This window comes from Pongo abelii, chromosome X, assembly GCF_028885655.2.
Source record: "Pongo abelii isolate AG06213 chromosome X, NHGRI_mPonAbe1-v2.0_pri, whole genome shotgun sequence".
NCBI lineage: Eukaryota > Metazoa > Chordata > Mammalia > Primates > Hominidae > Pongo > Pongo abelii.
This window is the reverse complement of record NC_072008.2, coordinates 113,488,867-113,610,762: the sequence shown is the minus strand read 5'-3', so window position 1 is coordinate 113,610,762 and position 121,896 is coordinate 113,488,867. Positions and strand designations below refer to the sequence as shown.

The 121,896-nt window shown below is 46.6% G+C and overlaps 2 protein-coding genes across 8 annotated transcripts; one reads left to right on the top strand and one right to left on the bottom strand.

Annotated features, from left to right (window-relative positions):
- Positions 1-1,280: 1,280 nt before the first annotated feature.
- NCBP2L (nuclear cap binding protein subunit 2 like) lies at positions 1,281-19,828 on the bottom strand. The gene is made up of 2 exons (XM_024241058.2): positions 19,703-19,828; positions 1,281-2,977 (listed from the first exon to the last, which is right to left on the bottom strand). The coding sequence occupies exon 2, from the start codon at positions 2,903-2,905 to the stop codon at positions 2,444-2,446; it is 462 nt and encodes a 153-aa protein (XP_024096826.1). The 5' UTR covers positions 2,906-2,977; positions 19,703-19,828; the 3' UTR covers positions 1,281-2,443.
- A 403-nt stretch (positions 19,829-20,231) lies between these two features.
- On the top strand, positions 20,232-84,407 carry TSC22D3 (TSC22 domain family member 3). Of its 7 annotated transcripts, XM_054543969.1 has the most exons (6): positions 20,258-20,285; positions 20,493-20,631; positions 21,137-21,263; positions 22,082-22,507; positions 81,668-81,719; positions 82,869-84,407. In XM_054543969.1, the coding sequence occupies exons 4-6, from the start codon at positions 22,188-22,190 to the stop codon at positions 83,097-83,099; spliced, it is 603 nt and encodes a 200-aa protein (XP_054399944.1). In that variant the 5' UTR covers positions 20,258-20,285; positions 20,493-20,631; positions 21,137-21,263; positions 22,082-22,187; the 3' UTR covers positions 83,100-84,407.
- Positions 84,408-121,896: the final 37,489 nt, after the last annotated feature.

Sequence of the window (121,896 nt, the reverse complement as noted above, 5' to 3'; positions counted from 1 at the left end):
CCTGGCCAATATGGTGAAACCCTGTCTCTACTGAAAAAAATACAAAAATGAGCTGCGTGTGGTGACACACACCTGTAGTCCCAGCTACTCGGGAGGCTGAGGCAGGAGAATCGCTTGAACCCAGGAGGTGGAGGTTGCAGTGAGCCAAGATTGTTCCACTGAACTCCAGCCTGGGCGACAGAGTGAGACTTCAAAAAAGAAAAAAGTAGGAGAATATCCTTGGAAAGCTTAATTTTTTACAGAGTTTGAAGGAAATTAAGCGGTGCAATAAAGGCAAATATAAGAAAGACAGAATGGTAAATAAAAATTCCAGAAGAAAAGATATAGTTGTTGGACTCTCCCTGGCTTTGCAGGGAACTTTATTTATTTATTTACTTACTTACTTACTTATTTTTGAGATAGGGTCTCACTCTGCCACCCAGGCTGGAGTGCAGTGGAACAATCTCAGTTCACTGCGACCTCCACCTCCTGGGCTCAGGAGGGATCACTATCCTACCACCTCAGCCTCCTGAGTAGCTGGGACCACGGGCACATGCCATCATGCCCAGCAATTTTTGTATTTTTGGTAAAGACAGGGTTTCACCATGTTGTCCTGGCTGGTCTTGAACTCCTGACCTCAAGTGATCTGCCTACCTCAGTCTCCCAAAATTCTGGGATTACAAGCATGAGCCACTGCACCTGGCCAGGGAACAATATTTATATAGTCACAGTAATAAAATACTCTTTACTAATTGTAAACTTTTGGAATTAACTGAAAGACGGAGCATGGACAACTTTATCAATTTTGACAATGTAAAAACAGAAATATAGATGAAAAAAGCTAGAAAGTAGAAGCGGGAGGAAGAAAGGTGAAGAAAAGGCAAAAGGACATTAACATCTTCATCTTACAAAGTGGGGAGTACTATATGGTGGAGCAAAACAAAAATGGGGTTATATTTGTATATATTAAAGTTATAGGAGAACCTGTAGTAAACTGTATAACTCATCACTAATATTCAGGATCTCTTCCTGCAGATCCTTCTCCACTCCCTCAGAATCAGTTTTGACAACATGTTTTGAGAATGGAAATGTGAGCAAAAGTGACGGATATCATTTCTGGGTGGAAGCTTGAGGAGCCAGGACATGATTTGTCACTCTGTTTTTCCCTCTGTCACCATCATTCCAGATAGTGGGTATACTATTAGCCTAGGCCCCAGAAGGAGGACATTCATGGCATGGAGCAGACCCCCGCACCATGTAATCAGCAATGGGAATGTAGTGGGAGGAACAGAACTTAGTAATTTTAAGCACTAAAATTTTTTGATTGTTTATTACCACAGTATAACCTAAGTTATGCTATGTAACAATAAAGAAAGTAAGTACAGATGCTCATTGACTTATGATGCGGTTACATCCTGATAAGCTCATTGTAAATTGAATATATTAAGTTGAAAATGCATTTAATACGTCTAACCTCTCAAATATAGCATAGCACAACCTATCTTAAACGTGCTCAGAACATTTTACATTAGCCTACACTTGGGCAAAATCATCTAACCCAAAGCCTATTTTATAATAAAGTGTTAAGTATCTCATGCAATTTGTTGAATACTATACTGAAAGTCAAAAACAAAATAGTTGTATGGGTACCTGAAGTATGGTTTCTACTGAATGCATATCACTTTTATACCATTGTAAAGTCCAAACATTGTAAGCCAAGCCATTGTAACTCAGGAACCCTCTGTAAAGTGTTGTGAACTATATTGAGAGGATGGACAGTAGAGAAGTGCAAATGGGGGTGTAAGTGAGCTAAATCCTCATCTCTGAAAGTAGGAAGTCAGTAGGTAGCGTTTAAAAAGAAAGTAAGTAGTCATGTTATTTGTAGATATGGAGGAAACTACCAAGAAACAAACAAACCAAAAACTAATAAAAATAATTAAGCGTTATCGTCCAGGGAATAGGCGTAGGATAGGAAGAGGTGGGGCAGGAGGATTTTTGTTTTTATTACAAATTCTTCCAGACTTTTCTATGGTTTCAAATAATTGTGCTTGTGTTTCTCTTGATAATTTTTTTAAATTTCCACTTATTTGACTGTATTTTATGCAAGCCCTAAAAAAAATTATAATTTCGGGCTGCAGGAACATGGCCATAGAATCCAACAGAAATCTTAAAAGGGAAGTTGTGCTTTGGTTGACTCTGATCTTACATACCTAATTTGTTCCCGAAGAACACTTCACTTTGAACCACCTAACAGTCAAACTCGTAATCTGAAAAGCATCTTCAAAATTCAGACAAAAACAAATGGATTTTTTTTTGTTTCTACTATTTAATAAATTTTCAGAGAAAAAAATACATCAACAAGTAAGGTAATTTAAACTTGGAATTGGCTATTTGCAGACTTGAGGTTGGTCTATAACACACTTTTCAAGGGGTTAGAGTTAAAACTTTTTCTCTATGGATTGTTCTAGATCTGAGTCTGTCTTCCAAAGCCTCCTCTACCAGAATGAAAATCTTCACGAAACTCATCCCTTACCTGACCCTCAGATTTACCGTGACCATACTGTTGACCCTCTCTAAAACCTATATCCCAATCAGTGCGGATAATCCACTCATCTAGGCAGGTCCCAGTTAGAAACCACATGGCATTTTCAGCATCAGCTCTGTTATGGCATTCTACAAAGCAAAAACCACATGCTGTTTTCTTTATTTTATCCAGGCCCATAAAGATATTCCTGATATCAGATCTACTAAAGAGCTCATGTATTTTCTCTTCGGTTGTATAAAAGGAAAGATTCCCCATATTCAGTGTGGAGCTTTCCTTCAGTAATTTTTCCTGCTGAAATTTACTGCCACTGAACTGATGGTCCCGGTAGCAGCTCAGCTCCAAAGCAGGATCTTTACACAGAATTTTCAGGTCTTTGGACATGGTGCTGGTTGGGCAGCGTGCAGATGGCCGTTTTCGGTCCAGCTTGGCAGCAGTGACACCACCACTGAAAACCTAAGTTGAGTTGAAAAAAAGAGGGAAGTCAAAAGGAGGGAAACAGAAGTATAAACCTGTGAATATTTAACATATTTGTGTTCAGATACAAGAACACTTCAGCTCCTGACCATAAGGATCATGTCAAGGCACACTAAAAATAGACAGCTCCAGTCCCCAAAACATGGTCATAAAATCCAACTTGTCAAGTCTTCCTGAAAGGGAAGTTGTGCTGTCTTTGGTTGAGACTTAGATCTTATATACCTAATCTATTACCAAAGAGCACTTTTAATAACAGCATGTTCTTGGAAAATATGGCATAAAACAGTTAAATGGATCAAATTTGCACAGAGAATGACCACTAACAATTCTGATTAAGGACTAAGCATCAGATAAATCACATATATAATCAATGTTAAAGCACAAGTACAGTTTGGACATACTCTTTCTTAATTTGCAATTCAAGTCTATAACATGGAATCAATATATTGTATTGTTGGGTTACACAATGGGTCCCTATATACCATCAAATATACAAGTAGCACTTTAAAAATGAAAACTCTCTGGTATCATAAATTTGACCTAAATTAAGATTAGATTTTATTGGCAATAATTCCACTAGTTCAAAAGGTAAATAGTAATTAACCTTTCTAGACAATTTTAATTAATTCCTTTTTCTCTTTTACTAAAATTTACTAAAGCATTCGGAGGCATTAAACACGATTTAGTTGGTTTTAGCTACACTTTTCAATAATAGGCATTAGGTCTCCCTATTTCTATTCTGTTTCGGAGTGGTTCCCAAATTTTAGCATGAAAGAAATACCACAAAACGAGATTAAAATACAGATTCTTGCAGCCCACTCTTAAGATATTCTGATTCAGTAGGTTTGGAGAGGGACCCAAAAATTAACATTTTAACCTATATCCCTCAATGATCCAGATGCAAATGGTCCAAGGATCACACTTGGAGAGACTCTGCTAAGGAAGTGCATTCCCTTAACAAACATTTAATAAGCACTCTACTTGCCAGACATTATGACAGGTGCTATAAGCACAACAATGAAAAGACACAGTGAAAATACAATTTTCAGAAATCACTGTGTCCCCAGTACCTACATGAACAATGCCTCGTACACCTTAGACACACAATAAATATTTGTTAATGACTGGATGAATGAATGAGCTCATAATTGAGTGATGAAGGCAGACAAGTAAACAAGAAAATACAATATGGTGTAATCAATACTATTTTAGAGATATTCATGGAGGAAGGGGAGAAGGGAGTTAACATTTATTGGGGATCTACTTTGTAACAGGCACTGTGCTGACTTGCCACTACAACACCCAAGAGGAGAAGCAGTTACCTCAGCCTGGGGACAACAGAGAAGTCTTCTGGAGAATGGACTGCATGCACTGATTCTCAAAGGACAAGGAAGGTATGTGTATGTGTGTGTTGCAGGGCTAGGGGGTGTAGGAGTTTAGGGAATGAACCAGGCAGAGGGAACATGTGCAAGGGCAGAACAAAAAGAAAAAATAAAAGCCCAGAAAACTGAAATGGAAGATTAAATAAAACCAGATGTAAACAACAGTGCTGTGCAATTCAAAGCAATGAAAATGGGAGTCCCTATTTAGATGTCATTTGAAGAGAAGTAGGAAGCCCACTGGCCAAAAATCATCTTCCTGACAGCCTGTCAAGGATGTCTGAAGGTATACCATGGAAACTCACTACTTTAAGTCATTGACAAATTGCCCCGTTAAAAAACAAATATCCCTCCTAGACTTCATTTCCTTTTTTTTTTTTTTTGATCTGGTTACTAGATAAGCTATCAGAGAATGTGATAGCTATAGTGGATTTCATTTCATCCAGGCATTGGACAAAGTTTGCCATAATTTCCTTGTAGATGAGATGGCAAAATATAAGCTGGATGCTTCAGGCATTTGTTGAGATGAGCCTATAACTAGTTGAACAACTATAGCCAAAGAAGCGAACAAATGGTTTGGTGTCAGACTGGAAGGAAGGTTCTAGCAGAGAGCCAAAAGGCCCTGTTATTGGCCATGTCTTGTTTGGCTCATTTATAACTTGGCTCACTACAAACAAGAGCTTTTAAAATGGTCAGAGCAGTCCGAAGACAATGGGCTGCCTTGAGCTAGGCACCCAGTAGTCAAGCAGTGGAGATGCTCCTTTGCATCAATGTAGTGTTATGACTCAAGCATGAATTTTGAAGTCAAAAGACCTTGTTTCAAATCTCAACTTCGCCATTTACTAGCAATATGACCCTGGGCAGGGCACTTAACAATACTGATTTCAATCTTCTCATCTGTAAACTGGAGAGCAAAATACCTATCTTGCAACAAATACTGCGACAATGTCATATGTAAAAACACCCAGCACTGTGTTTGACACACTGTAGGTGTTCAATAAGCAATAGGTATTGTATCAATATTCTGATCAAGTGATTCAGAATAGGATATACAAATACATATCAAATCTACCCATAACACAAAAATAAGAGGGACTTTGAAATGATCTGGGCAGTCTTACATGATGCTGAGCCCAAATTGACAAGGTAACTGATGGACAGTACTTAAGAATAAATGTAAGGCCGGGTGCAGTGGCTCACGCCTGCAATCCCAGCACTTTGGGAGGCCAAGGCAGGTGGATTGCTTAATCCCAGGAGTTCAAGACCAGCCTGGGCAACATGGTGAAACCTCACCTTTACAAAAAAATTACAACTATTAGCAGGGCGTGGTGGCATGTGCCTATAGTCCCAGCTACTTGGAAGGCTGAGGTAGGAGGATCTAGAGCCCAGGAGATCAAGGCTGAAGTGAGCCATAATTGTGCCAGTGCACTCCAGCCTGGGTGACAGAGTGAGACCCTGTCTCAGAAAAAAAAGTGTAAATGTAAAGTATTACTTTCAAGCTCAACACATGGCAAAAGGACAGATTGATGGATATTGGGAAAGATAACTGGCTTGGGAGCTTTGTTTTATAATTTGGGGCATCCTCTACTTTATTCTTCTCTTCACCTGTTTCTCCATCCATTCAATCAACATTTATACAGCACTATGTTAAATTCTGGGGAAACAATAAAAAGTAACATGCAACCCTTTCCCTCAGGTAGCTCACAATCTGGGGAGATGGACAACTTAACATATAAATTGCAATGCAATGTAATTATTCTAATCACAGGAGCACACAGTAGGCCCAGAGGTAGCACAAAGAAGAGAGTACAAAATTACAGAGGAGGATGAGGAGGGGAAAACAACTTTCTAAAGGACCTGATTCCTGAGCTTTTTTAACAAAAAATTTACATAGTATTTACTTTTTTGAATAGTGAATTCAGATTTGTGTTACAAAATGCAGAATGTACAAATAGGTGGAAAAAGGAAGTCTTCTTCCCACCCCTGTGCCCCAGCCACCCAATCATTGTCACTAGTTTCTTGTGTATCTACCCAGACATACTCTCTGAGTCCAATTTTGAAAGCTGAATGAAGATTTGACTGGAAGACCAAGAGATCATTCTAGGGAGAGAGAACAGTGTGTATGAAGGCATGAAGGCATGGTGGGGGGTATTCAGTCTGACGTTATTTGGGCAAAGAAAATAAGGAAAAGATGATAGGAGACAAGATTGGAAGGGTAGGCAAGGCCAGATTGTGAGGGGCCTTGTAAGCCTTGTGGAGCAGCTTGGACTGTACCAGTAAGCAGTGGGAACCATGATAGGGCTTCAAGCAGAGGAGTGATGTGATCTGATTTGCATTAGAGAAAATGCATTCTATCACAATGTGAAGGATAGACTAAGGGGGAGCAGGCCAAGAGGCAGAAAGACCAGTTAAGGAGATATTTGAATAGTTAAAAAATGAAAAGATGATGGAAAGCCTGGACTAATAATATGCTGTAGTAACATAAAGGAAACACATCTCAGATAGATACTTAGAAGACAGACTGAACAGGTCTTGGTGACTGGTTGAATGAGAAATTCAGGATGACTACCAAGTTTCAGCACTGTGTAGATAGAGGTCAACTATGTGGATAGAGGTCTGAGTCACCAAAATGGCGTCAGTTGGGCAGATAGAGGAGGAAGGGCAGATTAGAGTAAAAAAGATGAATTTGGAACATACTGAGTTTGGTCTTGAGGTACCTGTAGGATGTGCCATATTATACCTGTCAAGTATTAACTAGTATATGAGTTTGGAGCTCTCAAGAGAGGTCTGTGTCTGGGACTACAGACACAGATTTGGGGCTCAATAGGATGGTAGATAAAACCATGGGTATGGATGAGATGATCTAGGGGAAAGGTGAGGAATGAAAAAACCTGGGAAAGACTGGCATTTAAGGAGTGGCAGACGAAAAGTCCACAAAACAGCATAAGAAGGAGTAATCAGAGAGGAATGAGGACAGTCAGAAGATGTGAAACATCACCAAAGCCAAGAAGTAGGCACTTTCAAGAGAGTCATGAGGACAGAAGTAGGGTGAGAGCAATCAATTATGTTAAATACATCAGAGAGAGGTCCAGTAAAATAAAGACTTAACATTGTTCATTAGATTTGGCAATTAGGATGTCATTGGTTTACTTAAAAAGAGAAATAACAGTGGTGTTCTGGGAACAGAAAAGCCATAGTGGGAGCTGAGTTTTTAACAGGAGGTGAGGAAATGGAGAGTGTCTACACTTTAGAAAAGATTCCATAACAATAAAAGAAGAGAAATAGGGCAAATGCCAGTTGGGGATAGAAGTGAAGGAAAATTTGTTTGTTTCTTTTTTTAGAGTGAAAGTTGATCGTGTCTGAAGGTTGATGGGAAGCAGCCAGTAAGTAGAGAAGGAGTTGTTGAAGACACAGATGAGAGGAGGGATAACTGATGAAGTAAGTCCTCATGGAGGTGAGAAAGAATTGGCTCCAAAGCACACGTAGAGAAATTAGCCTTCAACTGGAGAAGCTATGTCTGTTTCTGCAAGACCAAAAAAAAAAAAAGTTAGGACATGTAGGGACACAACTATGTGGCAGGGTGGGGTGAGGACAGGAAAATGAGTGTTAGCATCCAATGACCTAGATTTTCATAATGGAAGAAGAGGTGAGATCATCTGCTGAGAATAAAGTGGATCATTGAAAATAGTTGGTGAAGCAGAGTGGAGGTAAAATAATTGAAAGGATGAAGCTTATAAATGGGTCATCTATGAGGACATTCAGATCACTCAGGATGGTGGCTAGAGTTGGGGTGGAAAAGAAGACTATCAGTGAGGAGGTGAAGTCCTCAATAAGTGAGAGAACTAAAGTACAGCAGATGACAGTAGGAAGGATTGGAAGAGGGTGGCTGTACCATCTCCAGGCCCCATGGGATAAGAAAGAACAGAGAACCTCTACCACTGAAAATAGAGGTTTCTAGTAGATGTTAGGTACCTGACCCAAAGTAGGTACTCACTAGATGTGAAGAAGTGAGTTACTCTTTTTTAAGCTAACATGATCATAACATTGCATCAGACCATCACAAGGAGTGGCAGTCCCAATGTGCTCCATGCTGGTCAAACTACACAGCGAGCAGTACGTTCCATTTCGAGGTACTGTATTTTAAAGTGAACATTTACAAATCATAGTGCATCTAATGTTTATTGAATGAATGAAGGGTCAAGAAGTAACTGAGGACTGATTAGAAATTGGGGATGTTTAGTCTAGCAAAGAGATGGTTAAAGGAGGATATGACAAATGTCATGAAACATTGAAAGTGCTATTTCTGCTCCATATGATAAAAGTAAGATTAATGGATAGAAGTTAAAAACAGAAGATTACAATTCTTTTTTAGCAGAGTTTTTAATTCATCCAGTGACAGAACGTGAACTTACCTAATCTATTCATGTGGAGGCTGCAATGAACACCTACCTGCTAAAGGTGTTAGAAGGGTCACCCCCAAGGTTAACATCCCCAAAGGTTAAAGAGAAGATAGAAAAGCAATCCAGTTGCCAGGGACCACAGATCATCAAGTTGATCTGTAAACACTGTGAGAGAATATTTCCTACCTAAAAAGTAGAGTTTGGTTGGAGTGGAAAGCTTTCCTTGACTCTTGCTACTAGAGAGAATTAGTCAGAGAGTCTAAAAATAGAAGAAAAATGTGAAGAATGGCTCAAAATGATCAGTCAAAATCCTAAGAGGACGGAGGAGAGGAGGTGGCAAAATAAAGTAAATTATCTTCCAGGAAACAAATTTCACTGGGCTTTTAGAGTTGGCAGGACTCTGCAAAGAATCTTTTCAATAGTTGCCTTAAACTAATGCTGTGATTGTTTCAACTATGTGAAAGGAACAAGGATCTGGACTCTTTAAAAAGCCAGGCTACTTCCTGCTCCAGATGAAGGCAGTAGCTCTAAGAAAGGAAATTAGAAAGCGCTGGGACAGTAGTGTTACTACATGCCTTACCTTTATAAGACTGTTCCTAATGGGTGAGAGAGCTGACAGCCATTGTTGAGGACTGGAACCCTGTGGCCAAATATCTACTTTGTGCCAAGAGAAACTCATGTCTGATTGAGACTTCCCAGTGCTCAGAGTGACAGAAGATGTTCATATGTATTTAACACCTGTATTTATATGAATAGTTAAACATAAACATGTCATGGAGGTGAGAGATGAGAAATTACTTAATGGGTACAGTCTATACTGTTTGGGTGATGGTTACATTAAAAGCCCAGACTTCACCACTCTGCAATATATCCATGTACCAAAACTGCACTCGAACCCCTTAAATTTGTACAAATAAATAAATAAACAAACATAAGCTGAAACAGACTGGCAGAACTAAAGTGGAGACAATGGCCTGAGACAGCCTACAGGAGAAAAGAGGATAATAAGTGACTGTTTAGTGTAGAAGCTGATCTGGATTAAATTAGGAAGCAGGTGTTAATGGACGCTTGAATGTTTTTGTTTATCATTTGCACTATATGGCCTTACTGTTCAAAGTGTTGTCCGTGGGCCAGCAGGAGCAGCACACCTGGGAGCTTTTTAGAAATGCAGGATCTCAGGCCCCTCCCTAGATCTGCTGAATAATAATCTTCATTTTAACAAGTTTTGGGTGATTTGAGTGCACAGTACAGTTTGAGAAGCACTGACGTATGTGGTTTCTTAGTTGAACTTTTGCCTAACAAAATTCTCTGTCCCTCCCTCCTTCCTTCTCTCCCTTGTACCACCTCTCCTAGTTTCCCAATCTTAGTTTCCTTGCAATCTGGCAAATAACTCTAATCATGGCTGACAGCCCCAAAAGTAATGTTCCCAATATACCCACATAAAGAAAAGAAAAGAAAAGAGTGGTCAGATATATATTGTAAAGCACAGGTTCGGGCAGTAGGAAACCATTGACTTGGCCTCTAATTGTGCTGTCTGTATAACTTTTGTCAAGTTCATTGACCTTTCTGAGCCTCAGTCTGTAAAATAAGGGTCATTATAGTATTTACCTCATAGTGTTGTTGTAAGAATGAAATGAAATGAGGGGAAGGTATGTAAACTGCCTAGCACAGCGCCTGACACACAGTAAGTGCTCAGTATATGGTAGTCATTACTATTGAAAGCCATCCGTTTTGAAGTAAACTTAGAACTACGTTATGATTCCACAGACTTTCAAAGTCCCCATGAGTCTTTCTGGAGAGCCTCCGGAAAGCCCTGTGTATCTCATCCAGTTCAGCTTTCTTGACTCCAGTACCAGCAGTCAAGCAAAAATATTTCTTATTCCCTTGTATTGTCTTCTTGTTTTTGCTGAATTACCAAGATTTCCTACTTTTCATTGCAAATGGCTCACATTTTTAGTACATTAAAGCTAAAAACATCTTTTGTGGGCTGGTCTGGAAATGTAGTTCAATTTATAACAATTTTTTTCTCCTATGGAAAAATGCATGTCACCTTCCAAACAATTGACTTGAGAGTGAACTTTGAGAGCTCAGCCTGTCTGCAACTTGGAGGCTCCCTGTATGTCAATATATGGAGTGGTCACAAAGGCTAGGTAAACCAAGTCCAGAAATCCAGAGGTGGCTGAAAGACAATTGAGAATGCTACAAGGAGTGGAAAGTAGGGCAAATGGATCAATCTGCGTGCACAGTATCAAGATTTAGAAAGCTAATACAGGAAGGGAGATATACCTCTGGAAGGATATTAAAAAATAGCCACAATGACAACACAAACCATTTTTTTTTACTATATTAGGTCAGGGGCCCCTAATCGGTAGCTTGGGATCTACAAACAATATCAAGGCCTTGTAAGCTAACTCTCCAACACGATCGCCCTTCTCCTGCCCTGCTCTCTGCAGTTTACCTGGATTCTCAGCTCAGAGAGGAAGACAGTAAGCAGCATATCCCCAATCCTCTTCACTCCCACACCCTGGTAGCCAGCCCCCAGATTCAGTCAACTTCTCTCTACCTTTAATTTCTGTCTTCCCAGGGAGATCAAGGCATCAGGAATATACAACACAGTTTTTCCTTAGAAAAAGGATGAGGACTCCTGTATTGGGTAAAATAAGATGACTGGTGAAAACAGGGCCCCCAGGATGGAGAGGGCTGGAAAGACAGTAAGAAAGGACCACGAAAAAGCAAAGGACTTTTGTGCCTTCTCCCTGAAGTCATTAGCAAGAAAACCAATTGTATCTGGGGGAACTCTGGGTTAACATGGCAGCAAGATAACACAGTCTGATACCCACCATCTAAGAATGTCATTAAAATATCCATGAAGCTCTGCAACAAAAAACTAAAACTTGCACTAGCTACAGAAAATAGGGGAAAAGGGACTGTTAATTGCTAATGGAGAAGAAATTTCTGCTAGCTGTTGTGGGAAGATGGGGTTGGACTGAGGAACATATTTATAACCTACATACACTCTATCCTCCTATCCAGAACAGCAAAAGTGCCCAAGAAAGTTGGGGAAAGCTTTTGATTCACTCCTACCAACTGTCCTTAGATTGGAAATACAGAGGCTGATCAGAAAACCAATGTCATCCCTTTACTATAAAGAAAATATTTTCAGAGGCAACAACAGCTCTGTTCCACTTCTTCTGCCATCAGTTCCCCTATTTTATTTTATTTCTTTTCTCTTTCTTTCTTTCTTTTTCCTTCCTTCCTTCCTTCCTTTCTTTTTCTATCTTTCTGTCTTTCTTTCTTTCTTTCTTTCCTTCTTTCTTTCTTTCCTTCCTTCTTTCTTTTGTTTGTTTTTGAGACAAGGTCTCGCTCTGTGGTCCAGGCTGGAGTGCAGTGGCACAATCACAGTTCACTACAGCCTCAACCTCCCAGGCTCAAGCAATCTTCCCACCTCAGCCTCCTGAGTAGCTGAAACCACAGGTGCATGCCACCACACCTGGCTAATTTTTGTGTTTGTGTGTGTGTGTGTGTGGAGATGGGGTTTTGCCATGTTGCCCAGGCTGGTCTTGAACTCCTGAGCTTAAGTGACCACCCACCTCAGCTTCCCAAAGTGTTGGAATTACAGGCGTGAGCCACCGCATCTGCCCAGCTCCTCTATTTTCTATATGCTTTGTGGAGACCACAACTTGAGAACACCATGTGGCTGGTGATGGTGGTAGCCGTGGTTGGGGCCAGAGATTGTTATGGTTGGGGCCAGAGATTGTTATCGGGAAAAGTTCTGAACATAAGCATGCTTGCATACATTATATCTGAAAAAATGTAACGTGTAACATGTAATTTCATATTACATATATAAATATGTAATATGTAATTTCATGTAATATGAAATAATGTAACATGTAACAAATTGCAGAGTTGAATGACCCAAAAGATCAGAGATGGAAGATTCCATCTATCTCAATCCAGCCAAACCTAAAAATAATGATAGCAGCAACAATAACATTATCAACTGCCACCATTTGCTGGGCAATTATTATATGCCAGACACTATATTAAGTACTTAACATGCCATGCATTATCTTACATATTCTTCATAGTAAACATAACTTGCCATTCAAGTTTGTTTGAAAAGGTCAGGTAACAATAATGACATCTACCACATATTGAGCTGTGACTATGTGGTAGGTACTAAGTGTTATACATCCACCATCTCATTAGATGAATGTCTACTAGGCACTAAAAATGGCCTTGGATAAGTACTTTGTCCTTCTCAATTCATCCTTCAAGACATCATCTCCTCTAGGAAGCCTTCCTTTACCCTTCCAACCTGTGTTTGGTATGCCCACTCTTTGTTCCTTCCATCACCATTCTGTGCTTCATTCCATGACAATCCTTATCATATATACTGTGATTGTCTCTTTACTTGCCTGTGCTCCCACCCTGGACACACACACACACACACACACACACACACACGCACACCAGACTGTGAGCTCCAGAAGAAAACACTGTAGATATTAGGATGTAATAATATATGGCCTCCATGAAACAGTTCTACAAAGACAGGTTGATGTACATATTAATTAGCTTGATTGTGGTAATCATTTCACAATGTATATCAAAACATCATGGTGTACACCTTAAATATATACAATTCTTGGCCGGGTGCAGTGGCTCACGTCTGTAATCCCAGCACTTTGGGAGGCCGAGGCAGATGGATCACTTGAAGTCAGGAGTTCAAGACCAGCCTGGCCAACACGGTGAAACCCTGTCTCTACCAAAAATACAAAAACTAGCTGGGCATGGTGGCAGGTGCCTGTAATTTCAGCTACTCGGGAGGCTGAGGCAGGAGAATCGCCTGAACCCAGGAGGCAGAAGTTGCAGTGAGCCGAGATCGCGCCACTGCATTCCAGCCTGGGCGACAGAGTGAGACTCCCTCTAAAAAAAAAAAAAAAAAAAAAAAGGCAAGTGCCACCATGCCAGGCTAATTTTTATATTTGTAGTAGAGACAGGGTTTCACTCTGTTGGCCAGGCTTGTCTCAAATTCCTGACCTCAAGTGATCCCACCGCCTCGGCCTCCCAAAGTGCTAGAATTACAGGTGTGAGCCACTGTGCCTGGCCCTCAAGGACAGCTTTTCAATTTCCCTCAGTTCCCCATCTCCATATTTTATTTCCCCTTGGTTAATCAGATATTTATTAGGTATCTACCATGCCCAAGCACTGTGCTAAGAAAGCTTGTGGAAACAACCTAAGTGTCCATTGATAGATAAAAATGAGTTTTTATCCATTCATTTCAATTTCTAAATTAATTTATAATTTTTTCTAAAAAATTCAATTTCTAAATATAGAAATTGTGGTGTGTGTGTATATATATACATGTATGTGTGCGCATATTTGTATATGTATGTGTATATGAGTGTATATGTATATGTGTATACACGTATATTATGTGTGTATATGTGTGTATATTATGTGTATATATGTATATGTATGTATATATATAATAAAATATTATTTAGCCTTAGAAGGAAATCCTGCCATTTGTGATAACGTGAATGATCCTGGAGGATATTTTGCTAAGTGAAATAAGCCAAACACAGAAAGAAAAACACTACATGATCTCACTTTTATGTGGAATCTAAAAAAACTGAATTCATCAAAGCAGAGAGTAGATGGTGGTTACCAGGGGTAGAGTGGGGAACACATTGGGAGATGTTGGTCAAAGGGTTCAAAGCTTCAGTTATATGGGATGAATAAGCTCTAGAGATATAATGTACAGCATGGGGACTATAGTTAACAATACTGTATTGTTCACTTGAAATTTGCTAATAGCGTAGATCTCACTGCACACAGACGCACACACACACAAAGATAACTATGTGAAGAGATGGATATGTTAGCTTGACTGTAGTCTATGTGTGTATATATGTGTGGGTATATATATATATATATATATATATATAGCCGTGATGTACACCTTAAATATATACAATTTCGATTAAAATGTAAAATAAAAACAAAAAGTTTGTGCTTGAGAAGATTAAAGCTCCCAAACCTGGCTACCTTTAAGAATCATCTGGGGACCTTTTAAACATATAGATCCCTGCCCAGTGCAGTGGCTCACACCTGTAATCCCAGCACTTTGGGAAGCCAAGGTGGGCAGATCACCTCAGGTCAGGAGTTTGAGACCAGCCTGGCCAAATGGTGAAACCCCGTCTCTACTAAAAATACCAGAATTAGACACAGCGAGACTCTGTCTCAAAGAAAAAAAAAAAAGAAATATATATATATATATATATATATATATATATATATAGAGAGAGAGAGAGAGAGAGAGAGAGATAGATAGATAGATACACAAATGATAGCTGGATCCCAGGATGGGTGTGGTGGCTCACGCCTGTAATCCCAGCACCTTGGGAGGCCAAGGCGGGTGGATTGCTTGAGCTCAGGAGTTCAAAACCTGCCTGAGCAACATGGTAAAGCCCCATCTCTACAAAAATAAAAAAATTTAAAAAAATTAGCCGGGCGTAGTGGTACTCACCTGTAGTCCCAGCTACTCGGGACACTGAGATGAGAGGATCGCTTGAACCCAGGAGGCGGAGGTAGTAGTGAGGAAAGATTGCACGCCTGTAGTCCCAGCTACTCAGAAGGCTGAGTTGGGAGGACCCCTTGAGGCAGGCAGGCCGAGGCTGCAATGAGCCAGGATCGTGCCACTGCACCTCAGCCTGGGTGGCAGAGCCAAACACTGTCCAAAAAAAAAAAAAAAAAAAGCCAGCCTTCATGGCTCATGCTTGTAATCCCAGCACTACGGGAAACCCAAGGCAGGCAGATTGCTTGAGCCAGGAGTTTGAGACCAGCCTGGGCAAAATGGCAAGACCTCGTCTCCACAAAATTTAGCTGGGAGTGGTAGCATACCCTTGCAGTCCCAGCTACTCAGAAGGCTGAGGCGGGAGGACCCCTGGAGCCCAGGAGGTCGAGACTGTAGTGAGCTGAGATTGTACCACTGCACTCCAGCTCTGGGCAACAGAGCAAGACCCTGTCTCAATAATAATAATAATAATAATAATAATAATAATAATAATAAGGCTGAGCTTGGTGGCTCCTGTAATCCCAGAACTTCGGGAGGCCAAGAGGGGTGGATCTTAAGCTCAGGAGTTCAAGACCAGCCTGGGCAACATGGAGCAACCCCGTCTCTACTAAAAATACAAAAATGAGCCCTGCGTGGCGGCGTGTGTCTGTAATCCCAGCTACTCAGGAGGCTGAAGCACAAGAATCGCTCGAACCCGGGAGGCAGAGGTTGCAGTGAGCCGAGATTGTGCCACTGCACTCCAGCCTTGGTGACCAAGCGAGACTCTGTCAAAAAAAAAAAAAAGTGAACTTCCCAGGTGATTCTAATGTAGCCATCCTGGTGCAGATCCAAGGCCTGAAGTTTGGGTGGGGCTTAAGTGACACTGACTCAGGGTCAAGTCCCATTTCTGCCCCTTGCCAACTGTGTAACCTTTGAAAACAATTCCGTGTCTCCGAGAGCTATGAAAACAAGGCTGCCTCACAGACTTGTGATGATGAATCAGTAGAAAATGGCTATAAAGCTTTTAGCACAGTGCTTGGCATATAGTAAAGACTCATTCATCTAATATTGTTATTAATATATATAAGGAGGTTGGTCTAGAACTCTTCTCCCAGGCTGGAGTGCAGTGGAGCAATAATGGCTCACTGCAGCCTCAACCTACCTGGGCTCTGGTGATCCTCGTTGCGTAGCTGGGACTACAGATGCACGCTAGCATGCCCAGGGAATTTTTGTACTTTTGTAGAGATAGTGTTTGCCATGTGGCCCAGGCTGGTCTTGAAATCCTGGCCTCAAGGGATCCGCCCGTCCCGGCCTCTCAAAGTGCTGGGATTATAGGCATGGGCCACAGCACCTGGCCTTAGAACAGGGACCCCCACTGTTGGTGGGACTGTAAACTAGTTCAACCCTTGTGGAAGTCAGTGTGGCGATTCCTCAGGGATCTAGAACTACAAATTCCATTCGACCCAGCCATCCCATTACTGGGTATATACCCAAAGGACTATAAATCATGCTGCTATAAAGACACATGCACACGTATGTTTATTGCGGCATTATTCACAATAGCAAAGACTTGGAACCAACCCAAATGTCCAACAATGATAGACTGGATTAAGAAAATGTGGCACATATACACCATGGAATACTATGCAGCCATAAAAAATGATGAGTTCACGTCCTTTGTAGGGACATGGATGAAATTGGAAATCATCATTCTCAGTAAACTATCGCAAGAACAAAAAACCAAACACCGCATATTCTCACTCATAGGTGGGAATTGAACAATGAGAACACATGGACACAGGAAGGGGAACATCACACTCTGGGGACTGTTGTGGGGTGGGGGGAGGGGGGAGGGATAGCATTGGGAGATATACCTAATGCGAGATGACGAGTTGGTGGGTGCAGCGCACCAGCATGGCACATGTATACATATGTAACTTACCTGCACATTGGGCACATGTACCATAAAACCTAAAGTATAATAATAATAATAATAATAATAAAAGAAAAAAAAAAAAAAGAAACATACGAAACCTGAAGTCAAAGTTCCAATGACTTTAGGGCTAGTGGAGAATACAGAATATAAAATAGCATGCAACATAATAAAATATTCACTTCTTAGATGGAAAAAAAAAAAAAAAAAAAGAACAGGGACCCCTAAAAATTCAGGGGAGGCTGGGCGCGGTGGCTCACGCCTGTAATCCCAACACTTTGGGAGGCCGAGACGGGCGGATCACGATGTCAGGAGATCGAGACCATCCTGGCTAACATGGTGAAACCCTGTCTCTACTAAAAATACAAAAAAATTAGCCAGGCGTGGTGGCGGGCACCTGTAGTCCCAGCTACTCAGGAGACTGAGGCAGGAGAATGGCGTGAACCCGGGAGGTGGAGCTTGCAGTGAGCCGAGATCGCACCACTGCACTCCAGCCTGGGCGACAGAGCGAGACTCCATCTCAAAAAAAAAAAAAAAAAAAAAAAAAAATTTCAGGGGATAGGCTGGGAACGGTGGCTCACGCCTGTAATCCCAACACTTTAGGAGGCCGAGGCGGGTGGATCACCTGAGGTCAGGGGTTCCAAACCAGCCTGGCCAATGTGGCGAAACCCTGTCTCTACTAAAAATACAAAATTATCCCTGTGTGGTGGCACATGCCCGTAATCCAAGCTACTTGGGAGGCTGAGGCAGGAGAATTGCTTGAACCTGGGAGGCGGAGGCTGCAGTGAGTTAAAATCGTGCCATTGCCTGGCCTGGGCAACAAAAGCAAGACTCATTCTAAAAAAATAAATAAATAAATATTCAGGGGATAAATTAACTTAGATGGAAAAATATTACATCTTTGTTTTCACCAACCTCTAACTAAAATTTAGATTTCCTTCAACTACAAATGCAGAGAACAGATCACAATAGTGTTAGCAGTACCTGTGACTTTGTCCCCAATAGAAATCACAATTTTATGTCACATTACTGTTACTACAGGTATCTTTAAATATGTTTACAATTATCATTACTTTCAAGTTGCCATGGTTATGAGAGTTGCTTCTATATATTGTTATTTATTACATTGATAACAAGCACTTCTACAACTATACCAGCTTCCATGTCTCACATTTTATTCTCCAGTAACACTGAACTGCTTTGTAATCCACACCCGGATATCAGCATATACACTGTTCTCAGCCCCAAGCCTCTGTTCACTAGAATCTCTAGTCTCTCTACCTAGATTGTCCTTCTCTTCTGCCAGAGCTAACCCCTCCTCCACACCCAAGACATGCCACCCCCTATTCCCCCCACACACACCAGGCCTCCATTACCACTTAGTATTTGTACTGTTTTTGTCTGTCTGCAACTCTGTTTCTGCAGCTAGACCATGAAGTCTTTGGGAGCTTGGCCTGTTTTGTTTACCTCTGAATCCCCACTTACACTATACCTGACACAGGACAAGCACACAGTGACTGTTGAATGAGTTCATCTGAGAAAGAGATGCCCCTTATACCTCTTTCTGCTCCACCCAGAAAGCTACCAGCTCTGTCTGGAATTGGGGGCCCCCCCTCTGCTTTCTGAGTTTATGCAAAACGTTTTGCTGCTTGGAGTCTCTCTATCCAATGCAATATATGTCAGCAAAGCAAGGCTTCACAGAAGGGAGCCAAGGTGGCCCTGCCCAGTCAGCCTTCTCCCGAGGAGGTGTGCAATATGTCAATACAAGCTGGACTTGCATGCAAATACATACCAGCTCCTGAACTCTATCTCTGAACTATGTAGTTTTTTTATATCTCAATTATATTTACTCTTGATCAGCCTGGATATAGTATGGAAAGCTATACTGAATTATTAACAATACTGCTTGAGACCAAGGACTACAACAAGGGAAATGTCAAGGGGACAGAATCTTGAGTTTAATGGTGCCAAATGCCAAGAAGGAAATACTTCTACCAGGGCCTCATCCCAAGGTTATGCACAAAGATAAGAGGACTCAGGCAAATATAGAAACAAAAGTCCCAGCAGTTCACAAAACACAACTTAAATAAACATTTATGGGTCTGATATATTTTGCTATAATGTTTAACATGAAATAATTATAAACAAGAGGAAAAACATAAACACTGTAATTAAAAAACAATTTAGTAGACTGTAAGTCTACACAATGCAGATGAAATTTCATATTCTACTACCTTCTCTGGCTTTTACCCAAGAACATTCAAAAAAAAATAGCGAAGAAGAAGAAAAAGGGAAATTAATACATCTAAAGGGTTTGCTGTTGAGAGGAGAAATAGAGACTCCTCAGCAGTCTGTCAGAACAAAAGGACCATACTCTCAGTTTTGCAGGTATGGTCAGTGACCCCCAGCACCTCTTTCACCTCTGGCCTTGGGATCCTGTCAAGAGCGAGAGGTACAGCTTGTTTTTGGCTTTCCGGCTGCTACAGCATAGAGACCACAACCCCACCTCCATTTTCCCCAAGTTGCAGGGCACATATAGGACCCGCGGGGCCTTGGGAATAAGAGTTACAATAGTTGGCCGCTCTTTGCTCTTAATCACAGGCCTGATGCTTGTGGTACCTGGAGGAAGTTTCAAATCTATGGAAGTGCAATCCACAGGGACTCAGGCCAAGTGAAGCTCCACTAGAAAAAAGGGCGGCTCTGGCCCTAATTGGTGTTCCTGCCTATTAGCTGGAGCTCTCTTAGTGTAGGAGCGTGTTCCTGCCTATTAGCTGGAGCTCTCTTAGTGTAGGAGCGTGTTCCTGCCTATTAGCTTGGCCACAGAGCTCTCTTAGTGTAGCAGCTCCGCCTCCTACACTTCTTCCCTGCTACTCTTAGAACCAATGCACTGTGGATTCCACCAGGGGGCACCTCTGGTGCCTCTCCGAACTTCTGTGACGCAGGCAGAGAACGTTCAATGTCTTGGACACTAGATGGCAGTATATGCCGCTCTATTTCAAAGGCCGGACTTGTGAGTGAAGGGGCCGATGGGGGGTGGGGAGTACTGACTGAAATGTAAGTCAGTTTTACGTGAAAACTGAACGTCATGAAAAGTTTAGTTTTTTCAGACACTAATAATTATTTAATCCTACACATTTAAAGTATTCTAAGTCTCTGAGTCCTGAAACACCCTGGAAACCCACCACTTGCCCACCCAGAATATCCCTCCATCTTACAGAGCTGGGGCACACCCCTCAGGCCTGTGAACGTGGAATCGCTACATCTATTGAAAGGGTAACGACAGACCGAGATCAACTAAGGTGGCAGGTGAGGTTCAGAAAAGGAGAAGGAGAACAAATTTGGAGAAATAGGAGAAGGTAAGTGAAGTGAGGAAAAAGACGGGGTGCTGAAGTAAGAAATGAGGGGAAAATAAAATAAGGGAAATGGCGGGGGGGTGGGAGAAAAATGAGAGAAAAAGAGGAAAGGGGAGAAAGGGGAAATGAGGAAATAGAGAAAAGGAGAAAAGAAATAAGGAAAGAAAGGTAAAAGAATGGAAATGGGGGAGAAAGTAGAGGAAATGGGTAAAGAAAAGAGAAAAAATAAGGGAAATAGTGGAATGAGTGGAAGCAGAAGAGCAGAGAGAAGGAAGGGGAGGATTGAGGAGAGACGGTGAAGGGGCAGAGGGAAGCCGGGACAGAGACTGCCTCTGAGGGGTTCAGGGAAGAGAGGACACAGCGAGCTGGGGAAAGGAGGTGACGATATCGTTAAGTAAGAAGAAAGAGACAGAAACTGAGGAGAGTTTGAGCGTGCTTCTGTGAGTTTTGCTTACGGCATTTATTGGGTACTCCTAATGTGTGCCTGGCACTCTCTGACTCTCTGCAGGGGCAACCGCTCTCCTTGCACGGCCCGCCCCCCCAGGAAAAGGGGGGTTTTGGAGGGCGGCAGTTTAAGGCTACAACACTTGGGACTCTCGAGGGCGTCGTCTCTTCTGTAGGGGGACCCATTCGAGGTGAGACTAGAGACATTTGCCCTCACGCCGAGCTCGAGCCCCGCGAGACAGGGCCACTAAGGGGGCACGGCAGCCCGGGTGGGCTGCGTGAGTATTTCTGGCGGAGGATGCGCCATGAGCGCTGAAAGAGCCTGAACCGAAGCGTCCGGCTCGCCGAGAGAGTGAGAGCCGGGCCGGCTCCCAGGAGTGCGGGCGAGGGTGCGAGCGGCAGCGTGGATGCCAGGGCACAAGGGTGCGGGAGGGGTGGGGCGAGGGGTGGAGGGGCAGGATCCAGCCCGCTCAGGGCCCCCACCCGCCAGCCGGAGAAGCGGCGGAGGAGCGTCCTCCGCCGTCCCCTCTAGGGTAATTTACATGCTGTCATATCCCAGTGCTGACTCCCGGGCGTGCAGACCGCTCACTAGCTCACTCGCTCTCAGCTCCTGCCACCGCTCAGCCGTCACAGCCCAGGGGAGCCCGAGAGCCTGAGAGCCTGCAAACCGGGGAGGGAGGGAGCCAAGGAGGGAGGGAGCAAGGGCGCGCCCTGGCTCTCCCTCTGCCCTGCTGCCCGCCCTTCCTGCCTCCACAGGTCCGCCCCAATCCCCGCTCACACTTGGGAAACTTGGGACTGCGCTGGGGCCGCGTGTGGCACCTCAGGGGGGCGGCCCCGGCCTCAAGAGGAGGGGGAGGAGAAGGAGGAAGAGGAGGAAGTGAGCCCGAAGGATCCGCTCGGAGCTGTTTGTCCAGCTGTTTCTATTCGCACCCGGAGCAGTACAGCCAGAAGGGGGCCGAGCCGAGGGTGGCTGGCTTTAGGCGCTAATTTCCAACTCTTTTCCTCACAGCTTGTCTTTTCCAGGCACCCTGGAGTCCCCTCAGGCCAGCCCGGTGGGCGCGCACCTGCCAGCCGCCCCTGACCTCGCAGGCCAGGCGACCTCCGAGCCTGAGAAGATGGCCCAGTCCAAGCTCGACTGCCGCTCACCTGTCGGCCTCGACTGCTGCAACTGCTGCCTGGACCTGGCCCATCGGAGCGGGCTCCAGCGAGGCAGCAGCGGGGAGAACAACAACCCGGGCAGCCCTACAGTGAGCAACTTTCGGCAGCTGCAGGAAAAGCTGGTCTTTGAGAACCTCAATACCGACAAGCTCAACAGCATAATGCGGCAGGATTCGCTAGAGCCGGTGCTGCGGGACCCCTGCTACCTGATCAACGAGGGCATCTGCAACCGCAACATCGACCAGACCATGCTCTCCATCCTGCTCTTCTTCCACAGGTGGGTGGCTCGGCACACGGCGGCAACTCGGTCCTTGCTCCCACCAGCCTCTGCTGCACCCTCGCCTCTGGCAAAAGGGGCAACTAGGAAGTTCAGGAGGGGTACTGGGGAGGTCTGACTCAGGCTGCAGTGACTGGACCTTGAGGTTGCCTGGAGTACCGCGGAGCTGAGGAGAGGCCTGGCAGGTGCAAGCCCTATTCTGAAAGGTGCCTGCAAAGGCTTTCTGATGGGGACGTTGGGGCCTAGAAGGTGGGCAGACCCCAGATGGTTTGGAGGTAGCTGAAAGTATCCCCTCCTCAAAAGCATACATTTCCATAGCCCCTTTGGAGATTCTGCCATGGGGTCTTCTTGAGTTCCAAGTTCTACCCTTCTCAAAAGCCCATCTCAAATGTGCAAAATCAGATTGAAACTACAAGGGCTTTAAAATTACTGAGTGCCCCTGACTGACAGTGAGGGCAAGCAAAATGTCAAGACAAATTAAACTGCTGGTGGTGGGAGAGGGAGATGGGGAGGGGGAAATTTTTAAAAATCAGAGACTTGTGAGAATTTCTTGAGCCTCTGGATGGGAGGGATTCGCCTCCTCCATGGATCACAGCCTTAAATTTCAAATGTAAGCTAAGCGCAACCCCAGAGACCACCCTAGGACATCTTGAGTGCCTCAAGAACTATGTGTGGCAGGAGGGCGGATGAATCCATGTCGTTGCAGGCGTGTATTGGAGTACCGGTCAAGCTTTCTAGAAATCCTGCTGGGGAGGCAAGGAGAGAACAAGGGAGGGAAAAAACACAATGGGAAGACCCAAGGCAGCTGCTGTCCTTCAGTTTGAGACACTTTGGCAAGAACCAGTCTCTGGGAACAACTGAGGCAATTTAGAGGCAGGGCAGACAACATCAGGAAACCCAGCCATGGATTTAGTGTCCTTAGCGCCATCAGGATAGGGCACCAGCATGTGTGTGTGAATGTATAAGGGAGGATTTATTCTTGCTCAACAACACAGGTTATGTAAGAGAAAGACATCGCCACTGTGGGAGACCTGGGTTGTGGTACAAGTTATGGCTTCACCTGTTTGTATGAGCCTGAGCAAGTCGCCTGACCTCTCTAGTCTCTCTAAGGTTCCTTTTAGCTCTGAGATTCTAGGTTGTAGGCAGGTGATGTGCCCAAAGTGATAAGAAATTCTGAGCACCTACAAAATATTTGGAATGCAAGCAGGCTCAAATAGGAAATTTAAAAAGTAATCGAGAAAGGCAGGCGCTATTCTCACTTAATGCTGAGAGCAGTTTTGCCTCCCTTGCCCCAAGACAAATCCACCATCGCCTCCCCCTCAGCCCAGCCCCAGTGATTCTGGGCAAGACAAGCAGGGCCGCTAACCTCGTTAGTGTTATTATAACAAGTCGTATTCCTCGGGCATTTTTGACACCATTGAAGCCCTTTCTCATCTATTATTTCACTTTAGGCATCAAATTATCTCATTGTCTAAAATAAACCAGGCTGGATTTTTAAAAATAATAAAATAAAATAAACCAGGCTGCTAGCAGAAAGGTTTCGAGGGAATCTTCATTTCTAGTGAAAGATTACTACAAGTGTATTCAGCCCACAGACGCTGAAATCCTGCCGAGCGAAAGCCCTAACAGGCTCCTAAGGATCCCACCTGTCTCTGTTGGAGAGTGGCAGTGGGGGAGGGGTAGTAGAAAAACCTGGAAAGAGCGCTTGTAGCATTTGCATTTGTTCAACTGGGAGAGAAACTGCCACTCCAGGCTTTAGGAAAGTGTGAGAGGGGGTGCTTCCTCTGGTTCTGGGCCTAGGAGGGTCAAACCTGGGTGAGGGAAGTGTGAGGCTAAAAGCCTGAGATCAAAGTGTTTACTTCTGCCACACCTCGGGAGCATCCTGGTTGTTTGGGTTTGTGGAAAGGGAATACCTCCTTTGTCATCTACTCCACTAATACGAGTTTATTGACTCTTGGTTTTCGGCAAAGCCTGGAAATGCTACAGGGTGGAGATGTAGGGGGGTGGCGTTATAGGTATTGGTTGAGGGAGAAGCGCAAATTGTAGGAAAGGTTTATGTGAGCACCCTGCCTCCTTCGATCAGAGCAACTCTCTCAGCGTTCAAAACCAATGAGGAGCTAACCAGCAAGCTCTCAGCCTTCGCTAAGGCTGGGGAGTAACAGGGTCCTGTGGTAACAGTCTTATAGTTCTAAGAGGACAAAGCATTCTCTTGCTTTTATTTATTTTTATTTTTATTTTTTTTCCTGAGACAGAGTCTCACTCTGTCACCCAGGCTGGAGTGCAGTTGCATGATCACAGCTCACTGCAGCCTCAAACTCCCGGGCTCCATCGATCCTCCCACTTCAGCCTCCCAAGTAGCTGGGACTACAGGCACACACCACCATGCCCAGCTAATTTTTGTATTTTTTTTAATAGAGATGGGATCTTGCCATGTTGCGCAGGCTGGTCTCGAACTCCTGGGCTCAAGCGATCCGCCCACCTCAGCCTCCCAAAGTGCCAGGATCACAGGCATGAGCCACTGATCACCTCTTGTCTTCCTTGACAATTGGGACCTTAGAGACTGGGGATTCTGAATTCGGTTTAGGTTTTGCCCAGTATGACACGCTCATTAGCAAACTAGAAGACCATTATTGCTGGTCATGGGGCTTCTCCAATATCTGGGGTAGACAGCCTTCTCCTAAGTGAACATATCCCTTGTTACTTCATTAAATTCCCTGGGTTTCTATCATCATACTTCAGCCATCGTTTTTACTTCTATTCAATTTAATGATTTGACATTTCAGGTTCCTGTTGGCTGCTTTTTTCCTTTGTCAACTTTCAAGGCCTCTCCTGCTGGAGAAGCTAGTCTCCCACCCCTCCTCCTGCAGTCCATTCCTCTGCCAAGAGGGCTCCTATATTTTTAGGAAGAAGGGCAGGGCACATTCTTGATTTACATCTGGTTTGTCTGCTTTGACCTGTCCCTGGCTCCCAGCTTCGTTCTTGGTTTCCTTGGAACACAAGAGTATAAGCAATTTGAGGGCAGGGCTGTGTTTTACTTGCTTGGTTTTCCCTTGGCTTTTAGTTATACAGCCAATATTCAATAAAGGTTTCTTTAGTTGGATGACTACTTAAATATTGACGTGGTCCCTTGTAAAGATTTTACAACTTTATGCTGTGCTAGAAAATCCTTATTAATGTTTAAAAGTTGTTTTCCTTCCGTTTTAACCACATGCAGTAACTCTCATAGCCTGATGGAAGTCCTGATAGTGCTGTGTATATACATACGAATCAGTGAGAATGGGCATGCAGCCTGTTGGTATGTAAATGGTACCTGTAAACAATTGGGTTGGGGAAGAAGTGTATTTTAAACACCATCCCTTCAATCTTGTATTATGTAACTAATAACCATAATAGATTAATAACTAACACTTCTTGAACATTCACAATGTATCTGCATAATCTCATTTAATATTTACATCAACTCTTTGGAATGGGTTTGTTTATTTATTTATTTATTTATTTATTTTGAGACGGAGTCTTGCTCTGTCGCCCAGGCTCTGGAGTGCAGTGGCACGATCTCAGCTCACTGCAGTCTCCACCTCCTGGGTTCAAGCAATTCCCCTGTCTCAGCCTCCTCAGTAGCTGGGACTACAGGCGCACGCCACCACACTCGGCTAATTTTTGTATTTTTCAGAGACGGGGTTTCACCATATTAGTCAGGCTGGTCTCGAACTCCTGATCTCAAATGATCCACCAGCCTCAGCCTCCCAAAGTGCTGGGATTACAGGCATGAGCCACTGCACCCGACCAAATGGGTACTATTATCACCCATTTTCATTTTATAAAGAAGGAAATTGAGGCTTGGAAAAAATTAAGTATCTTGCCCAATGCCTCACAATGAAGAGCAGAGCCTGAATTGTCTATGAAGAAAGAATTGTTAAGAACACTCAGTAACTAAACTAATGCTAAAGAAATTCTTGGAACACTTAAGAATTGTCTATGAAGCAGAGGTAAATGTGAGCTCAGAACCTTTCCAAATGGTCAAAATGTCCTTATTAGGTAGGGAAACCAACCATCCCTGTCCTGGGACATTGGACTGCCTGTACTCAAACTAGAACAGTCCTAGGGAAACTGGGATGGTTGGTCACCCTGTTGTTAGGGGACTTCCCCCTTGTCATTTGAATATGTTTCTTATACTGGAAAACTTAGGAGGGAGATAGAATATTCTGGGCAAACAGCAGAAGTTTCCAATTCAAACGTAGCATATGAAAAAGCTTCCCAAGTTGACATTTGAAGAGCCTTCCTTAATTTTTCTGACCTGTAAAGTATAACAACCTGTAATGGGAGCTTTGGCAGTATTTGTTGTGATTGTTGTTGCTGTAACCTCAAATTTTTTTCTAAGATTTTACCCAAAACCTCTTAATCAGCTCTGTTCTACCTTTGACCCCAGAGCATACCTGGCTAGTGTGGTCTGAAATACTCTGAATCCGATTTCCCTTCCAGCTCTAAAAACCCTAGGATTCCACCTTTAAGCTTCTGACCTGGCCCCAACTGGTTCCCATACATAAATGCTCAGAAAATGATAAAAATAGCAAACATTTCTAATTGCTTTATGTGTGCTAATTCATTTAATATCCCCTATTAATATAGTAACAAAGGGGAAGGATATAGATTCAGAGATCAGGTTTACAAGAAAAATTTGTGCAAAAAATTATTTGTGCTTCTCTAAGTGAGTCTCAGAACAAGTAATTTCATAATGTATATTCCTGGACCTGGCTTCTGAGGTGGTGGCCACACTCTCGGCATGATTTGAGTGGCTGCCTGCTGCAGTGCCTGTGTTCATACTATTTAAGATTCAGTTCTCTGTCCATGTACCATCTAAAATTCCTCTCCCAGAGCACCGCTGGTATGTAGACCACACTGTGAGAAACCCTGTATTAGAGATTGCAACCCATTGTCAACTAATTTACCATTTGATTTTGAGGATGGAGTTACTTGCTGTAGAGCGGTTTTGGGTTTCTGTGTGGTTAAGCCTGTCATTCTTTGCCTTTGTGATTTTTGCTTTTGGTATCAAGCTTCAAAAGTCCTTTCATAGCCCAAAGTAATTTAAAATAACTATTTCCTGAGTGCCTAGTGGTCTGACAAAGAATAGGCATTCTTGGATTAAGGGACATTCTCCATTAAAAGCACAAATGCATTTGCAAACTTAACATTCATGGTTTGGGTACTTCATGAGAACTCAACTGGTAAGAAACTGTCTTTTTGCTGAGGCACAGATGTGAATCACATGTGCAAGCAGGTTAGTATGTGGGGACCAGTCCTTTCACCAATGAGTGAGCCTGCTGCCCTACCCCACATCTACTAGTGTGTGTGTGTGTGTGTGTGTGTGTTTGTGTGTGTGTGAAAGAGAAAGAGAGAGATGTATTATATGTATATATTGTACATAGTACATATATATATAGTGGTAAAATAGATATAACATAAAATTTGCCATTTTAACCATTTCTAAGTGTATGATTCAGTAGCATTAGGTACATTAACAATGTTGTGCAACCATTATCATTCTGAAAATTTTGTTATCATCCCAAACAAAAACTCTGTACCCATTAAAGAATAACTCACCGTTTCCCTATTTTCCCCTCCCACTACCCCCTGGTAACCCCTATTCTACTTTCTGTCTCTATGGATTTGCCTATTTAGATATTTCATATAAATGGAATCATACAATATTTTGTGTCTGGCTTCTTTCACTCAACATGTTTTAAAGTTCATCCATGTTGTAGCACGTATCAGTACTTCATTCTTTTTATGGCTGAACAGAATTCCATTGTACGGATATACCTCTTTTGCTTATCCATTCATCTTTCAGTGGACACTTAGGTTGTTGCCCTCTTTTGGCTATTATGAAGAATGCTGCTATGAACACTGGTGCACAAGTATCTGTTCAAGTCCCTGCTTTTAATTCTTTGGGGTGTATACCTAGGAGTGGCATTGCCCAGCGCCTACTTTTCAACACAATTTTGTGGTCTACTGCTCATAGTCCACACATATGTAGGAACCTGTCATAAAATGAGCAAATGTCTCAGGGCATTCCTTGAGGAGAATGCTCCCTCTCTAAGCCAGCTGCTGGTGCTAGTGATTACAATGAAGAGAAAGCTACAAAGTTTCGCAAAGTGATGGTGCTGCCTGGGAATAGACTTTTTATGGGGGAAATAGCATGCTTTAGAGATTGCATCCATGAGTTGGAGACTGGCAAAAGTTTTAGTGTGTATCTCTCATGAATGGCCAAGGTCTAGTGTACCTTTTTAAAGAGTAACATGTGACACCATTACTTGCCATTAACTACTTTGTATGAATTTGTTTATCAGACCTCCGGTCATGGTGATAGCCAACTGGGAATAGGGTCTTATGGGACTGAAATGTGGCAAAGCCAACTTTGGAGGAGAGAGGTAGAGAGATGGGGCTGGAGCCCATGGAAGGCCTAGCTTGGGCTGTTATAGCACAGGGCCTGGACAGCATGAGAGTTCAAAAGATCTGTTTGGAAAGTTCATGCTCTTAAAGAAAGGTGGGAAGTACAGAGCTTGAATTTCATCTACTCCTCAGTTTTTGCCAGGAGTGGACTATTATTTACTGAGTCCACACCTCAGTAAATAATGCTTTCCAGGGTGACCTTAGTTTTCTTCCCTGCCTGAAGAGAAGGTTAACACTCCTCTTATATTTGCACTTGCAGATAATCCAACAAGCTCTCCATTCCGGGTAGAGGGTTGGCTCCTTTCCAGATCAGGTCCTGAAGACCAGGGAGTCTGGGTAAAATGGAGATGGATGTATCTAGCCAAGACTGCCAAGACCTCTAGGCATCCTGGGTGATGGAACCCTGCAGAGTTCTTGCCCCCACCTGGTGGGTGGGTTGGTTGGGAGGAATGAGGTTGGCCATGTCTGCACCTGGTGGTGGCTGTTGCGCTGTTTGCTCATCGTGATTCTGCTCCTACCTGAACTTTCTCTTCTTCTTATGTAAGCCATCCCTAGAGATAACTGTAAAGCCATAATCTGCCATGGCTGGCTGGGTTTATATAACAAATTGGTTGGTGTCGTGCAATAGCCTTTTGAGCCCTGGAGAAACCAATGTGCTAAGTTGAGATTAAAACATGGGTTCATTTGATGGGGTATTTTGTGTGCTCAGTGAACTCAAGGGAGAGCAGTCCATGACCACAGGGGTCAGAAAGATGAAATTTCCTTTTAAATAAAGAGAGCAATAATGGCCCAGAACATACTGTGCTGTCCCAAAGTCTGCAATAATGGGACAAGGGTTAGGGCATTGCTGTAGCACCACAGCTTTGGCAGAAAAGGCCCTCCATCGAATCCCATGGGCTAGGAGGAGCCCCATGAAGGCCAGAAGGCTAGATCCCAGTTTCAGGGCAAGCTAGGTTTGATGAAGAGTCAGGTCAGGGAAAATGTCTTTTGGAGGCCACTGTCTACCATGCTGAAATCCAGCTTAACTAGAGTTGGAGTGGGGCTAAGATGCGATCTGTGAGAGCAGAAAGCAAGCTTTTCTCGATTCTATTCCAGGCAGGAGGGAATTTTATCAGTAGGCAAGGCAAGTTCACTTGTACCTTCCAGCTGAAAATTCCTGCCCCAAAGTAGCTGTGGCCCTTCTGGAAACTGCATAAGAGGCATTAAGATCCCAGCCAGCACAGAAGACTGAATGGGAAGCTTCCCATTGTGCAGACACTAGCCCAAGGGAAAACAAGAGCTGGAAGCAGGCTGGATCACTGATGATCCAGGCTCACCATTGGCCCTCCTCTCCTGGGAGCCACTTTCCTCAAATAGGTCCAGCCAGAAATCGGGCCCCTGCCTATGGACAGAGCACACAGGGACCTTCCCCATCCTTCCTCGAAGGAAGACTTTACTCACAGAATAGGCTTGAGTATTCAACCCACTTCTTCTAATCTTCTCTTCAGGGGAGATGGAGAGCAGCTGTTCACAGCTTAGGGGTCTGGCCAGGATTCCCGCTCCATGCTATCTAGGCTGGTGATTGGCTAGAGCTATCCCTAAGGAAGAAGGGGGTGAGAAGTGAGAGGAAAGGAAGCGACTCCAGCAGCTCCTTCCTGGCTTACCCCACTCCCAAGACACCCCTCCTTCGGTGCTGCTGTTTAGCCTCACTTCCAGACTAGGCTGGGCCTAGGCCAGCCTGAGGGCCCTGACTCATAACTAGCATGTCTTATGTAACAGAGCCAGGTTACTGAGGCATCACACTTCTGCTTGCTCAGTGGTAAGCTTCCCTGGGGGCAGGCATTTGGAAGCCTGCTGGGGGTCCAAGTCAAGCTCATCATACTTCCCAAGGAAAAGCCTACTCTCCCCAGTGTCAGGCAAGCAGTCTGCTCAGAAGCAAATGCCAGGCTGCAAAGCCTGACCCGGTCCCACACTCAGCCTCCACACTCAGCAGTAAATGTAAGCAGACAGGCAAGCTGGAGTGGACTTGGTTTGGCTTGAAGCATTTTGGAGGTGGCAGGGAGGAACCTACTATCATCTGATAATGCACTGCTAAAGAAACTGTGTGGTGCATGGATAGGCCCCAGAACAGGTCGCAGAAGTCCCTCTTCCTTTTGTATCTGCTTGTTGGTTCAGAAACTATTGGGTGGGTTGGGGTGGGGGGAGTTGTTGGGGAGGGCGGAAACTCCAGGCTGACTGACACCAGGTGAAAGGGTTTACCGGAAGCTGGAGGGGGTTTACCGGAAGGTGGAGGAGCTGTTTAAAGGAAGGCCTTTCAAGAGCCAATTCCCAGTCCATGCTCCATGAAGTCTCAAAGTCCTCAGGTTGACCTGAATTCACAGTGATTCTTAGCTCTCTGCCTGGCCTATTCAGAAAATTACATTACCGGCTTAGTGGAACTGAGCCCCCAGTGAAGTCAGTATTGCCAGATTCTATGACAGGTTTCTCTAATAACAAATGTGACTATCTACAGCACAGAATACCCCCATCAATCTAATATTCCACTAGCTCAAGGTTTGCGACTGAACCAATTGCTCCTCTTCTTCTCTTCCTTTGTCTTTTCCCCAGCCTGTCTCACATGTGTTGCCATCAGGTAAATGGCTCACAGGCCGTGAGTAGGTGGGGACACTGCTCTCCACTCCAAGAAAGAGAGGAGAAACAGGGATACAAAGTCAAAAAGGTGGTGTGGGAATTACCAGCAGGCATGGTTTGTATCCAAAGCTGACTCATAAGTTCTTGGACAAGCTCAAGACTACCATCTCAGGGCTCAGAAGAGCTTGGCATCCCTAGTCCCCCAGATCACAAAATCCAGTGAAAATTAGGGGACCTGAGATGGAGATGCAGAATTTTCCTTTGTGGGACTCCTCCCAGGCTTCCAGCCCCTTTCTTCTCCCTATCCCCTCTGCCTTTTTGGTTCATAGGCTGTAGCAGTAAAAAAGAAAAAGAAACAAAGAAAACAAAACAAAGAAATAATAAATAATAAGAAAAAGAACTGCTCAGTTTTAAGGCAACATAATCTGCCTGCCCAGGTGCACAGAGAGATGAATGATGGCAGCACCTCATTCGGCCTTGTACCAAAGCGACCAAGCACTTCAATTAATCAATCCATCATTTATTGACCAAGGGCCTGCTATGTATTGAGTACCGACTAAGGATTTATTGAATGCCTATCCTGCTAATCACTGTAGAGGACACAGGAGACGTCAGAGGCTAGGACCAGGGCCCTGAGGAGCTGAGGGTATAGCAGGAAGGAGTGGAGCAGCTGCACCCAAGGCCAGTGGGGAACAAAGCACTGGCATGACCGCAGGCCTTTGCAAACCGAGTCCAGCCTCCTGCTCCTTAAAGGAAAGGCCTCAAGCTTACTGCTCCCGGGGTCCGCAGGTCTAGAGTTTGGATGGTGCCAAAGCAAACTAGGAAGGGAGAGTCTCTTTATGGCGGCAGCTTCCAGCAGAGCCTGAAAGAATGGGTTGGCTTTGGCACGATGGAAAGCAGCAGGGCTTTCAGATTGGGAGAGGGGAGGAGAACCTCGCTAGTCCAGCAGGGCTCTTGAGTAGGAAGGGGATGGCCTGGGGTGGGGACACTTTTGATTCCTTCCGGGCTGGAACCTGGAGTCACCATTGATTCAGGATCAAGAGAGAAAGGCCCACTCTGGCCCTCCCCTCATTGCCCCTCTCTGACATAGGGCAAGCCGGACCCTAGTACCCTCTCCTTGGGAACCTAGTCTAGCCCTGGGGAGGCAGAGGCCTTCAGGGCCTGGGAATAGGGAGGCACCTCCCCCTTATCCTGGAGAAAGCCCAGCAGAACAAGAAGAGTTGAGCAGGGTAGAACCAAGGGGTGCAGTCGAGGGTGGGCACCAGAGGAGCCTGGGGGCTGTGGCTTCCTATCTGTGCATCTCTGGCTTCAGTCTCCACGAGGTCCCTTCTGAGGTGGGTAACAGAAGCAGGGGTGTGTCAAGGTGCTACCACGAGAATATATAGATAATCCACCCAAGTCTCTCTGGAAAAAAAAGTTGCTGATGGCCCTGCAGGGTGGCATTTTAACCTTGTTTGCACCTTGGTCAAACCCATTTCCCAGATACCCTATAAATGAAACCTCAGGGTAGGGTTGAGAAAGGTAAGAAGCTTCAAGCTGACAGGAAGGGAGACAGAACCAGGGTGGCAAAAGAAAGCAGTCTCAGGTAAACCGGGGAAGAAAGGTGTTGTTCATGGTCAACGTTCCATCCTCACTCTCTGGGACCCTCTCCCCAGGTTAGTGTCTTGGACACACCTGTGCCCACATCCTTTCCCACCAGTACTCTGGAGAATTCATGTTTAAGTTCATGAATAGCATCAGTCAATAACAAATATTCATTGCACACTTTCAGGTGCCAGACTCGGTGGCAGGTACTGGGGATATAATGGGAAACACACGAAAGCTGTCATAGAACAGTCAACGGAGTGGGGGAGACAGGCATTAACCAGATAGTCACGCTAATGAAGTATAGTTACAAACTAGATGCCAAGAGACAAAAGGAATAGACTTCTGTCAAAGAGTTTAACAAAAGGTCACAAAAGCCTTCCTGGAGAAGTTATATTTGAGCTAAAGAAATGAGTCTCTAGCACTGAAATTCTAATAATCAGACCCAGGCCGAAGGTGATATTTTCAGATAGAAGACTTTCTGAGGAACCACTGAAGCCATACCATGTAGGTAGTTCTCACACCCCTGGAAATATCTCTAGGCCATGAGTAGCCAGCAGGTCCCAAAGGGGAGGACTGACAATTTTCTGACAAGAGGAAGAGATGAGTTTGAAGCTCATGGGGTAACTAGTATTTAATGTCATCCTTTGCTAAAAATAGTCCATGACAGTATGGAAATGTGTAAAGGCTAGCCCTGGGGACCAGTGATAAAGTGGGTATAGCCTGTGGGAAGGAAAATTTGTTTTTGTAAATTATTTACTGTAAAGGAAAAAGAAATGGGGGGTTGTCTGGGTTTTCTTTTCCCTTTGCGGGCTTCCTTCTGAGTTAGGAATGCTTCTCATTGTACAGAGGCAGTGGGGCACAGAGCTTCAGGCTGCACTCCTTTCTGGGGCCCAAGGTGTAAATTTTCTGGGCTGCAAATATCAGATATTTGTCCAGGCTGAAAAACAGCCTGAATGCAGAAGGGGAGGGAGGCTAGACTTTCTTCTGGGAATGACAAATAAATTGATCAAGGGGCCCCAGAAAGTGTTGAGGTAGCCCGTGTCTCAAATGGTGAGTATCACCTGCCCTCCACAATGGCAAGGCAGGTGATAGCTAACAGCCCAGTGTGATCCAAGGGAATCTGATTGTGAAGTGTCAGGAAAAGGCCAACAGGACTTGTTTAGCCAACAGGAGGCAAACACGAGACTCTAGGGACCTGTGGTGCAAAGCTAAAGGAACTAAGATTATTGATCTACAAGAAGTTTAAGGGTGGGGTGGAAGGTGGTAGAGAGCAAGAAGAGAGGTCAGTCTTCAAATATAAGAAAAGTACGGGTCGGGCACAGTCGCTCACGCCTGTAATCCCAGCACTTTGGGAGGCCAAGGCGGGTGGATCACGAGGTCAGGAGTTCGAGACCAGCCTGACCAACATGGAGAAACCCCGTCTCTACTAAAAATACAAAAATTAGCTGGGTGTGGTGGTGGGCACTTGTAATCCCAGATACTCAGGAGGCTGAGGCAGGAGAATCGCTTGAACCGGGGAGGCGGAGGTTGCAGTGATCCGAGATCGTGCCATTGCACTCCAGCCTGGGCAACAAGAGCAAGACTCCATCTCAGAAAAAAAAAAAAAAAGTACATGTGCAGGTTTTTTTTTTTTTTTTTTTTTTTAAAGCAAATATAAGAAAAGTCACAACTCAGAGATGGTGACTAGCTGTTTCCCAACCACGCTGGGAAGAGAACAAGAGGAAACAGGCCTACATTGTAGCATGAAGAATTGAGATTAGATAGCAGAAAGAACTTCCTGACTACAAGCATTCAGAGGATCTGGACAAAATTACCAAGGGATGTTGTATGTAATTTATACATATGGGGAAGCTGATGACAGTAGCGATAAAGAATTGGATAAAAGTGTGAGAGTCTTGGTTTTATAAGGACCATGGTCAGAAGTGGACAGACAGGTGGGGAAAGCAAAGGGGTCAAGACCAGGTGCTTATAAGAAAAAAGAAAGTGTATGTGTGAAAGGTGAAGGTGTTTTCATGAAAATACTTTTATAATAAAAATGTCAATGAAATTTCCGTTGGAGATAAGTCAGTAAAACTAGCATACATTCTCCTGTAACTGGAATAGTGTGGGAGAATGGACTGAGGAGCTGGTAGGGCCCCTTCTATCATCCTTCAGCTCTCTTGTCTCCTGGATAAATTAGTCTCAAGGGGGCCCCCCATCTTCTACATTTTAACAATTTTAGAGCACACTCCTCTGCTGGGGGCATTGGAGTAAGGCCGCCCACCCCAAGTACTTGTTGCAGAGGAGAATGTTTTCCTCTTCATGCACACAAACAAGATTAGACATAGGGGATACAAATTGAATACAAAGGGTACAGTGGCAAACAACAAACCATGTAGGATCCCTGCCACAGGAAACTTACAATTTGGTGGTGGAGACAGACATCAAATAGTAATTACACAAATAGCAACATCATTACAATTGATGGTAATGAAGGAAAAGTGCAGGAAGTCAGGAGAACACAGGCTAAGGGGACTTCACCCAGAATTAGAAAATCCACAAAAGAAAATTCATTATGTAAAGACATGGGGCACTGCAAGTGCCCCGCTGTGAGTGGTTCTTGCCCAAAAATCAGTAGCAGAAAGGCAAAATGAACCCAGTCACTGCTAATGCCCTAAGATGTGGATTTTGAAGCTCCTCCGGCTCATTGAAGCCCTGTCAGATTAGGAGCAGGGAAATTTTCTCACTGCCAAAATCAGGCAGCCTTGATTTAGGCGAGTGACTCTCCAAAGGTCATAATGGCTCATCAGCTGAAAATCAGGATCAGGAAGACTGTGAAGAGCTCATCACTTGCCAGGTGTATAGGATGGAGGTCAGTGAAGAGAAGAAAGAACTAATGCGTGAAAATTGCACTTGAAATTGACCCCCAGCAGTGGCCATGTCTCCAGAATTCTACGTCCTCCGTCTCCTCTTTAAATGTGGGAGGCTTTCCTGGTATATTCTAGTATTAGCTGCAAGGTGTGCCACAGGGCCTTTGAGCAGGAGCCCAGTCCTGGGGAGCCAGGATCCTAGAGAGATAGGGTCCCACTATGTTTTTCCCTGTCCCTCTTTCAGAGGGGCAGGAAGTTCTAGCCCTTGTGGGGAGCTAGGATGGGCTTCTCTGCCCTCACAAGGCCCTGGAGAGGCCACCAAGGAGCAGAGGACATTAGCCAGTATGTGATCATGAAGCACAGATGCTTTGCGTCTAATAGATACCACTGACAGACCGTGACCTTGGCAAGTGACAATCTCTCTAGACCTCAGTTTCCACTACTAGAAATTGGTGGTGATGTGGTTGGGAAAGTGAAGTGAGAGGACGCTCCTAGAAAGCACTGAGTGTCTCTTTATTAGCATTAGCCAAGTCAAATGTGGTACCAGAACAAAACCTTATCTGGCTGGCCTTGCCTCCCTCTCTCACGAAATCCTTCTCTCACCAGTCCTCTTCTTGCTCTGTCACTCACATACCCTCTTCTGCTCAGAGCCAGATGACACCTGAAACCCAGCCTGGCAAGCTTTCTCCCTGTCAAGGCTTGCTGTCTCAACTTTCTTCATTCACACGCAGGTATAAATGACTGAGAACACTTCTGGTTTCCCTTCTTCAGGAAGGGGAGAGCAGGGAGCTGTGGAAAACTTTGAAATTTTTACCAGAGATCAAAACCCACAGAAAGCACAAAGTTGCCCTACTGGCATTGCTAGCAACTGGGGAAGATCTCAGAGGACAGTGGGCCTGGGGACGTTCTCTTCAAGCTCCTGAGCCTCTCCCTTTTCAGGGTTGGTGACCACACCTTGTACCTCCACATGCACCTTAGCTGGAGACGCAGAGGCTCAGAACTGGTAGGAGTTTTCTCAGCCATTTGCCTGACCCTTTCCCATTACAGATGAGGAAACTGAGGCCCAATGTGGGGTGTGTACCTGCCCCAAACCAAACAGCCAATTAGTGACCAGCTGCAAAGGGAAACCATGTCTCCTGATTTTCTGATCCAATGATCTTCCGACTTCTCATCTCTAGACGGCTGTGCAGCATCCCATCCCAGTAGGTACACAACATCTCCATGCCAAGAGACCAGCTTTGGGTACACCTGATGCCAAAAATGGTGATTTTTTAAAATTTGATTTTATTTAATAGAATTGACCAATGGTTTGGGTGTTATGAAGCCCCAGCCCTGGAATCCTGCTTCTGCTTAGGCTGGGGCTGCATGCCACAGCCACAGTCATGCAAGGGGGACAGAAAGGCCTGCTGTTCGGGTTGGAAAAGAAATCAGTTGCTGAAACATTGGTCTTTTTGAAAGTTCCAACCACAGGGGCTGGCTGGCAGAGCCGCCGTCTGGGCTCTCCCGGAGGATCCGGCCCTCCCCTTCAGTCTGGGAGTTAGTTTAGGAAGCTGGCCCGGTCTCGGCAGAAGATCCCGAGGGCAGCGCTTGCCCCAGGAGCTCCAGCCTTCCCTCAGGACCTGGGAGCTCCTGAAGACACTCAGGACAGTGAATTTCCTCCCGCCCCCACAGCCGAGCCAGCCCAGGCTGGCCCTGAGGCTCCTTGAGCACTTTTTCTTCTAAGCCTAGAGTTTCCAGTTGTCCCACCCTAGCCCGGCAGCTACAGAGAAAGGGAGAGAACGCAAGCAAGAGAGGAGAGAGCCAGAGCGTGAGAGCGCACTGTACTAAAAGAAAGGAGAGAAGCATCCCCAGCCAGGTAATCAAGGCTTGGGCAGCTGTGAGATGAAGGTGGAAAGGCTGGAGGAGCCCCAGCTCGTGGAGGAACCCCAACTCGGGGAGGACCCAGAGCTTGGGGAGGAGGCACAGTTCCTGGAGGAGCTACAGCTCGAGGTGGTAGAAAGTGGGTCAGATTTGGATCCAGAAGATTTGGGTTCGAGTCCAGACTTTGCCACCAATCTGATGCTTGAGCTTGAGTAAGTAACTCCTGCCCTTCTGTGGGCTTCTTTGCCTACTTACAAAATGGGAGAGGGGAGAGACAAGATGGTCTCTAGGGTCTCTTTCAACGCAGATATTCTGGAAGACTATGTTTCTAAAGTCTTGATATGTGAGAATGGGATGCATGGAAACTTGGATGAATAAGTCACTGAACCCCAGAATGTCAGAATGGCGTTGTGCAGGGAGAGGGAGTTCACATAAGACAAAAAAAAAAAAAAAAGAGAATGAGAAGGTAGTACCTGGATAAGAGTCATAACTCCAAGAGGGGGTCCTGGCTGAACAGAACATTAAGGTCGATTTTCAAAACTCAAGGATGGCCCGGGCACAGTGGCTCACATCTGTAATCCCAGCACTTTAGGAGGCCAAGGCGGGTGGACCACCTGAGGTCAGGAGTTTGATGAAACCTGTCTCTACTAAAAAAGAAAATGCAACAACTAGCCAGGCGTGGTGGCCTGTACCTGTAATCCCAGCTACTCGGGAGGCTGAGGCAAGATAATCACTTGAACCCCGGAGGCAGAGGTTGCAGTGAGCCGAGATTGCGCCACTGCACTCCACAGCCTGTGCAACAGAGTGAGACTCCATGTCAAAAAAAGAAAAAAAAAATCAAGGATGATGGGCTTGGAACGGATTAGTAACAAGAATCTGGGTGTTTGGAGGTGTCATTAATGTGCAGTTGTTAATAAGCTCCTTAACCACATGTCTCCCAGTGATCCCATGTGCCCCAAAATGCCAGCACTGAATGCACAATGCATTTCTTGAGTTCTTTACGTGTGTGTTTGCAGAAATTCTCTATTGAATTGTGAGGGATTTTCAGATAGTGATGTCCAGATCTAAAAAGTGAATCTACAAAGAGAGACTGGTCTGGCCCTCTTTCTGAAAACCTCCTTTCTTGGTAAATCCCCACTCTCACCAGGCCTACTGTTGCATGACTCAGTGCAGGTCCCTTTGAGAATCTGACTGCTGCTATATACAGCTACTCTCCCCCAAATAATGCACATATGAGCTACCAAAAGCCAATCTGCTTGGTGGGTGCTGATATCTGGTACATTTTACGGCATTAAAATTCCATCAAAATCAGTCATCCCTCTCTGTGTTACATGGTGAGAGTCTCTTAAGCCATAGCAGGTGACGTTCCATTAACCAGAGAGTGCCTTTCCAGGCCAGGCATAATATCTCAGGGCTCCCTATATCACAGATCATCTACAATGTGCTCCGCCAACCACATAACCACCAGTGTCTACAGTGCTGGGCAAAGTGTGATGGTGAGAGTGAGTAGACGAAGAACCTCCCTCCCCCTGTCCAGACACCTGCCCACAGGCCTAGTGTGCTCACTACTGCACAGTCTCCTCCCTCCCTGCTAGCCCTCCTTCTTCTTGGCTCTGTTCATTCTTTCAACAATAATTTATTGGGTGACTTCTGGCCACTCAGTTAATCTTTTGTTGTTGTTTGGTTTGTTTGAGACAGGGTCTTGCTTTGTCGCCCAGGCTGGAGCGCAGTGGTGCAATCTCAGATCACTGCAGCCTCCACCTCCCGGGCTCAAGCAGCCTCCCCAGTAGCTGGGACTGTGCATCACAACACTTGGCTAATTTTTTTGTGTGTATTTTTTGTAGACACAGAGTTTCACCATGTTGCCCAGGCTGGAAGTTAATCTTAATCAATTATAGATTCCTAAGAGAGGGGCTCTTAGAATTCCCTCAGGACAATGGTTTTCAAAGAACCCTTAGGGTCCTCCTTGGTGCCTTAGGGGCTGTGGGAAGGGGAGGGGAAAGGGGGAAAGGGAAGAGCGTTTGGGGTAGGAGAGCAGAGGCAAGGGTGAATATGAGGGAGGGAAGGGGAGGGGGAGAGTGTGTGGAGGACAAAAAGAGGAGAGGTAGATTGTGCCACAGCCCTCACCAAATATGGGCTACATCTGGAAACAAGGTTGCAAATAAGAATCTATATGTTTCTTTTAAAGTTTGTAGGGTTTTGTTCATCACCTGGCTTGTATCTCCTCATCAGAGAATTTTCAAGCTAAGTTCCTCCTAAATAGAAGGCATCTCCAAGTGGGTGATGGATGTTCAGGGGAGACCTGTGGGCTGGGTGGGTGGAGCTCCTGGCCTCAGCCCTGCCTCCCTCAGAGCAGTTCCACTCCTTTAAGGACTCTGTATCCAGAGACCCTGTGAACTCCCACATTAGACCGGGGAGTGGCGTAGGGATTAGGGATGATTATCTGTTAAACAACAACAACAAAATAAGTTGTAAGCCACAGAAGAATGTTAACTTCCCAGCTGCTACAAGAATCTTTTCTAAAGCACTCCCAGAGGGTGGACACGCTGCCTCAGCTCAAAGGCAATCTACATACAAGCCACTTGCCTTGTTGGTTGGCCCTGATTGTTAGACTGTCTGTCTGTTTAGTCAAAATCAGCACACATCTTGCCCACAGAATGCTTTGGTCCCTCCTTTCCTGTTCCCACTGAAGGGCTCTTTTGTCTCCTGAACACTGGGGAGCAGACTCTAGAAGGAGGGGAGTGGCCCCTGGCTTCCCCGGGAAGAACAAGTTCCCAGCTGGGGGCACCACATGCTCCAAGGGGCCTATGTGAGCTCCGCGTGGACAGGCAGGTTACTGATGTGGGCATGGGGCACTCCAGCTGATGCAGCCCCTGGGGCTAAAGCAGAGGAAGTCCACTCCACAGAGGGCACTGGCCGACTTGAGTGAAGTCTAGTGTGGAATTCTCGGCAAGGGAAATAGCTCAAGGGAAGGAACACTTGACCAGGAATAAGGGCCCTGTGTTCTGTTGCAAACCCCAGCCTTGGCTGGGGCTGTCACCTGAAAGGAGAAAAATAATAACGGCCGGTGCCCTGGCCCTGAGAGGAAGGAGGGAGGGAGGCAGGCTCAGGACCGTATCCTGGCCATTAGCAGCAGTCTAAAGCCCGGCCGGCTTTACATTGGAGAAGGAAATAAAGCAGTGCTTGTTGGCGGTGGGGACCATCTGTGTGCACTATACAGAGAGCACTGTTTCCCCAAATGTGGTAAACATACACTGGTGGTGTGCAAGATGATTTTAGGTGGTACGTGGACTAACTTTGTTTTTCTGTTTTTATAGCTATTTATTTATTTAACATGTATTGGGGGAATATACAGCTAACACATACACTCCATGATCTCAAAAAATGTTATTTCTAAGGATGAGGCAATTTCTTAAAAAGGGAATCTGCTTAAAGTTAATTTACAGTAAATATTAAGTAAATAACAATACTCAGATATGACAAAAAATCTTGATAGTGGTAGACAAGTAACTGGAGTCAAGAACATGCTGCTACACTGTGTGTTAGCAGATGTGTGACATGTGACAAGAGGGGCCAGAGGATATGTAACAGGAGCCATACAGTATGGTTTGAGATGGTCTTTTCCATGTATACCTAGCTTGAAGTCCCCCTCTGACAGCCTTCTTCCAAGTGTAAGAGCAACCTGCTATTTTTATGTCCCCGGTGTCCTGCTCTGCCCCATGACACTCAACACTCCAGATTAGCAGCAGGCCTTTCCCTTGGTTGAAGGCACTGTCTCTACCACTTTCCTGGCAGACATGGGGAAATAGGCACTGGAGAATTGGTGGGTCTGTCCTCACCAGCCTCCATTGATTTCTTCTTGGCATTGTTCACGGGCTTTATTCAACCCAAATTAAGGGAGGTATTTCCAGGAAGCAAGTCAAGAGGTTACAATATTTCTCTGAATGCACAAAGTCACAGTAGAAGGACAGGAAATATGTCACTGTGGCAATTTCACATGGACTTGCTCTGATTTCCTGACAGATTCGGATAAGATTTGGTGGGAAATGTGTACAAAATCAGACTATACAAGAGAGTTCCCACTTCTACCAGGAGTTTATGATAGGCTGTGTGTAAATATGTTTGGTCCACTTCTTTCCATTCCCTGTGATACAAAACATGATTATTAGTCCTGCTTCCTCCCAGGGCTCACCTTGTGGATTTCACGAAGGCGAGCCCTGGAGAGAAGCAAAAAGACGATGAAGGTTCTGGGTCTGGTCTCCTGCCTTCTGTCTGGGTTACACCTCAGGAGCCTTGTGTGTCTTTCCTATGTTGGCCAGTCCCTTGAACAGTTTTTAGCAAAAGCCTCAAGCAGAGACAGTTGATCTTCAAACACCTCCAAGAAAGGAAATACCACAAGTCCTTTGGTCATACATTCCAGTGTTTAACAACTTCTGCTCTCTGACATTATTCCTCCTAATTCTGTCCTCCAGCTTTCCTATGCTTAATAAATTTAATATGCTTAAATTGTAGTTATCCCGTCCCTTGTTGGTCTTACTTTCCAAATTAGCTAAATCCATTTTTTTTAAAGAAAAAACTTTGAACTAACTTTCATTCCTCCATCTTTTATATAATGTCCAAGTTATCCACCAGAGATTTCATTCTGTCTATAACAGCTGAGATTGTGGCATGAAAACCTTTGCCCTTAGCCAGTCACCCAAATCCATCCTCTGATCAGTGACACACATTTGCAAGATAGCAGGTTAGGAAAGGAGCAAAATTAACCCGTTTATGCCTGGTGTTCCATTATTGGAACGCTCAGCTTGTGGGAGTTATTTATATCCTACTGCTCAAGGTTATCGCCAAGGTCTGATTTTTCACGAAAAAAAATTTGCAATCTCTGTCATAAATGGGTTAACTGAACTGCAGAGGACGCAATCACCTGCCCTAACCCCCTGAGCTAGCTGTTTTACAGGAAACTGTAGCTGTGTAAGATTTCGTCAGTGGCCAATGACCATGGAATAGAGAAGGAAGATGACCTCATAGTTCCTACAAGCTTCTTTCCTATTTGGAGCATCCAGGATCATGCTTGTTCCTTAATGATAGTAAATTGTGTGCTAGCGACTCATTGCAGCCTCTGCTGTTAGCTGCCTACCCACATAGCCCCATTCTTGTATCTGGGTAGAGTTTTGATTATTCCTATATTCATTATCCATTTTGTGGATTATCTATAGCAATCACAAAATTCCAGGCTGCCCCCCACCGACCTTCTAGCTAGTTTCTGGGAACTCTGGGGTGCAGGATCACTTTGATACCAGCCCAAGTAGTGCATAAAGAAAGTTTTTTCAAAAATAAATTACCCACTCACAAATGGATTCCAAATCCAAGTATGGCTGAGTTTCACATGGCTAGGGTAACATAGGACATGTGGCATGGATAATCCAAAATAAGAGATAATGTAGGAGAAACATCATGTCTAGCTAGCTTTGAAATTGCACCATGGTGGGCCAGGCGTGGTGGCTCACGCTTGTAATCCCAGCATTTGAGAGGCCAAAACGGGTGGATCATGAGGTCAAGAGTTCGAGACCAGCATGACCAACATAGTGAAATCCCCGTCTCTACTAAAAATGCAAAAAAAAAAAAAATTAGCTAGGCGTGGTGGCACGCTTCTGTAATCCCAGCTACTTGGGAGGCTGAGACAGGAGAATCACTTGAACCTGGGAGGCGGAGGTTGCAGTGAGCCAAGATCGCACTACTGCACTCCAGCCTAGGCAACAGAGTGAGACTCCGTCTCAAAAAAAAAAAAAAAAAAGGAAGAAAGAAATTGCACCATGGGTCTAACTTTTTTCAGCAGATCTGCCTTCTTAATTATTTGGGCTGATATGAAAATAAGCTTGCACCCCTGGAGTATACAGAAACTAGAAGAAACTGGATGTAGGGAGAAGCTAAGTTGAGACCAAGCATTGCCACTGCTATTTCACAAAATGGAAAAGCCACCTAGAAATACTTGGGAGTTGATTTTCAAGCATACCGAAGTCATTTCTGTGTGCCTTTGGAATATGTCATATGGTTGTGGATTCTGTGGATTTGTCCATAAAGACCTAAGGGGCCTGCGTAATGGTACCTAGTTTGACTTGGGGAGACAGATCCAAGGAGTTACCAGGAAATCGATAGTTCCCTTCTTCTTCCTAACTATAACCTGATGGCTGTATCACAGTGCCTGGTCTGATCGTCTGACCCCACGTGAGTCTGAAAGAGGTGGCGCAATTCATCTGAGGAAAATCACATCTGAGACAGGAAGGGGCACGGCAGCCTCTTCAGCCAAGGATTTATGTATCTGTCACAGGAGGGAAGTGTGAGCTGAGAAATGACTCCCAGACGTGCTAGAATTGGAAGAGGCAGCACTGCTACCTATCATAGTCAGCAGTGTATTCATGGGGAATCTATGCTACCTATCATAGTCAGCAGTGTATTCATGGGGAATCTATGCTACCTCAGGAGGCCAGTATCCAGGCCCTTCCTCCCTTCCCTGAGTCCATCCTCCCTCCTCTCTCCTCTCTGGCTCAGCAAGCACTGAAGAAAACAGAGCTGAGCTAGCCAGATGCACCCTGCCAGTGGCCAGGCAGTAGGTAAAGGGAAGGATAGGAGAGGCTTGTATTGCTCCTGGCCTGGCAGTTAGAGGCCCAGGGGACAAGTCCCAGGCCCTTGAGCCAGCCACAGTAGGCTTGCAGCTGATGCCATGTCACCATGGCTGAAGCTAGTGGCAACCTGAGTGGATGGGGCTTCTCTGGTTCCTGCAGCCCACAGAGACCAACAAGTTCACTCAGTTGGTTTCTGTCTAGACTTAATTCTTGCTGTCTTTGTGAATTGATTTTTACATTCTGGCCTGCTGTGCGTATCTTGGATATGGGATCTCTTGCTAAGCCTAGGACGGAGTCTTTTCTTCATGCCCCTTCTCCTCTGCAAGTCTGCCGGGCCAGCTCCCTTGGCAACCTCATTAGGCTCCAGTGGTGTCCGTGGGGAATCTAAACTGGGCAGTAGTGCTCCATCTTTAGGGCTCTCATCCATCCAGGTGGCTCCTAACCTCTCCAATGCAAAGGGACTCCAGCTGAAAAATCAAAACCAGCCTTCTTTGGGAGCACCCACTCATTGTTTGAGACAGGCTATGAGAAAGTCCACACCTCCAGGCATAGCTCTTTGTGCTTCCCTTCCTTGTTCTTTGTCTCCAGGGCAGGAAGCTTGGCCAAGGAGGCAGATCACCCCCCAACTCACCACCCATAACAAAGAACTAATGACTGTTTTCACCATTCCCCTCCTCTGAAAGCAAGGGGTGGGTCATGCCAGGCTTTGAAGTTGAGTAGGGAAAGCGAATCCCACCCAGGCTCCAGACCTGGTTCCTCCTCACCAGCACAAGGTCCCTGTATTACATGGGAAGAGGTTAGTATGAATTCTGGGTAAATGCCTCAGTCTGGAGAGGAGATTGTGTCTCCCTTGTTGTAAATCTAGCTGCCAAATCAGAACCACTTTCAGCTTGGATAGAGGAATCAAGCTCATCCCTCAGAAAACAGATGGTGAACAGTGTAGGCTTTGTTTTTCACACTCCGTTTTCTCGCTCCTTCTCCCTTCTAGCACAAGCTCTTCATGCTACCCCCCGCCGGTGCTTAGGACTCTCAACTATAGGATGATAGCTCATGTTCCAAAACTTTCCTGATCTCCTGCCTCTTAACCATGGCCTTGAGGCCTTACTTTCTGCTAATGCGAATGTGATATGATGACTCCAGCTGAGGTGTAGACAGCTTGTAGTAGCTGAATGTGCTCCCCTTCCCAAGTTGCAATTTTATTTAAACCTGGGCCTTCAAAAGGAGTAAGCAAAGTGAGGATTTCAGGTTCAGCCCAGGGCAAGTAGAGTTGAGCTTTTGGGTCATGGTGCCTTTGACCTTTATCCCCTCAAATCATACCACGCAGGCAGCCACCCTGTCCATCTATGTGTAGGGCCATCCCTGAAAATCTGGTTGACTTAAGTAGAGGGAACTGAGAAAATCTTGTCTAGGTGAAGTCCCCAGTTTAGCCTGCAGAGCAGTAGCTGAATTCTACCTAGGCCTCTGGTCCCTCCCCTGACCAGCCAGGCAGGCACTTATGGAAGATGTAGGGAAGAAACTGGAAATCCTCCCTCGTGCATACCTGACTCAGTTGACTTTTTAAATATCTGAGAACACACGCATGAGGCAATTACTTGTAATAGCAAAACCATTCTCGGTTAAAGGGAGGAACTCCAACCACTTACAGAGTAAGGGTTACAGTCCTTCCGAATGGTCTGTTGAAAAGCTATTTTTGGCTCATTTGCTCTTCTTTCCTCCTTGAGTTCTGTTCCCCTCTAGGCCCCTCAGGAGCCTCTCTCCCCACCTCCTTCCCGGTGTCTGTACTCACACAGCTTACGCAGGGGAAGTAACCCCTCGCCAAGTGATTCTGTCATCCAGCACATTTTCCGAGATGGTCCCATTGCTCCTTTGCAGAAGAACGGGGACAAAGACTGTCTGGGTCAACATAACGACCTCTTCCCCTCCACCCAAGCACACCGGAATTCCAAATGCTCCTGTTTCCTTCGAGCACAAATGGCTTTTGCTGCTGATCCTCTGCTCTGGGTTACCCATTTCCTGCTCAGCCTTGGCACAGCAAACATGTCTCTGGAGCAGCTACCTCAGGGTAATTTGAGAAGTAGCTCTAGGCCATCACATGTGGAAAAGGAATCAGGGGAAGACACATGTGGAATAAGAATCTCCTAGAGAAAGATGCTGGGCTTTTGTAAACGGCTTTAATAATATAGAAATACCAGCAGCAGATGTTTCTAGAATGCCAGCATAATTTACTCTAAGGTGACCTTAGAATTATGATTCTATCCTCCCAGTTTCCATGACTTTAACAAAATCCCTGACACTGTGCTGTCTGCCTCAGGGAGTCAGCTACTACCCATCTCCTGGCTATGTGAAAGTCTTGGGCATGCATACCCCTATCCAGCTTGGAGCCTGCAATGAGTACCTACCTGCAGTATCTGATCAGTTTCTGCCTAGTCAGATGTGCCCTGTTGTTGAGCCTCCTTGGGTGGGGAGGATGGGAAAATGGGGCAAGTGCTTCATGAGGGAGCTGTTCTCAGCCGCCCCCTCTCCCATCTCCCCAGCTCTCTCTCCTTGTTCTGTCTCCTGTTTCTGGGCTCTAATCCTGGTCAGGCCCAATGCCCCTTGCCTGTGATGCTGGGTCTGCAGTTTTGCTCGCCGTCCTTGCTTTGCCTTCTTGCCCGCCACTTCCAGCATTCCTCCTCTGCTCAGCTTCTGAGCTGGTGTCAGGTTTCTACCTGTCTGGCCACTGAGCCCACCTGAAGATGTCTGGCCAATTCCTTTTAGCCTCTGCCTTCTCACCATGGCAGGGATGCTTATGCATGGTGGGACCACAGGTGGAAGGTGCTGCTTCAGCAGACTCACCCTAGGGAGCAACTGCTCCCCACTCCGCCACACCACCAAAAAAAGAAAACTAAGCGAGAAAGCAGGAGTATTGCTCACGTCCACTTGGCCCACAGCTTTGTTTAACCCGTTTCTGAATCCACATTTTTATTATTATGTTGCTATGTTGCCCAGGCTGGAGTACAGTGGCTATTCACAGGTGCAGTCATAGCATACAATAGCATCGAACTCCTGGGCTCAAGCAATCCTCCTGCCTCAGCCTCCCAAATAGCTGGGACTTCGGGCGCATGCCACCATGCCCCTCTTGGATCCACATTTTTAATACGCCTTCCAGTACCAATTGCTAAAGCTGCAACCCCATTCTAGGGTAACCGGAGGATGTAGGCCTGTTGTGGGGAGACTCAATGAAGCTGCTGAGTAGGTAACTCTGTCTGCCTTTCTATAGCATTCTCTCCCTCCTTCTCTGTGCCCTGCACCCCAACTCCTCCAGTGTCGAGGCTGTGGCTGCCCCCTGGAGATGCTTGGGAGAACCAGGTGTTAAGCAAGGGCTCCTGCTCAACACTCCCAATTACAGTGTGTGCCACTGGAGTGATCTCAAGGACAAGTGGAGGATTCAGCCAGTGGGACCCCATGCCCATCACCCCAACTTCACCCTGAGTAGCTCTGCTTTTGTCTGTTTTATAAATTGGATTTTCTATGTGAGATTCTATTTTAAATCTGCCAAGCATGGTGGCTCATGCCTGTAATCCCAGTGCTTTGGTAGGCCAAAGTGGGAGGGTCACTTGAAGCCAGAAGTTCAAGATCAGTTTGAGCAACTTGGCAAGACACTGTTTCTAAAAAAAAAAAAATCACTACTCTAGGCCTTTCTCTCTCCATATCAGAATTAACCGCCTCCTGTCCTCCTGTCCTTTTCTTTTCTTTTTTTGAGACGGAGTCTCGCTCTGTCGCCCAGGCTGGAGTGCAATGGTGTGATCTCAGCTCACTGCAACATCTGCCTCCCAGGTTCAATCAATCTCCTGCCTCAGCTCCCGAGTAGCTGGGATTACAGGTGCCTACCACTACGCCCGGCTAATTTGTGTGTGTGTGTGTGTGTGTGTGTGTGTGTGTGTATTTTTAGTAGAGACGGGGTTTCACCATGTTGGCCAGGCTGGTCTTGAACTCCTGACCTCAGGTGATACACCTGCTTCGGCCTCCCAAAGTGCTGGGATCACAGGCGTGAGCCACCGCGCCTGACCTGTCCTGTCCTTTTCTCCTCTTCCCTCTGGCTCTGCCCTCTGCTAGCAGACGGGGTCCAGTGGGGGAGGATCCTAAGCAAATAACTGTCCCTACTACAAGCTGGCTATAGGGTGGCAATGCCAATGCCTTTACCCAGTTAAGATGGTAAGCAAAGCAGGCAGATTGGCACTCTGCTTCTCACATCATGTGGCTGCCTTCCCACCCATCATTAATAATAATCCCTTGCATTTGCATAGCACTTGACAATTTCTAAAGCACTTTCACAGACTCTATCTTATTTGATCCTCTGGAAAGCCTGTGAAGGCCACCAGGGCAGGGGCTGTTATTTACATTTTACAGACTCAGGAGACTCTTGAGACCATTTAATCGCTGGCCTTTCTGAAGAGTTTGCTAAGAGAACTAGTCAGTGTGAGCTGATGGGCTGGTTAAAGGGAACAAGAGTTGGAACAAGGGTTATAAAAGGAATGAAAGGGGAGGGAGATGAGGCAGAAGGGAGGAAGATCCCACCGTGCCCCAGATCCAGCAGCCTTATTTGTGAACCATTTCAGAAGCAGTATGGAACTTTGGGAAGGGCTGACCCAGGGAGGCAGCGATTTTTCCTTTTCCATGATGGTGGCTTCTGGGGCTTCTGAGCTGACCACTGGCCCTACCTTATCTCATCCCCACTCCACAAATCTGATCTTGTCACACAGCTCACTTGAGCCTCATTTCATTCTGAGGAGCAGAATTTCAAGTGCTAGAATTGGAAAGGCTCATAGACATCATCTAGTCCAGCCCCTCATTTTCCAGAAGTGGAAATAGAAGCCCAGAGACAGAAAAGTCTTGCCCAAGGTCGCACTGAGAAGGAGAAACAGAGTTGGATTTGAAACCCCTGTCTCCTGACTTGCAGCCCATTGAGTTTTCCACTATTTACATACAGCTCCCTCCATGTGTGTGCATGTGTGTGAAGGGGTGTGTGCGGGGGTGTGTGTGCATGGGTGTGAAGAAGGCCGTGGGCAGTGCCTGGAATGCCTGTCTGGTGAACTGCTGTGGCCTGGACCTTGGACTCATATGCAGTGGCTGGGAGTTAAAGCAACTTATAGGGCCTGGGGTATGATAGGGTATGAGAAAGACAGGGTTCAGGGTTTCTCTCCCAAGGGGATTCACCCACATAAACTGCTCCAGGTAATTAAGATCCCAGAATTGGCAGCTGCTTGCTGAACAAATTAGAATCTGCCTTTATGGGCATGTTCTGTGCTGGAGATCAGAGGGCCCTCCCTGATGTTTGGTTCATTAGTCATTGTTCCCTGTCAGAGCAAGCACTCAGAAAATTGGATGTCTGGCAACAGCCTGTATTTAGAAATTCAATAGCAGAGCAGCAACGGCAACAGCCGAGTGTCTGGGACAGTGCTCCATGCACAGTAGGTGCTTGAAAAATGCTTGTTAGCTAACTAATGAACTAAGTAAAGAAAGCCTTTAGTCCTCTGTGCTATTCAGAATGAAACAGTGTCAATAACAGATCTGATTGCTTTTCAGCCGAGCCACATTTGAACTTTTTAATGGGCAGGCTGGCGGGACTGGGTAAAAACTCACTGGTCGCTAGGTTTTCTGTGCACACTGCACTGCGTAGATCACAGTGCCCACCACTTAGATGTCACACTACATTCTGCTTAGATCTGGCAGACCCACTTCTCTTTCTAAGCTTCCCCATGACTTCCTTCTAGTCAAATCCAAAAGTCCTTTTCCCAGTTCTAGGCGCCTTTGGCCAGAACAGAGTAAGCCTGGCAGGGGACAAGATGCGGTCCCAGGGCGTGTGTGATAAGGGGGACTAAGCAAGCTGCAAGAGGACACACAGCAGAGTGGGCTTTCACATCAACTTTTCTTTCTCCACCGTCTTGCCGCAGGCCAGGCCTGCTAATTTGGACAGATACTTTCATATTGCCATCAGGGAAAGATTTTGTTTTTGTTTTGTTTCTTATACTAAATGTTCTTAGTTTGGAATACCCAAGATTCCTTGCAAAGGTCAGCTAGCATAGCAGGACTAAGAGAATCTTAGAAGCTTTTGGCAGTCACTAAAGGTTACCACTGGTGTCTTGTCTATAGGCCAAGGGAGTGAACTGTGTGAGGGATTTCAAATGTCCTTGATGGACTTTTCCATCATGCTAGGAACCGTTGGAAAAAGTATTTATCCAGTTCACCTAGCTGTCCAGTCACTCCTTCAAATGTAATCCACCAAGTAAGAAAGAAGAAAGAATGTATTGAGCGCAGACTCCTTTTGCCTTTGTTGGGAAGGAGGACACACATGAATGTGTGAATGTGTAACTCCGTACATATGTCAGGACTTGAGTGGGTGGAAGGGACTTGAGGAGTGATGAGGGTGTAGGTAAAAAAACATGTGTTATGCTGTATGCAAAAAGGTATGGAAAAATGTGTGGTAAATATACTTATGGGGGCCTACCTGTGTTTGTGAAGGGACAGCTGGAAGTATAGCATCCGGGAGGGTTGGTGTTCTGTGTGTGACTCCATCTGAGTCAAATCCTGTATATGGAAGTAGTACTCCTGGAGAGTCAGGATGACGAAGTCATATGTGAAGGAGGTATGTGTGCCTGCCTGTGTGTGCATGCATGAGTGTGTATATGTCTGTGTGTGTGTGTCTGTCTGTCTTGTCTGTCTAGTGAGAATGTATATGTCTGGACTGTCCTCAATCTTGGGCCTGCCTGGGAGAACCATCTTGGCCCCTCTTCCCTTTTCTGCACTCCCAGACCTCCTTAGTTCTTTGCCTCTGCTTCTTCCTTCTTAGGGAGACATTTTGTACCATGTGTCCCTCCTTTCTCTGTTTCACAAGATACAGAGAGAGGTGCCCCCTCTCCCAGGCCACCTGTAGTCTCTTCCAACAAAGCGGGGGTGACTCCGCCAGTGAGAATTGCAGGGCTCAATGATTGGGAAACAATCTCCAAGCCAATGAAATGTCTGCCTAAAGATTGTTCTTGGATCAATGGGAATCCTGTGGGTCACCCTTGGACAGATTAACATCGTCAAGAAATGTAATATAGATATTCAATCCTAGAATTTTGGTGAATTAATTAAAGCCTTGTTTTTAGTTCTATTGAGAAGGAAAATCATTTATTATCTTTAGTCTGACCCTGTGCCTTCAAGAGAACTCTTATTCTGTGAAAATAAGGGCTGAGGTAGGCAATTCACACATACTTGTGAAATCTAAGCAGATTATCTCACCAGTGGCTATAACTGTAATAAACTAAAGTGACCTTGGTTTAGACAAACAGATGTTTGGAGCTGACAATTGAAGTGCAAACATGACCCTAATTAATGACTTGGTTAATAGTAAGTGGTTCTCTCTTTCAAGATATTAGCTAAATTCTCAGTCTTTAGCTACAATATAGGTCTCAGGCTACTTTTGTATTCTTCATGTTAGAAATTTAAAATTTCAAGCTACTCAGTCTGTAAAGCTACTTGCAAAGCAGGAGAGAAGTACAAACTAGAGACAGTTCTGATTTGAAGGGTATTTTAGGTAAAATATTCCTAATTATTCACGGCTCCCATCCATAAATGTGTGTCCACCACCAAAATCAGTCCCCTTGTATCTTCTCATAGGTAAACCCATAAACAAGGTATATGCTAATACACATTAATGAACAAACATGATATCCAGTTTCAAATGATTTCCTATCAGTAACTCTCTTTGGATCTGATGTAGTCAAGTGGCCAGATTCAGGGAGACTGCCACTTCTGGAAAGGAACCTAGAAATCAGCCTAAAATCCTGTTGCCAAAGAGATGGATGAAACAGAGGAGAGGATGCTGGGATGGAATGGAATATCCAGCTCCTAGGCTTAATGGCTGCTTGATGTGAGGCACCCCACCCTTGTCCCAACTACTTATTTGTTATTTCATCAAGATGGGACAGGGAGGGGGTGGTTAAGTCAACTCACATGCTGGCTTTGGGTGGCCCTCCCTTCAAGAATAGCTCTTTCTTTGCTGCAACGGATACATCCAGCTGCAGATTTCCGTCATCACTGGATGCACTTTGCAGATGAATTCAGAAATTATACTGGCCTCCCCAATTGTTATTTCTGAGTTGAAAAAGCACCATTGAGACCATCTTCTTGCCCACACAACTGTACTGGGTGCCACAGGAGAAGGGAGGAGGGGAGCAAAAAAAGAACACCAAAAGCCTGCTTCCCACCCTTCAGAAGCTTTGGGTCAAGTTAGAGAGATGGGATATACATGGAAAAAATCATTCAAGAACAATTATAAAGGAATACATCCAGAGGAGCAAAATAGCACAAACCAAAATATCCTATAAAATGATGGGCTCTGGCTTTAGGAGAAATTAGGTGGCAGTTGCAACTGTCTGGAACCTTGGTGCAGAATTTCATGTGTGGAAGGCCAAAGAAGACCTTGTTCTAAGTGTTTCATGTGTATCACAGTCATCAACAAGAACAAGAATAAAAGTGGTTAGAATAGGTTTCACAGCATGTGTGTAAGTATGGAAAGTAGTAGGCACCGTTTTCTTTAATGCTGAGCTTTTTTTTAATTTTAATTTTAATTTTTTTGAAACGGAGTCTCACTGTGTCACCCAGGCTGGAGTGCAGTGGCATGGTCTCGGCTCACTGCAACCTCTGCCTCCTGGGCTCAAGCAATCCGCCCGCCTCAACCTCCCAAAATGCTGGGATTACAGGTGTGAGCCACTGCACCCAGCCTGAGCTCTTCATTTTAATGGATTTTCTCCCAGATATCCAGGTCACCCTATCTCGGAACATAGTGTGCTATTTCCACACTGGCTATAGTGAAGGGTTAGCGGCTGGCAGTATTGGAAGGTTGGCCATGTCAGAGAGGGCAGGGCAGCAGTACCAGTGGCTTCAGCTTCAGCCCTGGCCCATGGCTTGAGCATGTATTAAATCGATCAACCTGATTGATTTAATTTTGGCCTGGGCATACCTGGGTCAGCTTAGTGAACCTTGCCATCTACCTACAGTCTGGCCACGGAGCAGGCTTAAATGTTAAGAAAGTTTCCCATGGCTTATCACCTTCTCAAAGCTGGTGGGCACTCCCACCCACCCACTTCTCTTGCACTCATTTCGGGCTACACACTTGGGCCTCAACTGGAGTATTACTAAATCTGGACTGGGAAGGAGCAAGGTGGGATCTGAATCCCAAAGGAGTGGTAAAGGCTGCAGACCTGGGTTTGTTCCCCTGTTGATTCCCCCCTCACCCACAACCAGTGGAAAAACTGGGGCCATGCTTCCCCTCCCTTCCAGAGCTTGAGCCCTGGGTAGGAAGAGCACTCTAGAAAGAATGAGGGCAGGGAAGAGCAAAGGTCTTCAATCCAGCTCAGGCTTGACATCGAGCCCTACATGTGATGCCCACCTGGCCCAGCAGTGTCAACAGGCATGTCTATTGACAAGTAAAGGGGTCTAGAGTGCTCCCTGCACCACACAAGCATCCTGGCCATCCTCAGCTCACAAATCCAACTCTGGAGCCAGGACTACTGTTTCTGGGGCCCGAAATACCTGCTTGGGCCTCAGGTTGGTATATCTTCTTTCAACCATGGCTAGGACCTGGAAGTGTTTGGGGAAGTACCTTGACTTCTACTGCCACTTCTTCTGCTAGCCAGCAAAGTTTCTTCCTCACTGTGGGCCTCAGTTTCCCCATATGTAAGATGAAAGGGTCAGACTAGATGATCGCCCTTCTGGCTCTGCTGTCTGTTCTGTGAGTCTAGCGCCCTCCCTTTCTTCGTGAGGTAAATACTTTTGTTGGGGGTATGGGGGGTTGTTTGGAACAAGGGACGTTTGAGGCCTTCCAGTGTGGAAGCTGGTGCAAAGTTCCCAGGCTGTGTATGTCGTTGTGCCGCATTTGCTTCTTCTGAACTGGCTTCTCCCGTCACTCAGGGCCAAGGCCACTCTGGCTCCAGCCTTGGATGGGCGTGGTGGGGCAGTGGGTCAGAAGGGGCAGTGTCCAGGGCTATCCTGGCAGCCTGGGCTGGCAAAGGGAAGTTCTGTCGCTTCTGCTCGTGTTTCCCACCCGGCCACAGGGCCCTCTCCCTGGGCGGCCTCACCACTGACTCTGGGAGGTCGCCTCCCAACCACAGGTGCTGTGGGGCTGGCTGCCTGTGGGAACGGGCGCTGCTCTCCAGGCTCCGGAGGAGCAGGGTTCTCTCGGGGATGATGTGAAGAGCCCATACTGATCCCAGGGCGGGATCAGGTTCTCCTCAGGAATCTGGGAAACTCGCAGGGAGGCCCTGCGGGGACTGGTTAAACTGTCTGGGGTCTGGGGGCGTTGGGTCATTGGACTGTAAATACAGGGAGGGGCAGGCAGACTTGCCACATTGCAGGCTCTGGTCCCTGCAAGGGACCTTGGATGCCTTCAAGTTCCCTTGCTCCTTTTATGAAGGAGGGGGAAGGGGGAGAGACGGACTTCCACAAAGCCAGAAGACCAGGGAGCAGAGAGGCTTGTTGTTCTGCGTGATCATGTGACACGGGGACTCCCTCTATTTCCCAGGCCTTCCAGGGAAGCATTAGTGAGCTGAAAGGAGCCTCGGCGGGGAGAACAGTGGTGATGTGCCACACAGAAGGCAGCATCAGCCACAACAAACAAGCAGAGCCTCTCAGACACACACAACTCAGTCTCTCTCCCTCTCTCTTTCTCTCTCTCTCCCTCCCTCCTCCGCTCCCTCCTCCCTTCCTGAACACCACACACGCGCATGCGCGTACACACACACACACACACACACACACACACAGACACACACACACAGACACACACACACACACACACACACACACACACACACACACTCTCTCTCTCTCTCTCTCTCTCTCTCTCTCAAATACATGTGCCTGAAAGTATATGCTGAGACTTAACTGCACACCCGTCCCAGGCCCTTTAACATGGCTCTGTGGTACTGACTTTCTGTGAAGGCACCCGGAAGCCCAGCCCACATCACCTGCTGGTGCAACTTCACTTTGCCGAGGTGTTGGGGGAGGGACAAGGTTCCTTGGGAGGGGAGGGGCCTTTTCTAAAGCTTAAAAAAAGGAAAGAAAGAAAACAAAGCAAGGCTGAAGTCCTCCCACAGGCAGGCTCGTGCTCCGGGTGTGCTTTCGCAGGCCAGAAACTACAGAACTGGGAGTACTGCCAAGTGCTTTATCAAAGGAAACAGCCCGCCCAACAGCTGGAGATGGGCTCTTGCCAGCTGTGTGTGCCTCTCACTCTCTCCTTCTCCTTTTCTATCCCCTTTTCCTATCTCCATCCATCCATCTTCTGCAGCCTTGCACTTTGCACTGGGCTAGCCCTACAGACAGACTTCGTTGGACCACAGAGAGTACCCTTGATGCTGAGCAACTGAGCAGATTGCTGCCCCAGCTGGATTGGAGGAGGCCGTTCTTGCAAAGGGATGTGTTACCCATGAGCTGGTCTCCAGGCACTGAGCAAGGGGCTGCTGCGTTGTGGATGCTTCTGCTGCAGCTAGAGCCTTAGGAAGATACAGTCCCATAGTTTCTCCTTAGCCTCCTTTCGCCCATGGTGGGAGGCGGGTGCCTGGCTGGGCTGTGTGTGTTGGCGGCAACAGGGTGTTTTCCAGCAACCTCAGCAACTTTGCCATCCATATTCATTAATTAGTTAATTACTTGGATTCATTTCTCTAAGCCTTGGGCTTCCCAGAGTGGGAGGAGACAGTGTGGGAGTGGGGGAGAGCTCTAAGGAAAGTTGTTCTCCCCTTGCTGGGGTGTGGTTGAGGGGGCTTCACTGCCAGACACTAAGAAAGAAAGGGAAAGGGGGATCTACGGTGGCTTCACCCCTTCTCCCAGTCCTCACTCATTTCAAGCTCCCAATTTGCCAGCTAAAGTGGCCAGCATAGCCCCAAAAGGCAGCTCTGAGCTGCGTTTGTAGAAGCAACCCCATGGAGAAAGATGCCAGTGGGGCTGCCTAGTTCTGTTAGTGGCAGTGCTGAGTTCTGGGAGCTGAAGGCAACAGCCCCATCCCTGAGGAGGTTTAGGGGCTTCATTCTCTTCCCCAACCATAGCCCACACCTCAGTAGACCCCTGGAGATGGCTTAGGCAAACCTAACATCTCCCCTGCCAGCCTGGCCACACCTCAAGGGCAGGATCCTTGTGATGTTCATCTCCCTACTCCCAATGCCTGTCATGTGCTAGGGGCTTAAGTAATGTCTGGTGATCCGGACCCTGGGGAAACTCACTTTAAAGCTTGGGTCTTACCAAGTGGGAGGCAGTAACTTGGTCTGTGTGTATTTCCCAAGGTTGCCATGTTGAGCTTATTCATTCTTTAGCAGAGTTTGACTGAATGAATACCAGTGAAATGGCAGACACCAGTTTTGGTTGCTATGGGGGTTACCAAGAGGCCACAAACTTAGATAATCTTAGCTTCTCGCATCTGCTGGGCACTCTGCTGCCCATCCTCCCTCTCTTGTACACCCACTCTTTCACCGTCATCATTCTTCAACCTCAGCCAAGCTCTTGGATCTTCTCTCTCTCTCTCTCTTTTTTTTTTTTAGACTGAGTCTTGCTCTGTCGCCAGGCTGGAGTGCAGTGGCACGATCTTGGCTCACTGCAACCTCCGCCTCCCGGGTTCAAGCGATTCTCCTGCCTCAGCCTCCCGAGCAGCTGGGACTACAGGCGTGTGCCACCAGGCCCAGCTAATTTTTGTATTGTTAGTAGAGACGGGGTTTCACCATGTTGGCCATGATGGTCTCGATCTCTTGACCTCGTGATCCCCCCGCCTCGGCCTCCCAAAGTGCTGGGATTACGGACATGAGCCACCACGCCCAGCACGATCTCTCTTACTATTTTTTCCTTCCCTGAGGCTTCTTCTACAAATGGGCACGCTCATATGCTTAGTCACAAGTGGCCCTGAAGCATAATGAGCTCAGGCTTTGGAGCCAGCCAGACCTCAATTTGAATCCCTAGTCAGCCACTTTCTCTACCCGGTATGACTTTGGGTAAGTTACTTTGCCTCTCTGAGCCTCAGATTTCCCCTCTGCAAACTGGAAGTGGTACAAACAATACTGACCTCCTGAGTCTGGAGAAAGTTGATTAAGATAACATATATACTGTATATGAAGTGCTTTGAGCCACATTTGGCACAAAGCAGGTGCTCAATGACTGTTAGCTGCCGGTATTCATTCCCATTGCCCAGTGTATGTGTGATGATCAAGCGTGTCGATCACACACCACTGGGGTGATAGGACTGACTATGTGATCAACCATAGACAGATCAAAGACCCCAAGCAGGACACTAAGAAGACACTTCAATAATTATGTGTGTCCAGCCCTGGCAGTTACAAACCTGGGTGGAACGAGGTGCAGAAGTCAAGAGCCTGAGGCAGAGCTGAACGCATTATCCCTGATTTTGTCTCTCCCAGGTAGGGCTTCCCCTCAGGCCATGGGACAGACTAGACTGGCCCTTGGGCATGGGGCTAAATAAATGTCTTCTGGGAAGCTCCACCTACCACACAACTTCTCCAAACTCTGGCTTCCTGGCTTCCCTCGTGTGGGGTCTTCTTTTTCTCACCTGTGAACCTCACCTATGCTCCAACACGCATGCCCTTGCCACATTTTCCCCAGCGTGTGTGTGGTCAACCTTGAGTATATCTGGAAGGATCAGGCCAGGACTGGAAAGGACCATTTTTATCACAGCCCGTTTATGACCATCTCCCTGAAAGGGTGCATGTGTGTGTGTGCACGTGCCTGTGTGTGCATGTGTGTGTGCGTGTGTGTGTGTGTGTGGAGCCTGCAGCATGGAAGTGCCAGTTAACCTCGTGACATCAAGATTCCTCATTCCTAGTCCATATACCCATTGCTCCACCTTCCCTCAGCAGCAGCTTCTGAGCGCCGGGCAGTCAGGAGGATGCTGAGGCGGGCATTTCCGCGATTTGTGATGTAGGTCTTCACGAATGGAGGTTTGTGGGGCTTGCCCCCTCCAGTTCCCTCGCAAGGGCACTTCCGATGGTTGGCACCGGCAGCATGTCAGCTGCAGGGAGCAAATGGTGTAAGGGAAGAGAGTCCAGGTCTTCTCTGGCTACGACTGGTTCCTTATTTCCTCTCCTTTCCCAGTTTGGGAGCATTTGTTGCTGTCTGAAGGGCCGGGCAGTGCCAAGACCACAATAAACAGCTTGTCCAGTACACACAAGCTCTTTGGACCCTGAAATGTCAGCTGGCCAACTGGCTCACAGCTAGCCCCTGCTGCGTGCCGTTTGCATCCGGCTCTGACAATGCCACTCAGCACTTGTAGAACCATGTGTCATGGCAACAAGGCTGGGGGTGGGGAGACCCCACAGTGACCTGGCCCTAGCTCTGGGAAACCAAGCTCATGGGCCACACTTAGAGCCCCTGGTAAAAATTACTGCCTTAAGGACCCAGCTCTGCTGGTCCCAGACCAGCAGAGTAGCCTGTTCTCCCCCTCCCTTCACCCAGGTCTGGCCCCATGGGCAGCAGAAGGCCAGACTCCTTATGCCCCATATGGCTGAACTGCCAACTGGTGTTGAATAGAAACATCTTGCCCGTGAAAACTAGTGGGGTGTGGGGCATGTGCCTCCAGGGGGTGCAGATTGGGCACAAAGGGCAAGAGAGGAGAGGGAGCGGCAGTGGGATCTGGTGGCAAGAGTGCCAGGCCAGGATCCAGGAAACCTGGGCTGTGCTCCCAGCCTCTGCCACCAACTCCCTTGGCGTCCTTGAGAAAGATCACCCAGAGGGCAGGGTTGGGGGAGCAGGCACAGGGCCAAGACCTTGCCTAGGAGAAGATGAGCTGCAAAATTTTGTTCATGCATTCAAGAGGTAGGGATGGGGTGTTTAACCAGGAAAACTCTCTGCTGAAGAGCTACCTAATCACCTTTAAATGCTTTAGATGCGTCTTGACCAGCAAGGGAACCAAACTCAGGTGCCCAGGGGACATATCAGAAAAGAGGGGGCTGCTTCTCCCAAAATGCCTGTCCCTTGACTTGCTTGGGAGGCCAACAGGCAGTGATCCCTGCTGCTAGGACCAAGACCAGAGGACACAGTTGTTTCTTAGCTATGGAAAGCCCTGGAATTGTCCTCACTTCTGTCTCTTGCAGCCAGCCAGGACAACTTATCTGGGATGTAGTGTTTGTCCCTGGTCTTAGGAGTTCATATGGAAAGGGCATCTCCCAGCTCACCACCCCAGGCACCCATGCATCAATATCCCAGTGTCCAAGGACCCGGGCACCTTGGCACCCACTTACTCCCAGGACCTAAATTCACATCTCTTTGCTGAGCTTTCTCTGCCTGGTAGCAGAGAAAATCTGCCATTGATCTGGCCCTGTTTTCTCAATGGGAACTCATGGGGTGCAATGGTCTTTGATAGCACAAAACACTGTTGAGAGAAGCCACCAGTGTCTGACACAAAGTAGGGGCTCAATAAATTTTTGTCAAATAAATCCAGGTTGGAATCAACTCACAGTACTTTCATATGAAGGACTTCATTTAATGGGAGAAAGTACAGGTTGTGCAGTAGGACCAGTTTGGGAGCAGGAAGAAGCCTGTTTGAAAAAAGAAAAAAAACAGCATGGAGGCAGCCACCCTCTTTGTGCATGGAGGGAAGGTAGAATACACCCATGGTGTGTAGTGGGGAGGATGTCTGGGAAAAGGGCCAACATCCACTCCGGTCTGAGAGCCTCAGACACTACCCAGTGCAGGAAGGCCCCATGGTGGTGTCTAATTGGCTTTCTGGTTGTTCTCTTACTTAGCGAAACCCCTGTGTGGCAAAGCTGGGACAGGGTTGAGCTTCCAGAATCTCTACTGGAGTTTTGAGTAGCTCCTGGTTATTTCCAACCAGGTGCTAGTTGCCAGGGAGGGCCTTGAATCTGAATAATATTGCCTGGGGGAATAAGGAGGGACTTGGCCAGGATCTTCACAAGTCATTTATACCTCAGCATGCCCCTTGTCCCCCACTGGTCCAGGGGCCCTGGGAGCCGTGGTCTGGCCTTTGCAACTTCCCTTGCTGGATTCCTGTGTTGTCTGTGCCTTCACAGCAGGGTGGGTGAGAGAGACCAGCCCAGGAGGAAAAAACAAACAAAGGAAAGGTCTCTGGGTCTGTTGACGTTATAAGTGCTATTGATTTTACAAGATTTTTCCATTGAGAGGACAGTTAACTGACCTCGTTTTGCAGCCCATTTGGGCTTTGACGCCACTGTCTAGGCCATGAACTGAGAATTGGAGAGGCTATGACTTTATCTCAACACATACTTGATAGTCACCGCCCTCAGCAAGGCCAAATTGGGCTTCCCGGGGTGGGATGTGAGAGGATGTGGATGGTTCCGGGCCTCTCAGCTCCTTCTACTTTTCCCCAGGGACATTGTATGACCCTGGGCCCAAGCATTCTCAGATCTTGCTGGATCTGATCATGCCTGGAAGGGGGCTTTTCAAGCAAGAAAGGCCATAAAAATCGAGCACAGACCGAAAGAGGATGGTTCAAGAGCTCTGAACTAGGAGCTGGTGACTTGGCCTTGCATCCCAGGTGTGCCACTAATTAGCTGTGTGATTTCAGGCACTCTGTTTTCCCTCTCCTGGTCTCAGTTTTCTTGTCTGTTAAGTGATAGGTAGAGGTCCCTTCCAGTTCTAAAATCCAGCAGGCTTGTTAAGAAAAATGCAGACGTTAGGAATGAGGAGAAGAATATAAAGAAGAGCGAAAGGGACAAGATTGTAAAATTCCGCGACAGCACAGAAGGGGAAAATGAGGAGAGAATGAGAGGTGTACTGCATTGTGGTGTAGTGGGAATGGCCCCAAGTGGAGGCTTGGAGACCAAGATCCTGTTCCCTATTCTATCACTAATGAGCTGTGTGACCTTAGGCAGGTCACTTCCCTCCTCTGTACCTCATTCAAGTGAGAGGAATGAGATAGCCCCTTACCACTCAGGCTGCTTTGTTGTTGGGAAAACTAGATATACACATAGCAAACAATTAGAGAATAGAATCAGTGCTCAGAGGTGTGTCATGGAAAAGAGGTACACTTGGAGAAGGGGATGGTGATGGTGGCTGGCGAGCCAAGGCCTAAAGGGCAAAGGAGCAGAGTAAAAGAGCAGAGGCTCTGGAATTACACGGGCCTGGTTGGAGTATTGGCTCTGTCCCTACCTGTCTGTGTGACCTTGGGCAAGTCATTGGCTCTACCCAAATTTCAGTTTCCTCACCCCAAAAAAGGAGGGAATTGAACTAGTTCATCTTCAGAGTTCCTTTCATCTCTTTGAATATGTAAAAAAACAAAACACAACAAAAAGAAGCCAGAGGATGCCAAGTAAGCTAAAGGGGAGAATTGTGCATTCAGGGAAGAAGCCAAGTGGTTCGTATGGGTCAGCTACTTGTGTCAGGAGTGAAGAAGAATGGCATTCTGAGAGCAATAGTCAGCTGGGGCAGGGGGCGGGTGCTGAGGGGAAGAGGAGAAGGGGAAAGAAAAAGCAAGGCAAGGTCATCTCAGAGGAGTGATTGGAAAGGACATTAACACATGTTCAGTGAGAGAGGGCTTGGTTGGAGGGCATGCCAGTGAGGAGCCATCGCCTGGCATGGAGGTCTTACTTGGTCCTGGAATCAAATGCTGAGGGTGGTGGTGAATGCTACAGCAAACTCATGATATTCAAGTGGAAGGTGGGGAGCTGAAATGCTTTCAAATTGCCAGGCCTTCTTCCACTGGGGAGAGTGAGGTCAAGGGCCCATCACTAAGTCTTTGATACTCTTGAATTTTATACATCACTGATCCCTGCCCAGGACCAAGAATAGCATCTGAACAGGTGTGGAAACCAAGGCCCTGGGAGGGGATTCAACCTGCCTTGGGTCACAGGACAATTTTATGGCAGGACCAGGGGGCAAAGTTGGTCTTTCTCCTGATTCAGAGCCCAGTACTCTTGTGTGGCTCCTGCCCCATCCGTTGGATGCTATTAAGCAAATCCCTCATTGGAATGTTGGCCTCTTAGGGAGAAAAAATGGAGTGGAAAAAAAAAAACCGCAACAGTTTCAAGTAACTGAGGCTCCAAGGGCCTTGAGAGGCCAAACTGTGGTGGATGGTGCCTGGTGAGCCCTTCAGCAACAGGACCCATGCTTGTGGCAAGGACAGTGAGGGTCGGGTAAGGGAGAAGAGTGTGGGTTCTAGAGTCAACTGGATCCTCAAATCCCAGCTCTAGCTGTGTGACCTTGGGCTGGTTACAACCTCTATGAGGTTCTGCTTCCTCATCTGTCATCTGCAATTTTTTTTTTTTTTTTACGTAGAGTTGTGAACAATAGATAAAATAATGCGTGAAAAGTGTTTGGCACAGTGCCTGGTATATAATAAACTCTCGATAAGTAGTAGCTATTATTATTGTTATTACTCTTACCATTACTGGTAAAAAAAAAATGTGACAATTTATGATCTTTCTTGCCAACCTCCCACTTCCCTCTTCCCTCACTTGCTTCAGAGTCTTCACGTTCACCTGCCTGAGCCTTGGTCCCCCAAGACCACCTTTTTCACCTCCATTACAGGACCAGCTTCCCCAGATGGCCTCTCCAGAGAGTCCCACCTCCTCCCAACTTGCCTGCCAACATGGGACCCCAGCAACAGACAGAGGGAGGGAGACAGACAGGTGGCAGGGGCCAAAAAATGAGGCCATGCATTGCCACCCTGTCACCAGTTCCCTGGCAAGATCTAGCAAGGTCACCTTTTGCTTATGATTTCCTTCTTTGCAAAGAGGAGGGTTGAAATGCAACCTGGAGGGAATATTTGGATGAAAGCAAGGGCTTTGCCCCCACAATTTGGGAGACACACTCTCGCCAGTATTTTTCAGAGCAAGAGACGTTCCAGCCAAGGAGAATGTCATCACTGTGTATAGGAGCAGAGCTGTTAGATACACACTGTACTATGGTGGGCCCGATTTTCCAGCCCCTAGGTCAAAGCCCAAAAACCCTCAATTCTGGGAAGGGAAGCCCAGGTTTCTTCAGGTGAGAGGACTCTTGGGTGTGGCCCTGCAGAGGGAGCTGATTGTTTGTGCTGGGAAATTTAGAGGGTGCCCCAGACTGCTCCTTAGCTTCTCATCCCTGGGGGAAAAGTGGTGAGACCAGAGAAACTCAGTGGCACTAGGCCAGGGAGGACTGAAATCACATTCTAATATGCAGGTCCTAGAGATGAAACAGCCCAGCCCATTCTCCGGGTTGAGAGGTGAAGGGAAAAATGGGTGGGAAGAGCAGACAGGCAGTGCCTGCCGAACCTAGAGGTGGGGCAGGCAGTTGTCTGTCTGGCAAGATTTCAGGGGCCCCAAAGCAGACTCCACCCCAAACATCTTCCCCAGCACAAGTAACCAAACAATGGTGTGTTTTTGGAGCACATGCTGGGTGTTCCGCATTGTGCTCAGTCTCTGTAGAAAATTGTCAAGTTCAGTCATTACCCCCCTGTAGAAAATTGTCAAGTTCAGTCATTACCCCCCAGAGTCCCTTCCTCTTTAAAGCTTTGATGGAGAGGGCCCGAGGTCAGGGCTGGGAAAACGGGGTCATTCGGCACAGCAGCAAGAGAAGGAGAGAGCATGGCAAGAAGCCCTCAGCTGGTGGAGGAAGGCTTGAGGGGACAGGATGGGTGGTGAGGGGGATGAGGGTGGGGCGGGAGATGTTCTTAAAGCAAGGTGGAGGTGTGCAGGAGGCCAAAGGTAGCTAAGGGCCAAGCCTTGTGGGAGGGACAGAAATTGGGAGAGAAGAAAGGGGCAGGCCTAAGGTTCACTGGCATTTTTTTTGTGTGTGAAGCGAGCTCTACCAAGTAACCTGAATGAGTACTTCAAGCACATTGCAGTGGAGGTGGGAATGGGGATAATAATCCCTAATATTTGTCCAGGGTCTTGCCATGTAGAAAGTGCGCATGCTCTCTCTCTGTGTTATGCATGCCTGTGCACTTGTGCATGCACACATGCACACATTGTCTCTAATTTTCATAACAGCCCTGCCAAGGTGGGTAGGGCAGGGGTAATTACCCCCACTTGACAGATGAAATTCAGACGCAGAGAGATGCAGTGATTTGCTCAAGGTTACACAGAGAATTTTTTTTTTTTTTTTTTTTTTTTTTTTGAGACAGGGTCTCACTCTATCACCCAGGCTGGAGTGCAGTGGTGTAATCACAGCTCACTGCATCCTCGACTTCCTGGGCTCGAGGAATCCTCCCACCTTGGCCGGGAGTAGCTGGGACTACAGGTGTGCACCACCACGCCTGGCTAATTTTTAAAAATTCTTTTGTACAGAAGGCATTTCGTCATGTTGCCCAGGCTGGTCTCGACCTCCTGGCCTCAAGCGATCCTCCCACCTTGGCTTCCCAAAGTTCTGAGATTACAGGTGTGAGCCACCACACTCAGCCTACACGGACTATTTTAATGGCAGAGATGGGACCAGAACTTTAGCCTTCCGACTCCCAGGGCAGCAAAGTCCAGAATTGGCCTAATGAGTATCTAGAGTAGGTAACTATCTCCATAGTGTTATGTCAAGAATACTGGGAAGGAATTCTGCCCCGTAAATCTCTCTCTCTCCCAACTCACTAATACTTAAAATTTCACCCCTGAAGATTCACTCATTCGGATTGGAACTGTAGCCCCTGTTATAATGTGAAAGGGTGCTGCTCAAGGAAAGAGTAGGGAGGGAAAGGGAGAACATCTTGGCACCTGAGAATAATGTCTGGGAGTGTCCCTAGAGGCCTGGGTGATGGAGGAGGCTGGAGTAGGGCGGGGGTGTGTTTGGAGGGGAGGAAGGTAGCGCTGGCAAAGCCTCCTTCCTTTTGCATAAGGAGGGGAGGAGTTATGTCAGAGTGTGAATGTGGGCAACACTGGGAAGGGGAGCCAGTCTGCCCAGAAGCTGGCCTGGCCTTGGAGAGCTCTAATGGGTGACTGTACTGGGCCCCAGTGCTGAGTCCTTGGAGGGAGTTTGGGGGAGGGCTTCCATGTAGCCTTGGCAGAGGGAGGGGAGGGGAGGGCAGTGGAGGCAGTGGCTGAACAAGGAAGCAGATTGGCCTAAGAAGCTGAAATCCTGGAGGGGCAGGGTGGGGGTTGGGGGAACTATTCAGGGAGCTGGCCTGGAGCCAAGGGCCAGTCCCAAGCGGGTGAGCAGAGGCTTGAGAGCTCTGGGCCCCATTCCAGCTCCTGACCTTGAGTCACCATGCGACTCGGCACTTTTCCCTACCTCAGCCCAGACACCCGTCAGGTCTCTGTTATATAGGTTTCCCGTTTTACAGAAAATGTTGTAAAAGTTACTCCCGTGGCTCCTCCTCCTGACCTACCCTGCCCTTCCTACAGCCGTCTCCCTCCCCCCACCCCCATCTAGCATCCTGCAAGCCTTCCGCACCTCTTGGAAGCTCTTGCTTGCTGCCTTTGTCTCAGATCTGCTTATCCCCAGCGCAGGCTGCCCCTGTACCCCATGGGGGCAGACATGATCTGGTCCTGAGGACAAGGGCCTGAAGACCTCACCCAGCTCTTGGCCAATGCCTCTTGACTCAAGAAGCATGGTTGCAAATAGCTGCATCTGAGGAGATCGAGACTGAGACTATCAGAACTGAGCAGCCACCTTAGAAGTCACTTTTGCCATTCATTCATTCATTTCACTCAACATAATCCATTTATTGAGCACATACTATATGCCAGACACTGTTGTAGGAAACTTTGGATATAGCTCCCAGTCTAAATAGAGGTATCATTCATCAAAAAAGCACCTAAATAAATATAATTTTGCAGCCTCAACCCTCTCGTTTTACAGTTAGGGGAAATGGGCCCGGAATGAATGGTTCTGGAACTTTTCAAGGTTGTTGTGTTCTGGTAGTCAGGGGCAAACTCAGGCCAGAACCCAGGTTTCCTGACTACTATTCCAGTGCTCTTTCCACCGTGCTCTGGAAAGAATATGGCACAAGCGTAAGAGCGTAGTATTCATCCCTGTACATTCATGCAGCCAGCCTTACCTAGAGTCACAGTCAATTGTGGCCAACTTGGCAAGATTTGAACATCACTGATAAGCAATCTTTCCCTCAATGCTGCATCTCTCCAGCTTGTTCTTTCCCCACCACCCCCCACGTATGACTAAAATTATAGCATTGACTGAAATCTTTGGATTAAAGCCCCTGTGATCTGACTGAGAAAAACCTGTTAAGCCATTATCTACAATTTACACAAACAAATTTCTTCGATTTGTCCTTTAGGGCTGGCCCGAAGGCCATTTACATTTGATTTTTGTGAAGGAGACTGGGGAGTCTCTCTTAAAGAGGGCATTGCTAAGGAAGGCAGGTCCCCTGCTGCACCCCTGAAGCTATAGGCCCCATGAAACTCCAGGCAGCAGGAGGGCACAGGTGGCATAAAGGAACAGGCAGGAGGAAGGTACCCGAAAAGGAAGCAGGAAGGTTCTGAAGACAGACTCCTACTTCACAGTTTACCCTGGGGGCCAGCCCTGCACAGACCGTGATTGGTGACATTTTGTTTCAAAATATGTGTTTACATTTGGTTTTTGCTTATACTGGATTATACTGGTCTTTTGTCCCCTCCCCAGCCTGATGTCTGGTAGTTTGTACTTATTTGCAGTTACTGAGTGGCCTGTCCTGAGAATGGTCAAGCAGCTGCCCATAAACAATCTGCCAGTCCCTGAATTGAAATGGAGATGACCCATCCCATCCTGGCATTCCAGGGGGGCTTACTCTTCCAGAGAATTAATTGCCTTGGGAATCCTTTAGTCAATTGAAAGAAACAGCCCCCACCCAAGGCCTTCCCCACCCTGACCCTGATAAGGACTCTTTTCAAATTCCTCTGCAGCTGTATGAAGGGAGTTCAGTGGGAAGGAACACTAGTACAGGTTCCAGTTGCTGCCTGGAGTGCAGCTGGGCCTGGAACCCTCCTCAAAACAAAGCACAACTCCAGCTAGAGGCAGCCCAGTGCTTTAAAATCACACACCAGGGAGTTTCATCTGATCTCTGCCATTTGCTTGCTGTGTAACCCCAGGCAAGTTATTTAACCTCTCTGAGCCTCAGTTTCCTCATCCACAAAATGGGTCTAATGATAAGATAATACCCAACTCCTAACAGCGTTGACAAGATTCAAAAGGTTAATGTATCTAATGTCTTTAGCATAGTGCCCACTAAGCAATCAGTACATGGGAGCTGCTGATATTATTTGGACCCAATGAGGCTTTGAGATCTCCCAGAGGTAGGTCAAGTCCTAACAGCTGTCCATCCCTGCCCTCTTGTTAACTTAAAATTTTCATAACGTCGGGTTTGCTTAAAGCAAGGCCCACCTGCGGGGTATTCCCTGCACTGGTGATTCATGAGTGGGAGGCATTCCGCCCACTTATTTTAAGCTGTTCTACATTTTCTTCCCCCTGACATGGATGTGTTTACACAGGGGAGGACGGTCCCAGTCAAAACAAGATGAAAATACACTGCTGGCTGGGAGCCCCAGGCTAACTGGTTTCAGGTCCTCTCCCAGCTGTCAACACCTCACAACAGGGCCCCGGGGGTGGAGGGGGGAGATGCCCAGCCCCACTCCCCTGCCTCCCTCTATGGGCCCAGCTCTGCCTGGTGTCAGGCAGTTGGCTATCACCTGGTCAAACTAGAGGGAGCTCCAGGGCTGAGGATTTTCCAGAATTTTACAAGGGCAAGAAGGAGTGGTGATGAGGGGCAAGGGCTTCCCTCGCCAGCTCTAGTGTCAGTATTGTGTCTGCTGCCAGGGCTGCCTGGTTCACAGGCAGAGAAGGCCACTGCCAGCAGAAAGTAGCAGAAAATGGTCAAAGAAAGCTCCTCCAGCGTCCTGCCCTTCTGCCTGAAATTTCTCCCACTAGACTCATTCCTTTGGGTTTGCAGCAGGCTCTTGGTAAAAAGAAATTACCCCAGGGAAGGAGAATCCATCAACCCCCAGCAGCCACAGACTCTTCTGGGGGTTAATTTCTCAGCTATGCCACCGTATAAATGAGGCAGTAGAGCTGGGGGAGGATGCACCCAGGGAGGATGTTTTGATGAGCAAGCAAACGGGGTCTCCCAGGCAGGAAGCGCTGAAGATTAACATCCCCAATATGCCCAAGGCAGCCTTGCTGCTCCTCACGACATCTTCATAACAGCTTGCTTTCATTTACCAAGAACAGAAGGAGAAAACAATCTCCTTTGCCCTAAACTCCACTCCTCTTAAAGCTGCCCACTCAGAGGCAGTTTGGTTTCTTGCCAGCGAGTCTTCAATATTTGGCCACATTTGCCGGTCCCCTGAAATCCTAAGGCCACCAGATAAGCAGGACCCATTGTGATGCCCCACCCTAGGCAGCACCCCACCAGTCTATACTTAGCCAGCCTGGGTTACTTCTCCCAGAAGCACCTCCCACTAGTCTGACCAAGCTGAGGCAGGTCATCACATCCCTTCCCTGAGAAAAACTAAACAATTCCCCTTCTGAGAAAGATTTTCCATTTTAACAGGGCACCTCAAGACTTCAAACCCAAGGGTAACATTAATGGTGAGAATTTCCTTTATCTTAGTGAGTATTTTTAGTCCAGTTGGTTTTTGTCCTACCCCCACTCCCATCATTCCAGCTATATGGCTGCCACTCACTCAGAGCGTCAGGCCTCCTAGCCCTAAATCCCTCTTTGATATTGGTGCCAGCTGAGACTTGGCCACCCTGCTCCTGGGCTTTATCACCCTCTACTGCTCACTGTGGGTGACCTGTTCCCAACTGACCCAGCCCCTTTAGCTAAAGATGGAAACTGACCAAAGTCCTAGCATTAGTGGAGAACCAGGAGCACACACATGAGTGAATTATCCCTTTTATTTAAGTGGTTGAGCCGTGCTTCCAGGTCATTAGCGGCCACTTACTCAATTAAACTATGTTTGGGTTTCCCAAGTAAGTTTGATTTTCACAGGTCTTTTGTGCTTGTAACTGCACAGTTTCTCTCAGACAATGATTGTCCCCAAATTAAAGTGTTAACAGAAGACTAATTCATGAATGTGCCTATAGTTCTCCACGAGGCCATTAGCAAAAGTCCTAACACATAGACAAACTTTTTTTTTTTTCTTACTAAGCATGTATTTACTGCATTTGTACTGTGTGCCAGGCACCAGTCCAAGCCTTAGGTGTACAGTAGTAAATAAGATAAGCCCCTGCCCTCACAAGGTTTATATTCTAGTCTAGAAAGCCAATCAGTGCTCACTTGAGACCTTGCATGGCCCATTTTCAGTCGTGGTCCTTTCTGACTGTGCCTTCAGTCGTGCTAGAAAGAATAGAGGTCTTACTGATTACTGATTGTACTATCACAGTGATTCTTCGAGTCAAAACGTTGTGCAAGTTAGAAGTTCTACATACAGGGAAACATTGCTAGGACCTTCAGGAGAATAATCTAAATATAGACTCCATTTTAACAACAACTTCTCGAACTACCCCCTCCCCATAGCAGTATATGTGAAACCATGAGAACAAACATTGAAACCGGACAGAAGGTTAGAAAGACAAATTTGAAACAGTGTGAAAAGGGCTGTTCACTTGGGGAGCCATTTTGCCAGCGGTGTTTGGGAACCAGAGTTTCTATTTATCATAGAGTTTATCACATTCACGTAGCCCTTTTTTTCGCTCTCCAAAGAGCTCCGCTATGCTACCTACAGGGTGTCCATAAAGTCCATAGCTAAATATTTATAAAGTCATCAAAGACATCTTTAATCTGTAAAAAATAAAATAAAATGATATATTTATGTTTCCAGACATTAGGGTATCCATAAAACATACATACCTTGTGTGGCATTACTCCCATTTCAGGGATGCGGATCTAGCAGCATAGAGAATTTAGAGGTCTTCCATGAAGTCCCCAGCTGGCTAGTGGCCAAGGTAGAAAAAGAACTCTGGCCTTCTGACATATTTTCTTTCCACTTGAACACGTTCGTTTAAAATGGGAGCTAAAGTGACATTTCTTGGGGCATAACTCCCTTCACAAATGCATCAAGGGAGTCCCTCTCAATTTTTGATCTCATTACTGTCTGTCTGAGAGCTCAGTACCAGCTCTGTAGGCCAAACCCATCATTGCAGCAGCCTATTGTTGGAGATAAATCACCCAGTGACATGACAGATGCCTTCTGGGTTATCTCCCAATCGTGCTGAGTCCCCGGTGCCCCAAGATGTCCAAGGAGTATCTGTGAAACTCTCGTCCTCTCAACTGCTGAGCTAGTAACTGTCTATACTTGGCTGTTCCTCGGTTTCCATATTTACTTTAGCTCTTCTGCAACTCTGTCAACAAACTCCATGGTATTATTAGTTTTAGCAAATACAGGATGTCAGAACTGTTGACCAGGATTCGTTAGTTTGCTGTTAGAGCTCTATCCCTAGGACATAGGGGCTAGTGTTCCTTTTATTTTTTAAGGTGTATGAGCTTTGGCAAGAAGCCTTCTTGGTCAGGCCCACCATGCTCTGGTGTCTATAGGTCTTTAAGGTTGCTCGTGCCACAGAGGTCCCATCCACAGAGACCCGGGCACTTCTGTCTTTGCTTGGTGGTACAAAGACATCTGTAGAGTAGATTAAAAAAAAGAAGACAAAAGAAAGAAAAGAAATCAATGCAAATACTTAGAATTTTCCATTTTTGTGCTTTATTTTTACAATCTTGCTGCGGGCTTTAAAAGAAGCCTGTCCTTGGTAAGGTGGCTTCAGTGCTTAACATTCATAATGCCGGCAAGGGCCGGGGATGGTATTTTAGGCTGGCACTAAGAATTTCCAGGTTTTTGACCCTAAATATCTTTTTCTTTCAACCCCACCCCCAACATTGAATGTCTCAAGGAGCAAGAGAAGAGGTTAAAAGAGTCACTCTGTTGCTGGCAGGCAACCAGGAAGTCTAGGCCTTGGGGAGAAGCATAGCTTTTGTTTATTTAAGCCCCAAACCTAGCAAACAATGTAAATTAAACATAAAAATAAAATAAAATAAAATAAAATAAAATAAAATAAAATAAGGCCAAAAGACAGGCCGGATGCATACCACAGACAACAGTAAATTCCCCTCCTGCTCCCCCTTGGAGAGGGGAGTCAGTGAGCAGGGGAGATGGCCTTGTTGCCAGGGAGGGGCTCACAAGCAATGGGATGGGGTGAGGATGGTAGGCAGGGGTGAGTTCCAGGCTTGGATCAGGGTGGGGACAGGCATGTTTGCAGAGATCCTGGCAAGCAGGTTTTTGAGGGGGGGATGAGTCACACCCCTTCAGCTCACCTGGGAATTGACCCAGGTTTGACCGGGCAGTGACAGCCACAGGGCTGGAGAAGAGCTGGTTCCTGTAGAAGGGAGGTTGGGCTGGTTCATTGACCAAACTGTGCTGTTAGAGAAAAATCAGTCCCTTCCCCTTCTCTATGCTGGGTTCTCTCTTTGCCATAACGATGCCCACCCCTCCCCCGCCACATGTCCCTGACCTGCCAGGCTCAGAGTTTCCACTCACCGCTGTGAAGTATCTTAAAAGGCATCTGTTCCTCTTAACAGAGAGGCAAAAATTGCCAAAGATTTGAATATAAATCAGAGCATGTTCAGGATCACCTCTCTAATAGTAGATCTCACTCACATTCTGGTCGAACTTTCAGGAGTGAGAGGGAAAGAAAGGGCAGAACAGACAGCAGGCCTAGAATTTACCAAGCCTCATCCGAATGTGTCACACGAAATGGGTCTCAGTGCCCCTGGCACCATAGGGGCTCTTCAGATAGACCGTTTCTTGGCTCTTACCTTTAGGCCAGCAGTTCCTAAAAGCAATTCCGTGGACTGATGTCAAAAGAGCTGCGTCCAAAACACCTGAGAAATACCCTTCTCCCGCCCCACGCCTATTCCACTAGACATGCTAGGGCTGCAGCCCAGGATGCCTGCATTTTCCACGATCTCCCTTAGGCCCACTGCAGCCCACCATCAAGGTTTACCTGCTGTGTGTCCAATTGTCTGCTGACGCTGATTGGCCACTGACTACTCTGTTGAAAGTAGTAATATAATTTAGTTCATAGTGAAGTATTTGAACTGATAGTGTCAAATGTGGCACCTTCCCAGGGCTTTTTGCATTGGAAAAGAAGCTGTTCTCATTCCTCAAAGTATAAATGAAGAACTCCAGGGGAGATCATTGGGACCCAAAGGCGTGATTCTCATGGTGGCATTTGTAAGGACCACGGTAGCGATCTGGAAAACAGCTCTGACTGAGAGGGATTTTTTTTTTCTCACCACCCTTCAGATCACACTTCTCAGGTCACAGAGGGCCTCTATGCCATGACTGGCTCTAGTTAGAACTGTCCTCAAGAGGAGCCTGTGGGAATCATTTCTTAGGCGTCCATATGATTGATTGTGCACAAATGGTACTTGTTTTTATTTCTCCTTCATTTAAAAGAGCCCATTATAATGCATGATTGATATCTTTGAAAACTGTGCTTCTGGCAATGCCAGGACTTCCTGTTCCCAGTATGCAGTATGAGGCTTCAAATTGGTTCCCCCGTGTCCACCTGAATACCACCTCAGGCTTCCCCTAAGACCCTGTCACCTGTCACCCTTGCACAGCACACAGCTAGCTCTGGATGTCAGAGAGCGCAGAGGCCATGACTTTTGACATTCTGGCATGGGCTAGAGTGTCCTGCCTTGCTATCTTGCTATGTCTTGTGGCCTTACTGCCCCTTTGGGGTCATGGGGAAGGTGACAACATCAGGGAAGCGGGGCGGATGCCCCTCTCTGCCTGGCTATCTGTGAATTATTAGACTGTGTGAAAGGCTGGAGAGGGTGTTTGCACAAATGCATGTGCTTCCATGCTACTCTTTCTTCCTGAGAAGTTGTGTGTATTCCTTGTCAGTGATCCTCAAACCAGGCCAGGAGACCTTCCTTAAGCCCTTCCAACACTCCTTTGAGATCCCTGGTGCTGTTCCCACGGTTGGGGGCCCTCCCCAGGGAGAAGCTGGCCCTGTTTCTCCTTTTCTTTCTGTTCTGGCAATAGTGTGCCCCCTGCCTCCTCCTACCACTGCCCCCACCCCAGCTAAGCTGTCTTCTATCCATCCTGGAAGGTGGGAGGCAGCGGGTGGTGATGACTGGAGAGCCAGAGGCCCTTTGCAATCTGCAGAGCCCCTCTTCACATGTGATAGAGTCCCACAACTGAGAATCAAGGAGCTACCTCAAATGAGCTCATGGTGAATAGCTCTGCTGTGAGGTAAGCGAGGGCCCTAGGAGGCTCACAGTGCTTACCCATCACAGCCAAGGAACTAAAGAGCCCAGCATTATTAACCATCCTTTTGTTCCCAAGAGAACCTGTGCCACTTCAAAGATCACCCATTCTATAGCGAGGCCCACAATGGAGGCAGGTGCTCCTGCCCTCTTCACAAGCCCCTCGTCTGCTGCACCCCCATCCCCAACAAGATCCTCCTGGTTGCTGTCTTCCAAGCATTGCCAATAGCCCCCAAGTCCTTCACATGCTACTCAAAGTAACCCTGGCAACTGCCAGAGAAAATGGCTTGGAATTTCGGCTCTTGGAACTGTTCCATGGAGCAGAGTGGATGGAGCGAGGCCTTGCCAGTGTCCCGCTGGCCTGGATAGGCTGGTGGAGGGCTGGTGCAGACACATAAATGTGGAGAGTGGCCATAGTCTTGCTGCTTTCTTGCTCAGCCCATGGGAAGGCTGCAGGACACTGGGATTTCCAGAGGGTGGGCTGTGACAAGAGAGCCTGTTTGCCTACCTGAAGATGCTTGCCGGTCTGTAGGAGAGGGCAAGGAACCTTGGCACCCGCCTCTGAAAGAGGTGGGATAAGTGTAAGGCTGAGAGGAGCTGGCTAAAGGACGAAGATCAAGAAGTTGGCAGGGAGAGGTGAGCCCACGCTAAATAAAGATCCCCTTCTTGGAAGAAAGGGACTGGCAACTCAGAAAGCAAATACCTGTGCCTTGTTCCCTTGCTTTACAAAGCCCTGTAGTTAAGGAAGGGAATCAGGGTGAGAGACCTTTCCTGGCACTGTCAGCCACAATGTTAAAGGAGTGGTAGATCCCACAGAAACCCCAGGTTTCGTGCTGCTGCATTATCGTATCTAGGTGGGCACCAGTTGAGGGGCAGGGTGGGGAGAAGAAAAGCACGCCTCATTCTGCCCCATGAAATGATGCCCCAGATGGTAGTGACACGGTCCTTCCCAACCCCAGGCCACCCCCCAACCCAAGCACCCCCAAGCCCAAGGCTTTTTTCTGAAGCAAACATTTCACTAAGGTCTAACCAGTAGGGAGACTTCTGAATTGGCCACAGACCTAGAATATTCTGGAAGGAAGCACAATTTTGGATTTGTACTGCCAATTTACTTTTTTTAATTTCCTTGAAATGTGCCTTGTGCTTTGAATAAGCATTCAACTTTGAATTGAACTGATTTAAATTAAATTAAAAGCATGGGCAGGGGAAAGGAGGACAGTCACTCCATTTACGAAGGTTAGTTTTACCAACCGCCTTTTTCAGGGATATCTATTTCCTACTTGTAGATGGACAATGGGGAGGGTGGAAAATAAGAGGGGGGCTTGGAAAAATTATGGAGGTAAATTTTCCCAGCTGCAAGGCATAAGGGGAAGGGAGACAAGCATAAATATTGACACAAGGTTCATGAAATTTAAGATCCACTGAGCTAAGCTGCATTCCTGGATAAGTCGCCAATACTTCCAGTCCTGCTGACATGGCAGAACAAACCACCCACCAGCATGGTGAGCCACCAAAGTTAAGGTGATGAAGGTGATTTGACAAGAGCAGTTTTTTTACTTCTCTGAGTGAGGGCAGGAGGGGTAGAATGCCTTGTTAAAACAAGGTTTGGTTGCGCCCATCATCCCTAATGTCACTCACAGATTGTTTGTGATGCTCACATGGGACTTTGGACGGGAGGAAGCTGAAAGGCGCAATTCATTGCTCCTGCCATCATTCGGTGCCAGAGTTTGCCCCAAATCAATCGCTAGAGCTGCTTTTCCAAGACAGTGTCCATCTCTCCACCAAGATTCTCCTTGGGCTCCCTCCCACTCATCATCGCCTTCTGCATCTGCATCTGCATTCTTCTCCCCATTTTCCTGCCCCTGAAATTCGGAGCTCTGGGCCCTGGCCATGCAGGGCAGTTCACATGATCCACAGAGAACAAGGCACTTTCTCTTTCTCTGTCTTTCCTTCTTGCTTCCCTCCTTCTGGACTTTGGGGATTTTCCATGAAACCAAAGTAACTATGTAAGTGGCAGTGGCCTTCCTGTCTATAGACTCCCACACTGGAGTGGAACCAGAAGGGAAGAGAGAAGATAAGCGAGAAGCAAGGACAAATTAAACCATGGCATTTCAGCCTCCTTATTCCTCCAGCCTCTTCAGAAAAAGGGACAAGTAAGTAATTAGAACTAGACAGTACTTCAGATGGAAGGGGCCCTCAGTGGAGGAGTAAGTGGGGAGGGATGTTTTTCAACCATCCCATTAACACTGTGTTAACGCTCTAGCGCTCAATATCCTTTTTGTATTTCCTTTTCCAGCTCCTAACCCAGTGTTTGCTTTGTGGCTTCTCCCGCACCTCTCGCATCATGTCTTTTTCCGCTTCTCCTGACACAGGACCCTGTGTTTTGCTGGCAACATTGCCGAATCTTTGGGTGGAACATTCCCTGTAGAAAATAAGGAAGACTTGCCTATAAATAGTTTCCTTCTGGCTGTGTGGTACACAGTGCTTCAAGTGTGACAAAAAGGGAAGTGAGATGTTCCCCCTCATCACCACCCCCAACCTACCGCACCCACCCTGAATGTGCTGTCCAACGCTCTGAGATCCTGCCCAGGGTTATGCCGCCCAGACTTTGCCCAGTCTCTGTTCTACTGTCCCATGGGAACCTGACGTAGGAAGGGCTCCTGTCCTAGAGAGTCCAGTCTGGCTTTTGAAGGGGAAAAGATGAATGGGAAATGCTGTGGCACTTCTTTCAGCTCAAAGGGAATATGCTGGTTTCCAAAGCCTCCTGAAATGAAGGGAATTGGCCCTGTCCTCATTATGCCACCCTCCATCTAGAAGGTCGCCCCTGAGAAAGGTAGGGTCAGCCATGTCTGTTTTGTTACTATGTCCCTTTAAGACTACAACTGAGAGCCAGCAAAGGGCTTGGCTCCTCAGTAAGGCGCTGTTGCCCTGTTGGCTCTAGGTCCAGCCTACATTGTGAGTTGTGGGATGTCAGAAAGAGAATTTGGCAACATTTATGAATGTTGGGGTAGCTGGGCCATTGAATGCCTAGGCCACTGTTTCGTGTTTGGGGCCCACTTCCACGGGACACAAGGACCCTGAGAGTCTCAGTATTGGATCAGATCATGCATAGGTACAGCACAAACTTCCACTCACTGAAAGGTTTGGCATAGCTATTCTGGGTGGAGAAATTTTCTGGTGTACTGAGGGTTAAGCAGAAAACTCTTTGGGTTCCTCCTCCTTCCCCCACCCCCACCCTTCCTACCCACCCTTATCTCCCCTGCCCTTGTTGTTGGAAAATCTTTTTTCTTTTCTTTTCTTTTCTTTTTTTTCTTTAGACAGAGTTTTGTTCTTGTTGCCCAAGGTGGAGTGCAATGCCACAATCTCGGCTCACTGCAACCTCTGCCTCGCGGGTTCAAGCGATTCTTCTGCCTCAGCCTCCCGAGTAGCTGGGATTACAGGCATGCGCCACCATGCCCAGCTAATTTTTTGTATTTTTAATAGAAACAGGGTTTCACCATGTTGGCCAGGCTGGTCTCGAACTCCTGACCTCAGGTGATCTGCCCACCTCAGCCTCCCAAAGTGCTGAGATTACAGGCATAAGCCGCTGCGCCTGGCCAGAAAATCTTTCTACAGAGACATTTAAGTCCATATTCTTCCCTTAGGGAGCCAGTGGACCCTGGGATCCATTCATTCTTTCCTAATGGAGGATCATAAGGTCTCAGGGTGATCACATCTCACTCAGCAGAACCAGAGATGTAGAGAGGATGAGAGCTTGTCTGAGTCTGGGCTGAACCTGGGACCTCCTTTCCAAGTCTTTTTTTTTTTTTTTAACTAAATCTTTGATACGAACTTGTTTTCTTATTGACTTCATTTTCCTAAAAGCTGAGCACAGCTGGAATAGGGGGAAAAAGGAGTTAATTAAGAGTGCCGGTGAGTGGGGCTCCAGGAACTCAAAGTTTGACTGGATTGTGATTGTGCTGCCAAGACTCCATACTTGATTTTGAATATTGTACACTCTCCTACATGTTCCATTCTGGAAGCCACCCTGTTAGATTAATGTCTCCTATTTCCCAAACAGATAGCTTTCTTTGAGGATTGCTTGGCTGCCCTTTGGAATGATGTGGGTGAGCATGGCCGTCTCATAAAGCTCATTTGGACAGTTGGATATTGTTCCAGTCACCCATTGCAGCTCTCCTTTGCCTCACGTGTCAGAAAAGCCAAGGCTCGCAGAACTCAAAGGCAGTCTCTGGACCTCTCTAATAGTAGGGCTGCTGCTTCTCACCCTTTCTTCCTCCTTACCACTCTGGCACCTCCAAACCCCCTACCAACTTCCTCAACTCACTCATTCAAGCCTCTAACCATTCAACAAACCTATTCCCTGCCCCACTGATCAGGGCAGTGGGAACAAATTTGATCTCTGGGTCAGGAAGACCCTGGGCTGCAGTTCTAGCTCTGTAATTTATTACCTTTGCCGCCTTGGGCAAGGTAGCCTCTCAGACCCTTGGTTTCTTCATCTGTAAAATGATGATAGACCTTGGGGTTGGTGGTGCAGCCAGCACAGTGTCTCCCATAGCTGATGCTCTATTAATAGTAACTATTATTGTCAGTGAGTCTCAGACTCAGTTTGCTTTTATAATTGAAGTATAACTAATGAACAACTCAGACGAGATCAGGTGTGTTCAGAGTGGTATGGCCGTAGACAAATTAATGATCAATTCAAATGCAGTTTTGCTGGGAACCTTAACCCTTTTGCCTTCCCTTCCCATGCCACCTGGATTTCTCTGCCTCTGTCTCCACATAAGGGAGTCCCTGTTGAAGGAGCTGTTTTTACTTCTGTCCTGTGCCCTGTTTTCCTGGTGGTGTTTTTCCCCTGCCAGCCCAGCTTATTTCTCTCTCCCCTTTTCTTCTCATCATCTTCCTTGGAATCTCGGGGGGAGGGGAAAGCAATAGTTGAGGAAAAATTAACAAGCCAATGAAAGGTCAGCTCGGAGACTTTCTGGACCAAGAAAACTATGTGGTGCGGAGGGCAAATTAATATTAATATATCAGGGAATTCCGATACCAGTTAAGCTCCTGATTTAAGAGGTTTTTTTTTTTTTTTAGTGAATGTTCTTGATGACCCATAACTATAGTCTGCACTTTGTTCTGTCTACTACACGTCTTAGTGCAAACACCGTGTTCAGAGAGGTTGTGTCTTAAAGTTAACAGAATGTCCTGAGATCACTATTGTCTCCCACCTAAAGTGAGATGAAGAAAAACACCATCCCGGGCTAGTGTAGCAGGTTTACTTAGTTCTTTTGGTCAGCACTTTGCAATATAATGGCTCTTGTACACATATTATCACCACTGGAATCCACCAATAGAGCACCACACCATAGCCAAAAATGTTGGCTGTTCAGTGGCATAACTGCCCTGGAAGCCGGGAGGAAATCAAGGCCTTCAGACTGCGTTTGGCTGGGGCCTTGGCCAGGGTGTTAGTGCCAGGCACCTGGTTAAGGTAAATGTCCTGAAGCAAATAATAATTACCTTCTTTGCTGATAAGAGGCCCCAGTACTTTTCCAATAGCATGATTGCATTAGGATCTTTCTTTGGACCACAGCCTGTGGAGCACTGATTCATGGGTACTGGCCTTAACTTCATCCAAACTATTGTATATGTGGTGGAACCCAGTGTTCTCCTTTGGTCCTGAGTTGGTGTAAATAATATTCGCGGTTGCATCACCTGTCCCTGCCGCTCTTGCTCCTTCTGGTGGCAATTCTGCTTTTGTCCACCAGGTGGCCTCACTTAGGAAGGAGCAGAAGAAAAGGACCTCAAGTCTCTGGTGCCTTTTTTTTTTCCCCTCAGCTTGAGGCTGAATATAAAGAAAATATATTTTAATGGAAACGTGTAACTTTTATTATGGAACAATGACCTCATCTTGTTTATGGTTTGGAGTCTGTTTTTCCTGAAGTACCCTCTAATGCTGTGCATGGCTGGGCCCATCACAGGGCAGGTGTTTTCCTGGGATCGTTTATATAAATGTATACCTTTGGTTTGGAGTGTTATTGTCATTCGCTGTTTTAAAGAAAAGTAACAAAGTTGTGTTTCTAAAAAATAGAGACACGGGATCCTGGATAATGTTGAATGTATTTTCTTCAAAGAGTAGAATGTGGAGACTAAAGAGAAAAGGGCTGGCATCTTGTGGTCACTCCAGTGCTCACTCCAATATGCTGTCTCCTCCTCACCTCCTCTGCCACCCACCTAGCTGCTCTCCCATACATGTTCATCCACTCACCTCAGCTCCCAGACACCCTCTCCACCATACATATGCATCTGTAGATTTGCATGGACCTGTGCATGCATTACATGCATGTCACAGATCTGTGCATGTGCCAGTCCACAGACAAGTACTCCCACACCTGAACATTCAGAGGAAGGGGCAAGTGGATGAGTGCTGGGGTTCAGGGCAGGTCGGCAGGCAGCTGGCTGGTGAGGGGAAAGCTGGGTTGATTAGAGAGTGAATGTGCAGGTGACAAAATATGTGTGCAGGGGAGAGACTGAGAGGGCAGTGACTGGGAAGAAGGTGAGGCCGTGATGGTGAGGGCGGGTGTTCAGGGAGTATGACATAGGAGAGCATGCAAAGCCATGGGGGCATGGTGGCTGCCACCTGAAGAAGAGCTTTTCAAACCAGCGCTGTTCTCTACTGAATGCCCTCTGCCTCTTGTTAGGGCATTTGTATTTCTTATTTCTCTAGAAATCAGCTCCAGTTTGGTTTTTATCGATCTCCAGAGCCTTCTTTGGAGATGCCAGTTGGTACAAGAAAGCGCTGAACTGTTTACAGTCCCAGCCTAAGGTTCAGGGAGGGGATGTGGTTTAACTGGGCCACAAAGCCCGGTACAGGACTCATTTGCATGGCCCCTGACGCCATGTGACGCAGCCGGCTCCTCCTATATAAAGAAGCAGGAGCCAAAATATCTCCGAGTCTGGGTTGGACTGGCGGCCGTGGAGTTTGTGACATACGAGGTGACACCCCTCGAGTCACTTCCCTTCAACTCCAGCTGGAGCGCCCGCTTGGCTTTGGGTTCGTTCTGCAGCCTTCGCCCCGCTCCTAGCCTCAGGGCCGGACTCCAGCGCAGAGCCCAGCCCAGCGCAGCCTGCCAGCAGCCGCCCAGCCGCCCAGCCCCGCACGAAACCCGGCCAGAGCTTCCTAGCAGCCCGAGCCATGAACACCGAAATGTATCAGACCCCCATGGAGGTGGCGGTCTACCAGCTGCACAATTTCTCCATCTCCTTCTTCTCTTCTCTGCTTGGAGGGGATGTGGTTTCCGTTAAGCTGGACAACAGGTAACCGCTGGCCCCAGCTCCGGCGCCTACCGAGCCGGGGCGCCGGCCGGAGCTGGGCTAGGAGCCCGATCTCTGAGCGAGCTGTGTGCCGCCGGTCCCCGTTCCCTGCGGTGCAGCATCCTGGGAAGGGGCGGGGGGGACGGGACGCAGGAAGGGGGGGGTCACCGCCGCTCTGGGATCCGTCGTCGAAGCGTCCCTGCGGCCGCTGCGCCGTGAAAACCAGCTGCTGCAGCCGCAGAGGCAGCCGGAGGCAGAGGGGCGGCGGGCAGGGGCCAGACAGGGCTGGGCAGGGGGCTGGCCGAGCGCCGTGCGCCGCTTGGGAGAAGGCCGGAAGCTTACCAGCCGAGAAGGAATTCCTAGCTAGCTTCAGAGCCGGGTAGGTTTGCCTGGGACCTTGTAGGCCGGCGGTGGGGGACTCCCCGGGTCGCACAACCCCATTGTTTGCATATTGCCCGAGCAGGCCACGGTGGCCTGCGCGCCCCAGGACTCGCAAGCAGCTCCGATCGGTTGGAACTCGGGGCGGCGGCGGCAGCGCTGAGCCGGCCTGGATGAGGAGATGCAGCTTCCTGCATCTGGGGACAAACTGTCCGGAACTCTGGGCCAGGGAGGCGAGAAAGAGAGAGGAAGAGCCCAGGCAGATGGAGGACTTTGGCCACAACTGCCATGTACTCAAAAGTAGAACCGAGTGGGTAATGGGTCGCCTTGCTTTTTGTCTTGGCAGTGCCTCCGGAGCCAGCGTGGTGGCCATAGACAACAAGATCGAACAGGCCATGGTGAGTGGCATCACTGCGTCATTCTCATCCCCTGACTTAGCTGCTGCTTATGTAACTCTGGGCAGGATTGAGCGAATGGGTGAAAAAGCCCTTAGCCAAAACCCTGAGGAAGCCGACTGCCTGCCTCCTATCTCCACTGGAGGTGGAGTCTGATTAGAGTGGCACCTTTTAGGGCATTTCCAGTCTTCCCTTCCTGGGCTCCCTCCTTTCTTTCTCCCTCCTCCATATCAGGTCTTTGCCGCAGGCTCTGACTCTCTCCTGGGCCTGTTGTTGGGCAGGGAGCTCAGACTCTTGCATTTGTGTGCATCGTGCAGCTGGCAAGGGGCAGAGCTCATTGGATGCAACAGCACTGCAGTGCCTCTGCAGATCCTGGACTGGGGTCAGGAGTTGGGTGGAAACAGGAAGCGAAGCACCCCACCCCTGTCCCTCTCCTTACCAGGTAGAGGTCATACTCCAAGGAGCAGCCACAATGGCTGCAGAGGGTTAGGGCTTCAGCGGTTGGGAGCCACTTAATTGTGCCCTGGAGCTTAAGGACACCTTCCCTGCCCCCAGTGCAGTCATCAAATTCAGAGAGGATGCCGCAGTTCTGTACCTTTCCCCAAGGCCAATGTCCTGTGTGCTAACTGGCCGGCTGCAGGACAGCTGCAATTCAATGTGCTGGGTCATATGGAGGGGAGGAGACTCCAAAATAGCCAATTTTATTCTCTTGGTTAAGATTTGTACAGCAGACAAACAGTATGGGATGCATTGCAGGTCTCCCCTTCCCCCAGATCTGGATCAGCAGCAGCAGGGGCTTATGTAAAAAGGGGGACATAGCAAACCACTGGCAAACAGCAGAAGTGTCACCCCAAAGGCCCCTCAGCAGCCAACTTTGAAAGTCATTAGAAACTTGCAGGGGAGAACCTATCTAGTTCAAAGCTGGGCTCTCAACTCCAGCATGAGCCAAATCATGTAGCTCTCCTGAATGAGGGTTTAAGTGCTTCAGAGAAAGGTGAATGAGGAATTGGACTTGCCAGACCAGTTCACTGAGGGAAGGCTGGAGGGCCCTGGCATTAAGGACAGCACAGGCACACCAATGACAGAGCAAAGGTGCTGCAGAGGGGCCACGATGGCTAAGGAATGGCTTTGTTATGATTCCCTCATTGGCAGGATCTGGTGAAGAATCATCTGATGTATGCTGTGAGAGAGGAGGTGGAGATCCTGAAGGAGCAGATCCGAGAGCTGGTGGAGAAGAACTCCCAGCTAGAGCGTGAGAACACCCTGTTGAAGACCCTGGCGAGCCCAGAGCAGCTGGAGAAGTTCCAGTCCTGTCTGAGCCCTGAAGAGCCAGCTCCCGAATCCCCACAAGTGCCCGAGGCCCCTGGTGGTTCTGCGGTGTAAGTGGCTCTGTCCTCAGGGTGGGCAGAGCCACTAAACTTGTTTTACCTAGTTCTTTCCAGTTTGTTTTTGGCTCCCCAAGCGTCATCTCACGAGGAGAACTTTACACCTAGCATAGCTGGTGCCAAGAGATGTCCTAAGGACATGGCCACCTGGGTCCACTCCAGCGACAGACCCCTGACAAGAGCAGGTCTCTGGAGGCTGAGTTGCATGGGGCCTAGTAACACCAAGCCAGTGAGCCTCTAATGCTACTGCGCCCTGGGGGCTCCCAGGGCCTGGGCAACTTAGCTGCAACTGGCAAAGGAGAAGGGTAGTTTGAGGTGTGACACCAGTTTGCTCCAGAAAGTTTAAGGGGTCTGTTTCTCATCTCCATGGACATCTTCAACAGCTTCACCTGACAACGATTGTTCCTATGAAGAAGCCACTTGTGTTTTAAGCAGAGGCAACCTCTCTTTTCTCCCCTGTTTCGTGAAGGCAGGGGACACAGATGGGAGAGATTGAGCCAAGTCAGCCTTCTGTTGGTTAATATGGTATAATGCATGGCTTTGTGCACAGCCCAGTGTGGGATTACAGCTTTGGGATGACCGCTTACAAAGTTCTGTTTGGTTAGTATTGGCATAGTTTTTCTATATAGCCATAAATGCGTATATATACCCATAGGGCTAGATCTGTATCTTAGTGTAGCGATGTATACATATACACATCCACCTACATGTTGAAGGGCCTAACCAGCCTTGGGAGTATTGACTGGTCCCTTACCTCTTATGGCTAAGTCTTTGACTGTGTTCATTTACCAAGTTGACCCAGTTTGTCCTTTAGGTTAAGTAAGACTCGAGAGTAAAGGCAAGGAGGGGGGCCAGCTTCTGAATGCGGCCACGGATGCCTTGCTGCTGCAACCCTTTCCCCAGCTGTCCACTGAAACGTGAAGTCCTGTTTTGAATGCCAAACCCACCATTCACTGGTGCTGACTACATAGAATGGGGTTGACAGAAGATCAGTTTGGGCTTCACAGTGTCATTTGAAAACATTTTTTGTTTTGTTTTGTTTTGTTTTGTAATTATTGTGGAAAACTTTCAAGTGAACAGAAGGATGGTGTCCTACTGTGGATGAGGGATGAACAAGGGAATGGCTTTGATCCAATGGAGCCTGGGAGGTGTGCCCAGAAAGCTTGTCTGTAGCGGGTTTTGTGAGGGTGAACACTTTCCACTTTTTGACACCTTATCCTGATGTATGGTTCCAGGATTTGGATTTTGATTTTTCAAATGTAGCTTGAAATTTCAATAAACTTTGCTCTGTTTTTCTAAAAATAAACTTGGTGTCTGACTGAGTATAAGCTGACTGGGTGGGAGAGGCCCCTCACTCGGTAGGGGCTGTTTTGCTGACCCCCTGAATATCCCTTGAGCACCCTGTCAGTGCCAGGCCTATGCTGCAGCCATGATCTCGTGTCATCTGCACAATACTCATATGAAGGACATGCTGTTTGCCCTCACTGTCTGGATAAAGAAACTGAGACTCAGTAAGTTTAAGTGACTTGCCCAAAGTCACATGGCTATTATGGGAATTAGGACTCAAGCCCAGATCCTTCCTCTCTCTCCTGCTCCACTTTCATATGAGAGCTGCGGAGTGAGTGGCAAGGTGACTCATAACACACAATCATAGCTTGAGGGGGTGATTTGGGAGGAAAGATACCCCCAGGAAGGCCCAAAAGAAACAGGCAGGGTATACATAGGAGGGAGCAAGAAGAGCGGAACCAAATCAACAGGCGTGGGCCTCTTCTCTCTTCTGAAAACATCACTGGGGTCACTTAATGCATCCTCCTTAATACCAATCCACATGTGACACTTGACTTGGCAAAGGAGCTAAGAAGGCTCTAGTAACAGAAGGAGGGAGACTGTATGAGGTAGCAAAACCACCCCCCTTTCCTTTGCTCTTCCCCCTACTTCCAGCCAAGGAAAGATGTCCTCAGTCCCTGCTGAAAGTTCTCAGGGACACTGCTGAAAGTTCTCTCACCAAACCCACCAACCATGTGGGTAGGGCCAAGTCTAAGGCTCCTGGCTCCAGAGTCCTTCCTCCACCTCTCTTTGGGGTTCATTATCACCCATCACCCTTTCCCAGCTCCATGTCCCCAGCATCCAGAGTCCTAGCATTTCTCTGAATGGTTGTTGATGAGTGCTTAGTGTCTCCTTTACCACGCCCTAACCTGAACTTCCTCTGGACCCTGAGCTGTGTTCTAAGCCCACTATGTTCCCAAGGGAAACTATCACCTCTCTTCAAGTGACTCCATTCCATCTCAGCTTCTGGTAGCATATATACCTATCCTTTTCCCACTTGAAATTAGGGAAACAGAACTCCCTGATTTTCCTGAGCCACAAACCTCAAGGTGTCTTGCCCCCTGCCCCTTACATCAACCACTGCCTAAATGTAATCAAAATGACATGCTTCTTCCTCTGTAAAGGTCATACATGTTGACATTTTGGGTTTTGTTTTGTTTGGTTTGGTTTGGTTTGGTTTCTTTGAGACAGGGTCTCACTCTTGTTGCCCAGGCTGGAATGCAGTGGGGCCATCAAAGCTCACTGCAGTCTCAACTCCCTGGGCTCAGATGATCCTCACCTCAGCCTCCTGAGTAGCTGGGGCTACAGGTGTGCACCACCACTCCTGAATATATATATATTTTTTTGCATTTTTAGTAGAGATGGAGGTTTCGCCATGTTGCCCAGGCTGGTCTCGAGCTCCTGGACTCAAGCAACCTGCCTGCCTTGGCCCTCCAGAGTGCAGGGATTATAGGCATGCGCCACTGCACCCAGCTGACCTGTTCTTTTCTAATCACCAAAACCCTTCAAAACCTTGCAAACTCCTGCTTGCTGGCCTCTCAAATCCCAATTTCCCCACCTGCTCCCAACCTTGCTATTCATAATGCCAGGTTCATTATGTATACCTGCCAACTGGTTCATGGCATGCAGATTCTACAGCTGCTGGTACAGATACAAACTTCAAAAGAGTGCATTCAAAGCCCCCTGGCAGCCATTCCTCACCCTGACCAGCTCTCCCAATCCCCACTTACTCCCAAATCCCGCCCCCCTTTCAAAATTAGCTCAGAGACTTTGTGGCTATTTGGTTCATCTTCTTTAGACTTCCCATGCCAGACTTGCAGCTGAATGAGAAAAAGCAGATGAAAAAAGGAAACCTAGAAAATAGCCCAACAACGCCCCAAACCTCTCTGGTCATCAAGCCTTTCTCTACAAGAAAGGGGAAAAAACTGGCCCCACAGTCACATAGTGGTAAAGAGAGAACAACTTTGTTTCCTAGGCAACGCTGACTAAACAGAGACAAACACTGCAACTTCTGAGGCCACAGCAGTTACTAGGCTAGATAAGAGGAAGTTTGTAGATGTTTCTTAGTCACATACAGGAGCAGCTTTCTGTTGTTGTTTCTCCACAGAAAAGCAACTAAGGGTGCAGAAAGGCAAAAGAACACATTGTTCCTGGAAAGACTTCCATGGGTTTTAGGCTTCTGGGCTCAGCTGGTCCAGCTGGACCCAGAACGAGGAAAATAATAATGAGGCTTGAAGCAGTACGCATCCCCTGCCTGCATTTGCCACCTCTGCATGTGCCCTCCCATCTATTCTCTCATCTCATCCTCATGGAGGCTTCCCAGCATAGCAGCAAGGATCACAAGAGCACTGCTCCCTGGCCCCGCTTCTGAGTACAGAACATTCTGTTTCCTGCCCTTAGAAAAAGAGGCAGTTATGATTTACCTCCATTTGACAGACGAGAAAACTGAGAGCCAGAGAACTTAGTGCTACTCCCATGGCTCCCACATGTCCCATGGGGCAGTGGTTCCCAACCTTAGTGACAATATGGGCCCTTTTTTTATGTCGAAAATATTCTCAAACCTCCCCCAACTCTATAGTACTTGAACTTTTGGTATTCATAGAGAGAGAGAGAGAGAGACGCAGGGGGGCGGGGCAGGGGGGCAGCGGCGGGACACATAATTACAAACACTGACTGTGAATTCAGTGGGCCTTAAAGGAATTAATTATATTCACTACAAAATCAAAGACATGGATTTGAAAGCTAAAATAACAATGCATATATTAATTAGCTAGATTGAGCCATTCCACAATGTGTATATATTTCAAAACATCACAAATGCATACAATTTTAGTTGTGTCTGTCAATTTAAAGAAAAAGTAGACTAGAACAGAAATGTGGGTGATGGGTTATTTCCAGAAAAGGACTGCTTGGGACACAAAGTGTGAGGCTCTCAAGCTGGGGATGGCCACAGAGGAGGGTGTTCCAGAAGGGCTCAGACAAGGAAGCCAGGGGCAGGGCCTCTGGGACCTGGAGTATCAGCAGAAGGACTCCAGAAAGACCATAGGAAAAAAGGTGCATGATCCACTGTCCCCTAAGGTATTGTGAAGTTGGCTGGGTGTGGTGGCTCACTCCTGCAATCCCAGCACTTTGGGAGGCCAAGGCGGGCAGATAATCTGAGGTCACGAGTTCAAGACCAGCCTGGCCAACATGGTGAAACCCCATCTCTACTAAAAATACAAAATTAGCTGAGCGCGGTAGTGCATGCCTGCAATCCCAGCTACTCGGGAGGCTGAGGCAGGAGAATTGCTTGAACCCAGGAGGCGGAGGTTGCAGTGAGTCAAGATGACGCCATTGCACTCCAGCCTGGGCAACAAGAGCGAAACTCTGTCTCGAAAAGAAAAAAAAAAGTATTGCAAAGTTGCCCTCACATCATCCACATCATCAATCTTATTTATTCTGGAAAATCTTGCTTTCAACTCTCAGCACCTCTCCTCCTAGTTGGTTAGAAATTAATGGACATAATTACAGCTTTGTAGACAGCCCAGTTCCTCAGGTTATCTCATGTACAGGAGCTTGTTGAAACCCAAACACTTAATACTTAACCGCCTCCACAAGATCAGGCAAGGTTTAACAGAGAACTCGATCAGTTAGGTATTCCAAGCAGACATGGTTTCCAGAGATGAGCTGGCTGAAAGAGGAGGTGATCATACTAATTACTAATAATAGCTAACACTTACATGGCACTTACTTTATGCTAGAAACCGTCATAAGACTTTTTACATCTGTTGACTCTTAATCCTGTCCACAGACATATGAGGTATGCCCTATTGAGATCACCATTCTACACATGAGAACATGAAAACACTACGGCACAGAGAGGTTAAGCAACTTGCCCAAAGTCATACAGCTGGTGAATGGCAAAGCCCACATTGGGGGGAGGCAAGATTAATGCACTGAGAAGAAGGATAGAGAATCTGAACAGTTTTCATAGTTCCTCCAACGTAACCAGAAGTGTTCCAGGGCTCATGGTGGGAAGGGGGAGGTAGAAGAAAGTCCACCCCAAACTAGCAGAGGGACTAACATAAGGAAAATAAATGACTAATGAGCACGGGAGGGGTGGCAGTGAACAGAGAAGAAGGTAAGTGGGAGGGTGGGAGGCTCACTTGGCTGGCTCCCAGCCAAGTGACTTTAGATAGAATCTAAGAGGTCTCAGGGAGCCATGGTAGGCTTCTGAGCAGGGAAGTGATGTGATGCAAAAGATATTTGTAGAAGATGGGTCCTGGCAGCTGGAGAGGCTAGAATAGGGAAACGCTAGTGATGGGCCAGCTGTTGCTGTAATCCAGGTGTGAGGTGATGAGGGCCAGCTGGGGCAAGGATAGGGGTAGTAGAAGGAAGAGGAAGGGAAGTAGAAGCCGAAAGACACTGAGAGGCAGTATTTATTTCTCCAAGTGCAGTCTGCAGTCCACCCACATCAGGTTTGTTGGGAAGTTTAAAATGTAGATCCCATGCTCCACCCCTACACCAAAGAGCCGAGTAGGACTGGGGAATTGATAACTCTAACAAATCCCTAGTGGTGCTGGAGTATGGGAAAGTTTGAGGAATCTCCACTAGGTGAAAAATCAGAATGACTTGGTGGCAAAGTAAGCTGGGGAGAAGACAGCAAGGTAGCCACAAGTCAAGGATGACATGAGTTTTGGGTTTGGGTTTTTGTTTTTGTTTTTTTAATTGTGGTGAAATAGACATAACATAGAATTTACCATTTTCACCTGTTACAAATGTACAGTCCAATGCCATTAATAATGGTCACATTGTTGTGTAACCATCACCACCATCCTTCTCAAGAACTTTGTCATCATCCCAAACTGGCACTGTATACCCATTAAACACTAGCCGCCCCCCAACCCCATTTCCTCCTCCCCCAGCCTCTGGTGACATGGAAGTTTTGAGTCAGGAGGATTGGTGGACTATGGAAGCACTGAAAGAAACAGGGGGGTAGGAAAAGTCTGTAGCTTTGCATAGGGAAGATGAATTCCAATTTTGATTTCTGGCTGAGCGAGGCATATTTACATATGGAAATATCCTATAGAAAGACAAATGTGAAGGTGAAGTCGAGGGCTAGAGCTCGAGATGCAGGCATGTCTGTGTGTCATGGGAGCTGAAGACATATGTGCGGACAGATGCCCCAGAGAAGTGGCTACAGAGGAGGACGAGCAGGAGCTCCAGAGCCGACCCGGGGAGGCTGTCCCCAGGGCGGCCTTACGTTCCAGGGAGTAGGAAGACAGGCAGGCTGTGGAGCTGGCAAAAGGGCTAGGGAAAGTCGGAGAGAACGCTGAGGCTTGATAATCTCCTGTTTCCATCATTTGGTCTATTCTTTTGACATTTTCTCTTCAGAGTCCTTACCACAAGCCCCGCCATCTTATAAAATTAAACTGACTGTCACTTTGAGGAAGGCTGAGGGAGCAGAAGTATTCCAGGAAAAGGCAGTCAGGAGTTCTGGGCTGTAGTCCTAGTCTTTGGCTAGCAAACTACATGACCTTGGACAAGTCATTGGCATCTCTAGACCTCGGTTTTCCAATCTGCAAAACAAGGTGGCTACACACGATCGTTTCTAAGTCAAGTGCTTAGTGAGTACTGGGGCCAGGAGGAGTCCTCTGGCTGTGAGACTAGTACACGTTACCTCTTTGCTCTAGGCCTCAGCTCTGCTTCTAGCCCCCAAATTCTATTCATCATCATATCTAGCTCTTATCCAGTTACCCTGTTTGAAGAAGGCTGAGGAAATAGCCACTTTTAAAGATGGATACATGGCCCAGCACCCACAAAACTCCATGCAATTTTGGAGAGGAAGAGAATCACCTACACCCTTACTTCTTCCCTTTTTATTTCCCCTTCTTTTCCTTCCTTCCTTCCTTTCTTCCTTCCTTCCTTCCTTCTTTCCTTCCTTCCTTTCTTCTTTCTTCTTTCGACAGAGTCTTGCTCTGTAACCTAGGCTGGAGTGCAGTGGTGCGATCGGCTCACTGCAACCTCTGCCTCCCAGGTTCAAGCGATTCTCCTGCCTCAGCCTCCTGAGTAGCTGGGATTACAGGCGTGCACCACCACACCTGGCTAATTTTTGTATTTTTAGTAGAGACAGGGTTTCACCATGTTGGTCAGGCTGGTCTCGAACTGACATCCTGATCCGTCCGCCTTGGCCTCCCAAAGTGCTGGAATTACAGGCATGAACTATCACCCCTGCCTCCTTCCTTTCCTTCCATCCTTCCTTCCTTTTCTTTCTTTCTTTCTGTCTTTCTTTCCTTCCTTCCTTCCTTCCTTTTCTTTCTTTCTGTCTTTCTTTCCTTCCTTCCTTCTTCCTTTCTTTGAAACACGGTCTCATTCTGTCGCCCAGACTGGTGTGCAGTGGCACAATCTCAGCTCACTGCAACCTCTGCCTCCCAGGTTCAAGCCATTCTCTTCCCTCAGCCTCCCCAATAGCTGGGATTACAGGCCTGCACCACCACGCCCAGCTAATTTTTATATTTTTAATAGAGAAAGGGCTTCACCATGTTGGCCAGGCTGGTCTTGAACTCCTGACCTCAGATGATCCACCTGCCTTGGTGGATCCCAAAGTGCTGGGATTATAGGCATGAGCCACTGCACCTAGCTTCCCCCCTTTTTCATTTCATGAGCCACTTCTGATTGCTCACATTGTGACAACACACTTACAAGCTCTGGGGTGCCAAACTAGGGAGGTGGGTGGATTCCATGGGTAGGAAGAAACAATAGGTTTGCCTTTGAAAGACTTGTGATTGATGCAGATACATGGAGAGGGCAGGAAAGGAAAGAGAAAGAGATGACTGGGAGGGAGGTGGGCAGGGGAAGACAAGAGCTAGAAGAGGAGGAGCAGGAGCAAAGAGGGCAGCCCTAGCTCACTGCAGCTTCCTCAGCTGGGCTCCTCTGTTGTTTCTTTGCTGTTCCACTGGTCAACTTGCTGCCACCACGTAAGGAAAAAACAGGACAAATTAACCACCAAAGACTGAGTCTGTAGGTCCTGAACTCTTCCAAACATCTCTACTTTGCTGTCCACTGCAATCCAGAACTCTGTCACCTCAAGCGCAAAACTAAGCTAACCACTGTGCAAAGGCATCTTGAGGCACAATTGATGTCCTAGTGAGTTAAGTTCACATCTGGGATCAGAATAGAGAGTAATACACCATTAGAGTTGGACAGGGCTCTAGAGATCATCTGTCCCCACCCCCTCACTTCCCACCTGAGAGCAATGAGGGCCAGACAGAGAAATAGGCAAGTCCCAGCCCCACACACAGTCAGCAGCAGGGCCAGGACAAGCCCTCTGACGTTACACCCTCTACAAATAACTTTGCTGTAAAATGAGGGGTTGGACCAGGGCCCTGCGATAATAGTTCTTCACCTTAGCCGCACATTGAAATCACCTGGGGAGAGCTTAGAGCAATCCTGAATGCTGAACCTCATCCTCAGAAATGTTGATAAAAATTGGTCTGGGATTGAGGCCTGGGCATAGGTGATTCCTGAATGATATGTGAGGATTATTCTAGTCTTGACATCCACATCTGTTCATTCATTCATTCAACAAACATTGGCACCTATTGTGTGTCAGGTACCCTGTGAGGCACAGGGGTGAAACAATGACCAGGTCATACGTGGCCTCTGTGCTTCCGAAGCTTATTTCATGTTTTCCAATGGTGAGAGCAGATGAAAGACAGAATGGGGAGTTGGCAAGGCAGAACAGAGCACACTGAGAGTTGCCCCCTACTCTCGCCAGACCTTGTAGTTTCTCTCAGCCTGCAGAGCACACGTATTCTGTGTTCTGGTCTGCTCTTACAGCCCTGCAGTAACTTTAGTGGGGCAGGCTCATCCCCTGCTGGGGAGGTGTGTGCTTGTCCACCTATGGCAGGGACAGTATGGCTAAGTCTCTCTAACTGGACAGAAGTGCATATTAGCAAGTCTGTTCGGCTGCACCCCTACTCCTTTTTCTCCAAATAGCTTTATGATTGCTAAAGGTAATATTTTTGTTTCCTGTCTGGCTTGTGTGTGTGTGTGTGTGTGTGTGTGTGTGTGTGTGTGTGTGTCTTGATTGATTCTGATTTCAGGTGGAAGAAAAGAGGTGCTATTTATCAGCGTCCTCAAACTCCAGAACATTCTATTGGAGATGGGCAACATATAAATAATCCTAAGGCCCCTTCTAAGTAACCTTTGCAGGCTTCTCTTCCCCTATTTGGAGTGTCTCTGAGCTCAGCTCTGTCCTCTCCGTACTCTCTCCCTGGTCAGTTCCATTTACTCCCAAGGTCTTAAGTAACATTTGCCATGCTAATGACTCCCAAATTTGTATCTCCAGTCCTAAGCATTCACCTGAGCTCCAGACTCCAATATTCAACTGTCTCCTTGACAGCTCCATTTGTTTGTGTCACAAGTATGTCAATATCTGCATGACCAAAATCAAAGTCCTGACTCCCACCTCCCCCAGCGTATCCCACCTTGGTGTTTGGCACCACCACCTACATAGCTGCTCAAACCAGAAACTCTGATTCCTCACCCAACCCTTAGCTCCTACATCCAATCCATTACCCAGTCTGGTCCACTCAACTTCCACAACACACCTCGAATCCCTCCACTTCTCTCTAGCCCCCTTCCCACTCCCTGATCTAAGTCACCCTCATCTTTCACACAAAGGCAAAAGCCTCGTTGGTCTCCCTACCTCCACACTGGACCCTGTCCAATTCCACATGGCAGCTAGAGTGACCTCCTTCTTAATGCAAAATCAGATCATGGCATTCTCTTGCTTTAGGCTTGTCGGTGGCTTATCATTGTACTTAGTAAAGTCCAAACTCCTTCCCATGGCCTACAAGTGCCTGCGTGATCTGGCCTCCACTGACCTCTCCAGGCTTTTCCCGTGTCAATTCCCTGCACTTACCAAGTTCCAGCCCACTGAGCTGCTTTCATTCCTCAAATACTCCTCAGAGCCTTTGTGTGTCTGGTTCCGTCAGCCCAGAACCTTCCACCAGCACCCTCCCCTGACTTTGCTTGGCTGCTTGTTCCAATCCTTGGGCTCTCCTTTTCTCTGAGACATCTTTGCCTGTCACTCTGTCTAAATAAGTTTTCTCCATTACCTTTGTTTTGTTGCATTTATCCCAGATTCTAATGATTTGTTCACAAATTTTTGCTGTTTCTGCCTCACCGCTCTGGAATATCCCTGTGGGCAGGACCCCTACCAATTTGGCTCAACACTATATCCTCAGAGCTGAACACAGTGCCTGATACTTGCTGATCAAAAAATAAATTTCTGGGGCCAGGCGTGGTGGCTCATGCTTATAACACTAGCATACTGGGAGGCCGAGGTGGGTGGATCACCTGAGGTCAGGAGTTCGAGACCAGCCTGGCCAACATTGTGAAACCACATCTCTACTAAAAATACAAAAATTAGCTGGGTGTGGTGGCAGGCGCCTGTAATCTCAGCTACTCAGGAGGCTGGAGCAGAAGAATCGCTTGAACCCGGGAGGCGGAGCTTGCAGTAAGCTGAGATCGTGCCACTGTACTCCAGCCTGGGCGACAGAGTGAGACTCCGTCTCAAAAAAAAAGAAATAGGCCAGGTGCGGTGGCTCATGCATGTGATCCCAGCACTTTAGGAGACCAAGGCGGGCGAATCACGAGGTCAGGAGATCGAGACCTTCCTGACTAACATGGTGAAACCCTGTCTCTATTAAAAATACAAAAAATGAGCCTGGCGTGGTGGCAGGTGCCTGTAATCCCAGCTAATTGGGAGGCTGAGGCAGGAGAATCGCTTGATCCTGGAAGGTGGAGGTGGCAGTGAGCCAAGATCGTGCCGCTGCACTCCAGCCTGGGTGGTAGAGCAAGACTCCGTCTCAAAAAAAAAACCAACCAAACACGAAAGAAGGAAGGAAGGAAGAAGAAAGAAAGGAAGGAAGGAAGGAAGGAAGGAAGGAAGGAAGGAAGGAAGGAAGGAAGGAAGGAAGGAAGGAAAAGAAAAATTTCTGGGAGGTTCACATGCTATAGTAGTCATGGATTGGGGAAGACATTTTTGGGTAGGGACAGTGGGGTGGGAAAGCTTTCCCAAATTCTTTCATATCACGTAAGTAAACTGGTGGCCTGTTGATTATTCCCATTATGAAAACATTGAACTGTTTATTCTGTCAATTAGACAGAGTCTCGTTCTGTCACCCAGGCTGGAGTGCATTGGTGCGGTCTTGGCTCACTGCAACCTCCGCCTCCTGGGTTCAAGTGATCCTCGTGTCTCAGCCTCCCGAGTAGCTGGGATTACAGGTGTGCACCACCATGCTGGGCTAATTTTTGTATTTTTAGTAGAGACAGGGTTTCACCATGTTGGCCAGACTGGTCTCAAACTCCTGACCTCAAGTGATCTGCCCGCCTCGGCCTCCCAAAGTGCTGGGATTACAGGTGTGAGCCACCACACTCAGCCTCTGTTAATAATTTTTAATTTAGCCTATCCTATGTGCCAGGCACCAGGCTAAGCACTGGGGATACTGTGGTAAATCTGAGAGACATGTACTGGTCTTCATGGGGCTTACTATGAAGGGAAATTGTACTATGAAGGGAAATTGCCTACAGTCTACTAGTATTCCTGTGCCTCTTGACTAGGGATCCCTCCCTCCATACCTAAGACATTTCAAATGCTTACTTTTCCCTATATCCATATTTTAACCCATAAAAACCTAGACCATTATCTGGATCTGTTTGTCAAGCCATAGTCTCATTCTCGGGGTGGGGGTGGTATAGTATGAGTTAGGATTAGCCCTGGCTGTAATAACAGAAAAAATAATAACAGTTGCTTTAAAAAGATAGTTTATTCATCTCTCCCATCAGAGAAGTCTGAAGGTACACAGTCCAGTGTTGATAGGGCAGCTCTATAAAGTCACCACAGACCCAAACTTCTTCCTAGTTGCTGCCCACCGTAGCATATTGCCTCATTGTCTGAGATGGCTGCTCAAGCTCCAGTCATTGTATCCACAATCTAGGCCACAGAAAGGAGGAAGAGGAAGAAAGATGGCTCCTCCCTTTTAAGAAAGCTTCCCAGACATACTGCACAACACTTCTGCTTATAGCTCATTAGCCAGAATCTAGTGTGCCCACTCCTAACTAAAAGAAGGGCTTTCTTGAACTGAGTACATTGCTAGCCCCAAACAGATTCAGGTTTCTGTTATTAAGGAAGGGAAGAACAGACATTGGAGTAGGCAACTAGCAGTTACTTCTTCGGGTGTTTGGATATATTGAGAGATGAAAAGGAGGGAGAAGAAGAAATGAGGAAGACAGCACAGGAAAGAGCTTCTCAGGCTCTGTGACCACTGACTTCTACACAGAGGGCTATGCCTACTCAAGCAGGTCAGAGCTGGCTGACAGGTGTGGCCGTATGCTTTGGGAACACAGTGAAAAGAGCAAATCCCTGAGGATTGGGGGAGTGTCCCTGCTGCCACAGAGCTGTTTTGCCAGAATGGCCCAGGCAAGGGGGATCTCAGGAAATGACCCAAGAGGCCTCTTACTAAAGAAATTGCAGAAACTGGGAGCCCAGACTATCCTTTTAAATGTCTTTATGGAGGCAAAGGGGATAGTGATCCCTAAAATAGGCAGCCTCAGGTCAAAATCTGCGGCCCTGATATCCAAAGTCAAAATTCTAGAAAAGATCCTCTTAGTTTTTAATGGCTATAAAAGGAACATCAGCACAGAATCTTCAAATCTTGGAATTGGGAGAGGGCGGGTGGAACTGGAACTGGGTGGGAAGTAAACCACTTCCCACCAATCACACTTTCTTCTACCCTGCAGTCTCACATTCAGGACAGACAGGCTCTGTTGAGTAGATGTTAATTTGAGGGAATTATTTTTTATGGGATTGTAGCTTTTTGCAGAGCTAAAAGATTTTTTTTGTGGATAAAAATTATTCAGTAACACCCATTTCCTCAAACGTAGGATTACAGGATCCATTTCAACAGTGTTCAACCTTGCTGAAGAGCAGTTGCTAACCTTACAGAGAATGACATAGACAGCTGAGTATCACTGAGGGCCAGATCATTCCCCATAAGTTATTTCTCCTTCTCCCTCCAAAGGCATCAATATCATCTTGGCAGTGTCTGCTCTGTAGAAGGTCAAAGCATATGTTTTGTTGTTGTTGTTGTTGTTGCTGTTGTTGTTTGCCTTTAGCAAAAGGCAAGGGGCCCTTTAGAACTCCTTCGGTCTTGGGGGCTCCCAATTGAACTCTTCTACCTCGAGTTGTTTTTGAAGGTCCTATAGCTTGATTACCTTCAATCTCCCCCATTGAGCCTGTGAAATGGGACACCAGGGCATTGTTACAAACCGCTGGGGAAACTAGGACTTAAAACATTTTTTTCCTGCCTCTGGGCAGGGCTCACGCTGGTGCCAGGCAGAGATATGGACGTTTGTCACCTGACCCTGCCCATCCAGTGAGCAAGAATTACTCAGGCAGAACACAACTCTTGCCCCTCCCACAAATGCTGAACATTCTGTTTTTTGCTCTTAGGAAGAAACTGGTAAATAACTGCATTCTCTTCTCCCAGTTGTACACCCCCCTTCTTTGCAAAACCAAGGGATTGGGTCACATTACATAAGTCTATGTGGTTTCAAAGGGCTGAACACTGAGATTCAAATTGTTGTCACACACACATGTTGGAGCACAGCCTGTGCTCTCCTGGATAACACGAAGAAAAGCTGCTGAGTTCCAAAGTTTGGCAAGTTGATTTTCCATATACTGCTGATCATTCTAATCCATGTGATCTATTTGAGTTCCTCTCCCAGAAAGGCATTAATCTCTCTTAGGAGTACTTAAAACTAGCCCAGACAGGTAACCCATTTGAGTAGGGAAGGGGAAAGTTACCAGAAATCCCTGCCATCAAATTATCAAAGTCAACCCCTTCCTTTTGTAGATTAAGTCATTCACTCATTCATTTGTTCATTCAACAAATATTTATAGAGAACCTATTATATGGCAGGGTCTTTGACAGATGAGGTTCCCAATCTCATGGAAGTTACATTCTAGTGGAGGGAGGCAGACAGACAATAGAGAAACAAACAAGAATAACATCAGATAGTAAGGAAGCTGAGGCTGGGAGAGAGGAAGGAACTCACGTGAGATCACAGTCCAGGTCTTCTGACTCTCAATATCTTCCTTTTTTCTCTGAACATATATTAAGCACCTACCATGTGCCAGGCATGGCACTAGACATTGAGTTTATAGGACGAATAAGACAAACAAGGTTCCTGTTCCTGCAGAGTTTATAGTACAGTTAGGGAGACAAAGTGAATAAACAAAACAAAACAAAACCAAAAACGGAGAGACTTCTGGTTTCAGGCCCAGCATGTAAGGAGGTTAGCAGTTGCCACTCCATCCCAACAACAAGTAAAAAGCTGAACAAACTGAAAGATTAACAACCTTTCTTAGATCTGTCAGAGAAGTGGAATCACAGGGCAAACTGCTACCTCAAAAATTAGAGAGAAAGGCTGACATAGAGAATCACAACTTTCAAGAACAGAAATCTCTGTGGGAAACAGTGCCAGAGAGAAAATTTGAATTATAACTGACAAATTCCTGGAGGCTCAGTGTGAACAAGCCTGAGAGTTAAAAACTCCAGGGGGAACCAGTTATGGTGGGGAGAAGGGAGGTGCCACACTTTTGTGAGTTTTACTTCCATAAGCTCTACATGTCCTTACAGTGAGTATCAGGTAGAAATATCATGCTACCTGCAGAGGGAGGGGAAAGGGAACTATTTTGAAATATGCCAGAGCATTCTGTTCTTAAAAAGAGCTGCCCAGGCTGGGCACAGTGGCTCACGCCTGTAGCCCCAGCACTTTGGGGGGCCAAGGCAGGTAGACAGTTTGAGCTCAGGAGTTCGAGACCAGCCCAGGCAACATGGCGAAACCTCATCTCTGCAAAAAATACAAATAAATAAACACATAAATAAAAAGCCAGATGTGGTGATGTGCACCTGTAGTCCCAGCTACCCAGGAGGCTGAGAAATGGGAGGATCACTTGAGCACAGGAGGTCAAGGCTGCAGTGAGCCATGATGGTGCCACTGCACTCCATGCTGGGTAACAGAGTAAGACTCTGTCTAAAAAAAAAGCCTGCTCTTAGGAAAAACTAAGCCTAACTTGGGGTTTTCTCAGAGCCTAACCAACCCAGGGGAAGGAAATCTCCAACTGCTGCTTCCCCTAGCCTTCCATGTTAGGAAAGGGAATACACAAATTCAGCCTTCTCTAGCCATCTTGTCCCACCTAAGGAGGATAGAGATTGAGAAGCACTGGTGAAGTTCACTGCCTAGGGGCACAGGCTAACTAAAAGACTAAGAACGAATCATAGGACTACAGAGCACTTCTCCTCCTCATACACCTCACCACCACATCACTAGAGAACTATTAAACTGGTGCAAAAGTAATTGTGGTTTTTTTCCATTAAAAGTAATGGTCAAAACCGCAATTACTTTTGCACCAACCCAAATATTTACAGCAGTTCCTTTTACCCAGTACATCATTTCCACTCATCAACAAAAAATTATGGCCGGGTGCAGTGGCTCACGCCTGTAATCCCAACACTTTGGGAAGCTGAGGTGGGCAGATCACTTGAGGTCAGGAGCTTGAGACCAGCCTGGCCAACATGGCAAAACCCTGTCTCTACTAAAAATACAAAAATTTGCAGAGCATGCTGGTGCGTACCTGTAATCCCAGTTGCTCGGGAGGCTGAGGCAGGAGAATCGTTTGAACCTGGGAGGCAGAGGTTGCAATGAGCTAAGATTGTGGCCACTGCACTCCAACCTGGGCAACAGAGCGAGACTCCATCTCAAAAAAAAAAAAAAAAAAATTACAAGCTATACTTAAAGACAAAAAATATATAGTTTGAAGAGATTGAACAAGCATAACAACTAGAGTCTGGGAGTCTGGGCTGGGTGTGGTGGCTCACGCCTGTAATCCTAGCACTTTCAGAAGCCAAGGTGGGTGGATCTTTTGAGGTCAGGAGTTCGAGACCAGCCTGGTCAACATGGTGAATCTCGTCTCTACTAAAAAATACAAAAATTAGCCAGGTGTGGTGGCACGGGCCTATAATCCCAGCTACTCAGGAGGCTGAGGCAGGAGAATCACTTGAACCCGGGAGGCGAAGGTTGCAGTGAGCCGAGATCGCACCACGGCACTCCAGCCTGGGTAACAGAGTGAGACTTTGTATCAAAAATAAAAACAAGCAAACAAACAAACAACAACAACAAAAGTCTGATATGGCAGGGATGTTGGAATTATCAGACTAGGGATGTTTAAAAACTATGACCAATATGCTAAAGGATTTAATGGAAAAAGGAGACAACATGCAAAGATAGATGGATATTGGTTTAGCTGCTGGTAAGGAAAAAAAAAGAAAAAAGAAAAATTTTTTAAAAAGATGGATAACATAAGCAGAGAGATGAAAATTCTAAGAAAGAATAAAAAAATGCTAAAAATCAAAAACACAGTAACAGAAATAAAGAATGCCTTTGATTGGCTCATTAGTAGACTAGACATGGCTGAGGAAAAATCTCTTTTTTTTCAGACAGGGTCTCACTCTGTCGCCCAGGATGGAGTGCAGCAGTTTGATTATGGTTCACTGCAGCCTGGACCTCCCGGGAGTACCTGGGACCACAGGCACACACCAGCATGCCCAGCTATTTTATATATATATATTTTTGTAGAGATGGGGTCTTGCTATGTTGCCCAGGCTGGTCTCAAACTCCTGGCCTCAAGTGATCTACCCATCTCAGCCTCCCAAAGTGCTGAGATTATAGGCATGAACCACTGCACTAGACCAACCGAGGAAGAATCCCTGAAGTTGAAGATTGTCATTCAAAATGTCCAAATCTGGGCCGGGTGCCAGGTGGCTCATCACTGTAATCCTAGCACTTTGGGAGGCCGAGTCAGGTGGATCATCTGAGGTCGGGAGTTAGAGACCAGCCTGACCAACATGGTGAAACCCTGTCTCTACTAAAAATACAAAGTCAGCCGGGCGTGGTGGTGCATGCCTGGAATCCCAGCTACTCGGGAGGCTGAGGAAGGAGAATCGCTTGAACTTGGGAGGAGGAGGTTGTGGTGAGCCGAGATCGCACCATTGCACTCCAACCTGGGCAACAAGAGCTAAACTCCATCTCATAAAAAAAAGAGAAGAAAGAAAGAAAGAAGGAAAGAAAGAAAGAAAGAAAGAAGGAAAGAAAGAAAGAAAAGAAAGAAAGAAAGAAAAAGAAAGAAAGAAAGGAAAGAAAGAAAGAGAAACTTCCAAATCTGAAAAGCAGAGGAAAAAACTGAAAACAAAAAAAGAGAACAGAATATGCAAGAACTGTGGAATAACTACAAAAAATATAACATACATGTAATGCCACTACCTGAATGAGAAGAAAGAAAGGAATGACTGAGAATTTCCCCAAATTAACGTCAGACACCAAACCACAGATTCAGGAACCTCAGAGAATAACAAGCAAGATAAATACCCCCAACCCCCACAAAAAACTACACCTGAGCATATCTTATTCAAACTTCAGAAAATCAAAGTTAGAGAAAAAAAATCTGAAAGAAGCCAGATGTGGAAAAAACACCTTACCTATAGAGAAGCAAAGATAAAAATTACATCTGGGCCGGGCGCGGTGGCTCACGCCTGTAATCCCAGCGCTTTGGGAGGCCAAGGCAGGCAGATCATGAGGTCAGGAGATTGGGACCTTCCTGGCTAACACAGTGAAACCCCATCTCTACTAAAAATACAAAAAATTAGCAGGGTGTGGTGGCGGGCGCCTGTAGTCCCAGCTACTCGGGAGGCTGAGGCAGGAGAATGGCGTGAACCCGCGAGGCAGAGCTTGCAGTGAGCCGAGATCGTGCGCCACTGCACTCCAGCCTGAGCGACGGAGTGAGACTCTGTCTCAAAAAAATAAAAATAAATAAAAATAAATAAAAGAATTACATCTGACTTCCCAAAAACCAAGCTAGGAAAAAGAGAGTAGAATGAAATATTTAAAGTGTTGAGAGGACCAAAAAAAAAAAAAAAAAAAAAAACTAACCTAGAATTGTGTACCCTGTGAAATATTTTTTTCAAAAGTAAAGGAAAAATAAAGATTTAAACAAACATTGAGGGAATTTGTAGCCAGTAGACCTGCCTTGCAAGAAATGTTAAAATAAGTTCCTCAGAGACAAGAAAATAATATAGATCAGAAATGGAATAAGTGAAGGTAAAATTTTAAAAAATTATTTTTCTTATTATTTTTAATAAATTGTATTTTAGATTCAGGGAGTACAGCTTCTGTTGAACCTATCACCCCAGTAAAGAACAGAGTACCCAATAGTTTGTTTTTCAATCCTTGTCCCTCTTCTTCCCAACCTGCTTTTGGAGTTTCTAGTGTCTGTTATTTCCATCTTTATGTCTGTGTGTACCCAATATTTAGCTCCCACTAATAAGTGAGAACATGTGGTATTTGATTTTTTGCTTCTGCATTAATTAACTTAGGATAATGGCCTCCAGCTGCATCCATGTTGCTGCAAAGGACATCATTTCATACTCTTTTATGAGTGTGTAGTATTCCATAGTGCCTGGCTAGCTCAGTCCGTAGAGCAAGATACTCTTATTTTTCTTATTCTTAATTGATCTAATAGTTTGTTAAAAATAATAATACTAACAATGTATTTTATTTTATATACAATAGAAGTTCTATTGTATATATAAAGAAGTTCATGAAGTTCTATTATATATATGAAGACATTAATAGAATATACATATTCTATTATTAACTTCTGTTATATATATAAGAAGTTAAATGGATAACAGCAATAATACAAGGAATAGGAGGGAAGAATTGGGATTATGCAGTTATTATAAGATATTTGCAGTACTTTGAAGTGGTATAGTGTTATTTGAAAATGGACTTGATTAGTCGTTAACCCAACATTGCATACTCTAAGGCAACCACTAAAAACTGTTTTAAAAAAGTGTAACTGATGTGCCAAGAAAGGAGAGAAAATGGAATCATAAAAATGCTTAATTAAAACCATAAAAGTCAGAAAAAGCATGGAAGACAAAAATAGGAACAAAGATAAAGGGCAACAAATAGAAAACAGTAACAAATGTGGTAAATATTAATCCAACTATATCAATAATCACTTTAAACATCATTGGTCTAAATACATCAATTAAAAGAGAGAGATTGTTAGAGTATATCACAAACCAAGACCCAAATATATATTGTCTACAAGAAACCCGCTTTACCTTATAAAGACACATATATATTAAAAGTAAAGGGATGGAGAAAGATGTACCGTGCTAACACTAGTCAAAAGAAAGTGGGAGTACCTATATTATTTTCAGACAGAACAAACTTCATAGCAAGGAAAGTTATTAGGGATAAAGAAAGGAATTACATAATGATAAAGGGGTCAATTTTCCAAGAAGACGTAATAATCCTTAATGTGTACATGTCTGACAAAAGAGGGTCAAAATATGTGAGGTAAAAATTGAGAGAACTGCAAGAAGAAATAGATAAATTCGTTATTATAGTTGGAGACTTCAACACCCCTCTATCAGAAATGGACAGATCCAGCAGGCAAATAATCAGTAAAGACATAGTTGAACTCAACAACACCATCAGCTGATAGAAATCTTTACACTGCCTCATCCAACAACAGCAGAATGCACACTCCTGTCAAGATCACGTGGAGCATTCACCAAGATAGACCACATTCTGGAATATAAAACATATCTTTAACAAATGTAAAAGAACATAAATAATTCAATGTCTGTTCTCAGACCACAACGGAATTAAACAAGAAATCAATAACAGGAAGATAATTGAAAATCCTGAAAATGCTTGGAGATTAAACAACACACTTCCAAGTAACACATGGATCAAAGAAGTCTCAACAGAAATTTTAAAATATTTTGAACTAAATGAAAATGAAAATATAGGCCAGGTGTGTTGGCTCATGTCTGTGATCCCAGCACTTTAGGAGCCTGAGGTGGGAAGATTGCTTGAGGCCAGGAGTTTAAGACCACCTTGGGCAACATAGCAAGACCCCACCTCTACAAGAAAATAAAAATAAAAAATTAACTGGGTACGATACCTATAGTCCTAGCCAACAGGACTAGCTATGTGCCTATTGTGCCTATAGTCCTAGCTTCTTGGGAGGCTGAGGAGGGTGGATCACTTGAGCCCAGACATTCAAGGTTGCAGTGAGCTATGATTGCACCACTGCACTCCAGCCTGGGCAACAGAGAGAGAGATCCTATCCCCCCAAAAAAGAGAAATAAAAGAAAATGAAAATACAACTTATTAAAATTTATGTAATGCAGCAAAAGCAGTGCACTTAGAAGGAAGTTTTATAGTATTGAGTGTGTATTTAGAAAAGAAGAAAGGTCGAAAAATCAATAATCTAAGCTTCCACCTGAGGAAACTGGAAGAAGAGCCAGTTAAACCCAAAGTAAGCAGATGAAAATAAATAATAAAAAATAGAGCAGAAATCAATGAAATTGAAATCAGAAAATGAATAGAGAAAAGTCAACAAAACTAAAAGCTGGTTCTTTGAAAAGATCAATAAAATTGATAAACTTCTAGCCAGGCAAACTAAGAAGAAAAGAGAAAAGACACAAATTACTAACATCAGAAATGAAAGAGGGATATTACTACAATTCCCAAGGACATTAAAAGGATAATAAAAGAATCTTATGAACAACTCTATGCTCACAAATTCGATAAACTAGTTGAAATTGACCGATTCTTTAAAAGATAAATCCGCCAAAAGTCACACAAAGAGAAATGGCATAGGCCTATTCATTCAACTAATGAATTCAAATTATTCAGGAGAGTTTTTATCATAAGACTCTCATAAAAATGAATCAAGGCACAGACTTTACACCCTTCCCAAAAATTAACTCAAAATGGATTACAAACCTAAATGTAGAATTCAAAACTATAAAACTCCCAGAAGATAACATAGGAGAAAACCTAGATGACATTGAGCATGGTGATGACTTTTTAGATTCAACACCAAATGCACAATCCATTAAATAAATAACTTATAAACTAGACTTCATTAAAACTAAAAACTTCTGCTTTATGAAAGACACTGTCAAGAGAGAGAGACAAGCCATAGACTGGGAGAAAAGATTTGCAAAATACACATCTGAGCTGGGCGTGGTTGCTCACACCTGTAATCCCAGCACTTTGGGAGGCCGAGGCAGGTGGATCACTTTAGCTCTGGAGTTCCAAACCAGCCTGGGCAACAGGGTGAAACCCCATGTCTATGAAAAACACAAGAAAAACTAGCCAGGCATGGTGGTGCACACTTGTACTCCCAGCTACTTGGGAGGCTGTAGTGGGAGGATCACTTGGGCCTGGGAGGTTGAGGCTGCAGTGAGCTGTGATCATGCCACTGCACTCCAGCCTGGGTGACAGAACGAGGCCCTATCTCAAAAAAAAAAAAAAAAAAAGATACATCTGATAAAGAATTGTTAACCAAAATTATATAAAGAATTCTTTTTTTTTGAGACAGGGTCTCTGTCGCCCAGACTGGAGTGTAGTGGCACGATTACGGCTCACTGCAGATTTGACCGCCTGGGCTCAAGCAATCCTCCTGCCTCAGCCTCCCAAGCAGCTGGGACTACAGGCGTGTGCCACCATGCCCAGCTAATTTTGTTTTTTGTAGAGGCTGAGTCTCCCTATGTTGCCCAGGTTGGTCTCGAGCTCCTGGGCTCAAGTGATCCCCCTCCCTCGGCCTCCGAAAGTGCTGGGATTATAGGCGTAAGCCACAAGAACTCTTAAAACTTAACAATAAGAAAACAAGCAACTTGATTTTATAATAGGCAAAATATCTGAATAGAAAGCTCAACAAAGAAAATATACAGATGGAAAATAAGCATAAGAAAAAATGCTCAACATCATGTCATTAGAGAATTGCAAATTTAAGCTAACAATAAGACGCCTATTAGAATGGCCAACATTTGGAACACTGACACTACCAAATATGAAGCAATAGGAACTCTCATTCACTTCTGTTGAGAATGCAAAATGGTACAGTCACTTTGGAAGACAGTTTGACAGTTTTCTTCCAAGAGTAAATATCCTCTTACCATATGATCCATTGATCACACTCCTGGGTGTTTACCCAAATGATTTGAAAACCTATGTCCACACAAAAATCTGCACATGGGTGTTTATAGCAACTTTTTTCATAATTGCCCAAACCTGGAAGCAACCAAGTTGTCCTTCAGTAGATGAATGGATAAATAAACTGTGGTACATCTAGACAATGAAATATTGTTTAGTGCTAAAAAGAAATGAGTGTTCAAGCTATGAAAATATGTGGAGGAACTTTAAATGCACATTACTAAGTGAAAGGAGCCAATGTGAAAACACTACATACGATATGATTCTAACTAGATGAAATTTGGAAAAAGCAAAATCTTGGAGAGAGTAAAAAGATCAGGGCTTGCCAGGGGCTAATGGAGAGGGAAGGATGAATAGGTGGAAAATGGGATTTTTAGAGCAGTGAAACTATTCTGTATGGTACTGTACTGGTAGATGCATGTCACCATACACTTGTCAAAACCCATAGAAGGTATGACTGCAAGAATGAATCCTAATGTAAACTATGGTCTTTGGGTGATAACGATGTGTCAGTGTAGGGACATCAGTTATAACCAATGTACCACTGCAATAGGGAATATTGATAGTGGAGCAGCATGTGTGTGGGTGGGGAAAGCAGTTACATGGGAATTCTCTGTACTTTCTGTTAAGCCTTGCTGTGAACCTGAAACTTCCCTAAAACATAAAGCTTAAGCCAGGCATGGTGGCTCATGCCAGTAATCCCAGCACTTTGAGAGGCTGAGGCAGGTGGATCACTTTGAGCTCAGGAGTTTGAGACCAGCCTGAGCAAGATGGTGAAATCTGTCTCTACGAAAAAAATAACAAAAAATAGCCAGGTGATGGTGGCTCGCACCTGTAGTCCCAGCTACTCAGGAGGCTGAGGCTGGAGAATCACTTGAGCCTGGGAAGTGGAGGCTCCAGTGAGCCAAAATTACGCCACTGGACTCCAGCCTGGGTGAACGAGTGAAACCCTGTCTCAAAACTAAATAAATAAATAGTGTATTTTAAAAAAATAGAGGCCAGGCGTGGTGACTCATGCCTATAATCCCAGCACTTTGGGAGGCCGAGGCTGGTGGATCACAAGGTCAGGAGATTGAGACGATCCTGGCTAACATGGTGAAACCCCGTCTCTACTAAAAATACAAAAAAATTAGCCGGGCCTGGTGGCGAGCGCCTGTAGTCCCAGCTACTTGGGAGGCTATGGCAGGAGAATGGCATGAACCTGGGAGGCAGAGCTTGCAGTGAGCCGAGATCCTGCCACTGCACTCCAGCCTGGGCAACACAGAGAGATTCCATCTCAAAAAAAGAAAAAAAAAGAAAGTTGTGGTCTCAGGTCCCCGAGGGATCAATCTGTCCACTCCATTTACTTGGTTCATGGAGTAGCTGAGGCCCGGCAAGTGGAAGGTACCTATGCAAAGTCACAGAGCAGGCTTGTAGCACAGCCTGGGTCAAACCCAGCTGTCTTGCTTCTCTGTCCAATATATGTCACCCTGCCATGTAGCAAGAGTCAGAACATTGTTTTTGTTAGACAATGACTAGCATGAGCTCTTCTGAAGTAGCTTACAGGTTCTATTGTCTGCAAAGGGACAGAACATCTTAGCCCTAAGCTCTTCTCCCTAGAAGGCAAACACTGCGATTGGTGGGCTTCTGCTTCATAAGAGATCAGTGCTGTTGCCAAGCCCAGGCCTCACTTCTGCCATGAGTTCTGCTGAATCTTCCGGGCTAGAGGAGGCCTCAGAGGGGAGAAACTTGAAAAGAGCCCAAGGCCTTTCTCCCTGTTCTGTTTTTAGTGCTCCTGCTCCTGGCCCAAGTCCAGAGCAGGATAGAACCATTAGCACACCTATTCATTAGGTCCTATTTATTCACTCTAAAGGCTCATAATTTGTTTTAAGGGAGACTTTTAAACCCTGATTAATACTGTAGGCTCCCATGCATACATTAAAATGGTTTGAATCTGTATAAGCACATTTGAAGGAGCATTGTTTGCACTTTCCAGCAGGGAAGCAGTGTCTCTGTCAGCACTGTCCTCTCCAGATGCCTATGACCAAGGCTCAGGGTTCTATCTGAACCAACACATGATTAGGCCACATTATCCAAGTTTGAAAAAAGAAAAGCCCCAATTCATGCATTGATGATTTAATCTTTGCTGCTTCCCTCACATGGAAAATGATTTCATGAGAAATAACCCTTCAAAGAGAGGTATCCCTTCTCCTACTCAACTCTAGCCCCTCTTCTTGGGCTCTAAGCTCCCACCTTCCACTCCCTATCTGGCTCCACTAGTTAATTCCTTTGTCTTCTAGGTTTTCAGCCTAGCCTGTCTACTGACTCTTTCTCTGTGGCTAAAACAAGCTTACTTGTCTCTTATCCTTATAATAAGGACTCTCCTCCAACCTGTCACCCTCCACTCCTCCCCTGGCTACCATCCCACCTCACTCCTTCCCTTCATTCCTCAGTCTTGCAGTTTGGCTTCTGCCCCTGACACTCCCCTGGACCTGCTCAAAGATCCAATGTAAACACCAGACCCGGTGGACATTTTTCTCCTCCTATATTAGAGGGCCTCTCAGCCCTGGGCCCTGAGCATACTGAACATGCTTCCCTGGAAACTCTCTTCTCCTCAGCCTTCTCCAACTCTCTTCTCTCCTAGACCTCCTACTGTGCTATTACCACTCTTTTGTAGCCCCCTTTACTAAGTCATCCTCCTCTGCCCCTTTTACATGTCAGTGGTTCCCAGGACTCTGTCCTCAGACCTCTTCTCACTCCAGTACATACACTCTCCCATTCTGGCCCCATCCAATATCATCTTTCCCCCCTCCAACTATATGCTACCACATCTGTGGCCTGATCCAGGCCTTCTCCCCTGAGCCCCAGATCCATATGTCCAACTGCTGGGTGTCCCACTGACATCTCGCATGCAAGAAATCCAAGACTGAACTCATCACCTTATGCCACGAATTTTGCTCCTTATTCCCTGTTACCCGTCTTGCCAAATGGCTCCATCAGACACCCATCACTTAAGCCAGAAATCTGGGAATTATCCAAGACTTTTTTCTCCTTTACCCTCCCCCATATCCAAACCATCCATTTGTCCTGCTGACTCTACCTTCAAAATATACCCAGGACATGGCCACCTCTTTCCACTTCTACTACAGGTTGAGTATCCCTTATCTGAAATGCTTGGGACCAGAAATGCTTCAGACTTAGACTTTGGATTTGGGAATATTTGCATTATATTTTCTGGTTGAGCATCCCAAATCCAAAAATCTTAAATCTGAAATGTTCTAATGAGAACTTCCTTTGAGCGCCATGTCAACAAGTTTTAGATTTGGGAGCATTTCAGATTTCAGATTTTTGGATTTAGGATGCTCAACCTGTACTACCTTCCTGGTCCAAGCCACCATCCTCTCTTACCTGGATGGCTACAATAGCTTCCTAACTGGCCTCCCTGCTTCCACTCTCATCCCCTTCAGTCCACACCCCACTCTACAGCAGAGGGACTGATGGAGCATAAACTGGTCCATATCACTCTCCTGCTGAAAATATTCCAATGGGTTCTCATCTTACTGAGATGAAAATGCAAACTCCTTACCATTGCATAGAAGAAAGTCCACCTTCTGGTTCCTGCCTGCTCTGTCCAGCCTTCTCTCACAATAGTCCCCATCCCACCCAATGCTCCAGCCACTTTACATACCAGGCTACTTCTCCCCGTGTGGATCTTTGCTCATAACTGTTCCCTCTGCCTGAAACAATCTCCCCATTATGGTCAGCAAACCTAATGACCACACACTCATCTTTCAAGATAGCAATAGAAAGCTTTCCTGATGCTCCCAGGCTAAGTCAATCATTCCCTTTGTTGTGTCCTGTAATTCACCATCAGGAAATGCTTATTAAGCACCTATTATGAGCCATTCCTATCCACTCCTGTAGGTAACCCATTCCATCAGTTTCTGCTTTATTCTTCTTGTGTCTCTTTTTGTACAAATGAGCAGATGCCGCTCTACATTTTTTTTACTTCCCCTTCCTTCTTACACAAAAGGAAGCATGCTACAGACATGTTTGTTTTGTTGTTGTTGTTTGTTTGTTTCTTTGTTTTTGCACGTGGCTTTTCTTTTACTTAACAATATATCCTGGAAATCACTCCATATCAGTACATAGACAGCATCTGCATTATTTTTCACAGCTGCATAATACTTCACTCTGTGGCTATGCCATAATCTATTCAACCACTTTTCTATATATGGACATTTAGGTAGTTTCTAATATTTTGTAATCATAAATGACACTGCAATGAAAATTCTTGCACATATGCATTTCCATATTGTTGGAGGTGTATCTTCAGGGTAAATTCCTAAAAATGGGATTGGTGAGTCAAAAGATAAATGCATATATAATTTTGTGAGATACTGTATCAATTTTATTTCCCTCCAGCCACATATGAGAGTCACTTCAGGCATTTCTGAAAGAGGGTGTTTTCAGAACATTAACTAGCTCTCTTTCCTAGCTGACCTGTCTTTGTGTGTGACTGATTCATCCCAGTGCACACGAAGGCCCCTCAGGCACTCAGAACACAGCCCTGCCCCTTGAGCACTCACATCCCAGGGTTGGGGTATGGGGAGCAATGGACAAAACCAAGCCTTATGTTGCTGGAAATGCTCCTGCATCATCTGCCTTTCACATTCTTTGTTGAGGAGAAACAATAAGCAAATTACACTGACTCCAAGTACACAAGGCTACAGGACCATCAGAAGCTACTTAAACAGGTGTCAAGTAGCTTGAAGAACACAGGAGGAAATACAAGGAAAATTTAGTACTTCCAGGCTCAACAAGTACCAATTTGATTTGTTTGAAGACCTCCAATGACAACAGGTATCTGTCTTGTAGATAAGCAAGCCATCCTATTGAGAAAAATAATAATAAAAGTAATTTACTGTGCTTCAGAAATCACACAGTGCTTTCACACTCATACATTATCTCATTTGATCCTTACAATAGAAGTTTCCATGCTGGAACAATTGCTTCATTGGTCAATCTTTGATGCACATTAAGTGGTTCGTGGACTTGAGCTGTGATTTATCCACCCAGACTTCAAAGGGTTAACTAGAGCTGAACTCTAAACAACCTGAACTTATTAAAGACACAGGGTTGGAGGAAGCCTGGGAGCAGGAAGTGGTCAGGAAGCTGAGTGGGCCCCAGGCTCAAATTTCCCTGACCGAGAGCCTCAGATGAATTATGGTGGAAAACCCCCAACTGCACTGTGTCCTCTCCCTTCAATTTAGGCATTTAATAAACAGATTGCATCGTCCTCCAGAAATGAGGAAGGTTAATAATTTCCTTGGATGGAGAGTTCCAAGCAGCTCTGTGGCTTCGTGTGGACCTTCAAAAGAATTTCTGCAGATGGAGTCTGTGCAACTTTTTATACTGGTCTATTAAATTTTCACTAGGCTCCCCTGCCTTCATTAATATCATTAGAGTATAGCACTGAGAACCTGTACAGGATTTGTCAGACATTTCAGAACATAAGTTAGGGGATTGTGAGGCATTCTTCCTGCCAACGTTCCCAGCTGGCAGTGCCCTCCTGCTTCTCCCCGGATGCCCAGGGCACCCCAGCATGGCAGTAGATTATCGCCAGGCGATCGCTCTTGGCAATTCAGCTCATAGGATCCAAGTGCCCACCTGCTTCTACCAACATGTCAGTCCCACCTTCAAAGTGTGAAACAGGGAGGAAGGGTCATTTTCGCTCCTTGGCAGTCCCAGCTTATCAGGGCTTTAAGGGCAATTTGGATGGCATAGAACCTGTAAAGTCGCTGCTTAGGGAAGCAGTTATGAGTGTGGAGTGTGGAATCAGGATCAGACAGACCTGAATCCACATCCTGGCTGTTCCCTTTGCTAGCTGTGTGTTTTGGGGTAAGTCATTTAACCTCCCTGAGCCATGATTTCCTCATCTGCGACGTCTATGTGTGAGGTGAGGGACATAATAGTATCTGACTCACAGGAGCTGTTGTGGGAATGAAATTAAATAAGAAATGTAAAATGCTTAGCCTGGTATCTAATGCATAGCAGCTATTTGACCCTTTGCATGTCACAACTGGAAGTGACCTTGGAGAGCATTTACTCCAATTCCCTCAGTTTCTAGATGGAGAAATGGGTCTAGAGGGGAGGTTATCCAACTCACCAACAAAAGAATCAGGATTAGAAACGGTTTCCTGACGCTTTTCACTCCACTATGGTATTTCTCTTGTCCAAAGCAGATGGGTAGGTAGTGAACTGAGGCCCAGCCTGCTAGAGGTCAGGTTGGGGAGATGGCAAATGCCCCTTTGACTGGTGCAGTGTAACGGCACCAGTGCCGCCTAGAAGGTAAGGCCTCGGCCGGGCGCAGTGGCTCATGCCTGTAATCCCAGCACTTTGGGAGGCCAAGGCAGGTGGATCACCTGAGGTCAGGAGTTCGAGACCAGCCTAGCCAACATAGTGAAATCCTGTCTCTACTAAAAATACAAAAACTATCGAGGTGTGGTGGCGCATGCCTGTAATCCCATCTACCTGGAGGCTGAGGCAGAAGAATCACTTGAACCCAGGAGAAGGAGGTTGCAGTGAACTGAGATCGTGCCACTGCACTCCAGCCTGAGCAACAGAGAAAAAAAAAAAAACAAAGAAGAAAAAGAAGATAAGGCCTTGGGAGAAGAGGAATTTTCCTGTCTAGGATTATATTCACAATTATCTACAGTCTAGGCTATTTCAGCAAAGCCTTGGTTGAAAATCCATTTGGTGTCATTTCTCCCTAATTGGTGCTCAACCTGGTCCCCCACAAAGAGCAAATGCTTCTCTCCAAGCTTTGGGAAGCAGGGCATTCATCCTTTGGCTATAAGCAAGGCGCCTCTCCCCAAAGGCCTTTTGGACCGGTTATGGAGTGGAGGAGGGAAGGAACTTCTCTCCCCTGCTCACTCTGTGGCGGGAAGTTCTGTGGCTTTTGCAAGGACAAGTGAAGGAGGGGAAGAAGTGAGCAAGGATACTGTGGCTCTTGTGATTGGCCGTCCACAGAAGTGGTGTGTCAAAGAGCAGCCAATCTCAACCAAGCTCAGGTATTCGGACCCCTCCCTCCTGACCTCACATGGCCCCGCATGAGGTTTCTGCTTGCTTGCTCTGAGACCAAGAGAGCACTGGGAGTCCTGCCCAGCTCACACTTCCTTATACTATGGAGGCAGGAAGGAACTGGCCTGCAAGCACTTAGCTCCTGTCTGAGCAATGGCCAGACTAAACTGGGTGGGGATACGTAACTTGGGGCTGATGCCAGCCTCACCGCAGCCCCAGGCACTGGAACAAGAGAACCCCAAATACCAGAATTCTTCATTTACTTCCCACTCTAAGCATCTGAATCAGCTTCCAGAACCCCAAATTTGCCACAGTGCACCAACAAATTCATCCTACCAGAATTCACTTAGAATTATCTGCTTGGTTCTCTGTTAAATTCCCTCTTATGGGAGAATAGGACCAGGAAGCAGGGTGACCTTGGGAAAGTCACTCCCCTTCTCTGGGCCTCAGTTTCCTCATTTGTAAAATGTGTGGGCTCAACTTTCACAGAAGGCCTCCACAGCCACCACCCACTGCCAGGTCACCATCATAACCTCCAAACTTGTCTTTCTGCTTCCACTCTTGTCCCCACCTCAATCCATTGCCAACAACACAGCAGCCAAGGGACTCTCTTTAAAACACAAATGAGGTCGGGTGTGGTGGGTCACGCTGCCTGTAATCCCAACATTTTGGGAGGCCAAGGTGGGAGGATCGGTTGAGCCCAGGGGTTCAAGACCAACCTGGGCAAGATGGTGAGACTCCCCTCTCTATTCACACACACCTACACACACACACACGCACACAGCGTTAAATTGTACCACTCCCCAGCTTAAAACCTTCCCATTCCACTTTTAGTAAAATGCAAGCTCCTTACCATGGCCCACAAAAGCCCTAGTGACCTGGCCCCCAGCTAGTTGTGTAGTCTCACCTCCTGCCTCTCACTCCCTCAGTCCCTCTGTTCTAGCCGCATCAGCCTCTTGCATGTTCCTGACACATGCCAAACTTGCAACTGACTTGGGTCTTTCCATAGCTGCACCCTCTGCCTGGATGCTCTCCTCTAAGGTTTTTGTGTTTAACTCCTGGGCATGCTTATGATCTCAGTTTATGGCCACTTCCTTGGGTAAACCCTCCTTGAACAGCTCCACTGCCCTCGTGTCAGGCTAAATCGAGTCCTCCTGTTATATGCACATTCAGTGCACATTGTTCTTTTCCTTTACAGCACTTATCATAACTATAATTCTTTCTGAAATTAATAACATCCATCTCCCCTTCTAAACTGTAAACACTGTAAGGGCAGGAACCTCGTCTATCTTATTCACGGCTTTATCTTTGGTACCTTGGGTAGTGCCTAGCACATAGGAGGAACTCACTAAAAATTGGTTGAAAGAATGAATGCATGAAGCTCCCTGACAGCTTGGCCAATCCACAGTGCCAGCCCCACAGCTCTTGACCTTGCTATGGCCTTGACAGGTCACTCTGTTCCCACCTCTCTGGGGCTTATAAAGCAGTGGTGGTGACCTATTAACCTCACTGTCAGGCAAATCTGTTCTTGGAAAAGACCCGGAATGCAGTCACTCCTAAAGCCAAATGCACAAGACTTTGATTTATGTTATTCAGGCCTCTTGCTCCTCTCATGAGTGATTCACTTCCCTAAGTATCTATCAGGCACCTACTGTATGCCTGGCCCTGTCCTAGATGCTGCTAGTCTAAAAGCATTAGTCTTCCCAGACTTGGCCCAGGCTCTTCACGAGCTCACATGTAAACAACCAATTCTCACACGAGTCAGGCTGTGATAAGTGCCTGGGAGGACAGAGGAAAAAGCAATTGAGTACTGATTGTCCTGTGGAAATTTAGTGGGGGAAGGAGGAGGGGCAGAAGATTGTGCAAGATCTGATTAGTGGCAGAGCAGGAGTGTGTTTCCTGGTGGAAAGATGAGCATTGAGGGAGCATGCCCATGTTGGGAGAGCATTCTAAGGAAGGGTCCATTGAGTGGCCCCCGGGGGCTGTGTGCAGGGTGGCAGGAGCACATGCACCCTTAATCCACACTCACACTCTCCACCACAGCATATTACTGGGTATCAGGACCACCCAGGGAACCTCTGAAACATGGGGGACTGATGCATTCCTTCTACCCAGCCCCGTAGAATCTGATTTAGTGGAGCAGACATGGAGCGTGGCCATCTGCGTGTTTAATAAATCTCCCTATCCATGTGGCTCTGAGGCAGGTGGTCCAAAAAGAATGCTGAGAGGCCCACTGCCGGCCTGGTGGATTGGCAGGTGGCTGATTCCAGCGGGAACTTCAAAGGAAATGTAGGCCCACAGTGGGAAACCTAGGAATGAGAATTCCAGTCGCATCACTAGTTGATGGGAGGCATAGCTGGGTAGGATGAGGCGGGTTTGTGGATGAGTGGCAGAGTCTGGGTGAGGATGCAGGTTAATGATATAAGAGAGGGTCCTGAGCTCATGACAAGGGTCCTCAGAACCTTGGTGGCTATCCACTCCCAAGTTCCCTCCCATCCCTCCGCCCAGGCCAAGAATATCTTGAGTGACCAGGCGGTTTCTGGACCAGAAGGAAAGAAATAAGATAATGGTATCCTGGGGCTGAACCCAGGAACAGCAGAATCTCCAGGCTGCTCCATGCCTCTAAATGGGCAGTGGTGGAATCAAGTATGCTGAGGTTCAAAGGTCTACCCTATGGGTGATAAGGAGCCACAGAGAGGGAGGAGAGGACATGAATACACTTCATTCAATCATTCAATCGTGTGTTCATTCCACAGACTTGTGCTGAGGGCTAGACACTGTACTGAGCCCTGTGGGCTTTGGTAGTACCACCATCTGCCCACCTGTCAAAGCCAGAAACCAGAGTGGCATCCTAGACTCTTCCATCTGTCTAACTTATTCCCTCCCCTCAATCCGTTTATCTACTCTCATTGATTCAACCTCTTAAATGTCCTCTGACTCTCAACCCTCCCCTCCAGCCCCTCTGCCACTACCTTAGTGCCAGAGCTCACTAACTCTTGCCTGGGCCATTGCAGAAGTCATTTCACTGCTCTCCCCACACTGAGGTTAGCCTCACTCCAATCCATTCCCCATCCTGCAGCCAGACTGATTTGATGGTCTCTTATTTTTATTTTTTTTTAAGATGGGGTCTTGCTATGTTGTTCAGGCTAGTCTCCAACTCCTGGCCTCAAGCAATCCTCCCACCTCGGCCTCCCAAAGTGCTAGGATTACAGGCGTGAGCCACAACACCTGGCAGACTCTTAATTTTAAATAGATTTACTGAGGTATAGTTTACATACCATCCAATTCAAATTCATACCTCTTGGCCGGGCGTGGTGTAGGGCCTGTAATCCCTACACTTTGGAAGGCTGAGGCAGGTGGATCACCTGAGGTCAGTAGCTCGAGACCAGCCTGGCCAACATGGTGAAACCCCACCTCTACTAAAAATACAAAAATTAGCTGGGCGTGGTGGTGCACGCCTGTAGTCCCAGCTACTTGGCAGGCTGAGGCAGAAGAATCACTTGAACCCGGGAGGCAGAGGTTGCAGTTAGCTGAGATCGTGCCACTGAACTCCAGCCTGAGTGACAGAGCGATACTCTGTCTCAAAATAAAACAAAACAAAATTCATACCTCTTAAGTGTACAATTCAATTACTTTGAGTGTATTCACAGAGCTGTGTAACCATCACCACACTCCAACGCTAAAACATTTCCATCACCCCAGAAAGGTCCCTCGTGCCCATTGGAAGTCACTCCCTTGTTCCCAACCCTAGCCTCAGACAACTACTAATTTACTTTCTGTATCCATGGAGTTGCATTTTCTGAGTATTTCATATAAATGGAATCATATGATATGGGGTCTTTTGTGTTTGTCTTTGAGTGCCTCTCAATATAGAAGTCTGCTCAGTTACCCTTGAACAGTTTCCCATAATTCTCCATCTGAACACTTCCCACTGCTGTTCAAGTTCCTTCATACCTGACCCTGCTCTTGAACTTCCATTGTTCCCTAACACACACCATGTACTCTTTCCTGCTTCCATGCCTTTATGCCTACGGCTCCCCTGACTGGAATGTCCTTACCTTCCCCCTAAGCAGGCACTGCCTCTGCTATGTCTTCAACATCCTATTCCCCAAATTCTGCTTACCACTTTCACCTCTTTAGGCATTTTTCACCTTGTCTATGCTTTATTCATTGTACATCTCACACTGCATTGTAAATATTCACACACATTGGTTTACCAGCTACATGGTAAGTTCCTTGAGGGCAGGGACTATGCTTTTCATCTCCGTAATCCCACACCTGGAACAGATCCTGGTCAAAAAGTGTTCGTTAAACCAAACAGAACAGCATAAGACTCTGTCCAGAAACTGCCCCTGAGGAGTTCACAGTCTTGTGAGGGAGAAAATAGCCCATTCATCAGCCAATCTACATTTACTGAGGTCCCCACTGTGCGACAGTGGGAGGAGAGAGTAAAAAGGATGAGTGAGGCATGGTGCCTTCCCTCTTGGAGCTTGCAATTGAGTCAAGAAGATACACTCCATAGACAGACGGATTGCAATGCAAAACATTACGCAGCCAAATGCTAGGTGCAACAGTGGGGTGTGTCAAGAGTCCAGGGAAAAGAGGGTAGTGACTGTTGTCGGGACACTTTGAGAAAGTCTCATGGAGGAGGAACCTGAGGGTGGGGAAGGACAGGAGGATTTGGGCGGGAGTGGGCAATGTACAGAGCATCCTTGGATGGCAGTGAGAGAGTGACTTGAGCTACATCTTGGGGCACAGGGCAGGATGGTTTGGAAGACAGAGAGCCAGGAAATCAGCTTGGAAGTGAGTGACTTCATCCAAAAGAGCAATGATAAGACCTGAGCTAAAGCTCTATCAGTGGAAATGGATATGCAGCTAGAGTAGGATTTCCAGATGTAATGAATAAAAATACAGGACACAATGCAAGGGACATACTTGAACTAAAACATTGTTGTGTTTCTAAAATGCAAATTTAAGTGGGCATCCCTGCGTTTTCTGGCATCTATCCTGCGTTTTCTGACAGCAAGTTTGGGCCAAACTGAAAATCTTGAATGCCATGCTACAGTGTTTACTTTGTGCCCTGGAGGAAAGGAAGGCCCTGAAGGGTTTTAACTTGAGGACTGACCAGATCAGATATGCCTTTTAGAAAGATGGCTTGGAAAGAGCAAGGAGAATGGGTTGCTGGGTGGAGCAAGTTCGGAGGCTGTCACAGCAATTCAAGGGACAGAGGATTAAGCCCTGAGCCATGGCAGAGGAGCGAGCATAAAGAGGAAGGTGGGATACAGGAGCAACTCAGCCCAAATCAGAGGGTGCTACCTTAATGACAAGTGTTCACCGGGGGAGTGAGGCATGGGGATGTTGCTTGCAGAAGGAGCAGCCTCCAAGTAGGGGCTAGGCGAGCATCGAGCATCCTATGATTTTCCTCGCTACCTCCTGCTGCCCAAGGGAAGGAGGCGAGGCTTAGGTAGAAGAGCCCGAGCAGCTGCCATAGCTGAAACCTCTCCCAGGCTTTCCCCCAGTCAGTCCTGCACACTTCCCTTTCCCTCTCGGGCCCCGGCGCCCATCCAGAGCAAACAGTGTTCTCCCATGCAGATGTGAGCATTCTAGGCTGGGTGAATCACTGTCCCTGGACAGAAGGTCCTGCCTGCCGGGGGAGGGGCCAGGCAACCCCAAAGAACACGCCAAACAGCCTCCTGTGCAAACTCTTTCAGAAAGCTTCACACGGGGGACACAACAGGTACCAAAACAATGCTGGCCTTTTTTTGGGGTGACTTTCAGCACAACTGATGAAAAAGATGCCCCATCTCAGCCCTGCTGCTGGCCAGGAGTATCTAGAACACTCTCCTAAGCTCAAGCCTAGTACCCCTTGGGGATACAAGAGTCAGGAAGGCAGAGCCTGCTTCTGTGTGTTGATTTGCTCCACCCTGGCCCAGATGCTTGAGCTAAACTCAAGTCCCGCCCCTATCCTGTGACCTCATGGCTGCACATGGATCTGCACATGGCTTCATCAGGGACAGGAGGAGGGTGATAGCAGGGAAGGGCTCTTCCCCATGGGATGCAAAGGTAGGGTTAGAATTTGCCCAAGATCCTTGCTGCCTTTCTCTAGGATCTGGGAAGCAGTGGTCCCTCGGGGCTTGGGGTGGAGTTGCCAGCACCTTCCTTGGTAACCTCTGAGGCCATTATGTAGTTAGTGGGGAGGCTGCCTAGTATGGTGGTTAAGGGGAGTGGCTCTAAACTCAGATGCATCTGAGTTCTAGGCTTCACTCTCCCCTCACTAGCTGCAGACCTTGGACAAATTACTCAACCTCTCTGAGCCAGAATGTCCGCTACCAAAGTGCAAAATTTTGATAATAAGGGTACATGCTAGGATTAAATGAGATTATTCAGGTAAGCATTTAGCCTTGCATCTGGCACATAGTAAGGATTTAATAAGCGTTAGTTATTATGATTATCTCCCTTCGATTTTATGCCCATTGTCCCCTCTTGGTTCCCTCATCCCTCATCAGACTTTTTTCCCCAAGGCCACATCTCAGGACCATCCCCTTCGGGCCACCATTGCCTGGCCACAGAGCTTCCTCATGGATCCTTCTCAGACAATCTCAGTCCTTGCTCCACAGATGGCAGTTCTCCCTGGGACTTTCACCCTAATTCGGAGCCACTTGCCCTCTATACCTCAGCACTTTGCCTTTTCTGTCTTGTGCCATTGTAGGAGAAGGAGCCAGAGACAGGGAACAAAGGACAGGGACAGAGAGCAAGCTGGCTAGGCCAGGCTGGGCAGAAGAGATGCTGAGAGTCTGTCCCGTCAACGCTTTTTCCATGTGGGGAAGCAGCCACCGAGGACTGAGCTTTCCGAGAACGTCCAGCTCCCATCCTGTCCAAAGCTGGGCTTCCCCGGGGCCACAGCCTCCACCCCAGCTGAGTTTCTGATCTCTTGGGTGGAAGGAAGGAACAAGAAGCTTAAAAAGCTCAAAAGATCACCTCCTACATAGCCCTCCTGGCAGCCCCCTCAGTCCAGCCCAGCACTGCCACCTTCGATTGCTCTCTTGCAGGCACCCACGTGCCCCAATTCACACCACCCACTGAAAACCCAAGCGGGGAAGCTAATCTTTTCTTTTTTTTCTTTTTGTTTTGTTTTGTTTTTTGAGACGGAGTCTGGCTCTGTTGCTCAGGCTGGAGTACAGTGGCAGGGTCTTGGCTCACTGCAATCTCTGCCTCCCAGGCTCAAGCGATTTTCCTGCCTCAGCCTTCTGAGTAGCTGGGATTACAAGCATGCACCACTATGCCCCACTATTTTTTTGTATTTTTAGTAGAGACGGAGTTTCAAGCATGTTGGCCAGGCTGGTCTCGAACTCCTGACCTCAAGTGATCCACCTGCCTCGGCCTCCCAAAGTGTAGGGATTACAGGCGTGAGCCAGCATGCCCAGCCGGAAAAGCTATTCTTGAAAAGAGAGGTTCCTGAGGTTGACCCACCACCGGAGGCAGCGTTTTTTGCTCTCCAAAGTGCCCACCAGGTCTCTCCAAAGGCACTTACTTCCCCTCCACCTCAGATGAGTTATGGAGAGCAAGTGTGAAAATGTCCTTGGTGCTAAATCAATTAGGATCGCCTTGGCAATCACGCCCTTGATTTGTCAGCTTTATTTCCCAGCTTCTTCTGTACCTTCTAGGTAGAATCTCATTAACTCCTTTCCAATCTCTAGGAAAAAAGCAAGCACCTGAGAAAAAGAGGACACATACAGCTGCATTCAAGCCGCCTTCACAGAGAAAACAGGTAGTCAGTGGGGGAAAAAAATTGGCGATGTTATGCTTAAAACATCTGGGAAATGGTAGCAGTACTTTAAAAGCAAGCCTGGCTGGGGGGCCTTTCCATTGGCCTTGCCCAGCTGTCTCCCTCCCACTCAGAACGAAATGTTCTGTCTTTTTGTGGTTATAACCTCTTTTCACTTGGAATGACTTGCTATGTCTGGACGTTGATCAGGGCTGCTGCTCTAAGACGCTCTCACGCAATAATAAATTACCCAGTAAGCCTTGGTGTAAGATCTCCTCCCCCTCCCCCGCCCACTTTTTTCTCCTCCCGGTCCTCCTCATCCCACTGGAAAAGTCGCTGTGGTTGGTTCTTAGGCGGCTTCCAAGCCCATGCTGATCAGCATCACTTGCCTCTGGCCACCCTCCCCTGTGACCGGCAGCACATGTCTCCCCACGCGGCCCCGGCTTGGGGAGCGTAAGGCATGTGGGCCTCCATGCGGCCGCCAGACGAGGGCGGGACCGGGACGCTTCGCCCTGCCTGGGGCTCCTGGTGAGTTCCGGGTGACTGGAGTGGGGACAAGAGGCACCAGGGAAGGACGTGAGTTCTTTAGATTTTCCAAACGCCTCTGACACATGTCCTCACTCAAAGCTGCCCAAGAAAACAAAACAAGCTCCACTAACTAGGGAGGCGGGGACAAGTGGGGGAGGCAATGAATGTTTGGCCTCAGAATCCCAGAACTACAGTGGGATGAGGGGTGGGCAGGGAGGAGGTGGAGAGGCAGGCAGGGCTGGCCGCCCTGGCACAGCCTTGGAAGCCAAGCTTTGGGGTTTGGAGGACAGCAGGGGTCAAATGCCTGAGAGCCCGCCTAGGCAGGTAAGGGGAAAGGGGAAAGTGGCTAGGGTACAAGAGGGTGGTTCTCAAAATTGGCTGCAAATTATAATCACCTGGGGAGCTTTTACAAATCCGGACACCCGGGTCTCACCTTACACCAACGTTATCAGAATCCCAGGGGGTGAGACCTAGGCAAGAGTGTTTTTCTAAACTCCCCAGGTGGTTCCAATGTGCAGCTGACTCTGAAAACCAGCAGTACAAGAGCTCGCTGCTCAGAGCTGGTCCCAAGCCCGGCAGCATGGACCACAACTGGGAGCTTGTCAGAAATGCAGAATCTTGAGCCCCAGCTGGGATCTACTGAATCAGCGTTTGCATTTTAAAAATAACAGCCCTATTAAAGTATCATTCACATGCCATAAAATTCACCCTTTTAATGTGTACAATTAAGAAGTTGTTAGTATATTCAGAATGTTGTGTAACCACCACCTCTATCTGGTTCCATTTTCATCACTCCAAAAAGAAACCCCAGACCCTTTAGCAGTCAGTCCCCATTTCCCTCCCCACAGCCATGGGCAACCGCTGCTGTACTTTCTGTCTCTAAGGATTTGCTCCGTCTGGATGTTCCAATTACACACATTATGGTTTGCAAAGCACTGGCATGAAAAACCCTCTAAAACAAACGGCCCTTACTCCCTTCCCACAA

What these genes read in the sequence shown, in the direction of transcription:
- TSC22D3 (XM_009235137.4), top strand. Translation starts at nt 80,919, where the DNA reads ATGTGGTTTCCGTTAAGCTGGACAACAGGTAACCGCTGGCCCCAGCTC. An exon ending in CTAGCTAGCTTCAGAGCCGG is followed by an intron (nt 81,323 to 81,667) that starts GTAGGTTTGCCT and finishes TTGTCTTGGCAG; the next exon opens with TGCCTCCGGAGCCAGCGTGG. An exon ending in ACAAGATCGAACAGGCCATG is followed by an intron (nt 81,720 to 82,868) that starts GTGAGTGGCATC and finishes CCTCATTGGCAG; the next exon opens with GATCTGGTGAAGAATCATCT.
- NCBP2L (XM_024241058.2), bottom strand. Translation starts at nt 2,905, where the DNA reads ATGTCCAAAGACCTGAAAATTCTGTGTAAAGATCCTGCTTTGGAGCTG.